This window comes from Apodemus sylvaticus, chromosome 16 (genome assembly GCF_947179515.1).
Source record: "Apodemus sylvaticus chromosome 16, mApoSyl1.1, whole genome shotgun sequence".
NCBI classification, from domain to species: domain Eukaryota; kingdom Metazoa; phylum Chordata; class Mammalia; order Rodentia; family Muridae; genus Apodemus; species Apodemus sylvaticus.
In genome coordinates this window covers 62,221,837-62,366,015 of record NC_067487.1, presented here as the reverse complement: position 1 = coordinate 62,366,015, position 144,179 = coordinate 62,221,837, and the positions used below count along the sequence as shown (strand labels likewise).

At 40.4% G+C, this 144,179-nt stretch overlaps 2 protein-coding genes and 1 long non-coding RNA gene across 5 annotated transcripts in view; 1 reads left to right on the top strand and 2 right to left on the bottom strand.

The window, feature by feature from the left end:
* The window catches only part of Tmem171 (transmembrane protein 171), a 7,207-nt gene extending 6,896 nt beyond the window's left edge, over positions 1 to 311 (bottom strand). Inside the window, exon 1 of the mRNA XM_052159872.1 lies at positions 1 to 311. This exon is cut by the window's left edge and continues 400 nt beyond it. Coding sequence (XP_052015832.1) covers positions 1 to 237 — 237 coding nt within the window. The 5' untranslated portion in view covers positions 238 to 311.
* A 32,565-nt stretch (positions 312 to 32,876) lies between these two features.
* Positions 32,877 to 138,832, bottom strand: Fcho2 (FCH and mu domain containing endocytic adaptor 2). Of its 3 annotated transcripts, XM_052159974.1 has the most exons (29): positions 138,699 to 138,832; positions 138,350 to 138,537; positions 137,864 to 138,040; positions 135,661 to 135,763; positions 114,050 to 114,141; positions 106,499 to 106,573; positions 100,879 to 101,020; positions 100,641 to 100,793; positions 95,184 to 95,288; positions 88,259 to 88,357; positions 86,629 to 86,725; positions 74,599 to 74,643; positions 73,645 to 73,717; positions 72,800 to 72,824; positions 66,846 to 66,903; positions 66,253 to 66,428; positions 63,215 to 63,226; positions 62,813 to 62,837; positions 61,354 to 61,396; positions 59,697 to 59,791; positions 57,308 to 57,411; positions 54,284 to 54,413; positions 45,337 to 45,448; positions 42,824 to 42,979; positions 42,561 to 42,693; positions 41,267 to 41,466; positions 40,636 to 40,700; positions 35,503 to 35,667; positions 32,877 to 35,217 (listed from the first exon to the last, which is right to left on the bottom strand). In XM_052159974.1, exons 5-29 carry the CDS (start codon positions 114,100 to 114,102, stop codon positions 35,195 to 35,197), a joined length of 2,364 nt encoding a protein of 787 aa, XP_052015934.1. In that variant the 5' UTR covers positions 114,103 to 114,141; positions 135,661 to 135,763; positions 137,864 to 138,040; positions 138,350 to 138,537; positions 138,699 to 138,832; the 3' UTR covers positions 32,877 to 35,194. The 3 variants fall into 3 exon arrangements, with proteins under 3 accessions (XP_052015934.1, XP_052015932.1, XP_052015933.1); XM_052159972.1 differs by lacking the exons at positions 135,661 to 135,763; positions 137,864 to 138,040; positions 138,350 to 138,537; positions 138,699 to 138,832 and adding an exon at positions 122,306 to 122,555; XM_052159973.1 differs by lacking the exons at positions 63,215 to 63,226; positions 135,661 to 135,763; positions 137,864 to 138,040; positions 138,350 to 138,537; positions 138,699 to 138,832 and adding an exon at positions 122,306 to 122,555.
* LOC127666966 (uncharacterized) lies at positions 132,189 to 132,629 on the top strand. The gene is made up of 3 exons (XR_007973751.1): positions 132,189 to 132,331; positions 132,373 to 132,465; positions 132,548 to 132,629. It is a non-coding gene; the product is annotated as an uncharacterized LOC127666966 (long non-coding RNA).
* Positions 138,833 to 144,179: the final 5,347 nt, after the last annotated feature.

Below are 144,179 nucleotides of genomic sequence, written 5' to 3'. Positions count from 1 at the left end.
GGACCGGGCCAGAATCACAGCCCCTAGCCCCATCACTGCACACGAAGGCCCAGCAATCTTTAGCACCATGCTGCAGTGTGAGAGGGGCTTATATTGGCATGCCTGGTACCCGAAGATGGAGAGCAGGACCCCTACACACAACAGAACTGCACCGAAGACAAAGAGGAAGAAAATGAGCTTGCTGACGTGCCGGTCCCTCTGGTCTCCATCTGCCTCAGCAGTTCCTACAGACGACATGGCCAGAAAAGAAAAGGCCTCCTTGTTGTTCCCCGACGTGAAGGAGAAATGAGTTTCCTTCCCTCCAGCAGTTGCAGGCTCTGCAAGCAATAATAAATGCAAAATTACCATGAGCACAGGTATGTCTGACCAGCTCTGATCTCTTGCTGGCAATTGCAGAAATCACAGAGGGGTGACCTGTCAGGAGGCGGAACTCCGTGCAACTGGTCTACTGTAGAACAATGACTTAGCCTGTGAGTCAGGTGAACTGGCATTCAAAGACTCCCAAATGTGTTATTTTATGAATATATCACCAAAAAAAGGAAATTCAATCACCATGCTTCTGAGATAAGAAAAAAATTTAAAAAAATAAATAAAATGACTGGCTGTGTGGGTGTGGCTTTTCCTGACCTGAGTCCTACAAACTCATTTCTCCAGGCAAAAAAGAAAGAGAGAGAGAGAGAGAGAGAGAGAGAGAGAGAGAGAGAGAGAGAGAACGAAAGAAAGAAAGAAAGAAAGAAAGAAAGAAAGAAAGAAAGAAAGAAAGAAAGAAAGAAAGAAAAAAGAAAAAGATGGCAGATAAGGGCACAGCAACAGGAATAGTTTCTGATATACAACTGCCTAGTATGGTGTCAGAACTGCTCTGAGTATGCAAAATTTTGTCCAATAACTAGCATCCCACTTCCTATTTAAGACCCCAGCATCTTTTCATTTCATATTGTAAGGCTACCTCGCCACACGACCCAATGTCAGCAGTCCCAATAAAACAAAAAGGTGACTCCGAAACACAGAGGGTCTGTGGACTTTAACGTTAATTCTGTCAAAATGTGATCCTTGAGTTTTCAAGAAGCAAACTCTGACTGAGGCTGCCCGGTCACCCCGCCCCCACTGGCAGCTCAGTTTCAGGACACTGGCATGAGTTGAGAGGATCTGGCCAGACAGGTGAAGTCCAGCCCCATCGCCAAGGTAGACAATGCCCTCAGGTAGGCGGACAGGGTACGGCAGGCGGCCATCAGTCACCCTCCTCCACAGTGCTACCTCCTCCACAGAGGCTTAGACACGGTGAGCAGCAAGAAGCTACAAAACACAGAAGGCTAACAAAACTTCCTGGGAAGGCAGAAGTGGAACCAACTGGAAAAGCACCTTCCACAAGGCCACAAGGTCATGGTGACACACACCTTTAACAGGAGACGGAGATAGGAGGATCTCTAAGTTCAAGACCAGCCTGATTTACAGAGTGAGTTCTAGGAAAGCCAGAGCTACATAATGGAGAGACCCTGTCTCATAATAAAGCAAAAGCAAAAGAGTATTATATCCTAACCTCAGCAAGCGCGGTTAAAGGGCAGGCTGGTTCACAGGGCACTGATCTTTGAGCCACTGATCTGGTGACAGTATGGGACCTTACTGTAGCACTCACGAGCACAATCCAAAGTCAGGAAGGACATAATCAAACACAGGAAACTTTCAAACATACTCTGCCATTCACATTCATGATCATATGAAGGAGTTCATGGCTCCAAGGCCAAGATCATCTTGCAGGGCTCATGAGTGACGGAAGGAGACAGCTGGTGCTGACACCCCAGGAAGTGCTTTCCCAGGAAAAGTGTGATAGAATCAGAAGGAAGTGGAGAAAAGAGGAAGCAGAGGAGTGAAGGGCTCTTTTCTCTCAAACTTGCAAAAGCCACATTCCATGGAGATCCTAAGAAGGAAGATTTAAAGCATCCCCCTAATTTAAAACACACCTTCCCCTGAATCACATAACCCCACCTCTGCTTTTCCAGATAAGGGCCACCCGCCTGAGTTCTGTTAGGAACTCACTGTTGTCTTGGTGTCTTCGCTTCGCAGCCAATCTCCGGGCCTCAGCTCTTTTAAGGCAAATTCTCAAACACCAACACGACAAACAGAGGAAGCACCAAACTAGGTTTGTACTTCCTTTCACTCCAGGACACCCACTAGCACATATGTTAGTCCTTGATTCAAACTAAGGTGAGAATCACTTCAGCGGCTCCCTTAGGTGCGCTCAAAACACGGACACCCCGAGACATCCGAATAGATGGAAAATTACATAAGAAAATGAACCTTTTCAATTTTAAACTCAGTTTCCTCAGAAAGCCAAATCCGCTCCACTAAACACTCCTTTGCTTATTCCAAAAGCCAGACCCAAATCAACGTCTCTGCGTCCAAAAAAGCTCGGGACGGTTGGCAAAGCCAGGCCAGGAGAGGAGAATGTCTTTGCGGGAACGCAGGAGTAGCTGCGGTTCCGGAGAGCAGCTTACCTGCGTTGGTCCTGGCGCCACACCCCTGGCTCCACGCACACCCTCTGCGCGTCCGGGCGGAGAGGGCGGGCCTCCTCCGTGTGCAGAGAGCCTGGCAGTGCCCGGCTGGCGGGTGCGGCGGCGGCCGGGCGGGGCAGGGCAGGGCTGGCTGGTGGGATCTGGCCGCCGCCGGGCGCTGCCCTCCTGGGGCACCGGCGCACCTCTCCGGATCCTAGTTGGTCAGCTTCGCGGCCTGGGACCGTAGGACTTGGCGGTGCAAGCGAGAGATCATCGACAGGGGGTGGAGGCAGACAGGCACGCTCCACAAAGTTGTGGGTACCAGCGAGTCCAGATTGTCCTGCTAGCAGCCCCGGCTGCCAACGTGCGGTGGCGACACGGAGGCGGGCAGCTGAGAAAGGAGCTGATCCCTTAGCAGCCTAGGTGCAGAGCTCCGGGACTGGGAGGGGGCCGGCTGCGGAATGCCTGATCCCTGGGCAGAGCAACAGGGAAAGCCGAGGCTGAGCAGAGGTCCCCGCCGTTCTGCCACCACTGGAAGTCCAAGAGCTCTGAGACCTTGACGGGGATCGCGGGACCTAGAGCCTCGCAGGTAGCTTTCTACAAGAGGATATGGGGACGCCCCCCAGAGACTCCTGGAGAGTGAGACCGGGGACCGTCTATGCTAACTTTCAACATGAGAGCCTAGCTCTTAGACTGAAGCTTATCCCCAGCAAGTCCTGTGGTGGGTCACCCTTGTCCCTTCCTGGTCATATATATGCACGCAATCCTCCTTTGCAAAAAAAAAAAAAAAAAAAAAAAAAAAAAAAAAAAAAAAAAAAAAAAAAAAAAAAAAACCTTCCTGGTGCTCCGGAGATTAAACTGTTAACTCTCCCTGCCCTTGAACAGTGTCTGATGGGTTTGCTAATCCCCGTGCTATTTGTAACCTGCCCCGTGACACTTGACAACTATCCAACTGTGCTAGTTTCCACACCAGAGGTCAGGCCCGCTGTGAGGGGTGAGTCAAGTGTGCTCTGGGCCCAAACACAGAGGTATCCAGCGCTCTGGGGACTTTCCCACTCCTGCCTCTTCTCCCTAGTTTCCTGTCTCCTTGAAAGCCCACCAGTTCTTGATGGATGAGTTAGGCTTGGTAAGCAGAGGCAGAGAAAGGGGTCACAGTGGGGTCAAAAAGGGTTGGGAGCTGGTAGAGTGGGAAGGGTGAGATGGGGGCTCGCCAGGCAAGCACACAGCCACGGGAATGTGGGGGGCACACTCACACAGCCAGGGTGCTCTGAGCACGGAGTCTCTAGCAAGGTAGACTTACACAGTGGCTAACATCAGTGTCCTGCAACACCCAGCTGGCTCTGTGGGGAGTTCCTGCCTTCACCTGCAGCCCATGGTCCCCTGCTGTGTGTTCTGAGGTCTCTGAGGAGGTTGGGATCCTAAGTGGATGGGGACCTAGCAAACCAGTTCATCCAGTCAAGTGATGACCACTGTACCTGCTCCTCTGGGGCCAACTTAGCCATATGTTCTGAAAGCAATGTCCTCTGAGTTCGCCTGTCACCCAGAGAACGCATGTGCTGTGGACTTGGAAAATACTTTTATTACACGGTCTTGTGATGCCAGGGAGGGACCCTTACAGACCATAAAGGAACTATCCCAAGGACACTCAGTCATCTGTGTCTTGGGTGGAGATCTTGGTCAAAGTGTCAAGATATACCAATCATGCTCTGGAAGGGTATGCCCAGTTAATGGGCAGAGGACTAGCAGCGGCTATTGTGCAATAGTGGCGAGCCCTGAGCTTTCTAAGAACTCAGGCCCTAACGTAGGATTAGCCCCTCTGACCCAGGCCTGCTGACAGCGCTGCACTGTATAGGCCCCATGTCCATTGCCCTCCATTCTTCCCTTCTATTTGAAAGTCAGTCTCTGGCTGAGTCCTGTGTGGGCCTGTTGATACAGCTGCCCCTCTGGTGCCACATGACTGCGGGCTCGCTACCCATGACAGACTTGAATGCCCTGGCACCAAGGACAATCAGATTAGCTTCTCCTTGGGATAGCCACTGTTTGTGACTTTATCAAAGCCTTGGAAACTGATCGTCTGTCAAGTATGACTTCAAGCTGCTGTCTTCAGATCAAGCCTGGTCTTGGGAGAGAGGGGGTGAGAGGCAGGATAATTCAAGGCTGGGACTCCTCCCTAGCCCTTAGCCTTTAGCTAGGGAGAAAACATAATCCAGAAGGAACTTTGAAAAACAGAATCAAACCGAGATTTTAAAACTGTACAGGCGCGATAGTGAAGGCCTATAGCCCTAGCACTTGGGAAGCTGAAGATCATGAGTTCAAGGATAGCCTTGGCTACTTAACAAGTTCCAGGCCAATCTGGTCTACTTACTGAAACTCTATCTTGTAAAACAAAATGATATTGAACAAAATTTGGGTATACCCAGATGCATCCAGTCCCTGAGTACAGACAAGTAAAACAGAGGAAAGCATTCTTGTATTCACCCCGCAAATATTTACTTAGCATTTATAAAATTCAACAGGACTGCAAAGATTAAGAAAGTTAAAGCTAAGAACACATGAAGGAGGGAGACTGGGGGTGCTCTTCTTAATGGTGTGAGTGCTGGAGGTGTCTACACAGGTGGCAACATGACACAAACTTGATGGGAATGAGGAAGCCACCACTGTCTATTATTGTATAACAAACAGCCCCTGAACAGAAGCTGTTGACTTACTGCCTCCCACGGTTCCTGAGGGTCATAATGGAGGTCAGGTTCTGGGAGTGGCTAAGCCGGGTGGTTCTGGATTGGGGTCTCTTCCAAGGCTGCAGTCACACTGCAGGGAGCTGGGGGTGGGGTGGGAAGGTGGGGCTGGGACTGGGGCAGCAGCTTCAGGGTGGCTCCCACCACTGTGGCCAAGAGTCACTCATTCCAGAGAAATGGAAGAATGTTCTCACAAAGGAGCAGCTGGCTTCCCCTGAAGAGGAGCAGAAGATGCTCCCGCAGTGGCCTGAGATTCCACCATCTCCCTCCACTTCCTTCCAGTCCTCGGGACTGAGCCGCTAAACCAAGGGGAGGAGAATTCAGTCACACACCATAGGATCTGTGGACAAGCTTTATAATGAGAACGGAAGGGAAGACTACTTTAGACAGAGGTAACAGCAGCAGTGTGGGGGCTAAAGAAATGGCTTCACACTCTTCCAAAGGACACAAAGTAAAGGTTCAGGTCCCAGCACTCACACTGGATGGCCATGACTACTTATAACTCCAGTTCCAGGGGCTCTGACACCCTCTTCTGGCCTCTGCAGGCACCAGACACAGGTGGTAGATATACACATGAACACATACACATAATTAAAGTAGAAATAAGCCTTAAAAGCTGCAAGGGAACAGATGGTTCAGCCACTAATAGCACTTTCTGCTCTTGCAGAGGTCCCAGGTTCAACTCCTAAGGCCTATCTGGCAGCTCACAACTGCCCATAACTGGTTTCAGGGGATTCAATGCTTTCTTCTGGCCTCCACCAGCACCAGACATGCAGCTGGTGCACAGACATACATTAAGGCAAAATACCCATACGTGTAAACATTCTTTTAACTTAGTTAATTAATTCAAAGCGGGGAGCTAGGCCTGGTGGAACTCAGAAGTACTCAGAAGGCAGAGGCTGGCAGATCTCTCTCTGAGTTTGAAGCCAGCTTGGTCTACAAAGCAAGTTCTGGGACAGCAGGGGCTCCGGAACTCCAGGACCTGGGATGAGGGAAAGCCTGCCGGGTTCTCTGCGGCCCTGACAGTCACCGTGAGCAGTCTCAGTGGAGGGGACTCCCTGGGCTGGCTTTCAAGCCTAGTGCACAATCTGATTCTATTGATTGATTGATCGGTGGATTTATAGATGGGTTCTTGTGGGTAAGTCTGGAGCATTTAGGTTATAGGATTGAGTGATCCTCCTGCCTTAACCTTCTAAGAGGCTAGGGTTGCTGGCTCATTCATTCATTCATTTACTTATTATTTAATTTAATTTCTTTTGCAATGGTAGATAACAATTTCAGGGTCTTGCTCATTCTAGGTATGGGCACCTTCTCAACACCAGTTTATTTGTTTCTTCCACTTTTTAGAAATTTTTAAAAATAGATTTACTTTTGCTTTTTAAAGTGTGTGTGTGTATGTGTGTGTGTGTGTGTGCGCGCGCGCGCGTGGTAAGTGCACATGTACATGCAGTGCCTATGGCGGCCTAAGGTGTTAGATCCACCAAAGTCACAGATGGTTGTGAGCCACCCAACATGGGCACTGGGAACCGTGTTTCAACGTTTCCTTGGAGACTCCCAGATACTCCTCCGAAGCTGCCTTGCTCAGTCCAACAGCCCAGCTCCGCAGCAGCTGCTGCCTGTATTCCCAGGACAGCTTTTATTTTTCCTCAACCCAGGAGACATGGGTAGAGGTTGACTAGCCAGCAAGATAGAATTTAAGGTTCAGGCCGAGTGCCTCAATTGATCTTTACACTAAGGCAACCCTTTGCAGTGGTTTTACAGCCTGGGTGGTGCTGTGGCTCTCACCTGCCGGATAAGAGCTCTGAGGAGTGCCTGGGAGCCGGGACTGTGGAACGCAGGTGCAGGTGTTTGTTTGAGGAAGAAAGAGTTTGCCTAGAGCACTTGTTCTTTTACTGAGGACAACATTTCTGCACTTTGTCAGGGGAGGGACACCCTCAACGCACACACACTAGGGGCCTCAGCGTCTGCTCTGAGGGTTAGAAGAAACCAATGTCTTGCAGAGCCTGAAGGAATGGCGGTTTCCTGGCATCCTGGTCAATTCTTTGCTGCCTACTGGACCCTAAAGAGCGAATGGCTTCTTCCCAGCATATAAAAAGGGGATCAGACGAGCTGAATGCTGATGTCACCTTTGCCACCTTACTAACCGCGGGTGTAAGGCGACTAACATGTTCCCTGTACCCCTCAGCCCGCCTCTGTCTGATGGGACTAACAAGACATACCAGACAAGCTAAGTATACGCCAGGTGAAGGACGCCAGCGAACGGATTTCTTGACAACCTCTGTGGTAACTCGGGAGAGATGAGGGTGCTCCCGGAGAAGAAATGATCTAAAGGCCGGCTTGCAGAGGTTTGAGGTGATTCCTTACTGCAGCCCTCCCTCTCCTTTCTGGGGTCGAGAAGTAGGCCTCAGATGGTTGCAGAGACCGGCATGTCTACACAGTCACCCTGTGCTATCTGTCCTGTGTGTTTCTGCCTCTGTGGTAGCTACATTTATAGCCCTTGTCAAAGGTGTCCAGCTGCTGCTGGTTTCCCCAGAGGGACTTGTGACCTTCCAGAGGCGAGCTTCCAGCCAGTCCATGGCCAGGCCTCAGGTTCTACCTGCCCCACTTCTCCCAGCTCCTTCCCGGTTGGTTGCAACCCAGTCTCCAGACTCTCTGTCCAGCCCCTCTATCCCTTGGTGGCCACTGTTGCCTCCAAGGTGGAGTCAAATCGGTTTACTACGCTCTGGAATTACAGCCCAGTAAAGTAAAACCAGTCTCACCCTGGTTCCTGCCTCCTTTAGAGAGGTTGCGGGCAATGTGCTGGTGGACAGAATCCTTCTGATTTTACCTGTACAGGTGACTTGCCTATTTTAGGATCAGACAGGGAAGCTTGTGTGAGCTTAGGGATAGCTCTCACCACAGCCTGACCCAGAGACCTAGGTGGGACCCCTCCCTCCCCCTGTCTTCCCAAAGTGCTGCACAATACAGGTCACAGGTCTGATGGGTTTAGGGCTCTTCCCAGGTGTGGCTGGAAACCCTCAACTTCTCCACAGTAACTTCTGGCCTTAAAAAAAAAATTAAAGTAATAAGACTCTAACACCTGAGATCTGGGAGGGTTTAATAAATAAAAAAAAAAAGGCAGCTTGGCAGGAAGCCAGCCCCTGAGTGCCCCACATTTTAACAAAAGGCTTTTTGTGGAAGCCACAGACTCCAGGGAGAGCTGGGGCTGGAGGCGTTATCGTATCAGCAAGAAGGGTTGTTTTTTGACCTCGCTCGCTCATAAGGTTTGTGAGCGAGGTAAGAGTCCGCAGAGGAGGGCCAGCCATCCTGTGTGCTGGGTGTGATCCGGGAGACACGGTCACCTGAATTCTCACAGAAGCTCCCTCTGCCCACGCCCCCTGCAGAGGTGGGAATGTATCCTAGGAAGTGGGCACAGGTGGGACTGTCCTGTCCCGCAGGTGCCTGGATGTGAGTGAACCTCCCAGATTCGCTGCCCAGGAGAGGACTCTGTCTGGGACCCTCTGCCTCCACCTGGACGCAGCCAGGACTATTCATCAGCCTTGAGTCAGACGAGGACAAACTAACAGACTCCCATTCATCCTTTACAATGAGTTCTACCGGCTGGGAGCTCTTCCCCAGCGAGGCCTTCTAATCTAATGAGCCCTGGCACCTTTGCCACCTGTGACTGTATTTACAGACCATCATCTGTTTTGCACTCAAAGCCCTTACCAGAGCTGTGGTTGTTTATTATCTAGTTCACAGCTACGCCCCACATGCCCGTGGGGTCACCTCCTGCCCTTCCATCACCATTGGTATTCTGGAGTTACTTGGTGTCTAGGATCTGACTGGTCCCTGTCACTCCAAATCCCACCTTCATCCTGCTCCTCTTTGGCCTCTAGATGGTGGCCCACCAGGAACCCAAGCCTTGTTATCCAAGTCCTCCATGTGTCTCAGCCACTACCATCTGCCGGCTCAGCCCGGACCAGTGGTGCCAAACAGAGGTTGGGCGGCATCGGCCTCACGCCCCGCCTAACGCAGCCGTTCCCGCTGCGTCTGCGGCCCTGCGTTCACATGCGCCTCTCTCTCTGTTGCTTCGTCTTCAGCTGCCTCTCTTCTAGTTCACAGGCTGTTCTGTGCTGGTCCGTTCAAGCTTTTTCCTCGTGAGTAGCACTAGCTCTGTGGCCTACCAGCTCAGGACAGTGAGACGCGCTCATTTTCGGTCTATGCCTTCCGGTTCCCATGTGGTGTAGTCATTGCCCGCCGTGTTGGTTAGCTTTCTGGTGCTGTGTCAAAATGCCCAAACAAACAAAAGAGCAGAGATTGGTTTCAGGCTCAGTGGTTCATCCCCGATCACTTGACCCGAGCCTGAGGTAAAACTGAACATCACTGAGGAAAGGGCGATGTGGGCCAAAGCGAAGACAGCAAGGAGGAGGGGCCTCGGCCTCTCCTATCGCTATTGCTTTGAAGGGTGGCACCCCAGGACCTCACTTTCTTCTTGTAGGCCTCACTTCCTGAGAGCTGTACCACTTAAATAGTACCACAGGCTAGCCAAGCCTTAGAACATGGTCTTTGGAGAGCATTGACGATCTGAACCTTAATACCCAGAACCTATGCCTCAGTAGCTCAGTTCTGCTGCCCAGAAAAAAAAAAAAAAGCAACTCGCAGTCCACTGTCACGTGAATGAATCAGTGTCTTCTCAACTGAAGCAGGGCCTCGACAGTGTCTGGCCACACAATCCCCGGCTGCTCCCGAACTCGTGGAAGGTCGGGAAGCCCACCCAGCCTCTCCTGTGCCCAGGTGACCTAGCTGGCTCAGGCAGGAAGGCTCTTCAGGCCAGACCACAAACCCGTGGACCTCAGCCAAGCGAACCGTACCTGCCATGCCCCTGGCCTGGATCCCGGGCTGCTCCTCGATTCGCTGTCACCTGCTTGGCTCCTGGAGCACAATGGCTGCCAACCACAGCTGGTGACTTCAGGTCTTACCCTCCCGCCGCGGAGGCGCTTCTCCCCTCCCCCACCCCCAGCATGGTCACTAGACCGAAGCCAGCATGTCCACAATCTTGTCTTCCATGCTGTCACGAATTCTTCCTCAAGAGCTTTCGATCTTTCTTGCAAGTGGCCTACGTGGGAACTGCCTTTATTTATCCACAGGACTTATGACAGGTCAGCACGTCTTGTGTAATGGGCTGGTGGTAAATGCCCTGGTCTCTGTAGGCATCTGACCGTTTGGCTTCTGCCACAGCTACCCCACTCTGCTGCCGTGGCTGGAGAGCAGTCTCAGACACAGGCGGTGGCTGCATCAACAAACAAGCAAGGCCGTGGGCCCATCCAGCTGTAGTCACGGGCACTGAAGTTGGAGCTTCACGTAGTCTTCACATCACGGAATATCTTTTTCTTTAAGTACACAATTGTCCTTAGCTCCGTGACCATACCAAAAATCAGATGGCAGCCCAGATTTAGCCCTTGGCCTGGGGTCTGCTCACTCCTGCACTGATTGTTAGACTTTCAAAAGGTACTGGAAAGATGCCACAGTAGTTAAGAACACTCACTGTTCTTCCAGAGACTCAAGTTCAGTTCCCAGCACCCATATCAGGTGGCTCACAACCGTCTCCAAGGGCCCAGTGCCCTTTACTGTTCCCCTAAAGGCACTTTCACACACACACACACATACACACACACACTTAAAAGGGAAAATATGGGTCCAGGAAGAAGGTAATATAAAAATCACCAAAAACCCACCCTCCACTTACATAGAAGCTATGCTAGTGCCTTCTGTCTGAACTGACAGCTCAGAGCTCCGCGCTGTGGAGGCTCACAGCTTCCAACCATAGCTGTTCTTTGTTAATTTGGGGCCTTAGCATAGCAGCAGCCACTAGCTTCTCAGCCACACGCCGGGTGTCTATGCTGTCCCTGACCGAAGGAAGTATTCACGCACAGTTTAGGGGAACTTTGTGAACAGAAGCTGCTGGACCCCAAAAGGTGAGCATCTGTACCTCCGCTGCTTCTGATCAGGTGATCAATGCGACCCCTACTGCTCCCTCATCCCCAATTTAAAGAGACCGTGTTCTTCCTCCACTCTTCCACTCCTCTGCCTTCCCTTTCAAGAGCTATGCACTAACGCCTAAGACATGAAAAAGACTATGTCTACACAGGAAAGGTTAGAACGTGGTGGTGGTGGTCATGGGGGTGGTTGTACATGTCCAATAAAAGACCCAAGGAGTCTAAAATCTACAGGCCCTCCAGATCCACAGCATGCAAACAGGCTGTAACAATGAAGACAGTCACGGGGGAAAAGCAGCCTCACCGGCGTGAAGGTGTAGATCAGTAGAAGATGCTTGACTAGCATGCATGAGAATTTGGGCTTGCTCCCTAGCAGAGAAACATAGAAAGAAAAGAAAGGAAAAGAAAAGAAAAGAAAAGAGAGGAAAAGAAAAGAAAGAAAAGAAAGAAAAGAAAAGAAAAGAAAAGAAAAGAAAAGAAAAGAAAAGAAAAGAAAAGAAATCCCAGCAAATCCCAGGAGAGTGGATGCTATTTCCACCCTCACCACAGGACTAGGTTTCGTGTCCAATCACCAACCACAAAAAAATCTCTGGGCGTACAAAGAGCAGAGTACAGACAATTCAAAGGAAAACTGAACAAATCAACGAAGACTCCCTCTGAAAAAAGCCCAAAGTCAAATCTCCTACATCAGTGGTTCTCAACCTGGGTCCTGCGTGACACAGAGGTCGCCCAAGACCATTGGAAAACACAGATATTCACATTCATAGCAAAATTATGGTTATGAAATAACAACAGAATACTTTTATGGTTGCAGGTCACCACAGGGTGGGAACTGTATTGAAGGGTCACAGTATCAAGAAGGTTGAGGACCACTGTGTTAGATGCAGGTGCTCAAAGCTCTTCATCTCCAAGAAAGATGTAGAGAAAGTCAAGACAACAATGCAGGCACAAAGCTCGAAGCCAAAAAGGAATGTGGGAACTGAAAAACGGTAGTGAGGAGAATGAAATTTGAGCAGGCAAATGTAGCATGGGGAAACGGGAAAATAGGAGAGTGGGGCAGAATCCTGGGTGACAGAGAAAGGTGAGGACAACCCAAGGGACACCAGCCACCACACACATCGTAGGGGAAACACGAACAGAGAGAATCTATAGAAAACAATGCCCAGCCAGGAAATTGTCAAGTTTGATGAATAAAGACTTTCAAGTTTGGCAACCTCTTAAGTCAGAAGAATCCAAAACAATCCATTGGGAGCCATTACAAGCAAACGCTTTCTTCTTTTCTCCACACAACACTGCGAGTTTCATATCATACACCCTGATCACAGCCCCTTCCCAGTCCCTCCATGTCTGTCCCCCTGTGTAACTTCCCCGCCACCAAAAAAGGAAGTAAAAAATAAAAAATATAATCATTAAAGAAGGTTATCAGTATAATCACTGGAGCGTGGTCAAAATCTCAGTAGCCTGCCCCTTAAACAGAACGGAGTACCTCCCCTCCTCCCAAATTTCTGCTGGAAGCCATCAACTATGGAGAGCATCCGCATCACACCTGCGTTCTCTTCCGGGGCTTCCTGTCTTGGCTCTTACTTTGAGCGGGGCGGTAGCGGTTGTCAGGGGAGCCTTCCATGCCTCTCCCTCTCAACTGTGCATGCGCAGTCAGCGATATCACAGCAAAAGTAGCTCCATCGCTCTTCACAATCAGAAAGATCATGGGTCTCCACCGACGACTCACATGGCCCCGTACTGCAGGAGGACCATGCACCCAAAGCCCTCCGAGGCTGCCCAGACCTTGGACATCAGCATGGCCCCTGGGTTCTGCACGGCCTGCAGACATTGAGGTGGATTCAAGTTAGAGCTCAGGACACGGGACACGGCTCTCGATGGTAACACCACAGACATCAACACAGACACAGGCTACAGGAGGGCCATGGACCCAGAGATCCCCACGGCCTCAGGTGGCAGCACAGGCCACTCAGATCAGTGTGTTGTTGACTGACGTGGCTTCAGGCTGGAGCACAGACCACGGGCATCTGCATGGCCCTCAGTGGTAACGTGTCATAGACATCAACCTAGTCCCCAATAAGGCGGCAGTGCTTTCTGATCTTGTGGTTGTATGCGGGGTTTGTTTGTTTGTTTATGGTTTTTATGGTGTGTGTGTGTGTGTGTGTGCGTGCACGCGCGCGCGCGCGTGTGTGCTGTTTTATGAAGAGAGGAAAAGAAAGGTTGACAGGTGGAGTCGGGTGAGTGGGATTGTGGGAAGAATCTGAGAGGAGTCGGGGAGAGGAAAGTGTGATGTGAATATATCATATGAAAAAGTTATCAACTAAAAAGCATGTTTAAACACTTTAGCACTATGATCTGTGAATTCTGTTTTTAAATACAATTTTAATAATGAAAAGTACAAATAAAATAAATTATGATGAAATTTTTCATTAAAAAATTCTCTTTTGACAATTTTGTTTTTATTTATGTATATGGTTAATTTTTATCCTAGTCTCTTCTTTAGAGATGTTTTATGTGCATGTGTGCACATGTGTATATGTGTGCTACATGCGTACAGGTTTCTGAGAAGGCCAAAAGAAGACGTTGGATCCTCTACACCTAGAATTACAGGTGGTTCAGAGTGGTCTGATGGGGCGCTGGGATCGGAATAATTTAATTACATTTCTCCCTTCCCTTTCCTGTCTCTAAACCCTTCCATATAATCCTACCTGCTTCTTCAAATTCACAGCCTCTTTTCCCCTAGTTGTTATTGAACGCATTTGCCAGTCCTTTTTTTTTTTAAAGACAGGGTCTCACTGTGAATCTGTGGCTGGCCTGGAATTCACAGATGCACCTGTCTCTGTCTGCTGACCGACATATGACTTTAAGTTCCTGCCTAGCATCCATTCATTTAGCTTGCAGGTTCTATTGAACATGTCTTGGGAAGCAAATCAAATTCAACTTGGGCTCTTCAAGAGTCGTGTGCACGCTAACCAGTGAGCTACTGCTCTAGCACCTTGATCATATTCTTAATAAGAAGTTTTGTATAAACAAAGTTAAATTGGTTTAGAAACAAATCGTGAAAAATCAACAAATCTTTTCCAAGTAACCAAATGCATTCGCAGGACCATGACTTGACTGATGCTCTATTTCACCACAAACCGTCAGTTCAGTGTTTGCCATATGCTAACCTCTCAATGTATGCTATTCGAGCCACGGCTGACTTCACCTCCGAAGTGCTTTCATTCATTCTTGGGTTCAAGCAAGATCAAAGCTGACTTGTTTACTGTTAGAATTCGGACATTGCAAGTATTTAGAACAGGCTAGGGCTAGCAGGAACCACATCGTCACAATCTCCTCTTGCCAGTGACTTCAGGCTCATATCAACAGTTCTGGGCTCAGGAGGGGAATCTTGTGTGCATTGTGAGCTATCATCCAGATACTTCTGGGATTAGACACAGGGAATCTAGTGGGTTGAGATAGTGCCACCCAAAGCAAATCGCAGCTCTTCATTCCTCACTAGTATTCCTGGGGATGCAAATGCTCTAAGCCCCTTCCCCAAAGCTGTGCTGTCAATCTCTAGAAACTGGGTGGGCTGAGGTAATGAAGGGTTTTCCCAGTGCAGGACTCTGCAATGTGCAAATCATTTCTCATTTCTTTCTATGTGGATTTTCAGAGATTTTGTTCTTCCCCTCAGAGGAATCAACTTAGGACTGCAGAAGCATTTTCCTCTCTCCGAGGTCAGTTCTTCTCCAATACAACCAGCTCTGGTGACTGACACAGAGTAGACTCAGGAGGCCCAGTGTTCTGTTACTGGATGGGACGGGGTAGGCAACAGAAGCCAGTGCAGACTGGGAGCAATGGTCCTGCAGCTCAGAAGTTTGGGACCAGGCCATTGAGGTCATCGTTCCCCTACAAGGCAGACCCACAACCAAACTTTAAAAAGACAAAGAACATCTTGAAAACAGCAAGAGATAAGTAAGGTGGCCACTGGCAGATTTCTAATTAGATACCGGAGGCCAAAAGGCAGGGTTCTACAATAAAATTTTTAAAAGTCAATCAAGAATCCGACATCTAAGCAGCATGATGGCACATGTTTAGAATCCCAACACCTGGGAAGTGGAGGCAGAGGGTCTCTGTGAGTTCGAGGCCAGCCTGCTCTACAGAGTGAGTTCCTAGCCATCAGAGCTACATCACGAGACCCTGTCTAGCCACCACAGACAGATTTCCCACATCTAGCAAAACTGTCATTCAGTGTTGGAACAGATAGAGACACTGTCAGACAAGCGAAAGCTGGAGGTCCTTGCTTGGCTGGCTCTGCGAGAAATGCTCAGTGGGACCTGGCCTGTCACCAAAAGGATGACAAACAGAAGCTAGTCACACAGAGATCAGCAGGAGGAGACAAGTGTACCTCCGAGCTCTAGGCCATTCAGGGCTTCATGGTGAGTGAGGCCTTGCCTTAAAAAGGAGTCATAAGGGAAATAGAGGTCTCTGGACTGGGGAGATGGTCAGTGGGTAAATCACTTGCTGCATGAGAGTAAAGACCAGAGTCTGAATCACTAGGACACAGGTAAGAAGCCAGAGTGTGGTAAGTGGATGGACACACAACACACAACACACACACACACACACACACACGCACACGCACACGCACACGCACATGCATACACACACATGAATACACACACACTCACATGCATGCATGCACACATGCGTGCATTCCTATAATTAAGAAGGCAGAGACAGGATTCCTGGCACAAGCTGACTAACCAGAATCTATCCTGGCACGTTCTGAATTCAGCAAGAGACCGGACCTCCATAAACAATGTGGAGAGTAGTCAAGAAAGATTCCTGGCAGGCTGGAGAGTTGGCTCAGAGGTTAAGAGTGCTTGTTGCTCCTGCAAAGGACCTGAGGGCCTCCACAAGACGCACAGACAAATGTGGGCACAACATTCATACATATAAAAAGATGATAGTAAAATAAATAAGTCTTTAAAGAAGGAAGATACCTGTCCATTAGTCCTCTGCACAGATACATACATGTGCATCCCCATGTGGGGCAAGTGAACTGTGGCACAAGACAGAAACACTGGTAAGGCTGGGCAGATTAATGAACTCTGGCCTTTCTCATAGTTGAGTTTGAATCTGCTCCTGACCAGATTCCTATCCTGGGGCACATGGCCATGACACTCCACTAAGAGGACCATGATCACTCAGCATAGAGCCCAGAGTCCTCCATGCCAGTAAGGTATGTAGATGAGCCCCGAGGGCTTAGCCAATCAGCTTCCTTCCCAGACATTCCTTCCTGCCAAAGGTATTTAATCTCTGGTCCACCCTGAGTAAGTCGTATGCATCCCTTTTCACCATGAATAAACAGTTTGGGCAAGCACAGACCGTCTCCTTCCTCAAGGACTGCCGTGGGAGGCAGCCACGCCGCCCAAGTCTCCCACAGAAGGCCCCTGCTCCTGACACTCGCCCTGAGTCAAGCTGGATGACCTGAATCCTGGGCTCATCGCCAGCCTGAAGGACCCCATTCTCAACTCCTTGAGGCTCCCAGCAGTCTCGGGTGCACAGCAGTAGAGAACCACAACCTTGATCCCAGTCTGCGCCGTTTCTCACAGGCTGGGAACCCCATCTTCTGCTACGTTCCTCCTCCCCTGAGCCTCTGTCGACGCCCTGCAAGCCCAGCACTGCGATGGCAAAGAGGAAGGGATGTAGGCAAGAGCCCTGCGTTTGAACTTTTCAAGCAGCGTTTACACACCTCAGTGAGGTGAAGCACAGACCCACATACCCAGGCATAGAAATATGCACGCGCATGCGCACGCACACGCGCACACACGCACACGCACACGCACACGTACGGGCATACGCACACACATACACACACTCACTACCCACATACATACACACACACACAAAAAGAAAAGAAAGTAGAGCTCTCAGTAGAGCCAAATCCATGTTCCACTACAAAAGCTGGTCCTGTGAAACACTAAAAGCAACTCTGTTCAAAGATGGAGGAAGGATTTTGTAGGTGAGCAATAAGTATTTTAATTATTAGAGAAGATACAAATCAAAAGTACAATGACATGCCAGGCTGTGGTGGCACACAGCTTTAGTCCCAGTGCTAGGGAGGCAGAGGCAGGCAGAGCTCTTGAGTTCAAGGCCAGCCTACACAGAGAAAGTCTGTCTCAAAAAAACAAAACAAAACAAAACAAAAAGTACAGTGGCAAGTGTTGGTGAGGGCACAGTGTTGGTGAGGGCACAGTGTTGGTGAGGGCGCAGTGTTGGTGAGGGCACAGTGTTGGTGAGGATACAGTGTTGGTGAGGGCACAGTGTTGGTGAGGACAGTGTTGGTGAGGGCACAGTGTTGGTGAGGGCGCACTGTTGGTGAGGATACAGTGTTGGTGAGGGCACAGTGTTGGTGAGGATACAGTGTTGGTGAGGGTGCACTGTTGGTGAGGGCGCACTGTTGGTGAGGATACAGTGTTGGTGAGGATACAGTGTTGGTGAGGGCGCACTGTTGGTGAGGGCACAGTGTTGGTGAGGGCGCACTGTTGGTGAGGGCACAGTGTTGGTGAGGGTGCACTGTTGGTGAGGGCGCACTGTTGGTGAGGATACAGTGTTGGTGAGGATGGTGAGGATACAGTGTTGGTGAGGGCGCACTGTTGGTGAGGGCACAGTGTTGGTGAGGGCGCACTGTTGGTGAGGATACAGTGTTGGTGAGGACACAGTGTTGGTGAGGGCGCACTGTTGGTGAGGGCACAGTGTTGGTGAGGGCGCACTGTTGGTGAGGGCACAGTGTTGGTGAGGGCGCACTGTTGGTGAGGGCACAGTGTTGGTGAGGGCGCAGTGTTGGTGAGGGCGCAGTGTTGGTAAGGGCGCAGTGTTGGTGAGGGCACAGTGTTGGTGAGGGCGCAGTGTTGGTGAGGGCACAGTGTTGGTGAGGGCTCAGTGTTGGTGAGGGCGCAGTGTTGGTGAGGGCGCAGTGTTGGTGAGGGCGCACGTTTGGTGAGGGTGCAGTGTTGGTGAGGGCGCACTGTTGGTGAGGGCGCACTGTTGGTGAGGGCGCACTGTTGGTGAGGGCGCAGTGTTGGTGAGGGCACAGTGTTGGTGAGGGCGCACTGTTGGTAGGATGTGCAGAAACTGGGACTCTCATGCACCATGAGTGAGAATGTCGGCTGGTGCAGGCAGAAGGCATCAAACAGGAAAGCTTTATCTAGAAAGCTCTTATGAAATCTTTTACGGCAGTTCTTGTTAAGGAGCATACACAGGAAGGCTCTTTCTTCTCCGCTCCATTTTATTAGAGTTTGTCATAAGCACTTCCATTTCAGTAGACAGTGTTCACACCTACGAGGGAACGGTATTCAACATTTAAAAGGGAAGGGATGTGGGCACATGCCGAAGCATGGATGAACTTCAAGGATGTGACATAAAGTAAAAAGAAGCCAGGCACGAATGCTGGGATTAAAGGCATGTGCCAACCTGGTCTACAGCGCTAGTTCCAGGACAGCCAAGGCTATACAAAGAAGCCCTGTATTGAAAACATAATAATAATAATAATAATAAATATCCAGTCACAAAACTTAACTACTGTATGAGTGTAACTAAATGTAATCAAACTCTTAATAACTTTGAGTCATCAAACATCAAACTCACAGTGTAGCATAATGGTTGCCAGGACCAAAAAAAGAAAGAAAAAAGGAATTTTCAGTTACTATGTATCATTTTCAAGAGTGTATTAACTATGCAGCGGTAGTAGACATACAACATTATGAATGTGTTTCACACAGTGAACTATGAATGAAAGAAATATAATAATGCATTTTATATTATGAATTTTGCCAAAACCACAACAGAATTCTCTGTAATGGAAAGGGCGGAGACTATTGACTCTGGGGCAACACCGCTCACTCTGCTTCCTGAGTGTGTGTATCCAGTTACCCTGGACAACCACACCGAGAAGGCTGAGGAGGGCTCCTTGGATGTCTCTGGGCACCGGCCATCTTGTTCTAATCACATACAGGTATGAGGACCTTCCCAGTCCCCAAGGGGGCTCTTTTACTGCAGTTCCAATCCATGCACCCTCTCCTCTCCACCAGGTTACACACACTGTGTGTCAGATTCATCACAGAGCTGAATAAACCACTAGTCCTTAGAGAACTCCACAGGGCTGTGGGCTTCCCTGGGGCCCATGGCATAGGTGGTTCTAAAGGGGCTGTTTCCCTTTAGACCCCTCTCCCCAGAGAACTCTTTCCTGAACTGGTTCTACCTTCTGGCCAGGCAGGTCTCAAAGCCCTCACCCTCCTTCCTCCATTTGGTTCACATTACCAGAAGTTTTAAGTGTATGCGTGCATGCGTTTGTCTGTCTGTCTGAGTTGAGTTGAATATTACCCAATCCTAAGAGCCAATGGCTCTTCAAACATTGGCATACATCATAAATAAATGGGGTGGTCAGTTGCTAAGTCATACTAAATAATTTTTATGAAAAAAATCATGATGTAATTTTTTGGCAAAAAAGAAAAACGTAAAGTTGTGGGAAAATCCAAAGAAGAAAAAAGTCTCACTGTAATACAGTTTTCTATTGTGCTTGTGTCTGTGGGCAGAAAGTCTTACCCCCACAGCAGTGAACGGGGCTATGTCACCCCTTACCCCCACAGCAGTGAGTAGGGCTATGTCACCCCAGCAGTAAGTACTAGCTGGGCACTGAACGTCTCCATCTACCTATCAAAGCTTTCAATAAAAGCTTGCTTTTGTGCTTAGTGATTACCAACATGTGTAATCTATATCTGATCAATTATGCTACTCAAAATTTGTACTGGCAGTGGGATGCAAGAGTATTTTATTCTTTAATACTTTGGACCTAACATTTATAAGGAAGTTTTTAAAAGGCTATAAAAAAAAGGTATATACAACTATAATTTTTTTCAAAATAAAACATGTTTTATATATTTTGAAATATAATAATATAATTATTAACTTAATTAATATTTATGTATTAATAAAGTAACAAATATAATTTAAATATGGTATACACTAATATAATAAATATGATAAAATAATGATTAACAATCTTAAAAAGATAATGCATCAGGATACAATTATGTGCCAATGAAATACATAGAAATAAAAATTTACCATGCTGAAATCATACAATATTATTTTAAATAATCTGACCGATTAAAAGTAGATGATGATTGTCATGAAACACTATAACTTAAAATGTTCACATGTGACTCCGGTGGCTTTCAGCAGCAACCAAAAATATCACGCAGTGACTAAAATCTACCTAATGCCTACAATCTCGCTGCAGGGTGCGAGCAAGCACTTCCAACAGATCAAGTCCTGTTAAACACACAGACCTTCATTAAACATTAACCAACAAGCACAAAGCAGTTTAAACAGCAACTGTGTTCCATGAGCTTGCCAATAATTGTCTGGAGGCAGCTGCCCGAACATTCCAGAACTGAGTTCTCTCACACTCCCTGTGCTTTGAGCCACCAGACATGGTCACTGCCTCCACCACACAGGCACACACACACACACAGATATACACACAGCCATACACACATGCATCCAGGTACACACACACACACACACACACACACACACACACATGCCAGTTGGGGATATTTTAGTTTTGGTTTGGTTTATTCGAAAGTCTTCTGGCTATGATGCCCAGCCTGGCCGCAAAGCCAGAGTCATGTCTCATGTGTGTGTGTGTGGGGGGGAGGCTCCTTGGAGCACGAGGGCTCTGAGAAGATCTAGAGCAGCTGCCCTTCCAAGTAGCCAAGCTCCCGTGATGAGTCTTGACAATTTCTGTAGCTGAGAGGAGAAGCTTCCAGAACACAGACCTGCTCCTTGGTAACCTGGTGGTTCCCCTAAAGCCAGGAACTAAGGACTAAATAGTGGATTCTTTTTTAAAACACTGGGTTTTGTTTGTTTGTTGTTGTTTTTTAAATATTTGTGTATTTACTTATTGTATGTATATGAATGCTCTGTGATCCAGAGACAATGTGATTTGTGAATCACAATGTCCCTTTGCACACAACAAAGTGCCTGGCTGGCCATCTCAGCGCTCAAGGAATATTTTCTGCACAGAAGATAATTGAAATTCTATCAAGGAGATGAAACATGAAAACTAAGCAGAACCAGGAGTGCCCTGATTCAAGGCAGAAGTCAAAGGAGACGTTACCCTCACTCAACCAACCAAACATAGTGGCCCGGATAAAGATTCAGAAGACAGGCCAGGTATGCCAGGGTCCAAAAGACCCCGAAAATTCCAAAGACAAACTCTAGAAATGAATTGACATGATTGGCTCTGGCCATGAATGATCATTTTATTCTATTTATCCCTAGCTGTTCATTCAGGGTCCACTCTCCTTCCATTCGTCTCTGGAGTTCTTCTGGTCATCGCTTATGTCCTGCTCTTGCTGTTCCTGTGACAACTATGTCACCCTCTGTGCTAACAGGGTTTCTTTTTGTAATTGTTAGATTGTTTCCTTCCTTCCTAATATGCACATACAATCCAAAAGCATCCTTTTTTTTCTTTTTTTTCTTTGATATATTTTTTATTACATTTCAAATGATTTCCCCTTTTCAGGACCCCCCACTCCCGAAAGTCACATAAGCCCCCTTCCCTCCCCCTGTTCTCCCATCCACCCCTTCCCCACTTCTCTGTTCTGGTTTTGCCATATACTGTTACACTGAGTCTTTCCAGAACCAGGGGCCACTCCTCTGTTCTTCTTGTACCTCATTTGATGTGTGGATTATGTTTTGGGTATTCCAATTTTCTAGGCTAATATCCACTTATGAGTGAGTGCATACCATGACTGATCTTTTGAGAGCGGGTTACCTCACTTAGTATGATGTTCTCCAACTCCATCCATTTGCCTAAGAATTTCATGAATTCATTGTTTCTAATGGCTTGAATAGTACTCCATTGTGTATATATACCACATTTTTGCATCCATTCTTCCGTTGAGGGATACCTGGGTTCTTTCCAGCTTCTGGCAATTACAAATAGGGCTGCTATGAACATAGTGGAGCATGTATCCTTATTACATGCTGGGGAATCCTCTGGGTATATGCCCAGGAGTGGTATAGTAGGATCTTTCGGAAGTGACATGCCCAGTTTTCTGAGGAACCACCAGACTGATTCCAGAGTGGTTGTACCAATTTGCAACCCCACCAGCAATGGAGGAGTGTTCCTCTTTCTCCACATCCTCACCAACACCTGCTGTCTCCTGAATTTTTAATCTTAGCCATTCTGACTGGTGTAAGGTGAAATCTCAGGGTTGTTTTGATTTGCATTTCCCTAATGACTAATAAAGTTGAGCATTTTTTAAGATGCTTCTCAACCATCCGAAGTTCTTCGGGTAAAAATTCTTAGTTTAGCTCTGTACCCCATTTTTAATAGGGTTATTTGGTTTTCTGGGGTCTCACTTCTTGAGTTCTTTGTGTATATTGGATATTAGCCCTCTATCTGATGTAGGGTTGGTGAAGATCTTTTCCCAATTTGTTGGTTGCCGATTTGTCCTTTTGATGGTGTCCTTTGCCTTACAGAAACTTTGTAATTTTATGAGGTCCCATTTGTCAATTCTTGATCTTAGAGCATAAGCTATTGGTGTTCTGTTCAGAAACTTTCTCCCTGTACCGATGTCCTCAAGGGTCTTCCCCAGTTTCTTTTCTATTAGCTTCAGAGTGTCTGGCTTTATGTGGAGGTCCTTGATCCATTTGGAGTTGAGCTTAGTACAAGGAAATAAGGATGGATCAATTCACATTCTTCTACATGCTGACCTCCAGTTGAACCAGTATCATTTGTTGAAAAGGCTATCTTTTTTCCATTGGATGTTTTCAGCCCCTTTGTCAAGGATCAAGTGGCCATAGGCGTGTGGGTTCATTTCTGGATCTTCAATCCTGTTCCACTGATCCTCCTGCCTGTCACTGTACCAACACCATGCAGTTTTTAACACTATTGCTCGGTAGTATTGCTTGAGGGCAGGGATACTGATTCCCCCAGAATTTCTTTTGTTGTTGAGAATAGTTTTAGCTATCATGGGTTTTTTGTTATTCCAGATGAATTTGAGAATTGTTCTTTCTAACTCTATGAAGAACTGAGTTGGGATTTTGATGGGGATTGCGTTGAATCTGTATATTGCTTTTGGCAAAATGGCCATTTTAACTATATTAATCCTGCCAATCCATGAGCATGGGGGGGGGGGGGTTCCATTTTTTTTTTTTTTTGAGGTCGTCTTCCATTTCCTTCTTCAGGGTCTTGAAGTTCTTGTCATACAGATCTTTCATGTTTGGTAAGAGTCACCCCAAGGTACTTTATACTGTTTGTGGCTATTGTGAAGGGTGTCATTTCCCTAATTTCTTTCTCAGCCTGCTTATCCTTTGAGTATAGGAAGGCCACTGATTTGCTTGAGTTGATTTTATAACCTGCCACTTTGCTCAAGTTGTTTATCAGCTGTAGGAGTTCTCTGGTGGAGTTTTTTGGGTCACTTAGGTAGGCTATCATGTCATCTGCAAATAATGATAGTTTGACTTCTTCCTTTCCAATTTGTATTCCTTTGACCTCCTTATGTTGTCTAATTGCCCGAGCTAGTACCTCAAGTACAATCTTGAAAAGATAAGGAGAAAGGGGGCAGCCCTGTCTAGTCCCTGATTTTAGTGGGATTGCTTCAAGTTTCTCTCCATTTAGTTTGATGCTGGCTACCGGTTTGCTGTATATTGCTTTTACTATGTTTAGGTATGGGCCTTGAATTCCTGTTCTCTCCAAGACTTTAAGCATGAAAGGATGCTGAATTTTGTCGAATGCTTTTTCAGCATCCAATGAAATGACCATGTGGTTTTTTCTTTGAGTTTGTTTATATAGTGGATTGCATTGATGGATTTCCGTATATTGAACCAACCCTGCATTCCCGGGATAAAGCCTACTTGATCATGGTGGATGATCGTTTTTATGTGTTCTTGGATTCGGTTAGCAAGAATTTTATTGAGTATTTTTGCATCGATGTTCATAAGGGAAATTGGTCTGAAGTTCTCTTTCTTTGTTGGATCTTGTGTGCAAAAGCATCCTTCTTGTTTGGTCAAGTTGTTCTTTTCTGTTAGGCAAATGGTCCTGTGTAACTAACTGCCCTCAGCTCCTTCACCCAAGTGACCTCCTGTCCTGCTTGACTCTTACTGCCCTGCCACTCCTTTACTGCACTTAGTGATTTTGAATCACAAATGTCCTCCAATTTTGTGAAGGGGAAGAGTTTGCACTTGTCTGTCATTCAATTTCATCTTAAAGTTACATTCTATCATAGGGGAGACCAAGGCAGGAACTTCAGCCAGCAGAGCCTGAAGAACCCACAGAGAATTACTGGTTCCTGCTTGCTCTCTGCTAGCTTTCCTATACAGCCCAGAAGCCCCGCCCAGGGATGAGCTTCCCAAGTGGATGCCCATCAATTAGCAATCAGGAAAAATGCTCCACAGCACATCTACAGGTCACCCGGACTAGGGCCTTCCTCAGCTGAAGCTCCCTCTCCTCAGGTGACTGACTCTAGTTTGTTTCAACTTAACAATAAAAACTACCCAGCTCAGTCACTATTGGCAAAACTTCTGAATATGTCAGGATTCTTTTTATTCCATTAAAAAAAAAGGAAAGAGAGAAAAGGAGTCTTTTGAGAGGTCAAAACGGCTCAAGTTGGTGCAGTACCTGCCACACAAGCGTTAGGATCTGATTTTAAATGCCAGTGCTTAGGAACTTACAGATCGCGGGATTCCTGGGGCTTGATGGCCAGCCCATCTGGTTCAGTTGGTAAGTTCCAGGTTCAGTGAGAGACCCTGCTTCAAAGATAAGGTTAGGAGCTATTACAAGACTTTCTCTCACCCAGCAGCGGTTCAATAATGACACAGAGACTTTTATACTGTTTAAAGCTTTAGACCCTATTAAACTTGGGGCAATCTCTCAACTGCTTTTTAAATGTAACCAGACTATTCTAGCTTACAACCTAACATGTGGCTAACTCTGTACCTCCCTGCTCTGCTCTGGTTGTGTCTGTTCTCTTCCAGGTCTGTTTCCATTCTTCTCAGTCTCTCTCTCTCTCTCTCTCTCTCTCTCTCTCTCTCTCTCTCTCTCTCTCTCTCTCTCTCTCTCTCTCTCTCTCTCTCTCTCTGCCAGGAAGTTCCACCCTCCTACTTCCTGCCCCAGCTATTGGCCATTGGCTCTTTATTACAACCAATCAGCAGGGAGATAACACGGATCCGTCTTAGATTGCTTTTAGGCAAGTGAGAAAGGACAAATATTTACAAATTAGAAAACCCAGTGTGGGGCCATAGAAATGACAGTCCCAGAGTCCTGCTGGTACTTAGTTCTCTGCGGGTACAAAAATAACAATTCAAAGTACAGAGATACACAAACTACTTTTACACAATTGAGGAAGGTCACCCCAACAAAGAGCAGTTGGGAAAGACACCCAAGATTGACCTTTGGCTTCCACATATGGGACATGGGTTTGCAAGTTTGCATACACACAGAGAACCTGTTTTAAAGTAGGATTTTAAATGCCAGTGACGAAGAAACAGAGGCAGACATTCTAAGTGGGGTAGGAGATCATAATGGGTAGAACTCAGGGATTTAAAGAGGGCAGTGGGACTAATGGTGAGTCTGTACAACTAAAGAATTGAAGACCTGGCAGAGCAGTGGTGGCAAATTCCTTTAATCCCAGCATTTGGGAGAGATAGAGGTAGATGGATCTCTGAGTTTCAGGCCAGATTGGTCTACATAGTGAGTTCCAGGACAACCAGAGCTACATAGTGACAACCTGTCTGAAACACAAACAAGGAATCAAACATCAAACATGATTATAAAGTAAGGTGAAGAGAATGCCTCACTCGCCTCAGAATCAGAGGTGTCTACATTCTAGGTAAAGAAATCACCCTGAGTCAGGCATGGTGGTGCACACCTTTAATCCCAGCACTCTAGAGGCAGAGGCAGGCAGATATTTGAGTTCCAGCCCAGTCTGGTCTACAGAGTGAGTTCCAGGACAGCCATAGCTATACCCAGGGAAACCATATCTAAAGGAGGAGGAGGAAGAAGAGGAAGAGGAAGAAAATGAAGAGGACAAAGAAGAAGAATACAAGACAAGGACGAAGATGAAGATGATGAAGATAAAGAAGAAGATGATGAAGAAGAAACAATTCTGAATATCTTATAATGTCAGATTGTGGGGGTTTCTCAATGTTGCAAGGCAAGAGAGCCTTTAGACATTTTCATGGAGGGAATCATCAAATTTATAGTGTCTAGGACAGGCTGAAATAGAAGGGGCATCTGGCAACAAAGAGAACTGTAAGAGGATCCTAATCAAAGTGGCAAGTGACCAACACCATCACCATCCTTCCAACACATAAATATTCCACTCAGTCTGACTGACATAACCTATACAATTGTAAAATAAATGTTAAATTGTTATTTAAAGTACATAAAAGGGTCTAGAGAGGTAGCTTGCTGGTTAAGAGTGCTTGGTGCTCTTGCAGAGGATCGAGTTCAGTTTTCTGGATGCTGGTGGTGTGCCCACAAGCTCATCTGTGCCTCTAGCATATAGTATCTACGCTTGGCTTTCCCGGGCTTAGCTAGGCTGCTTGACCAGATGCAAAATGCAATGGCTTCAAGTAGAAGATGCTCTGCTAACAGGGTGGGTATGGTTTCTCAGATACTGCTGGGTCATGGTGTGTGGAGACAGGCATAATCAGCTTATGTCTCTGCTATTTCTGCCTGGCCAGTGGTGCAGTTTATGAAGGCAACTAGCAGGACTAAAGAATGGGAGTGAGCCTCGTGGGAATCATCACACAACTCCACAGATCATCAGCAACCTTGACTTCCCATTACAGACCATGACGGAGTCTTAATGTGAGTTTCATCTCCATCCCTCATCATTTAAGAATGTATTCCTAGGTCCTCTAGATGTCATTATCAGACTTAGTTCTCACTCAGTAGTCAAGAACTGATCCCAGAGAAAAGTACCAATTTAAAACATACATCCTAAATAGATTACATACACACATATATTTAATAAAAAGTGCGTGTGTGCCCGCACATGTGTGTGCACATGAGATGGGTTTCTTCCTCAGGTAAAGGTCTAGGGATTCAGTAGTTGAATTGTTGGCCATCCCTGGGCAATCATGCTTCTGTTAAGCTGCAAAGCTATTTCCTGGTATCTTCCCTAGTATATTCATACAAGGTGTGTCTAATACAGTTTGGTACTTTAGAACTAAGTTTGCACGTAGCACTAGACATAGAAGGCAAGCTAGAGTGTTATTAATTAAATTGGGAACAGCACAAGTAGGCTATCGTTAGAGCTTCATTTCCTTAATTTTACTGTCTACCTCAGGGGTAAGGACTGCCACATTTCTGTGGCGTGTAATTTTAAAAACAGTCTTGCTCCCTTTCGAGAGCTCTGCCCGAGCTCTTTCGATCTCTCGTGGCCAGTGCAGCCAACAGCCACCCGGGACTCACTCAGCTTGCAAGCTAGCTCTCTCCTTGCTCCTCATCTGGCTGCTGCAGCGGCCATCTCACCCCGCTCCTGTCTCACCCAGCTCCTACCTCCAGCTTCTGCTTCACCAAGCCGCTCCAGGCTTTGTTCTCTGGCCGGTCCCAGCCGCTCCCGGCTTTGTTCTCTGGCCGTCCCGTCTCAGCCCAGTTTCCTTTTAGCCCGAAAACACTGAAGACCTTTATATTTTAAAACTGACCAGATAACTCAAAGGCTGGGGGAAGAATATCCCGCCCCATCTTCCTTGGCCTCCGCAGCCACCTGTGCCCCAAGAGTCCTACCTGTCTGCAGCTTCCTCCCCCTTTCACTGTCCGGTCCCAGTCCAATCCTCTCCATCCCCCTCTCTCCCTCTCTAGGACCGGAAAAGCCCGCATCCATATCTTCACTCAGCGATTAGCTTCTGCCATCTTTATTTAGCCAATCAATTAGAGAACCTATTAAGGGAACTCCCCTACACATTTTACCAAATGGCCACTACCTAGAAGTTTTCTCATAGTTAAAAACGCCTTTACCATACCCAGAAACAACACTCAGTGCCTAAGCCACATGATGCAGAATTTAAAGAACTATGCTTAGTGGACCAACAATGTTCTAGTTACATTTCTAGAACTTCAAACAAAAGAGCCAAAGTTTGGAGATTTCAAGTCACCTTGAAGTAGAATTTCTTACAATGAATAGGAACAAGAATGAGGGTGTGGGTTTAAAACTGCTGAAAGGCAGAGCACACCTACACATTTCCAGTTAAAACTTTCTAGGCAGTGGTGGCACAAGCCTTAATCCCAGCACTGGTGGGGGTGTGGGGAGGAACGGGTTTTTGAGTTCTAGGCCAGCCTGGTCTACAGAGTGAGTTCTAGGACAGCCAAGATTACACGGAGAAACCCCGTCTCAAAACAAAACAAAACAAAACAAAAAACAAAAAACAAAAAATAAAGTAAAACAAACAAAAATTCTCCAGGGGAGAGCCAGGGGTCTAGGTCAGTGGTAAAATGACTAGACACCTTGGCACAATCCTCACCAACATCACAGCCCCCAGATATGATGCGTACAAAGGAGCATCTTGTGAGTGGGGCCAGCCCCTTCTGGTTTCTTCTGAGAAACTAACTTCAGAGTCCTTGATGATATCTAGGTATTTTTCCTTGACTGCTCTAAGAGATGCCATGTGACATGGTTTGCAGTTATTCACATGAAAAGCCAAACAAGAGGTTATTTCTAAGATTTTTATAGCAAAGCAGATAATATCTGAAAAGTTTATTGAAGTCTTTTAAAATCTGCATACCATGGAATGTTCTAGTGGCCACACTACTTCTGGTTAATAACTGAACTTGAAAATATTTGTATTTAAGAAAGTCTCATGTTTCTTACCCAAAGACTCCAAGAAGCTCATAGGATTGTCTTTTCCCGTTCTCATAGCTTGCCTGCCAATTAAACACCTGTCTTCAGAAGTTATTTGCAATCTGTTTGACATATTTCATGCAACGTCATTCCCTTCAGAAGGAAGGAGCTTTTCACTAAGTACTCTGTGCGCCTCCAACAGGGACCCTAAGCAAGGAGAGGCAGGAGCAGCACTCATGTGGGGACAAGGTTCTGAAGACTGCCTTCAACTAGCAAGACGCTGAAAGCCACCTCACCTCAAGCAGCGACTGTAGTCTGGGTATTCTGGTCACATTGGCATGTGACAAACATGCCTCTGAGGGTTTACATGCCATGGTGATGAATTGGGGCAAAGTTTGCTTTTGTTTTTTTTTTGTTTTGTTTTGTTGGGTTTTTTGTTTGGTTTGGTTTGGTCCTAGAACTCACTCTGTAGACCAGGTTGGCTTTGAACTCACAGAGATCTTCCTGCCTCTGCCTCCTGAGCGCTGCAATGGAAGGCATGGGCCACATTTACTTTTCATACTTGGTGAAAACAGAAAAGTTTTGTAAGGGAACACTACCCTGACCTAAACTAGAACCAAGCCATCTTTGCTGCAGGTTCCCACACTCATCTCTGCTATTCATGTGAACAGTGACCTTTAAAGGAAGAAAAAAGTAGAGGAAATCTGTATTTTAATATAGCACCACCACCAAAGTCTCCCTATCCTGGTAGGATCAGAGAATTACAGAGAAAAGCCTTAGCAGAAAAAAATTTTGTGCAGTTCATTCATGTCAACAGGTATTTCAACCTGCACTCCATTTCTAAAAGTGTTTTCTAAAGAAACTGTAAATGTACTCATGTGAAAGAGAAAATGAAACATGCACAACAAACAGCAAGCATTTGTATAAAATGAAAACAGACGTTGTAACAGCTTGGTGTGAACTTATCTATGCTCAAAGAACTCACAAAAATACAAAGCCTAAGGATGGTGGTGGATACTTGTAATTCCAACACTTGGGAAACTGAGGTCGATTATGGGTCCCAGGGGTAGCCTGGGCACTTCCCAGGACAACTGTCTCAAAGATAACAAAACTTAAGGTGGCAGTCACTAACCAGCTGACAATATTGCTGCAGTGTTTCAGTATCAGTAACTGTGGAGGGGGCCTAGACAAGAATGGCCTCTTGGGCTCCTGAGTTTGAAAGCTGAGTCATCAGGGAGTGGCTACTTCTAGAGGATATGGAGGTGTGGCTTTGTCAGAGTAGCTGTGGCCTGGTTGGACAATGTGTCGCTGGCGGGTGGTCTTTGCAGTTTCAAACACCCAAGCCAGGCCTTTCTCTCCCTCCTGCAGTATGCAGATCCGGATGTAGAACCCCCAGCTACTCTCCAGCACCACGTTTGCCAGTGTGCTGCCATGGTCCTTGCCATGACGGTAACAGACTAAAACTTCTGAAACTGTAAGAAAGCTCCAATTAAATGCTTTCTTTTATGGGAGTTGTCATGATTAAGGTGTCTCTTCACAGCAATAGAACAGTGATGAAAACGGTGACTATCATTAGGTGTTTTGTTTTGCTTTTTTGAGACAAAGTCCATGGCTGGAGTGGAGCTTGCTATAGAGACAAGGCTAACTCGCAAAGATCTACTCACCTTTGCCTCCTAAGTTCTGGAATGAAAGGCATGTACCGCCAGGCTCACCCTCATCAGTGCTTAGTAACTGCATAGCACTGAATTACATGGGAATTGTCAACTTTTTTCCGGCCAACCCTCACAATTTTGTCATAGTAGGAACATTACAATAAATATCATTTACATGCATCTATTTGCTCGTCATGTTTTCCTAGAGAAAAATCCCCAGTGATTAATAAATGATGCATATATTGAAGGGGAAAAAGGCCTGGATTCAAATTACTATATAGACTGGCCTTGGGAACTTACTTTGCTAAAGATAACAGTAGATATTTATTTTTAATTTGTTCTTGATCATTTACAACTTCATATTGTTAAAAACAGACAAAACGTCGACTGAGGCCAGGTGTGGTGGCTCACACCATTAACTCCAGCATTCAGAAGGTATAGGCAGGCAGATCTCCATGAGTCTGAGGCCATCTTGGTCTATATGTCAAGTTCCAGGTCAGCCAGAGCTATAGTGAGAGCCTGTCTCGAGGCAGGATTAGAATTATTACCTGTAATGCATTCTGTGCCTGTCAATGAGTTCCCTCAGTTACCCTTTCTCCCCGCCCACCTTATAGAAAGGTTTCTTGCCCTCTCTGACTCATAATAATCTGGCCAACTGGACATAAACAGAGAGGTGACAAGAGCTTCTAGGAAAGCTTTTACTCTCCCAAAAAGACATCATAGAACTGCCCCTTTTCTCCCGTGGTGTAAGCACCCTCCTCCTGGAGCCAAGGTCACCACTCCAGCCACAAAGAAAAGGCCACAGGCTTCTAACCAATGCCAACACGAGGTAACTTGCAGACCCTATGATGCTAGCAAAATGTTTGCCGAGTTTAAACTTTTCTTATTTTGTTACCTTGTTTAAAATACTTTTCTAGTTTTCCTTTTATCCTGAGAGAAAGACAGTAGGGAGATGTGCTTATGGAGATCCCGGCAACTTGTGGAAGTTGGTTCTCTTCCGCTGTGGAATCTAGGGACTGAACTGTGATCATCGGGGTTTTGTTTTTGTTTAGCTCCTGAGCCATCTTGTCAGCCCTTAGTTTTGACAGATAAAACTGAATCTCAAAGATAAGCTATTGCTTTGGAGTTGCCACAAATGATCATCTAGGAGCATCCACTAGAATGTTCATTAGTTCAGCATTAATGGAGGAGCTGGAGAGAGGATTCGGCCATGAAAGGCGTCAAGCTCATCGCCTGCACTCAAGCTTAATCACTGGGACCCATGTGGAGGGTGAAGAGAGCCGACTTCTAGTTGTCTTTTGGCCTCCACATAGAGGATAGCACACACAAATAATATCTATAATTTAAAAAGCGATATAGGTGAAAATCAGATATATTGAAAATAAAGATAGAGTATCAATACATATCAAGAGTTTATACATGTTTGGGGACCAATCAGGAAAATTAACAAAACAGAAGGGACATAGTAAGCAGAGGACTATTGTTGCTTTTATTTAAAATATTTTTTTCTTTTCTCATTTTATCATTTTGCTCCTTTCTTTGATTTTGGTTTTACTGATTTTCAGATTTGATGTTCCTAACTTCTGACATTTTTTTAAAAATAGCACTTATTTACTTGCTATCTTACTGTGTGTGTTTAAGTCAGAGAACCAGTTGAGGGAGACAGTTCCCTCCTTCCATTGTGTGTGCCTGGGGGACTGAACGCAGGTCCTCAGGCTTGGTGACAAGCACCTTTCCCAGGTGAGCCACCTCTCCAGCTTCATCAAGTTTCTACATTATATATAACTATTCCTAAGGAACTGGTTAAGAAGAAAGTCTTCACTGAAATTTACAATCAATTTAAATATATTTATAAATGTTAAAAATAATTGTTAAACATTTTTTGATACTTAAGAGATACACACCACCAAGTTTTTCTCTATAACCAGGAAAAAATCAGCAGTTCAGTTTGTATGCTTGCACAAACAGTGATCTAGGGTTCAAAACCTGCTGGGGCTCTAGCTCAGCGGGAGAGTGCTTGCTTAGCACCCACCAAACCCTGGGTTCACCCCATCACCACAAAAGGGAAAACAATTCTGGTAAAGTTCAAAGTCACTGCACATTACTTCCTCTGCCTGTGTCCTAACATCTGTAACATTCTACTAATAGGGATACAAAAACACATAAAGTCAGGTGCTAAATTATATATTACATGTTTATTAGGAATACAACTTTTATGTAAAATTTACATTTTATGAAAAAAATCAAAAATATTTACAAAATTTTGGAAGATAGATGTGCTCTAATTACAACCCAAAGTAGTAAATAACGATCCTTAAAAGCTCACATGTGTTAAGAGTTCTGTGTTTACAAATTCTTGGTTAAAGAAGCAGCTACAAAGTTATCACTATACACAAGCAAGAACCAGCTTGCTAAATAAGACAGTCTCCCACTCAATCTACTGGGCCTTTTTTTTTAAACATTAGTGAATTTTGAAATGGAAAGAAGAATCACTATAAACTTATATGGCTTTAAAACTGTAACCTGTACCCAATATAAACTTGCATGCTGACACTCAGTATGAAGGCTATGGGATTAGGAAAGTGCACAAGGTTAACCATTCCACTCATTTCAACATTTTAAGGTAATACTTGATTAAGAACAGACATTGTAGCAGTGTCAGATTTCAAATGCTAAACCATTAACTGCCCAATAAAAGCAGATTTAGTAAGATTTTAGTAAGTGTAATTGTAACTGGCATTTTAAAGAACCTAAGAGTTAGAAATTCTAATTTTGCTAGTTAGTAAAGACTGAATTGTCTTATGTTTACCTAAGTCAAACCTAAATTTAGAATTGGAGTAACACTGAATGTACAATGCTCAATTTGTATTACATACAGTGAAAAAAATAGATTTCTGCTGTGTTTAATATAGCAAGATGTTATATTAATGTCTAGTAATAAGGATTTTATTTTCTGTAAAGCTTAACAAAATTAACAAAATTAGTGGTTTATATAAATTACCAGATATTGCAAGCTATCATTTCTATGAAAAATGAAAAGGACATTGGTATTTATCATAAATTCCCATTTGTAAATTATGAAACTGCATAAAACAGTTATTTCTTTTGTTAATCAGAATTTGCTATAAAACTACTACTCAGTATGAGCAGTTCATTTTAAGAAACTCTTAACCCAGTCCCTTCACTTCAAATACCTAGTTTCACCATAAGGGAATCTGACAGTTTTCTAATTGCTAAAATAAAACAAGTGACAGTACTTCTCTCATTGCTAAAATGAGTCTTTTCAAAAAATTATTCATAAAATGCTAGAAAACTTGTGTTCACAACACAATTATGTGTAAATTCTCTTTGATAAATAGGGTCAAGGGAAATGCTAAATTACAGTTAAAATACCAGTTAACAATTTATCCCCAGATTTTCGGGACTTGTCTGCTTCATGTACTTATAATGAGGTTAATGTTGACTATCTGAAGGTACTTTATTCCCAGTAAACATACTCCATTAGGCTGATTTGTTTTTCTAGTGGCTACGGTACATCACTAAAGAAATGAGACAGAATTTTTAAGTATAAATTATCTTTTAGTTATTTTGAATTTTCTTCTCAATTACAAGCCAAAAGTATTTTAAAAATTGCAAATATCCTTTAAATATGCGTGACTACTGTATGGTCTACAAGATCCAGAGTGAGGACAGAGTGAGGCACATTAATCAACACAAACTGAGAGGCACATTTCTGGTTTTTGTTATTGTTTTAAAAGGCACACATTATGTAATCCATATAAAAATAAATTAAATCTACAGCATTAATTCATCAAAACAATCACAACTTGTATAAAGTTAATTAACTGCAGAAGTAAGTTTTTCTGCTGTCCTTTGCAAGCTTATTTTAAAACACATTGCACTTGAGAATTTCAAAAAATCATATAAAACACCATTTACACTTTATTAATAAGCTCATGAGAATCAAATTATAGGGATGTTTTTTGTTTGCATACAACTTGGACTCTGGTCTGATTACCTTATGGCACATAACTCAATCAGATTGAGTTCTGAGTTAACATTCAAAGCCTAAAAATTCATTTTCTGTTTATATTTACTCAACATCAAACTTACAGAACTTCAAAGGTAACTCTGAATCTAAATACTCATGGAAAGCTAAATAACTTTTGTGCTTGCTCTCCTGAAATTTTAGGCTTGTGACTACATTCTAACCTTTTAAAGAACACAAACACTGAAGATAATAGGCTTCATTTTAGTGACAATTTGAATACATGTGCTTCCAGAATATTGCATTTGATCATTTACTGTGTACAAAGTCATTTCAGTGCTATTTCTTTCAATGACACTTTGAAAGTGCAATTTAATGTTTGTAGTCAGCTTTCAAAGAGCAAATTTGAAAGACATCATACAAGTAAAAATAGTGTTTGGAAGGAACAGGTGAGGCAGAGTGGCAGGTGCACGCTATTCCCTTGAGAAAACCGCATTCTGGACCCATCAACAATCTGCTAAGTATCGTCCTAAAAAAAAAAAAAAAAAGAAGCAGACCGTCACAGTTACAATTCCAAAATCTACTCAAATGGCCACAGTGTTCTTTGTGTTTACAGACACAGAAGTCTAGTTCTAGCCTGTCATTTAAAAGACATTAGAATCACACTTATGCTGTTAACAGAAAACTCTCTACCTGACAACTTATGTGTGTGGGGAGGGTGGGGGAGAGATATTCCATGTTTTTAAATTATAAACTGCTAGAGCACAAGTGTTTGCCCTGCATTCTGAAAGGAGTTCCAAACATCCCAACTTACCAGTGGCAAAACGCTTCTTTACTAAAGAGAGCCTGTAGCCAGTACCAACAAGCTCAATATCTACTCCTGAGAGGGTATTTCCTTCACTAAGGAATTGCACTGCGAGTGTTGTAGGTTTGCTGGGTCCTTCTGAAAGATCAAATTTTGCTCTAAGGGATCCAGAGCCTACAAAGAAAAGAATAAAGACCTCATAAAGGTTAAAATACATTGCACACCAAATAAAACTAAATGAGCATCTAAGCCAGTGATTCTTACCCCTCCTGATGTTTCAACCCTGTAACACAGTTCCTCATGTTGTGGTGACCCTCAACCATAAAGTTATTACCTTTGTTGCTACTTCTTAACTATAATTTTGCTACTGTTATGAATCATAATATAAATATCTGATATACAACCCCACATGGGTCCCAACCATAGACTGAGAACCATTAGTCTAAGCTAAACTTACTAAGCCATGGTAAATTCATGAGATGCATACAGTAAACAAACCACTGTCCTGTTTGAAATCAAATCTTATTCAGTGAGCCAGAATTTGCACATCTTTTTTTCCCCTTTAAATGTAGAAGCACTCTGTCTGCATGTACACCTACATGCCCGAAGAGGGCATCAGATCCCTTTATAGATGGTCATGAGCCACCAAGTGGTTGCTGGGAAGTGAACTCAATTAACTGCTAAGCCATCTCACCAGTCCCCACTAAGTAACCTTAAAATCTATCCTTTTACTAACAGTAATGCTCAGAGATGAACACTACTTAGATTGATGCCTATGATACATGCATGTTACAGTGAGTCAACAAAGATGAAGGCAGGCACAGACAGTACACAGGAAACACTGGGATTGGGGAGACAAGACAGGGACAGACCCAGAACAAGACAAAGTAAAGAGAAGTGAGTGCTGAGTACCAGACCTTGCAGTCCAAAGGGATAAGAAAGAAAGGGACGAGAGGCCTGGTCAGCCTCACTATATTCTACTCATCTTTAGTGCACCATGCTCTAACCTTAAACTAAGCTAACTGGCTATTAACATCTTTTTTAAATTTTACTCATAGAACATTACCCCTTCGGTATATTTTAAGTCTTTCTTTCAGATATAGTCATTTGTTCAATGTATCCTGTAGGGAGTGGTTTTAATGTTTTTTTTTTTTTAAAGATTTATTTATTTATTATATGTAAGTACACTGTAGCTATCTTCAGACACACCAGAAGAGGGCATCAGATCTCATTACAGATGGCTGTGAGCCACCATGTGGTTGCTGGGATTTGAACTCAGGACCTTCAGAAGAGCAGTCAGTGCTCTTAACCGCTGAGCCATCTCTCCAGCCCAGTTTTAATGTTTTGATCAAGAATCTGTATGTGAACACTAAAGGTCTTATTTCCCAACTGATTTTTGATTGATCAATAAAGATGCTAAAGGCCAATGAGCTGGGCAGATAGGCTAGACTTCCAGTTTTCCCACAGGCAGGCTGGCAGACACAAGAGAAAGGAGTAGAGATTTACCATGCTTTGGAAGGAGAAAGAGTCACCAGCCATGTGAGATCTAGGGTGGAGTGGCCATTGGCTGCTTTTCTGACTGGGCCTGGAGTAGCAGGCTGGAGGTCAGAAAGGCAACAAGGGTAGATTTAGGGGGCTGAGCTGGGAGGGAAAAGAGGGTGTGATAGTTGAAAGAAACTTAGAAGAACCCGACCACTGAGCTAAAGCATATAAAAATAAGCTTGTGTGTGTGTGTGTGTGTGTGTGTGTGTGTGTGTGTGTGTGTGTGTGTGTATCTTTCATCCAAGAATCCAAGGGAACCTGGTTGGGCTGGTAGTGCATGTATCGAGAAATATTAATATCGAACTGGCGTGTTCCTGCACTTGTGCCTTTAACTCTCAGCCCCGGTGAACTGGCCGGCCATGCACTGGCATGCAATGGCTGACCTGTTTTTTATCTTGTGAAGACTCACTGGCCCAGAGCTCCCTAAACATCTCCACCCAGCACACTAGGTTCCCAGTGGCAGGTTGCAACCACGCCAACCCTGTGCTTTAAGTCCCCCACCACCTCTATGGTGCACATCTGGCAAACCCACACTTTGCTTTTGCCACCGTACCGGTCTCTCTTGAACCCAGACGGTCCACCACAAGAAGGAAAACGCAACACAAACTTGGTTCAGGAATAATGGTAACTTAATCTCTGGGTGTAACAACTAACACCTAATCTTGTAAGACTTATTAAAATCTGATTTTAATCACTGGCAAATCCTTGAGATCTTCCATGATACTAGGAAACTCTAGCAGCTACATCTTACCCCTCTGCTATCCTGGTTCCAAAAAGAAATCACTCTCTGCTGCTTCCTCTCTTCCTCCATCCAACCCCGAAGTCCTGCCTACTTGTGGTCCAGTGATTGGCTCCTTTATTCATGGGGACTGGTTCACAAGAACAGCACCAGGCCCATCTACAACACCACCTGGGCTTAAGGCGGGGTGGTAGGAACTACACGCTACAGTATCCCATTTTGACTGCAGTACAAGTAGGCAATCAGTGACACTAATGAATCTGATTAAATGGTGTCTGAAAACACATGAACATTATACAATGCTGGCATGATGGAGTGCTCATTAGGCAGAACAAGGTACTAGGATGGAGAGAAACCTGTGAGAACAGGCTTACAAGAACCACATCTATACCACAGTATCTGGAGAACAGGACACAGTGCAGGACACTTGCAGATGAGACTAGAACAGTAGCAAGGAGCAGGCCACAATAAAAAGTTTAAGACATGACCACAAGGTAACACCCAAGAAGAGAACATCTAGATTAGTGTCTCAGAAGAGAGGGAAGGGGCTAGACGCAGAGTAAGGAGACCAACTGCAGGACAACACAACAGCTTATCAGACTCTGGGTGACAGGAAAGGGGTCTGGAGTAGGGCCATGGCAAAGAACACAATATTTAAAAGGAAAGAAAGGAGACGTCTGGAAGGATTTCTAACCTAATTTAACTTGGGTTTCTAGTTAAGAAAGGGTTTCTCAACCAGAGTGCTATGATCCCAGTGAGGGCCAAAAAACTCTTTCATAGGAGTCACCTTTCAGACATCCTATATCAGATATTTACATTATGATTCATAACAGTACAAAAATTACAGTTGTGAAGTAGCAATAAAAATAACTGTATTGTTGGGGTGTCCCCACAACATGAGGAATGTATTAAATGGCCGTGGCATCAGGAAGGCTGTCAGCCACTGCGCTGGGTGACGTGCAGAGGCTTGCTCAGTAGCAGCAGTAAGACACTTTAACCCCTAAGTGAAGTTCAGCACTACAGAGAAACAGGGAATAAGATGTTGTCCCTGCTCTGTCCTATACTATCATGCCTGGTGATGCATACCAGAGTGGAGTGCAGAACTCTTTAACTATTGTTCACACAGTTTTCAGAGTTGTACACCCTTGATCAACAACTCAGCTCTGCAAAGATTCCATGCCAGCACCTGCAAGGAGCAGTTCACCCAGCAACCCTTAGGCTTTACAACTGTTTCCTGTTCCTATTCTGGGTACTGAGATAAGAGAGAAAACAGATTACTATTTTACAGTGTTTGAATCTGGGTTTTTCTTTGTAAAGGTTTAACTGACAACATGAAAATCCTATTCATAAAATTCTCCCATTTCCTCACATGGAACACTTTTATAACTGAATAACAAAAGGAAAAGTACTAAATGTGAATAGAAAATATGAATCTTATTTTTAAGAGAAAAATTCCTTTTCTGGTATATTTACAATTATCATATGCCTTTTAAATAGAGGAACAAGACATTCTCTTTTCCTTGCTGGTTGGCTGTAAGCCTAATACACAGGATTTCTGATTTACTTTTAGCATAAGTTAAAATTTTCAGTGTGGTTTACAAAAAGCTCTATAGTAGGAGAATGGTCAGTGCAGCTACTAACTAAAACTGCTACCTGTAAGTACTAGACAACAAATAGGAACTTCAGGCCTGCTTGGTTATCTCTCTAGTGCAAGTCTGATCCTGCATAAACACATATAAATAAAGAGGCAATCCAGATTTGCTGATGGTCCTTTGTATAGAAACACTGAAAAAGAAAAACCATTGATATTCTCAAAATATTCAAAATGAAAAAGTTGAACAAAATTGGAAGAGCTAAAGCACTCGCTCAGTAATAAAAATGAGTGGAGGCTAATTAGGAAGATGAGTTCTCTTTTACTAAGACAGACTAGGATTGTCTCATTTTAGGGAGTTGATTGTCACGGAAACTGTATGCGAGTTTTAAAGATACAATCTGAGGGGAGATACTGGAGGTATAACTAGCCATACAGTGAACACAGACAAATGCAGTCAGTAGGAGACAATACACTTGTTTCTCTTTAAAACTGCCACACAGAACTGAAGACTGATGTTAACTCCAAAAGGAATGAGCAGAGAGGTCCCCTCGGCAAGATGGAGCAGACAGGCGTTCTGTCAAAGCCGCTGTCCATGTGTTCCCAGAGCCATCCTCTACGTGCCTGGAGAGGGGGAAGCACAGCTACCCCGTTATCAGAGTAAGCTCAATCATTTAATCTGAGTTATCTACCTGGCGATAGTTCTGGGGTTTTTTATTTGTTTTGTTTTTTTTTATTCTATTACTAGGCATTTCTGTTATGTAACACAAGAAGTATTTTTCTTGTGGTTATAAAATTGTTATTTTTCTTATAGAGAAAACCTATTCAAGAGAAGAATAAAAGCTGTTCTAAATCTCAGCTTGTACATTCTTATGTAGGGTATTAACTTCCACCTAGTGGTCAGTTCAAGAATTGAAGACATGAAATTCCAGGAGGAAACTTTCCAGTGAATAAGCCTTTTGAAAAACAACAAAAAAACCAAAAAACAGAAGGCAAGATAAGATGTCTCAGCAATGCCTCACCAAGCCTCAAAACCTGAGTTTCCTCCTCAGGACCCACCGGGTGGAAGACAGAGAACTGACTGCAGCAAGCTGTCCTGTGATCTCACCTGCATGCACTCATATGCATGATAAACAGAGGTAGTGACAGTCATAGAAAAACAACCACGGTCAGGGGTAGCAGAGTAACACATTACTCGCCTAGCAAGCACCCACCAGGGCCTGGATTTGATCCCCAGCACAGAGAACAAAAGGGAGCAGCACACCCTTACCTCCACTGTCTGATTTCTCCGAAATCCCAGATAATTTCCAAAAGGCTTTCATTTGTTCTGCATTCCTGCAATAAGAACAAGTATCTTCAAATTCAGTCTCTTAGAGTATCTAATACATGAATGGACACTCAATAAATGTACCTCAAATATTTTTATTGTCCCTTTGGAAATAGATGTAGAACTCGCATGCCTGCCTGGAGGCTGCCTTGCTTCTCACCTTGATGATAATGGACTGAACCTCTGAACCTGTAAGCCAGCCCTAATGTAATGTTGTCCTTATAAGGGTTGCCTTGGTCCTGGTGTCTCTTCACAGCAATGGAAGCCCTAACTAGGACACACTGTTCTTTAAATTCTATGAATGCATAGCAATGTGCTTGCCACTGGTACGTGGGGGGAGAGGTGCGGGGCGGGGTGAGGGGTGGGGGTGGGGGTGTGTCAGAGATCTACTTTACATGTGTTCTCAGGAACCTTCTCATGGTTCTCGGGTTTATTAAGTCATTAGGCTTGCAATGGCAAGCACTTAACCCACTCACTCTGCCCCCTCAGCAGCCCAATTACTGTTAGTTAAGAGGTTAGAACTGTTGCAGCTGGAGACAAACCGAAATGCAACTGGAAAGCAAAGACAGTTTACCACATTGCAGGAGGAAGGGACTGCATACTTGTGACTCCTCCATCCACCGGCACCACCACCTGTATGTTGGAAAGCACACTAGGTGCGACCATAGCCTCGGGGTTGTACTTGTAGTCCACTCTCAGGTCTGTGGTGCTGGCACTGCATTTCCAGTATGTTGCAAGATTCAGGGGAGTGGACTGAATGCCATTTGATGATACCTTTAAAAAGAATCAAGCAAATAACTGTCTTTGCCTGAAGAGTAAACAAAGCACGTTCATAACACAGACACTTAAGCCTGCGGATCTGCAGAATCACGAAGCAGCAAGGAGAGTGGTTGTTCTAGGTAAAGCACTCAGTTCAGAGGCCCAGGAACAACCTACTGGCAAACTGCATGATGCAGTTCCCCAGGATCCAAGTGCAGAAAATCTGACTTGACCACACACTAGGGACAGCACCCAGAAATCAGCATTCTATTAAGTAATTTTTTATTATTTATTTTTATAAGGTCTAAAGTCTTTCAAAGAAGGATGCTAAGATTCATCATTAATTATATATAAAATTATAAAGAACTTAGATATACATCAATGAGAAAAAAGGCTCACCATGTGGATCCCCAAACCTAGAATTAATACACTTCTAATTTCAAATATTTAGTAACTTTAAACATAGTGAATGGCATAATTTCTCCTGACTCTTGAGCTTCTTTCTCAGAGGGCTCCCTGAAGCTATTTCCTTTTGTCCATGCCATTTATTTTCTAACGTAACAGTATTACTGACCATGCTTACCATCACCTGTCCCAGCACTTAACAAGCACTAATTACAAGTGTCTTTTTTAGAAACACAGTTATTTTAGTATCACGACACTATTAAAAATTCAAACATAAATGTAAAATAGAAAATTTGTCTCTAGCATGTGCAGGTATACATGCATGTGTGTTGCCTGGAATTAAACTCTTATCTAACAGTAATAAAAAATCCAGAAAAACCCATAAATACTGCAGTATTAATAGAAACTATAATTTTCTGCTATATTGAACTTTAACTGACTGCTTTGGCATTTCTTTATGAAGAACAATGATACTGGAGTTTCCTGGTTAAATTCATGTATTAATATTTAGTTTAGTCACAAATACATGGTAAACACTTTGTCATTTGGCTTAGTCATTAACTAACATATTCTCAGTTTCTGAAACAGTCTTGCACTCTTGGAATGGACCTCATTTGGCTCTAACATAGTATTCCTTTAGTGTTCTGCCAGATTCCACTGGTTTATATGTAAATTTAAGGTTGTCACAGTGATAGGGCACTCACCTGGTATTTTAATACATCTACATTATAATAAGAAGCAGCTGGATTTTGCTCTGATAGCTTCTTGAGGTAGATAGTAACAGCTTGCATGTTCATCCAAAAATCTTTTGTGTTGGAATCACATTGTGACGGATCACTATATGTGTAAGAAACATAGTTGTTAATTGACTTATGTTGGCACTGTCTTCAAAGTCAACATTATTTCACAGAGAAAACATTCCTTAAAACGAATTTCAAGGTTTATCTTGAGAGCAAAGCACACAAACCTGAACACAAGCTGTGAATTTGGAAGAATTTGTTCCAGTCTGCTGATGTTTTTCACCCTAAAGCACAGCACAGCTGGAGAGGGGTTGCTCGTGAAGACTTTAATAATTCCACTCGGAAATGATATTGTCACGTCTCCAGTGATCTTCACAATACACCTGACAAGGGAGGACATTGGCAAGTACTTAAATAAGATGCTCTAATGTCTTCTCAAAAAGTATGCTTGGCTTTAAAGGTACATGTATGTGTATGCACACACACATATATATATATATATATACACACACACACATATATGTAAGCATACACACACACACACACATATCTAAGCATATACAAACAGCCGTTCATCTATCTGCTCATACATATATTTAAATCCTTTCTTATAACTAGATTAGTCCTAGAAACCTATAATGGCATACTCCTACTATTAAACATGAGCATACTTCTGTGTGTGGGAGACATCTTTGGAGGACCTGTAAGGGGTTTCACTGGGTACACCATCACTAGCCCCTCGCAGTTATTTTCTCCTCTTAGCCCTCTGAAAGCCTGGGCTTGGTGATGGTTGCTCTTCTTGTTCTGTTTCTTCCTTTGACACTCCTGGCTCACACTGTACCGTTCAGACGCTATCCCCCTCACATCTTCAGCAGTCCCTTTGCATTTCCTAAAACCCCGAGTCTCCGGCTCACTGCTTCTCTCTCTCTGCACCACTATTCTAGCATGATTTTTTGTAAAGCTCACTATCTATCCAGTGGCCCTTTCAATATCTGTAGTCACCTAGCTCTTCAATGTCTTTCTTCCAGTGGCTCTGTCCTTGAGCTCACCCAGCCAAGCCACAGTCCCTCCAGGTTCACAGTCCTCACTCATCTACTCAGATTCCTATTTGCCTAATTCGTCCAGTCTAGTGTCATCAATTCCTCACCATCCTACCCCATTTTCATTAGTCTTTCAAACGTCATACCCTTACACACCATTTCCAGATACCCTCCTCTGCATTAGCCCTCCTTACATTCTTACTAACTGCTTAGCTCAACAGTCTTGGCTAAATGTAGCTTCCTCCCCATCTGCTCCCTTAGCATGGCCTGGTAATCCGCTCTGGTCTAGTCACTCACCCTTGTGCGGCCTCAGGACTTCTATTTCTCCTCAAGTCTACACCTACTCAGTGAGCTCCAGAATCATGTAGGAAGCTACCAACGTGTCCACATTAATAGTACTCAACAAGTACTTCCAAGTTGACATTCTAATCTCAACAAATCTTGCTAACTGTTTTCAAATTATATTTAGAGTATCTTCACCACTTATAACTTTTCCTGCTAATATTCAAGTCACCATTATCTTTTATCTGGGTTTCTGCAGCTAATCTCTTTCTGGAGTTTATTCTCCAAAGAACAGTCAGAATACTACAAAACCACAAATAACTTCATGACCTCTCAACTCAGAGTGTCCACTTGCTACCTTGTCTTACTAAAATTAAATTCCTAATTCCTTAAGATGGCCCATAACAGCCAATCTGACCTGGGACCCCTCTGGATGCATCCTCAACCACACTCCAACCTTTTCCTATTCAGTGACCTGTTTCCCTTCACTGTCTCCTGAATATTCCAAGCATGTTTTTACCCTAGATCCTCTCCCATGGTGTTATTCTCCCATGTGTGAATGGTTTGCTCCACTTTTTCAAATATCTGCTTAAAATCTCCAAAAAGCTTTTTCCCTACTGTGATTTCCCACCTTCTTACCTCCTCTCAGTAACATGTGTCAATGCACACTCTATCTGCTTCTCTGATGTTTTCTTTAATGCAAGCTCTGGAGACCTGTTTTCTGAAGTAGCTTTACTACTTATCAAGAGTCTTACTGGCGTGATAGTGCACACCTATAATCCCAAGCAATTGGGAGGCAAAGGTAGGTGGATCTCTGAGTTCTAAGCCAGCCAGGAACACACAGAAAGACCCTGTCTCATGCAGAGAGAGAGAGAGAGACAGAGACAGACAGACAGACACAGAAGGGTAAAGGGGGGAGAGAAAGAGGGGGAGAGGGATTGGGGAGGAAGGGAGAGAGAGTGTATTACACATAGTGCTCAAGTACTGTGTGAATGAATGTATGCTGAATAACACTACTTGAGACAATAGGAATGGAGATTGAAAATAGCTTGGCAAATAAATAACAGTGCTTGCTGCTCTTATACTGGACCAGCTCCTAGCAGCCACATCAAGCAGTTCATTCCCATTCCAGGGGCTCTAACATCATCTTCCAGCTTTTGTGGGTAATAGACATGCACATGGCATGAATACATGCATGCAGGGAAGATATACACAAAACAAACAAAAACAAATTCTTAAAGTAGATGTAACTTTTCTCAAAAGCAAGATGCTAAAACCTGGGTATATAAGAATATGAATATATATAACAAAGCCAACTACATAAAAAAAAAAAATCAAAGTATAATTTAAAATTTACCACTAAGCCCCAATTCCTGCCCCACACCTAACACAAGTGCTTACGTATATTTAAAACTAACTTGGTAGGATCTGCTCCTTTAAAGTAGGCATTGACAGATTCTGTAAGGGCGATGGCCACTGGTAAAGTATCCTGGTTTCCAAGGCTGACTGGGCTGGGACCCCGTGATACACCTAGAATAGACATAATTCATTTGTTAAAAGTCATTCTAGAAGACATACGCCAAGTACTAAGATTCATACCATAAACACCACGACAGATTCATGTTACATTGCCACAAAAGAACTTATTACTGGTTTCAATAATTCTCCAAATATAAACCTAGAGGTTAAGAAAGACACCATGAAACAAATTAGAACATAATGTGAAACACACACACAAGTCTAGAAGGCTATGAAACTAACTTTTAAGACACAGGATGGTTAAGAAATATCAAAAGGTAAAGGCCATTGATTTGAAAAGCGAATGTAATTACTGCAGCCTCTAAAAACCTTCAAATAACAATTTTTAAAACTATTTATTTGTTTGTTTGTTTGTTTAATGTATGTGAGTACACTGTAGCTGTCTTCAGACACACCAGAAGGGGACATCAGACCCCATTACAGATGGTTGTGAGCCACCATGTGGTTGCTGGGAATTGAACTCAGGACCTCTAGAAGAGCAGACAGTGCTCTTAACCACTGAATCATCTCTCCAGTCCAAATATCAATTTTTTAAAAGTTTAACAATCAGACACTTTAAGCCATTATATTAGATTTTTGCCTGTTATGTTTCTCCAAATAATAATAGTTCATATACTATTTATTATTACAATTCTTTTTAAATCCCTCTTTGATACTTATATATCCTAAGTATACTGACTGTTTTTGGACTGCTTGGTGTCAGACCTCTATCAGATTTTGGAGTGCTTCATATTTGGAGTATTTGCCTGCTATACCACTCCTGGGCATATACCCCAAAGATTCCCCAGCATGTAATAAGGATACATGTTCCACTATGTTCATAGCAGCCCTATTTATAATTGCCAGAAGTTGGAAAGAACCCAGGTATCCCTCAACAGAAGAGTGGATGCAAAAAATGTGGTATATCTACACAATGGAGTACTATTCAGCCATTAGAAACAATGAATTCATGAAATTCTTAGGCAAATGGATGGAGCTGGAGAACATCATACTAAGTGAGGTAACCCAGACTCAAAAGGTGAATCATGGTATGCACTCACTAATAAGTGGATATTAGCCTAGAAAACTGGAATACCCAAAACATAATCCACACATCAAATGAGGTACAAGAAGAACGGAGGAGTGGCCCCTTGTTCTGAAAAGACTCACTGAAGCAGTATAGGGCAAAATAAGAACAGGGAAGTGGGAAGGGGTGGGTGGGAAAACAGGGGGAGGGAAGGGGACTAATGGGACTTTCGGGGAGTGGGGGGTCCAGAAAAGGGGAAATCATTTGAAATGTAAATAAACATATCAATAAATTAAAAAAAAAAGAGTATTTGCATGATCTTCATCAACCTATATCATCCCTAACCTAAAAGCTTCAAATCTAAAATGTCCCCCAATCAAACTGCTTGAGGGTATTATCACCATACAAACTTTTGGATTTCAGATTTTCAATTTCTAAATTGCAAGTGTTTATCTTGTATCACAGTCCTAGATTACTTTGCCTGAATAAATGTCTGATACTAAACATCATTATTTTAAAAGGCAATTTAATTTTCATTCAGTCAAAACACCTTTTGAACTATACCACATAAGGATCGTAATTTTAAAAGCATAATAAAATACTAAACAAATTTGTGAACTAATTTAATGTTCACAGCTATTTTTAGAGTCATTGTGGCCAAATACTTGACACAACTCAAGAACAACTGTTTATATTGGCTCATGGTGTGACAGGGCTAGTCCACTGAGGTTGGCCTCAATGGACTGCTTCAACAGGATAGCATGGTGGCAAAAGCATGTGGAGGGTAGGGACAGGAAGCGAGCAGAGAGAAGGGCAGGCCCAGGCACAACCTTCAGGGCTGGACTCTCCTCTGGCTATGTGGGTCCCAGACACTTTGTACTAACATGCAAAATATCTCAAAACAGTGTCACCAGTTTGGGAGCAAAGTATTCAAACAGAATAGCAAGCATTGTTTCATATTGCTCTGTAATCTAAACTACCTCCCTCCCCGAGGGAGAAGGCACCCTGCCTTTGTCTATCTGCACAGATGTGCTCTTCAAACAGATGCTCTATGACTCCTGCAACAACTTCCCAAAGTTGAGCACTCATTTACCCATAGTGTCTAATGCCTTGCAACCAAACTTAATCTTACAAATAGTGACAACAAATGTTTTATATGCTTAAGAGGTCATGAAGATCTGTTGTTCTAGACTTTGAAGGAATTTTGATGTAAAAAGTTCTTTATTTCTATGAAAATAGCTTTAGTGATGAAAACAACATGGAGAACAAAACTGGTGTTTTTGGACGTTACCCATAGTGTCTAATGCCTTGCAACCAAACTTAATCTTACAAATAGTGACAAATGTCACTATTGACATTATGTCACTAGTGACGTTGGGAAAGGTATGCTCTCCAACATGAACAATAAATAACTCAATGTGAAAATAAGAATATCAAAATTTATTCACAAATAACAGCAGTCACTACAGGTTAAGTAAACTATATCTAAATTGCCTGGGACCAGACAAATCTTTCACATTTATTTCCAATTTGGGAATATTTGCATAAGCTCTGCTAGTTGAGCACCTCTAATCTCAGCATCTTTGCTATCTAAAAGGCTCCAGAATCTGAAGCTCTGCCAAGAATCTTCAGATTTCAGAGCATTTTGAGTCAAAGATAATTGGCAGGTACCAAGCACTTTGCTAAGGTAGCATAGAAAAATAAAAGCAGTAGCTTTTTGAATTGCAAGTCATAGTTTTGCAGAACAGAGACACGTGTGGATTAGGAATCGATAGATGTATAGAATCTCTTGTGTGCTGTATGGAAGCACCACCTGCCAATACATGGCTGATTGGCCAAGAAGCTGAAGCAGGATATGGGAAATGGTGTTCTGGTAGGCAGAGAGGAACTCTGGGATAGAGATGGATGATGAGAACTCTGAGGAGAGAGACACATGAAACTGAAAAGAGGTAAGCAGCCCTGTGGCACTCATAGAATAATGAATGAGGTAATTAAGTTACAAGTTATTTTGGGAAGTGTGGCGGGGGTAGGGGTGGAGTGGGGGTTGGAGGTGGGAGGAGCAGTTACTGGATAGTTATGAAGAGGACAGAGCAGCTTTTATGATCCTGATCAAAGGATATAAACCTTTACACATCAGCTCTACTATTTATAAGAGCTAGAAAATAGGAACAGCTTTGATATCCATCAAGAGTGGATAAAGAGTGGATATATCTGGTAGTATATACAGAATTTTATTCAGCCATAAAGAAAAATAAAATTACAACATTTGCAGAAAATGGATAAAAAGGGAACTCATGTTTAAAAAAAAGCAAGACTCAAAGAAAAATACATGTTTATTCTCTTTCACATATGAAACCTCTATTTAAACATGTATATATGGACTATTTGTGTGTGCAAAGGTATGTTTGTTTGTAGGTCATAAAACTAGAAAGAGGACAGTGAAGGGGGAATGAGACCTTAAGGGCCATTAGGGAAAAGAGGGTAATAACAGAAAGGGAACTATTGGAGAAGAGATAAAGGGATATATGAAAGAGAGAGGCAAGGAGAACAGCAGGGGAGGGAAACAAAAATATATAAAAAATGACACGAGGAAATTTGCATATTAATATAAAAATTAATTTTAAAAAATCCCACCACTGTCAAAATTCAAAAGAAACAATTGTGGTCACTCTGAATACCAAAATGACCCTGAACTGATAAAAACATATACAAGTTTAAATCTGTATTTTAAAATATTAGGTAAAATATAATGAATTATAAGCTAGGCCTTGAATCCCAACACTTGGGAGGCAAAACCAAGTAAATCTCTGTAAATTAGAGACCAGCCTGGTCTACAGAAGACTCCCAGGACAGCCAGGGCTACACAGTGAAACCCTCTCAAAAAAAAAAAAAATTAATGGATGGATAGGATGGATGGGATGGATTGATGGACACATGGGGTGGGTGGATGGATGGACGGATGGACGGACAGGACAGGACAGGACAGGATGAATGGGAGGGAGGGAGGGAGGGAGGGAGGGATGGACGAGATGGACGGACAGGATGGGATGGATGGGAGGATGGAGGGCCGGCAGAACAACAGAAAGACAGGAAAGGGATTAATCAAGAGGAAAGAATTTGAACATACAACTGAGAAAATTGTTAAGAAAAATGCCAGTTAAGTATGAGTTTATTGATTAAGTATAAACACATGTTTATAGACAGACGTGTCTCTATAAAACCTAAACTTGAATTCATCAACTTTTTTCTAACATTCTAAAGTAGAAGGTCATCAGAATGGAAGGACAGCACAATTTTAGGGAAAAATAAAGGCTCTTTTCACCTTAACTATTTATTTTTTTAAATTCTAGTAAAATACGTAACAAAAGTTGTGGTCTTAACTCCTACCTCCATTATTTTCTTTGACTTTTTGAGGCAGGGTCTTCCTGGTCTTACCAATTTTTAGGTACATGGTTAAAGTACAAAGAAATAAAACAAATAATACTTCACAACCATCACATCATGTATTTCTATAACTTTCAATCATACAAAACTACTCACACCCATATTTTACCTACATCTGGCAACTATCACTGTAGTTTCTGTCCATGAACCTGACTCTAAGAACCTCATAGAGATTAGATCAAATATTTGACAGCACGATGTACTGAATAACTGTGGTATGTCAGAATTCTCTTCCTTTCTAAGGCTAAATAATATTCTATGACACATACATATTACATTTTTTTATGCTTCCATTTTTTGCTACTGTAAATGCTATGGTAAGTGGTACTGCTATAAATGAGTGTAAAGAAATTACATGTTTGAGTTCCTCCTTTTCATTCTTTTGGATGTGTACACAGATGTCAAACTGCTGGATCATACAATTAATTTTGTTACTTTTCTGATGAGCTGACATTCTGTTCTCCACTATGGCTATACAATATATAGTCCTACCAACAATGCAAAAAGGTTCTCAATTTTCACCAAATCTTTGCCATGTATTATTATGCTTTTTTTTTTTTTTTTTTGATTTGTCTTGTCTGGCAGTAATTAGGATCAAACTTGAACTTGACAAAGAACTTGACAAGCAAGGTTTATGATTTATGTCCCAGTGCAATAATTGTCTTATTAAGAAGAATTACATAGCTGGTCCTCTGAACCTCAAGGTTCTACATTTGTAGGTTCAGCACACAGGGTGTGAGAACACACTATTTTCTGTTGTCTTCATTTCCTAAGCAACACAGGATAACAACTAACATAGCACTTATCTTGTTCTACATATTCTAAGTGATGTGAAGACGATTTAAAGTAGACAGGAGGCTGTGTAAAGGCTACAATGGCCATTTGATATAAGGAACTTGAGCAGCCATGGCTTTTTTTTTTTTTTCTCACTACAAGGTTGTAAAAACTAGTCCCTTATGGTACCATAAACATGAAATTCATATTTTCCTTTGAGTAGCCCACAAATACTTATCAGCACATAGTCAAAGATAAATTAGCACCTGCTATTCCTTTGTCTATAAAAATCAAAAGAAACACGGCTGAGAAGATAGCTCAGTTGATAAAGTGCCTGCTACAAAAGTGTAAGGACCTACATTTTGACAGCCAGCCCCCATACAAAGAAGTTGGGCCTGGCAGTGCATGTTTACAACCCCAGGTATAAACTAGAGGTTGGAGGACAGGTGGAGCCCAGAACTTGCTGGCCAGTCAATTCAGCAAAATTAATGAAGACCCTGTCTCAAAAAATTAAGATATACAACAATCAAGGGTCACATCTGCTACTGACCTCTGGTCTCCATGTGCACACCTGTAGGTATATGTGCACTCATGCAGGCGCGCGCACGCGCACACACACACACACACACACACACACACACACATACACACGCAGAGAGAGAGGCGGGGGAGAGAGGGAGGGAGGAGGAATGCTCACAGACAGAGCAACTGACAAGCAGGTTTTGTACACAATACTAAACTAAAAAAATATTTTACCAAGTCAGTTATTCATTAAAATTTTCCAATTTGGTCATATGATGGTAATTCTTGAATTTCTCCATAAACTGTGATGCTTCTTATGAAATACAGGCAAGCAAAGAGTTAGAAGGTTAGGGGGAGCTCAAAAACCACTTTACCATTTGGTATATTTGCATTTCTGTTTTATTTTTTGGTTTTGGTTTAATCACATTTTTGTTTTCAAAAACATAATGTACATGTAGACTTCAAAATAATGAACTTGCAAAGGAAATATTTACCTATCTAAAATATAAGCTTATTTTATATTTCTATTTAAGCATTTTTTTGGAAGTGAAAATAATCTGTACTCTTAATAAGGACACTTTCATTTCCAGTTTGGTTTAACTGCTTCATATTTAGAAAGCATTACTTCTGAAAATACAAAGCATGTAAGCATCTAGGATAAACAGGATACAGAGTACTTTCCTTCAACACTGAGTATTTATGTATAGTTCCTTTCAGGACCGTATCCATGTGGCCTTTGCTCTCATAGTGCAAGTATTATTTACTTTTATTTTATGTGTATGCATCAGTGTTTTGCCTGAATGAATTGAGTGCATACAACACCTAGAACTACAGTTGTTAGTCAGCACGAGGATTCTGGGAATTGAAACCTGGTCCTCTGCAAGAGCAGCCAGTGCTCTTAACTGCTGAGCCAAGTCTCCAGCCCTTTTTATAACATTGCTGAGGATGATATACTTTGTTTCTTTTCTAATCACTCTATTCTGAGAGCTTGAGAGTTCCAATCTGTTGATCTTTAACATTTAGGCAAGATGGAAGAAAATGCAAAATCATGTATGCATTTTTATAACCAAAGACCTGATCTCATACGGTGACATACTGAACATAATTAGCACCAAATTGAGATAGTTAATCTTAGGGTTATTCTTAACTGCTGATACACACCATACATTGCTGGAAAAGGGAAAAAATAAGTGAAATATTTTAGGAGAATTAGTCACATGTATATTTGCTTCTGATACAATACCTGGTGTTGTCTCACAGTGCTTTTCAATTTCAGAGAGTGTCCCAATCAAATTATCATCTTCTATCACATTTAAATAAGATAAAATATTGCAGGGAAAGAAAACATTTTCAAGAAACAAGAAAAATCAACAACTTCAAATCTCAACAGAGCTGAACAGTCATAATAAAGAAAGAACTTTTTAGATGGACTGAAGACCACTAGTGCAAAAACTTGGTATCCACCTGCCTTGCCTGTCTCATCTCTTGTCACATGCTATTATATATCCTATTGTCAACATCAGGGACTAAAACAATAAACAAATACATACCCCCAATCAAAATCAACTTAGCATTTCTATCACAAAACCTTCTGAAACAGGCAAATCTAATGGATTGTATGCATCCCAGGATAGATGGGACTGCAACCCAACATGTCTATATATCACAATAGCATGAAGATGTCAAAAAGCTGGACATACCCATATGCAAAGAAAAGGCTAGTGCTTATTTTGGTTACTCAAGCTACCAGCTGAATTTCTAGTAGAGCCAATCTTTTCTTATGATTAAAGTATAAAATTTGTGAAAACAAAACTAAGAAAACCACATGTATGAACAAAAATAAGTTGTTCATTCAAAGAACAAACTTATTAGTTATACTCAATTAAATAACTTTAAAATGGGAAAATGTACAAGGTATATAAAATAAAATGGTCATATTTCTGTCACGCCTATACTCATGCAATCATCACACCAACAAGATCCATTTCTTAGAAGTCAGCTTTGATAAATTAAACCAGATTTAATTATATTAGTTTAATTATAGGTATTCATAAAACAGCATTTGCCACAATCACCTAGAAAGCATGTAAAGCCTGGGCCTCCAGTCCTGAGTGTCTGACTTTAAGTGTCTACATTTCTTTTAGGGCCCAGGTGACAGACACTGTAGGAGCAGGACGGCGAGAAAGAGCAGCTATTACTGAGCCGCAGAGGGCTGCAGTGGGAGCCCAGCGGGTGCGTCTCAGCAGCTTTGTGTTTGTTTTCAGTGACAATGGGTTAGGAAATAATAAGAACTTGTAAGGAGCCTGAATAAAGGAGACAATGCTAAGAAATTATTGGGTAAAATCTAGATGCAGCAAAACATTTGTTTTGCTTGGTAAGGTTTAAAGTATATAAATAATTTCAGCCCAATAACTTATTTTTAATATTTGTGATTAAATTTCTATAAACTAAGTAATTCACCACAAGCACACAACATTCTTTCATTGAATAAACAGTTCCGAGAAAATGATTTTCAAATACAAACTTTGTTTTCCTTTTTTGTGTATGTTTGAGTGTATGTATGTGTACAACATTTTAAATTAACCTATGTCAAGATCCTCCAGAAATGAAGTTACAGGTAGCTGTGAGCTGCCATGTTTGTGCTGGAATCAAGCCTACCAGAGCAGCAGGCACTCTATTAACACTGAGCTGCCTTTTCAGGCCCCAAACACAGACTGCTCCTCTGCTGACAGGGTTTCCATAGTACACAAAGAACACAGACTGCATTAAGTTGGACTAAGCAATTTTTCTTAAATAGATTATTCGAGGCCATTTACTCAAAGAGCTGACACTCATCTCTGTATATAAAACTAAAAAATGTAAGGCCTTCTAAACAGTATTTTGGGTACTGGGTGGTGGGCAGGGGCAGGGGCAGGCAGATCTCTGTGAGCTCCAGGTCAACCAGGGCTATATAGAAAGATCTTGCTTCCATAAAACAACAACAACAAAAAAAAAAATATGTGTATGGATATTTTTTACTTGTGTAGACGTAAATCCAATGTTTTGAGCGCTAACTTTCAGGATCAACAATAGCCACTTACCTACTGTTGGAGTATTGGCAGCACTCAACGAAGCAGACGAAGAGATAGAGGAACTGCTCTCTGCCCGGGCTAAGGGAGCAGTAGGAGGTGGGCTGGTGTTGGAAGATACAGGTGGGCTGAATGGCCTGGGCTTAAAAACAAAAAGTTATTTATCAAATGCTAAAAAAAAAAAAAGTTCTCCTTCCTTGTCAGAGAAAAATTTTAAGTCTTAACAAACCATTCAACTTTACCATGAGTTTCTTTAAACTACGTGTTAGAAGTTATGTCAAATCACTTCCAAGAATATACTGAAACTTGAAAAGGCTATTTTAAAACAATGCTATCAAGGTTTGGACTTAAAATATTCTCTGTATTTTAAAAGTATACTTAATATAGTACTCATAAGTGAAATAAAAGTTCTTCATATACTATCAAACTGCTTCCCAGAAAGATTATGTACACTATTTCTATAAACATGAGATCCTCTGTATCCTAACAGTAATAACAGATAAGTCATAAAATAAGAAAAAAACAATTTTTAAAGGTTCTAGTTAATTTTTAAAAGGTTGTTTTCAATCTTTTTGTTTTACTGTTTTATGTGTGTGTTGGTGTGCCTGTGTTTGAATGGAATGGGTATGTGAGTGCCCGTAGAGGCCAGATAAGGGCATTTGCATCCCCTGGGCTGGAGTTATAGGGGTTGTAAGTTGTCCAAAGTAGGTGCTACTACTTTTAAAGAAATTTGAAAACTATAAAGCAAAAATAATCACAAATAACATTTCCAAAATATCCAAGTAAAAATAACAGATATGTAAAATATAAATTAAAATGTATGCTTCATAACTTTTTAAGTCACCACCTGTACTCTACAATGTCCTTACAATTTTACACCTTCCCTAGTCCATCTTCCCTAGGACTCTTAATAAAACTTATTTAAAACAGGCATGAAGAGCTAATATGTCTGTCCTTATAGTAACTGATAATTTACTGTCTAGGGTCAAATATTTATGCATTAGGGAAACAATAAAAGAATATATACTAAAATATTAACATAGTTTCGTTAGTAATATATTGAGGAGATTCAATTTTTTGTATTTTTTTTTATTTTTCAACATGATTTAGAAGCAAGAAACAAGTTTTATAAACAGAAAAAAAAAAAAAAGACATGTTACAAATTAGTGATTTGAGCTGGAAAGAGGGCTTAGTGGTTAAGAGCACTGGCTGCTCCTCCAGAGGTCCTAAGTTCAATTCCCAGCAACCACATGGTGGCTCACAACCATCTGTCATGGGATCTGATGCCCTCTTCTGGTGTATAGGCAGACAGAGGATTCATGCATAAAATGCATAAATAAACACATTTTTAAAACTATTACTTAAATTAACCATGTCCTTGGCAGCTTGCACCTTGTCTTTATCTCACTTCCAGTAAGTCAGTTCACTGGAATAAGACACTAATTACAGATCACATTTGATCTTCCATATAAAGTACATTTCCTATCTATGTACCATTTACAGGCTCTATGCAAACTACCGTGAACATGAAGCTGGCTATCACATCATGCACTAAAAGGTACAGCAATGTAAAAAGGCACTCTAACAAAAATACAAGTATAAGGAAGTAAGCAAAGAAGTATATAATTTGCTGGAGGTGTGATCAAAGGCAGGTGATGGTTAATAGCTGGGTCTTAAAGAAAAAGGCCATTTTCACCTTAGTGAAAACTATCACTTCAAATGGAGGAGTACAATAAGAAAAGGTAAGTGTGGAAAATAATAAGAACCAACTCAACAGGGGTGTGAGTGTGTGCTTATCATGCACAAGGCCCAAAGTTCACTCCTATCGCCTTACAGTGCCCCATCTGTATAAGAAAACAAAAGAAAGGATAAAGAGTAATTGTGCTTGGAGAACACCAGAGAGTTTGGAGTGGCTGGACAAACACAAAGGGGCGGCTGGTATGGTGGCTCAGGCTGAGATACTTCAAAGTATCTTTTACAGTCAACTAAAAGACTCAACTGCAATGGTTTCATTGCTGGAAATAGATAAGAAGGGAAAAACTAACCTTGGGTTTCAGAAACGTAATTGTAATTAAACAGCAGTCAGTGTGAACGATGAAAGAAACAGAGCACACAGGAGGCACAGAGGCTGGCTTGGGAACTCACAGATGTTCCTGCCATTATTGATGACTTTAGAAAACCAGTGCTCACCAGGCAGTGGTGGCGCACGCCTTTAATCCCAGCACTTGGGAGGCAGAAGCAGGCGGATTTCTGAGTTCGAGGCCAGCCTGGTCTACAGAGTGAGTTCCAGGACAGCTAGGGCTACATAGAGAAACCCTGTCTCCTTCGAAAGGAAGGAAGGAAGGAAGGAAAGAAGGAAGGGAGGGAGGGAGGGAGGGAGGGAGGGAGGGAGGGAGAGGGAGAGGGAAAGGGAGAGGGAGAGGGAGAGAGAGAGAGAGAGAGAGAGAGAGAACTAGTGCTCATTATTTTGTACTTTTATATCAGCTAAATACAGTGGACTCCAGTCATACACCTATGTATAAAATAAAGCTACAATAGACAGATGCCCCTAGGACTCTCCTAACAGTAAAGCCTAAAATGTAACACATTTTTTCCTTAAATATCACACTTAGGCAAGAATCATATGAATGAGCTTATTTTGAGTCAATGGACACTGGCTTCAACTTTTTAAAAGGAAACCTCTGTCGTCTTAGGCAGTTTGTTGCTTTGCTAGTATGATTTTTGAGATTATATGAGAGAGAGAAGGATGACTGGAAAAAGTTCCTATTCTTTAAGGAGTTTAGAAAAAAGCACTTAACTATGCAGGGGCATACAGAAAAGTAACTATATCCTAGGTCAAAATAATTGTATCAGTTTTAGAACAGTTTAATCTTTTCGATCACAGTGCTTGGAAGGCAGAGGCAAATGAGAGCATGAGGTAACCTGGTCTACATGATGAATTCTAAGACAGCCAGGGCCACAGGGTGAGACTCTGTCCCCAAAACAAACAAAAATCTGAAAACAGTTATATAATTTTAAAAACTCTGGAGTACATACTATTTCGTTAATCCCACTCAGTTTGCCTGCCGTAGGCTTTGGTCTGGAAGCAGGCCTTGGGGGGGGAACAATGGTGCCTAAAGAAAGCGGAGTCGTGGGTCTGGCTGACGGGAGAGAAGAGAGAATGTGAAGAAAATCATCAGTATGCTGCAAGTCTTAGATAAAGACGGAAGAAGATTCAAAGATCATTTCTAATAGTGTTAATATAACCAATGATATATGTTGAAACACTGAGAATCTAACCATCAAATATTCTTTTATCAAAACTACTGCTGATATTCATAATAATCATCAGAACAATTATTAAATCTTTCAACAAAACTGACACAGAAATTTTATTACTGTTTCAACTTTTTATACATATATAAAAATTAAATCTGATAGATCAGTTGATAAAAATAAATTCAAATTCAAATGTCTTTGGTTTACTATCAACATATCTAATTCACAGAGCATAATGTAAGATCAAGGCTTTGCAGCCGGCCTGCAAAATAATATGAATGGCAATTAATACATTTAACCTTAATTAAACTTTGTGATCTGACTTAAGTAGAACCACATTGTAATAGTCTTCATAATAATTAAACTATTAAATACTTTATTAATTTGCTAAAATTATTATCCCAAATTAGTAAAATTCATTTTTTTAATTTCCTAATACTTTCATTCTTTTTAAATTCTGTATTAATTTAGTGTTGTTTGTCAATGCCATTTGTAACATTTTATAATTTTGAAAAGCAGTATTCCTAACTTAAATACCTTTATCATAATATTAAATAAATTTCAAATGTATATCGGCAAAAGTCAAATATATATATAAAATCAAAGCAGGAATGAAACACAGAGGCAAATATGTAAACTATCTTTATAAAATTATTAATTTAGTTTTGAGTGTGTGAGTATGGAGGGTTAAATAAATAGGAATGGCCCCTGTAGACTCATGTGTTTGAATGCTTGACTCATAGGATGTAGCACTATTAGGAGGTGTAACCTTGTTAGAGTACGCGTGGCTCTGTTGGAGGAAGTGTGTCACTGTGGGGGCGAGCTTTGAGGTCGCCTATGATAAAGTTATGCCCAGTGTGGTATAGGTCTCCTTCTGCTGCCTGTGGATTAGGATGTAATCTAATCCTCTTGACTCCTCCACCACGCCTATCTGGATGCTACCATGCTTCTTGCCATAATGATAATGGACTAAAGCTCTGAACCTATAAGCCAGCACCAATTAAATGCTTTTCTTTATAAGAGCCTCATTAGTCTTGGTGACTTTCACAGCAATGAAACCCTAACTAAGACTTCATGGAGGTTAGAGGACAAGCTGTGGGAATCAGCTCTCTTTAACTCAGCTTGACCACAGTACCACCATCTCACTGGCTCTTAAATTATTTCCAAATAGAATGATTTTCAAAACCTGTGATCCACTAAAAAATATGTACTATAATTCAAATAATAAAAAATACAGTGAGTAGAAAAATTATATTTGTCAAATTCTCTATATTTACAAATGTATAAAATTCAAAACATTTAAGTACCAGCCTAAGTAAATACATAAGAAAATAAAACACAAAGCTAAAGATCCCTGGTAATAACTGAAGGAGAGTATGAAGAAAGCAAAAGAAAAGGCACTCACAGGATGGAAAATAAATTCACAGTAAGAATTATCATTAGAAGGCAAATCACATAAAGTATGTATTCACATTTAAGGAAGGCAGGCAAAAGCTGGTAAAATGTCAAATCTGGATTCAGAGGCTGTAGCCTTCTTCCAAATAATACCAGTCTTTTCATGATGTCCCTGTCCCTGCATTTGAAAGTATATTCTGAAGAAATGTATACTAACCTGAATGACTACCACACTTGCCTGTGCTATTACATAGCTATTTTAAAGCTATGATCATATCTGTGGAACTAGCACTGAAACAGACTCAGTACTTAAAGCGTGATAATGAGCTTACCACAGCAGAGGCATTTATACATGACTTACTTATCAGGAGGCCTATCCAAGTGGCATTTCAAATGGACTTAAGCCAAACCATGTAAAAGTATGAAATTCAATTCTTTCAAATAATCAGAATTACTTTATAAAAACCTAGTAACAATTATTAGCACTAGTGTTTATAGATGAATATTGTTATCTGCACATATCTCCATAGACAGTGCTTTTAGAAGCCACTGGAAGAAAAGAGATGATTCTGATTATTTCCATTCTTAAGTGTTCTGGGGTGTTCCATTTTTTACAGTGGTAGTAGTGACGGAACTCACTATTATTGGGTGACAAACTTAAGAAGAAAAGCTGTAGATGATTAAACATAATAAATAGAATCAATCAGGGGGGAAATGCTGCTACTAGACAGCACTTATATACATATATTTTATCAGGGTTTTTTTTTCCTACCCGATGATGATGACAAAGTTAGTGGAGCTGAAGAAGACGACTCAAGAGATGATCCGAACAGGGGGTCCCAAGCAAGTAAATCATTGGTCCCTTTCCTAGAACATTTTAAGAACAATGATTAGAAAGATTATTATTAGCATAAAACCATTTATTTTTGTTCTACAAAATTCTAACAGTTCAATAACTATGATTAAATAGTTAGACACATTGAGAAATCTAGTCAATAGACTTAGCAAACAGCATTAATCAGAATTTACAATATAACATCTTGTTGGCAGGGAAAGTGATAAGGATTAATCTTCTTTGATCAAACCTTGCTAAACTCAAACTGAGTGTGAAGAACAGTAATTTTAGGTTTACAATTGAAAAGCAGCAATGTGAATGAGCTACCTGATAGACATAGCTAATAGATTCTAAACAGTAGGGGTTCTAGTACAATATAAAATATAAAATTCAAAAGAAGTGAAATCTGTAAGAAATTATGTATAGAATGTAGGCCTATTCTGTCAAAATTATTTCAATGACCTAAAATCACCTAATATTTCAGAATACATCAATGTAATTAAGTCCTACCTTGTACAATAAAGCCTACTATTGTAGCTATCTAAGTGAAATCTAAAGATTAAGCTTTAGATGCTAAACAACTTATCTTTAAAAATTATACACACAACAAAAAGCACCACTGTCCTCATTTAGTACTCACAGGCACCCAGTCTGAGACTACCGCTTCACTAAGCTGAATGTTCACGCATGTAAAACATCAGCTCAAACAAAGTACTTCTGCTGGGACAGAAGTGAGAAGGGACTCACAGAACACTGGCTAACATTTCTTTCCTTTCTCCTGTTTTTGTTTTAAGAGCTAGCGAGATGGCTATCTGGCTTCTTGCCTTTTCATCTTGAGATACTCCACCTTGAAGCTCATGACATACGGTCCATTTTATAAAGTCACAACCAAAAGTGAAGGGGAACATGAGAAAGAAATGAGAAAAATCCCATAAAAAGCTGAAAACACTTATGCATGAACTGAAGACACCAACATTTGTTAGGTGTCTTCACCTTGTACAGCTACCAAGGCCAAATGCAGGGTTTTGGTTTTTTGGGATTTTTGTTTTGTTTTGTTTTGTTGGGGTTTTTTGCTTAGGTTAAAAAAAAAAAAAAACCTTTCATGTGAAAAGAAATTAAAATATCTAAAAGCTCCAACATAAATTTTACAGTTCAGAAAACAACATGACTAACATATAACTACAAAATTCTAGAAAAAAAAAAAAAGACACAAGACAATACTTAAAAGGACTAACTAGGCAGAGCTTGAGATTTCTACACAGTAAGAATGCTGGTCATGACATTACAATGCCAGTCCTTTAAGAGCTGCGCAGAGGGACTGGGTGGGACGTCAGAGGAAACAAGAGGAAGTACAAGGCTGACACTGACCCTCTGCTAGTCTTCGGATGACCCTTATCAGGGTGTAAGCTTGGGAACGGCAGCAGACGTATGAACCTGCTAAGGGGTTTTGACCAGGAAGCTTGGCATATCAAGGGTAGGGAATATAGAAGGGCAGTCTCTGAACTTTTCACCCAGTTTTGATCTTGACATAAAATTGCTTGATATAATACAGTCTATTATAAAGTTTATTAAAAGAAAGAAACAGCAAACTTACTCAGTGGGTAGAGAAGACGGCTTTGATTTTGTTAACTCTTCATCTAATTAAAAAATTAAAGTATTATGAAAAGCCAATAATCTGAGACAAAAAATATTTTAATTAAAGTTTCTCTATATACTTACATATTCCAACGCTAAAAACAATTTAGAAATTTTGGAATACAAAAAATAAATATAAACAATTGTGAAAAAAACAAAGGTGAATTTATGCTGATTTTTGATTCTTTTTATTAGCTTTACAAAAGAAAATATGGACTGTAACTTTAAAACTTCTAAGAGCTGGGCATGGTGGTTGATGCCTTTAATTCCAGTACTGCAGAGAGTGGGGCCAGGTGAAATCTCTGTGACTTCAAAGCCGGTCTGGTCTACATAGTGAGTTCTAGGACTATACAGAGAAACCTTAGCTCAAAAATAAATAAGTAATAAGAAGAATTAGAAGAGATGTGTAAATACTTGTGTGTATTCTACGTTAAGAATTTTAATTGGTAAGTCTTACAGTCAGTTTCATGTTCTCAGAATCCTACTACTGACTACTATACAATCATTACTAGTGCTGAGCTACTGAAGGAGGACCTAATCTCTTGTGCTGCATTCTGCATCTGTGATGAAGCATCTGACCAGTGAGAACAGCAGGGAGTGCTGCTATAGAACCTTAAACCTTCTATATCCCCAAGTAACCACTGATGACCACAGTGATTCACAATGGGCACCGCAGCTCCTCAGGCACACCACACTGTATGCTATACCTGCTTGCACTGGTTTCCCCTTGGTTCTGTCTTGAAGTGCTTACTGCACTATCTTCCATCTTACAGCAACTCCACTTAACTCCACATTTTCTCTACAGTCCCTGTCATCAGACATTTCTTTTTAATGGTAAATCTTTATTTTCATTTTGTTATTTATTATTAATTCAATGGGGGGCTTTTCAATTGTGCTAAAATATTAATGAAGACTAATTCTTAATAATCACTCTATTTACAAAATTACAAAAAAAAGTTTCCTATTGATTTTTAGTGTATAATTCTGGAAGAAACAGAAGATGTTACTTCCTAAAATTTTTGGAATTATACAGTTGTTATCTTGAAATTATAAAGTAGAAACTACAACATTCTTATACCCTCCTTTAAAATGCTGAGGTTTGACACCAAGGGGTATATATATATGCTAGGATCACATTAACAACAATTAACAGTCTATTTTAACATTTTTAATCAGAAGTTATTTCTCTAGCTTTGTTGATTTCTGAAAGATTCTGTAAGCTATATGAAAACTAAGGAATGCTTCTTAGGGTAACAAGAAACACTATGGGTTGTTTGTTTTCTGCATAAAGCATCCTCTAGTCAAGCAGTAAGATTGGCAATATGAAAAGAGCATTAATTCCTTAACTACACAAGGCTAAGACTAGTAATGTGCCTGATAGTCTTACATAAAATAACCAATTCCTATATCACACTTACTAGATGAATTCCGATTCATCTGCACCTAAAACAGAAATGCAAAATTTAAGTATTATTAAATAATTTAACTTGGTAACAAACTATTTGATAAAATGTTACTAATACCAACCTAGTTTATGTGGCCTTTATCATATATACTTAATTGAAAATTGCATTTACAAAAGATATTTTAAAAAGTCAGCACTTATAAATGTACCTCTAAATGTAAGCATAATTTCTAGTGTAGTTATTGAATTCAAAAAGTAAATACATGAACCTAATAAAATGTTCTTAAATATTATTAATATCTAAAGCAAAATATTACAATAATAATATAAAATGTAACAAAATTTTGAAAATCAAATGTTTTATTACACTAAGTTTTTAAAAGTCAATAGGTAAAATATAAAATCTGGCACTTACTGGACTGTGTCTCTAGCAGTGCATGCAAAGAAAGAGAAAGACAATGTTCAGTAAAGAATTTAATTCTCTTTTCATGCTTAATAATTTGTCTCTTCCCTTCTAAATCCTACTTAAAACATATTCACCTTAAAGCACATGGACAGGGAGTAAATTATACAAGTTAACCAAATGGGCAACAAAACACATGCAAAGGTATCTTCTTTCCAAAACCAATAGTCACTATTAAATTTTTCCTTTGACTATTTTCTGGGCATGAAATTAATATTTATTTAAAGACAAACCGAAAAAAAACAGATGGCACATGAAAGCTTTAAAAAATACCTACGACCTCAACTATTCGTAAAATTTTAAAATATAGCCATCCCTTTAAGATTTTGCTTATGGGCTGCAGAGATAGCTCATCTGTTAAGAGCACTGACTGCTCTTCTGAAGGTCCTGAGTTCAAATCCCAGCACCCACATGGTGGCTCACAACCATCTGTAATGAGAGCCGACGCCCTCTTCTGGAGTGTCTGAAGACGGCTACAGAGTATTTAGGCCGAAGCAAGCAGGGCAGTCCAGAAAGAGAGTGCAGACCAGAGCGAGCAGAGATCTGAATTCAAATTCCCAGTACAGCTACAGTGTACTCATATACATTAAATAAATAAATAAATCTTTATGCTTTTGCTTATGTGTATCTTTAATTAGTTATGCTATTACACAATAAAAATTTTCAATGGTTCATAAATCTCTACTTCGCATATATAAGTCTCTTTATAACTACACACTCATCAATGTTAAAATAGTAATGATGTAATAAATGCTCACTTCAGAAATCTTTGAGGCATGGCCTTGAGAATTTAATTCCCCCCCCCCCATCAAAAAATATCTCCTCCTCCCTTCCCCTTCCTCAGTGCTGAGTATCAGATAAGGGCATAGTGCTTGCTTGGCAGATGTTCTGCCCATGGACTGACACTTGGGAATGAGTGCTATGAAAAAAATACTTTCACTTGTATGTATGTATGTATGTATGTGTATGTATGTACACACACACAACTTTGAATGTATAATTAGGGCCAGGTGTGGTAGTACATGCCTTTAATCCTAGCAGGAGGCAGAGACAAGCAACTCTCTGTGAGTTCAAGGCCAACCTGGTCTACAGAGCATATATTAGTCAGCTCATCTCAAAAATAATATATTAAAATTAAAAAAATTAAAACCTACATACACATAAAATAGTGTTATAACAAAAATTATTATGGAAAAGAGCTTTTAAGTAATGATAACATGCATATTTCCACAGAAACTCCTCTGTAATACTTCTGAATTCATATTATATCAGTGGCTTTATTACTATAGTATTAATTTTTATCATTACTGTGTATGATATATGTGTGTATGAATGTAGGCACACATGTGGGTGGAAACCAGAAGAAAACTTTTAAAAGTCAGTTTACTCCTCCAAAGTGGTATCTGAGAATAGAACTTGGCACAGAGCTAACAGCTGAGGCATCTCCTAGCTACATTAGTATTTTATTTCTTCCTCAAATTCAAATATGACAGCGAGAGAGAAAAATATATAAATTCAAAAAGGAGCCAGGAGAATTGGCACAGCATAAGCAAACGCCTAGAACCAAGTTCTAGCACTTCAGGGAAAAGGGGAAAGACAGAAATCAACCTTTAAGTTGATTTTCATGACATCTTTTTGCATTAGATTTGAAAACTGAGGAAACCCTTGAAAATTAGATGAGGAAAATATTAACTCTGTCAATTCACAATCTTTTGCCAGAGACACACAGCACTGTTTATACAATATAACAATCAACAAATGTTCGCCAGGTGGTAGTGGTACATGCCTGTAATCCCAGCACTTGGGAGGCAGACGCAGGTGGGTTTCTGAGTTTGAGGCCAGCCTGGTCTACAGAGTGAGTTCCAGGACAGCCAGGGCTATACAGAGAAACCCTGTCTCAAAAAAAATACAAATCCAAAAATCAAAAAAACAAAAAAACAAAACAAAAAACCCCCAAATGTTCAATATTTTCACTCTCCTAAAAATATTTTCACCAGGTAGTGGTGGTCCACACCTTTAGTCCCAGCACTAGGAAGGAGGCAGCCTAGAGTTCAAGGCCAACCTGGTCTAAACAGTGAGTTCCACCACAGCCAGAGCTACACAATTAAACCTTATCTTGGAGAGAAGAGGGGAGGGGAGGGGAGGGGAGGGGAGGAGAGTGAAGGAGAGGAGGGGAGGGAAGGAAAGGGGAAGAAATTTTTTCAAGAGCATAATTAAGCCAAATCAATAGCCTTATTTGTCTTTATAGAGATGGCTCAGCAGTTGTGAACACTGGGTGTCCTCAGGCCCCACATGACATGTCACAATTACCTGTTCACTTTATATAAGTCCTGTTCCCAATATCTAACTCCCCCTTCTGCCTTCCTTGGGTACTTCATAGACATGATCCACAGACATACATGCAAGCAAACAGTCACAACCTAAAAGCTCTGGGGGCTGGCAGGGAAGGCCAGATAACAAAAGGGGGAAAGAGGCATCGGGATTCAGCTCAAGGGTCTGAATTCAGTCTCATTTTGTAAAAAAAAGAAAAAAAATACACTATACAAAATTCACACAAATAAAACAAAACAAACAAACAAATTTTTAAGAATGACAAGATAGTATTTTCCCAACCTGTGTACTTGTACTTAACTACTGCTTAATGTTTTAGTTTTATTTATTGATTTACTATTCTCAAAATTACCCATAGGTGGTATGATATCTCAGCAGGTAAAAAAAAATTACCTGCTACACAAACAAGCATCACAACTTAAGTCTAATCTTCAAAACCCACGCAACAGTGAAGTGAGAGACCTGATGAACAGAGCTGTCCAGACCACCACCACACACCCTGTGTCACATGCACACATTCCCTCTACATCCATCATGCACAACACCAGTGGACATTAATAAAATAAATATTGTTTAAAAAATGAACCAGTTGTAAGAAGATGAGGTAAAATGAAAAGGTTCTATGTACAGTACAAATTGGCTGATGTTCAGATACTTACAGATACTGCTGGGGACAATGTTATGTTCCCTATGGATACTTTTAATTCATCCAAAGAAGCCATTGTGTGATGCAAATTATTTGGATGTACAGGCTTGATCTCTATCCGGTACCTCTTTGGTTCTTCATCTTCAGAGTCAGAATCACTGGATGAGTAGAAATGGTTCTCTTTGGTATGTGAGTATGAGTTAAAGAATTTAGTTTCTACCTTATCTTTAACTGATTTTCCAAATAAATACAAAAATAAATACAAAAATAAATACAAAAATAAAAGAGCCTTATAAGAGTAATGAATATATATATATATATACTTGCATATATATAATATATATAAAAGTATATATTTATATATAATATATATAAAAGCATATATATTATATATATAAAAGTATATATACTTGCATATACATGCACATATGGATATGAATATATACTGATAGGAATAAAACTACTCACTTAAATTAACAAAGTATGTAAATAAAGAATAGCCATATTTTAGCTAAAAACAGAAGAGGCTTTAAGTAGAACATTATTTTTATAGCTATGTATATGCCAACACAACCCACTAAGAATACCCAGATCACAAAAGGATATCATTCTGATTTGCTTCTGGTTTAATACTAAAACCTTCTTCATCTACATCAGGAATATTCTAGGGAACAAGAGTAAAGAATTACTATAATGACAGTGCCAGTATTTAAGACAATAAAGATTAACACACTCTTATAGTCTAAAATATTACTGAGAGCCACAGGTAGAGGTGCACACCTTTAACCCTAGCACTTCAAAGATAGAGGTAGGCAGATCTCTGTGAGTTTGAGGCCAGCCTGGTCTACATACTGAGTTCCAAGATAGCCAAAGCTGCACAGTGAGACCCTTTCTTGAAAAATACCAAAAGTTTAAAAAAAAAAAAAAAAAAGATACACTACCGAGGAACTAAGCTACTGTATCAAATACCAATAAATTAACAAAACTATCAGCACAGTGGAAATTCCATCTCTTTAGTTGATTAGTTTTAAATCATATTCTATATTCCCAAAACCTGAAGAGAATTCTGTGACATGCAATAGGAAATCATAATTTCAGGGCAAGACACTGCCAGGGTGGGGTATGACAGGGTTTGGTAGCTAAGAACACAGGTCATTCGGCTACAGGACATCTGAGGGGACTTGCATATACATGCATATCTGTATTCCCCCTATAGATAGATACATACACATACAATCAATTTTTTAAAAATCCTTAAAAATAAAGAAAAAAAGCCAAGGTGAAAATCAATTCAGAATGCTAAAGATCCACATTTCTGTTAAAATCAGGGACAAAGGATGTACCTCATCGTAGAAGGGGGCTAAAGGGGTCGGGTGGGAAGCACTCTCAGAGGCAAAGGGGGAGATGGGGTAAAGAACTCTTGGAGAGGATATTGGGAAGGTGGGCAACATTTGGAATGTAAATAAATAAAACAATTTTAAAAAACAGAAATAAATGAATAAAAAAAAAGCCATGGCCAATTTTATTCTAAATATTCTCTCAATATCACAAGAAGCTGCAAGGAGATATTAAGACACAGTGCCTCTTTAAAGGAGATTAAAGTTTCAGCTAGCAAATGATCATTTAAGAGTATATCAGTATTTTTTAAAAAGATAAAAAGGAAAATAACATGTGCATTCAGAGAAAATAAAACAAATCCCCTTTAATTTAAATCTGATCAAGCTTACAGATCTAAGTACCAACTTAAATAACACAGAGAAGTGAAATAATTCACTATAGGAATACATACAGTGAGCAAAATCCAGGTTATAAGAAGTTACAAATAAGCCACAGAGTCTCCAGCAAACAACTAGAAAGTTAAATAGCAATAGGGGGAAGAAGAGATGGGACTGCTTATCAGGACAGACTAGACAGTCCAACAAATCTAAACAAACTGTGATAAAGCATTAGAAGATAGGGATAAAACTATACAAAGGCTGAAAAACTGTTTTCTTTTTTTTTTTTTTTTTTAAGATTTATTTATGTATTATATGTAAGTACACTGTAGCTGTCTTCAGACACCAGAAGAGGGCATCAGATCTCTTTACGGATGGTTGTGAGCCACCATGTGGGTGCTGGGATTTGAACTCATGACCTTTGGAAGAGCAGTCAGTGCTCTTAGCCTCTAAGCCATCTCTCCAGCCCCTGAAAAACTGTTTTCAAAGAGGCTGCTTTTAGATCTATTTGCAGATAAAAACTATAAAGTGTGGTGAAAAAATATTTTTTTAAAAAAAACTATCTGACACAGAATAACCACTAAAGAGCTCTAATAAAGATTCATCCAAAATTTAAAAAGAAAAAATGTTTTTAAAAAGATATTTGTATTCCTAAGTTTATAGCAATACTATTTCCAGTAGCCAAGCCATGGAATCAACCAACCACCGTGTCCATCATCAGATGGCTGAGTAAAAAAAAAAAATACAATATACATTCAAAATGGAATGGCGTTCAGCCACAAACTCATACAACAACAAAAAAACGAATTCCATCAATTACAGCTACATAGAACAGGACATTATATTAAATGATATATCAGACACACACACACAAATATTTTATACTTTATGTGTAGAAGCTAAAGAAATAATATTTGCGGTTGATGATTATGCCAATGTCTCTGATCTAACCATTAGACACTAGATATGCATACTAAAAATACCACATGGTATCTTATAAGTATGCATGATTATTTATTAACTAAAAACAGATATTTAAAACAAATCTAATAAAATATACTCCTATTCTGAATTGATAAATGAAAAATACATTTACTACTATAATTAAAGTAATTGGCAAAACAAAAAAAAGATATTTGAGCCAACTATATGATCTCTATAATAAGATCAACTCAAATATAAATAGGTTGAAAAGGGATAGCCGGGCAGTGGTGGCGCCTGTAATCCCAGCACTCTGGGAAGCAGAGGCAGGTGGATTTCTGAGTTCAAGGCCAGCCTGGTCTACAGAGTGAGTTCCAGGACAGCCAGGGCTATACAGAGAAACCCTGCCTCGAAAAGACCAAATCCAAAAAAAGAAGAGGGGGGGGAGGGGGAGGAGGGGAGGGGAGAGGAGGGGAGGGGAGAGGAGGGGAGGGAGGGGGGAGGAGGAGAGGGAGGGGGGGAGGGGAGGGGAGAGGAGGGGAGGGGAGAGGAGGGGAGGGAGGGGGGGAGGGGAGGAGGGGAGGGGAAGGGAGGGGGAAGGAGGGGAGGGGAGAGGAGGGGAGGGAGGGGGAGGAGGGGAGGGGAAGGGAGGGGGAAGGAGGGGAGGGGAGAGGAGGGGAGAGAGGGGGAGGAGGGGAGGGGAAGGGAGGGAGAAGGAGGGGAGGGGAGGGGAGGGGAGGGGAGGGAGGGGAGGGGAGGGGGAAGGAGGGGAGGGGAGGGAGGGGAATGGGGGAGGGGGAGGGGAGGGAGGGGAATGGGGGAGGGGAGGGGAGGGGAGGAGGGGAGAGGGAGAAGGGAAAGGGGATAGGGGGAGGGGAGGGGGAGGAGTGGAGAGGGAGAAGGGAAAGGGGATAGGGGAAGGGGAGGGGGAGGGGAGGGGAGGGAAGGGAGGGGAGAGAAGGGGAGGGGGAGGGGAGGGGAGGGAGGGGAGCAGAGGAGAGGAGAGGAGAGGAGAGAAGAAAAGAAAAGGGATAGAAAAACAAGACAACACAAAGAAACTCCAAAGTACCTATTTTAAGACTAAATTTCAGAAATAAAATCACCATAGAAAATAATTATCTATATAAAAACACATATACAAGTATTCACAGAAGGTTTATTTCTAACAGCACAAAACAAGAAAATCCAAAATAACATATGAAAGTTAACATTAAATAAACTTTGGTAATACTAAGAAACAGAAATAAATTAATTTATCATACCTACAACCCTCATGAATCTCCTGAGAATTGTGGAAGAGTATAAGAAGCCAATCAGGTAACAATACTACCTGACAAGGTACTATGTAATATCTTTATATAACTATACTGCTTAGATGATTTTTTTTTAACAGACATGGGGTTGGATAAATAGGTCAGTAGTTCAGAGCATCTACTGCTCTTCCAAAGGACTCAAGTTTGGCTTCCAGCACCCATATCCAGTGGCAAGCTACCACCTGGTAATCCACCTAGGGAGGGAGATAAGGGCATGAACTAGCCATAAGCAAAATAAAGCCAATGAAAAATAAGTCTCCTGTCCTGCTAATAACTGACCATTCTGCCCCGAGCAACCACAATTACTTTTTGACAGGGTTCATTTTTGAAATAGCAATCAGTCAAGGGATCACACTTTTACTTGATAAATTCTTTCCATATGGACAGATAAGGATCAACCTAATTCTTTGTAAAAATCTGCCTATATTAATAGTTTAACCAGTTCTCATTTGATGAATATTTTGGCATTCAGTATTTTGCTAATACATTTTTCTTGATAAAAGGTTTGAAAAATAAAAACAAGTATCTTTGCCCCCCCTCTTGGTTTCTATGTAGGTACCTCTATCAAGAGACTGTGTATGTTGTAGATGCAGATGTTGTATGAACAGTCATAATAATAAACACTGAGCAGAAGGTTATTGGCTTAATATAATCTATATTTATTTGTGAGATATTATCAAATTATCCCGAAAACAGATTGCCTGATTTATATTAATGTATATGCAATGGCATGTACACATCAACACCTCTGTAATATAATGAGACCACCATGTGTTTGGTTCACTTTGCATCATCTCTGAATAGCATTCATTACGGCTATTCACTACTTTTATTTCTTTTGAAGAAACTGCTTGTTTCAAGTTCATATCCTTTTCTTGCTAGTCAATTGCTTAACTTCTAAACTGATTTGTATTTAAAAAGAAAAAAATCAAAGAACTTTCTGGTAGACATCTTTTAATATATATTGCCAATATGGTGATATAAAACCCTTTATGATACATGCTTTCCTAACTTAAAATGTTCATTTCTACAATCAAATTTACCAATCTCTTCTTCCAAAGCATTAGATCATGTTCTCATTAGTCCTTTCCTAAAGTCTGATAATTATATGTAAAGTCTAAAATTGGATAACAACCATTGTAGCATTTAGCTGAAAGAATTAGAAAGTTAAACACATATAGATAAAATATTTAAGAGAATAAAGGGTTTAATAAATTTGCAACCATCAAGTGCTATAAATAATTTCAAAATACATGATGAGAGCAACAGTAAATGTCAAATATACCTGCTGCCTTTGTCAATCAGTTAAACTTCTTGGCTCACTCTTAATTTCCACATACTTTTAAAAAGATTTGGGTTGTATTGCTTGTGTGTATCTGCATGCACCTGCATCAGTTTATGTGTATCACGTGCTCACAGATACAAGAGGAGGCTTGAGGGCATCTGAGTTAGACAGTTGGGAGTTTCCTGATATGGGGACTGGTCTTTGCAATAGTACAGGTTTTCAACCACTGAGACATCCTCCAGCCTCAATTTCCAAATAAACTTATTAGTAAACCACATCTTTCTTACTTGAAAATTGAAATAGAAAACAAAACTACTAGTTTATCTAAGTTACATAAGAAACATTTTACAAAATATTTTCCATTCTTTATTTTGTTGCACTACATCATTTAAGATTTAAATGTCAGCTGGGCAGTGGTGGTGCACGCCTGTAATCCCAGCATTCTGGGAGGCAGAGGCAGGCAGATTTCTGAGGCCAGCCTGGTCTACAGAGTGAGTTCCAGGACAGCCAGGTCTACACAGAGAAACCCTGTCTCAACAAAACCAAAAAAAAAAAAAAAAAAAAGATTTAAATGTCTCAAAGTAAAAACAAAACAAAAACACAAAAGCAGTCCTTAAACTTCTACACTAATCAACACAATTAGTGTCTAATAAAAATAAATCTGCACATTATCTACAGCATTTGGTAAATCTACTAGTGCACTAAGACCTCAATTTGGTATCATCTGTAATTTTTCATAAACATCAAGAAACAGAAACAAACCTTAAAAACACAGAACAGTAACCATTACTTGTTGCTATAATTTCTAAAATGTCTTAAATGAAAACCAAATACATGAACACATAATATCTTTTAAGCCTGAAAATGGTAAGGCAGGTCTTTAATCCTAGCACTCTGCAGGCAGAGGCAGGATGATCTCTGAGTTCAAGGTTAGCCTAGTCTACAGAGAGAGTTCCAGGACAACAAGGACTACACTTAGAAAACCGGTCTTGAGAAATTAAAAGAACAAAACAAGCATAAATTAATAAATTTCGACCAATTTTAAGGAACACAGTTTTTAAATCTCTTATGCCCCAAGAAAACTTTCTTGACATAGTATCACTCTAATTGTAAAAGTAAAATTAGCCATTTCACAAAGACAGTGAAAAGTATTTTCATTTATCAGTAAAGTACAATGTAATATAAAACTTTAAAATTATTTTAGTACCAAATTATTACATGGTTAGTATTTTTCTTTGAAGACTGGTTAAAATAAAAACAAATGTGTTTTTTTTCTAATGAAAATACCTAATTTATATTTTCTTTAATGAAATTAAGATTACTTACAAGCGAATCTGCATCAGGACATTCCCTGTTTTTAAAAACAAAACAAAAATGAAGTATTTTTAAGATTCAATTATTAAAACTATCTGCTAGAGACTTTAAGTGCCAGGGTGGGGAGATACTCAGGTGGACCTCCACCTTCTCAGAGGAGGAAGAATTGGGGGTGGGAGGGTGGTTGATCAGGAGAGAGCAGTAAGTGGGATGTAAAGTGAATAACTAAAAAAAATAAATAAAGCATTTCTGCTAAGTATTTCATGTTTACAATATATATCTTGGGACTTAAATATACCTTTTATTTAAATGCTACAAAAATATTTTGAGAAATTATGTCATGAAGATTAAAATAGTATTAATTCAAATTTAAAACTCAAAGGTAGACTATTTCGTATCAATAATAACTATTAAAACACAAAGAGTACACACATAATCTGCAGTGCTTATCACTGTAGATACGCACTCCTTTGTAGTAATAGACTCAGCAGTGCAGTCAGTGAAGCTGTCTACTCGGCAGGTCTTTCTGGCAGGGTTTATATTTTTAAAACTCTATGGGGTGCGGTATCTATGAACAACCTATAGGACTTGCTTCTGTTTTTCTACATATGGGTCCTGGGCATGTCAAGTTTTGTCTATAATGTCTTCAAAGAATAAGTAGTAAATAAGAAAAGCTAATGGTATGAACTGAAACCAAAGAAACTAACAAATCTAGTTGTTCAGAAAGGCTTTTTTCTTCCTGTTTTAGACATATACATTGAATACTTTCAAAAAGACTTTTTCCATTCAAAAATCAAAACAATTCTTAATCACTTATAAACAATGAAAAGAATTTGGGCAATGTTTAAAATACTTACACAGATTCTGCATCCTTTTCCTTTTTAATTATTCCAGGCAAAGCAAAAGTCTTTCTTTTCCTTGGTTTTATACCTTTAACATAAATACACATTGTAATAGAAATGTAACTGCTCTTGATAAAGATATAAAACACAAGAACTCGCACAAATCTTTTTCTTAAGTGTCAAGCAAACTTTGGAAGTAAGAAATAAATCATCCCCAAGAGTGGCCGTGCACTGTAATCCTAGCACTACAGAAGCTGGGACAGAGAAGGATTTTAAGTTTGTTACCAGCCTAGGATACATGGCAAAACCTTTCCTCCCCCCCCAAAAAATCCTAATAAATTAATAAACAACTGAGCAAACGATCAAACAATAATAAAAAGTGTCAATTAGTAAAGTCTATAACTTAAATCAATCTGTTCCAACTCTTTTTTTTTTTTTAAGATTTATTATATGGAAGTACACTGTAGCTGTCTTCAGACACTCCAGAAGAGGGCATCAGATCTTGTTATAGATGGTTGTGAGCCACCATGTGGGTGCTGGGATTTGAACTCAGGACCTTTGGAAGAGCAGTCAGTGCTCTTAACCGCTGAGCCACCTCTCCAGCCCCCGTTTCAACTCTTAAATTAATACAATATGGTTCATTATAAACATACAGAATATTCACTTAATGAAATTCTCTTTTCTGGTAAAATTTGTAACTCTTTGTAACTTCTGATAAAATAAGCATATAAAGACATTAAACTCAAAAAAGTACATAATTCATTATATGTACTTTTAAAAGTATTATTTTGGCGTATGGGTATGGCTCGCTAGTAGGATATATGTTAGACCCTGGGTTCAGCATCAAGACCATTAAATACATGTATTTTAACATTGACAGGCACCAGTAGATAGCAGTCACTTTTCATTTGCCCAACAAGCAGAAGACACTAGTTCTCACATGCGTCAATATATTACAAGCAAACTTACCTTCAACTGCACTAGCAGGGTCACACTCTTCAAATTCAATAAGGCCTAGTTTAAAGAAGAAAAACTTGTTTTTTAAAATACAGTTACCAAATAAACTGCTTTAACTTTTTAAATTTAATTGGAGATATTTAATTTTTTTATTTATTAATACCATGTTTGTATGATGTATGCATAAAGGCACATATATGCTATAGCACACATGTGCAACTCAGTTCGTTCTTCCTACTTTGCAGAGAAAGGGTCTCTGTATATCTGTTGTGTTCTGTACTTTAGACTGCAAGCTGGCGGGCTAGAGCATGCTAATGGACACCACTGCATAAGCTTTCTTATGGATTCCAAGGACAGAGCTCGGCTGTCAGGCTTGAGCTAAAAGCACTTCTAGCTGCCAAGCCATCTCACCAGCCTGACTAAAACCATGCTGTAATGTGTTACCGTGCTTATAACAACAATGCATTGTGATGTTATTGTATGGGTATGTGAAGCAAGAGAACTGGTGGGCACGTGTGCTAGAGCACATGCACAACTGGCTCTTCCATCCTGGTTCCCAGGATCAAACTCAAGTTGCCAGGCTTGTATGTCAATGTTTCTACCTGATGAGCCATCTCACTGAGCCTAGAAATTTTGTTTAATATCTATTTTTATTTTGTGTGAGTACCTGCATATATGGACATGAACCATATACATGTCTGGTGCCTGGGAGAGACAGAAGAGGGTGTCAGATTCCCCTGGAATTGGAGTTACAGACAGTTGTGAGCTGCCATCTTTGGAGTGCTGGAAACCAAATACAAAGGCCATCTGAAAGAGCAACAAGTGCTCTTAACTGTTGAGCCCTTTGTCCCCAACCGTGTCAGAAGGTCAAATAAATCTAAGTGCAGTTTGCAGACAATGCAAAGACTTTTGTCTGAGACAGGGTCTCATTGTGTAGCTCTGGCTGAGCTGAAACTCACTCTGAAGACTAGGGTGGCCTTGAACTCAATAGATTTCACCTGCTTGTACCTCCTAAGAGATGGGATCAAAGGTGTGCACCATCACACTGCCTAATGAAAATACTTTTAATGTGAAAAGAATGTGCATACACACCACAACCTAGCAAGTCGGTCTTAAAGAAAAATTAATTTGCTGCTACTGAGAAGGATGGACATACTGCAAAACAAGAAACAACAAAGCAGAACTTGGACAGAAAGTAATGAAAACAGTCCCAAAATGACAGCACTGCAACTAGCTTGACATTTCATGGAATAAGGAATGTTCTTACATGAGAAGTAACAAACTTGTTTGGGTGACAGTGAAAAAAACAAAAGGCCTGAATTATTCTCCTTCTAAAATACTCCACAGTTAAAACATCATAGTAAAATAAAAATAATCTCTCTCTCCCTTAAATGTTGTGTTAACTGAGATTTTAATACTTAAATTTTAAAAAGTCCAGCATACTTTATGATGTATTTAATTTATGAATGGCAACCTACTTCATTACTAAGAAATTTATAAATAGAAACTGACTTAAAGAGAGAATAATAGGTTTCCTTACTTCTTCTGAGATGCTACACTTAGCCATAACTATGTGCGAACTGATTACCAGAGTTCTTGTTGATGGCCTGATTATAATACAAGACACTTCTCTGTAAGAAGTTTTAAAAACATAGACAAAATGTTCCCTCTCTCTTATCACAAATCTAAAGCTTATTTTTCTTTGGTTCTTGTTTCTGTTCAAATCAGAGTACAACTGTTTATTCCCAGAATAACTAAAATAGTTCACAAAAGGAGCTAATTAAGCCCTAGCCACTTAATTAATTACCAATACCTTCATTTCTACATCATTATTCTATGACATGTGACCAAGAAAATATTTATCACTTATATTCAAACAGCCTTAAAAAGGGAAAAAAAAGGCAAGGAGATTATGTAAACTCACACTTTAGATCTGTACATTGAGAAATCATTTTTAATAAAAAGGCTTAGAGCCTGTCCTTGGAATCTTTAAGAGACCTGATAACATTACAATGAGATGCCAGGGGGTGGTGGCGCACGCCTGTAATCCCAGCACTCTGGGAGGCAGAGGCAGGTGGATTTCTGAGTTCGAGGCCAGCCTGGTCTACAAAAGTGAGTTCCAGGACAGCCAGGGCTATACAAAGAAACCCTGTCTCAAAAAAAACCAAATCCAAAACAAAAACAAAAAAACAAAAAACAAAACAAACAAACAAAAAAAACATTACAATGAGATGAAGACAGGCAGTAAAGGTAAGGAATTAAGTATGCACATCACATAATTAGCAACTTTTGCCCTATAAATTGCAAAGAATGTAGTGTCTCAGTGTCACCAACCCACACATTACAGGCTTTCCTAAGTACTAGTGAAACTTGAGAAAATATGGTAATATGTCAAATAACTGAGAAAAGGTTTACTCAAACAAGACAACCAGAAATGTGATAACACACAAATCTCCCAGAGATATCCAGCACCTCATTTTACTCAGTGACTAGGTAAGAATCTCTAAGAGACCAGCTTATTCTAGACCACGAAAAGACAAAGGCAAAACAGCAACACCAAACAAAACAAGACATTATGCTTAAATGCAATGTATAGAGAACGGGTATTTTATGGATGATTTCATATATGGAAATAACAAAGGTATCCTTTAAAAGTAAAAAACAATTATTTTTAAATCCTACTTTCCTCACAGACTTTTACTAGACATGGTATAGACATATCTTGATCAACTCTCTTCTTTACCTTTTCTATATACACATACCAAAATCAATTAAAAAAAAGATAAGTTTCCAATGAAATTACAAAAACTGACATTTTTGCAATATAAAATTAAACCACAGAATGCATACAAGAGTTTATGAGTGCCACCTATGTATACTACTATACAAAAGAGAAATGCCAACAATTCCAACGAATAGACGCCTCACCAAAAAAACAACCCTCAGATTTTCCTGTTTGAAATGGCTCGTGCTCCTGCACATGACTGCCTGGCTTCGCAGGCTTGGCTCGCGGCCAGCGGCTCGCTCAGTTGGACACATCTCTGCAGTCTGACCTCATGGCAGCATGTCACTTCTCAACTGTTTCACTAGAGGACAGTTTATTCACCATTTCCCTCAAATGCAGTTTATCACCTGTCATTATGCTATTTAATCATAAAACCAGTTGTTGCTGTTGGGTTTTTGTTTTTTGTTTTTTGTTTTTTGTTTTTGATAGTACTACAGCCAGAGTAAGAGTCTTAATTACTAGTTTTCTACAAATGGAATTTCAACTGCTTTAGGCTCAATCAATCCTGTTGTGAGGATAAGTAGCTGCTCTTAGCACTTAGTTTCATGTGTGGTCATCACAGGGCAGTTGAGTTTACATGAAAGTATGTACAACCACTGCTTCTGTCTCTTGATGTTTTTCATCACACATTTTCTAAAACCATCACTGTATATTCTACTCATAAGAGAATAATCCCAAACGAAGAGTAATTCAAAACAAAATATCTTAAATACGATGCTTTAGTAGAAAGTAGAAACTGTTTCTACAAAAAACCATCAACCTAATGAATACACCCAAACTAATTTGAATCACAACTTTTAAGAAATACTACAAAAGGAAAAACAAACTTTTTAATCTTGAACCACCAAAATTTTTTGTTGAATGAGGCTGAATATGGCATATTTAGACATATTAAACAGTTCACATTACCTTGGAATTAATCCTAAATCTCAGACCAGCAACACAGCAAATTTACAACTTTCACATTAAAAACTGCCTTCTGGGGCTGGAGAGATAGCACAGTGGTTAAGAGCATTTAATGTTCTTGTAGAGAACTAGGGCTCAGTTCCTAGCACTCGTGGTAGCTTACAACCACCTAAATCTGATGGCACATTAAAGAAAATATTAATGTTTTCCATGAAAAAGTACAACTTAAAAAAAATGACTCTAAGCTCGATATGTCATCCTATCCAAATTCAAGTAGGATTCTACAAATTTCCAACTAAAGAGTAGTTGATTTAAGTAGAGCCAAGGCAAAACATGGATGCAAGCACACAGTCCAAGTCTAATGGAGGAGCATGTGTGTGCATGTACATGTCTACACTGGGTAGGGAGAAAAACAGAGGGGTCTCACACTCATCTTCAAGCTTGCTCCTGGGTGTGGCAGAGTCAGGCAAGCTTGACAGTGAAAGAGCACCAACCCCAGTGCGTGTGTTCACAGCTCTACCACTTGGTTCCTAGCTAGTGACTTATTTTGAATGTAGGGTCATTTATTTGTATCACATATGAAAGGGGAATGCTTACATGATCTTTTGACATGTATGCTTTCTCTCTATATATATCCATATACATTTTTCTCTTCCTCTTTTGTTAAACCATTTGGAAATTACAGATATCAGGGATATCTATTTTAGTAAAGAACCTATGGAAACAATTTCTTTAATCTAATTTAAAATCCTGTCTGACCATCAGAAAGTCCTACTGCAACATTATTCAACCAATGATCCCAAGGTTATGACCATCCGAAGGGTGTGTCAAGCCACATAGCTCTAGACTCCAACCCAGCAAATCCTATCTCAAGTATGGGATGGCATTCAGGACTCAGCATTTTGATGGTTCAAGAATCACATTAGAGAAGTGCAGTTCTAAAGGACACTGGGGTTGTTATTCTATAAGCCTAGACAAGGCTTCTCCAGCTATCCTGTATGCAAACCACCAGAGAACATGTTAAAATATATATTCTGATTCGGTATGGATAGGGTTTGTAATCCTGGTTTGTTTTTCAAGACAGGGTTTCTCCATGTTTCCTTGGCTGTCTTGTAACTCTGTGTAAACCAGACTGGTCTCGACTGCAGAAATCCACCTGCCTCTGCCTCCCAAGATGGAATTAAAGGCTTCCAGGTTAAAGATTCTGTATTCTAACAAGTATCCACCTGACTTAATGCTACAGTTTCTCAATAATTAATAAAAGCTAAATGAGCTGAGGAACATTAAAATATAATGGTTAAAAAAATCCTCAAACTAGATAATAAAATTTCAAAGGTGACAGATTTATAATTTATTTTCTTAATTTAAACATCCTTAATAATTAATGAAGTTCTGTATGTGTTTTTATGTGTTTTTCTTTTCTTTTTATTCTACTCACATATTTTTGTCAAAGTATTAAAAAATTTAATTTGTTGCTGTTGTCGTCACTGTTGCTGTTATTTTGGCTGTTAAAATTATGTGTTTTGGACACATGTGTTTTGGCACATGCTTTTAATCCCAGAGTTTAGGAAAAAGAGACAGAGACAAGCAGATCTCTGAGGTTCAACAGCCTGTTCTACATAGGGAGTTACAACAGAACAAAAGAAAATACTATCATTTTTACATATAGGGGAGCATACTTATAATCCTACTACTTATTTTTACATGTGGGGCACATACTTGTAATCCTACTACTTAGGAAAGTTGAGGCAGGAGTTGCCTGTAATTTGAGGCCAGCCTGGAATGTATACAGTAAAAGCTTATCTCAAAAATTCAGGAACTAATTAAATTAAAAATAAAAATAATAGAGTGGTGGTACAAGCTTTTAATCTTAACACTCTAGACAAAGAAACAGGCAGATCTCTGAGTGTGAGACCAGCCTGGTCAGCAAGGCCCCAGGACAGCCGGGGCTATATAAGACCTTGTCTCAAAAAATTAATAATAATGATAATAATAATATTAGTAATATCAAAATTAGAAATAATGGCTGAAAAGATGGCTCAGCAGGAAAAGGTGCTTACTGCCAAGGCTGACAACCTGAGTTAGACTCCTAGGACCCTCACGACAGAAGCAGAGAATCAACCTCCTAAAGTTGTACATGTACAAACACACACTGTGAATAAATGCAATTAAAAAAAAGATTTATACATTTTTATCTTGAAAAAAGCTTTTAATTATTTATCTAAAAATTTTCAGTATCTGTACGAAATTGCAGCAAGTGATATTCTCTTTGGGGTTACAATGTAATCTACTCCTTACTTACTACTTGCTCAAGTCATTCTAGCTATGACCAATGGGAACTTTCCAGACTGTCCCTTTGTCCTTATAAAACTATAAAACTTCTACAATAAAACTAGAAAATTAGGAAAAAGTCTCTGTGATACTGAAATCAACAAACACTACCCCACCCCTACCCACCCCCATTTTTTTTGTTTTTGTTTTTTGAAACAGGGTTTTTCTGTGTAGCCCTGGCTGTCCTCGAACTCAGAAATCCGCCTACCTCTGCCTCCCAGAGTGCTAGGATTACAGGCGTGCGCCACCACTGCCCGGCTCCCATTTTTTGTTCTTTGTTTTTATAAACAGGATTTCTCTATGCAGCCCTGGCTGTCCTTCTTTGATGAAAGACGTGCACTATCACCTATGAGCACAGAGACAAGCACCTCTTCCCTAGGACACTGGCCTCACTGGGGAAGCAAGCTCACACCCCAGCTAGTCAGAGGCCAAGGCAAGGGATCTACGGCAACACCTGTCTGGGCCAGAGAGTGAGTTCCAGTAAAAACAAGGCTGGGCAATGCAGCTCAGTGGTGCCACAGCTTGCCTAGTAGTGATAGGCCCTGGATTCCATCCCTAGTAACACAAAAAATATTGTTAAAAATGCCATCAAAAGCATAAAATATAAGTCCCATAAACTGAATTTGATCAAAATTAACCTTTGATTTTCAAAGTAACACGCCAGTGGCTAAGAGAGATGGTTCAGTGGTTCAGAGCACTGGCTGCTCTTCAAGAACACCTGGCTTCAATTCTCAGTACCCACATGGCAGCTCACAATCTGTAACCCAAGAGACCCAATACTGAGAACACCAGGCAGACAAATAGATTTTTTTAAAAAATCCAAACTAAGAAAAAACACTTCACAAAATATGAATCTGGCATACAGCTTAAATATTCAGTATTAATAAGTCTTTCAGTCCAGTTTTCAGAATGGCCAAAAGATCTGAAATTCTTTGACAAAAAACTTATAAATGGTCAAAACACAAAAAGATGTGCCACGTTAGCTCTTTGGGAACTGCAGATCAAAAATCTTGCTAGAGTGCCTTTATTCATATCCAGCACAAAACTAAGCCCTGACAAATACCAACAACGCAGAACCTAAGCGCTTGCCTCACTGGTGAGGTTGTAAAATGCTGTGGACACAAAGTCTGATGAAGTGGAATACATGTTCCTCACTGTAAAACACTTCCCATATTCAACATATATCAAAAGTTTACCAACAAAACGTTAGAAAGAAAATTTATGCTCAATATACATTTTCAAGCATCTTTTCTCTCTTGCCTCAAGTCCCATCCCCAGCTATCTTAATTGGTCTCTGAGGTGAGGATGATGTGAAGGAGATGGAAGGATTATGCTAAGCGCAGCAAAATCCCTCCTTCCTCCTCTCTCCCTTCCTCCTTCCTCTTCTCTTCCTCCCTCCCCCTCCCCCCTCTTCCTCTCATTCATATTTCTCTCTCTCTCCCTCCCTCTCTCTCTCTCTCTCTCTCTCTCTCTCCCCCCTCTCTCTCTCTCTCCCCCCCTCTCTCCCTCCCTCCCTCCAGCCAGGGCTACACACAAAGATACCCTAGCTCAAATTTTTTTTTCCTTTATTTTCTCTTAATTTAAAAGCAATTAAAAAAATCTAGATCATAAAAGATATACAACTGATTACTTTTCGAGTTTTCTACTTCTAATTCTGTCATGGAACTTTTGGTTTTGGTGGTGGCTACACTGCTAAAAGGATTAAAATTTAAGCTACAAAGGTTCTATTCCAAATACCTATTCCAACTATATAGAAGTTCAGAATTGTACAAACTTAGGCTCTAGTTAATTTTGGTATAGGAAACTTTATTTATTTGCAAGATTTTAAAAACAAAAATTTATAAACTTTAAAAGAAGTCTAAGCAGCATCATGGGATGGTACGTTCTCTAGGTTGGCATTTTACCAAATCTTCAAGGGACCTAGAAAGACGACTAACAGGTTGTCATCTATTTTTTAAAAAGTATTTGTTTTATCTTTTAATTTATAGTAATATACCTAGAATAGAAGTTGAAATATTACAGAATCTAAATATATTAACCTCATTTAGGAACTCTGATCACAAGAATTTCATTTTTTCCTTTTTCTTTGTTTTTTTTTTTTAAACATCTACCCTTTCTCAGGCTTCTCCTATTTTTATCTTTATTTTTAAAGAGCTATAGCTTTGAATTTAAGAACTTTCAACTAGAAGCTACGAACCTACTTTGTCATTTAATAAAATCAAAGATAAGTTTTCCGACAAAGCCTTTGTTCATATATTACATAGTTTGAAGATATTTACAACGCCTATTAACTTTATTTTTTAAAGTTATGCTAGTGCTTTTTATAACTGGTAGTTACTAAGTTTTTATGAATAGCAGACAGTAAAAGTAGCAAGATGACTATAAAATAGAAAACAACAACAAAAAATGAATCTCAAGTTGGGTATAGTGGTATACTAATCCAGAACCACAGATGGTGAAGCGAGAGGACTGAGTTTGAAAACCTAGGCCACACAGCATGTTCTAGACCAGCACCAGTCTTATACATACCCTATAAGCAAGTGAACTATATGACTGATTAGGGCCACTAGGATAAAGACAGAATATAGAGATCTAAATTAGAAAACAGCTGTTTCTTTCTGACTCTCAGACCACAGGGTGCTGTAGTATTCAAAGAATCCAGTCATTGTAATTTAAATTTAGAAGAATTCAGAGCCTCTGCTTCAGTTCCTATGCCCAGGCTTCCGTCTTAAGTTCCCTATGGACTTAAGAATGGACTATAAAGTGTAATCTGAAACAAACTCTTTCCTCAAGTTTTTGTCAAGTGCTTTATTATAGCAACAGAAAGCAAACAAGGATATCTGTATGAAATGAAATTAGAAGCATGTTTTCATAAGTTCCAAAATGTTTATGTTTAAAAAATGGCTTTGGACTAGATTATTTTAAAGTTTTCATTAAGGAATAAAATCCTATGAGTGCAAGACAAGACAGATTATATAACATTTTCCTTCTAGTTTACCTAATTATAAACTAAATTGATGTTTCAAATTATTATTTAAATAATAACATTATATCCTATAATTGAAACATATATACATTGATTCCAGTTTTAAAAGGTTTTATTTGATAATCTGATATGCTCTGAACAGATACTTCTAGAGCTAAACTATTTTAGCTCTATGCCATAAAAACACCTTCTCTAAAATTATTGTACTAACAATAGGCAAACAAAGTTTGATTTTTTTTTCCTATTTGGATTCTCAACTGACATAGTCACTGACCTAGGGAGGCAAAGGCAGGCATATCTCTATGAGTTTTATAGCTATGAGGCTATCTAGGACTACAGAGAGACTCCGTCTCAAAAGAACAACAACAACAACAACAACAAAAAATTACATCAAAAGAAAAAAATTAAATGCTTTTAAAAATGGAGCTGGACAGTGGCCATACCTTTAATCCCAATACTCTGGAGGAGGCGGCAGGAGGATTTCTCTTGAGTTGGAAGCCAGTCTGGTCTACAGGGTAAGTTCTTGGACATCAAGAATCACCCAATGAAACCATGTCTCAAACCCCTACCCCCAAAAAAGCTATCAAAAATGCCAATCAAAGCTGAGAATGGTATTTTTGAAAAAAAAAAAGGGGGGTAGAGGGGGGCTGGAGAGATGACTCAATGGTTAAGAGCACCAGCACTGTCTGCTCTTCCAGAGGTCCAGAGTTCAATTCTCAACAACTACATGGTAGCTCACAACCATCTGTAAAGGGATCTGATGCGCTGTTCTGGCGTGTCTGAAGACAGCAACAGTGTACTCACATATATAAAATAAATAAATCTTTACAAAAAACAAAAACAAAACCCTGAGCGTGGCAAAGCATGGCAGTGTTTCTAGAGGCTGCACTCCAGAGGCTGAGACAGAACAACTGCTGGCATAACATTCTAATACCCCAATTACTCTATGATTTCATGTCTGAAGACAAGCCACTTCAAGCTTTTTTTTTTTTTTTTTTTGGTTTTTTTGGAGACAGGGTTTCTCTGTATAGCCCTGGCTGTCCTGGAACTCACTCTGTAGACTAGGCTGGCCTCGAACTCAGAAATCCGCCTGCCTCCGCCTCCCAGAGTGCTGGGATTACAGGCATGTGCCACCACCGCCCTGTTTAAGTTGTTTTTTTTTTTTTTTTAAACATAGTATTCTGGAAGATCTGTGACTTAAAGAATAAAGTAATGCTTATAAGTTTAGGTTAGGTTTCAATTCAAGTATCTTGGCTTCAATTACGTTTTTAAAATTTTTTTAGATGATTGTACATATACAATATAATTATAAATTATATTTATTACTATGCTATATATTTATATATTATGCACATATGTATAAAATATAAGTACATATTATATTTTATATAGTTATAAAAAACAATATAGTAAGATTTCTGGAACACCTTGATCAATTTCCAACAATGATAACACTCAGGAAACTATAACTAGGTTCGTTCCAGATTTTTCCTTATTGGCCCTGGCATCAAGAATCCTGGAAGTGGAACCCAGTTTTGTCATATATTCACACAGGCATATCTTTAGCTTCTCAGTCCAACTGTAAAACTAAAATACCAGCACAATATAACTTTTTCAAAAAAGTAAAAATGTGCCAGGCAGTGGTGGCACACGCCTTTAATCCCAGCACTTAGGAGGCAGAGGCAGGAGGATTTCTGAGTTTGAAGCCAGCCTGGTACAGAGTGAGTTCCAGGACAGCCAGGGCTACACAGAGTAACCGTGTCTTGGATGTCAGGCATGGTAGCACATGCCTTTTATCACAGTACTCAGCAGGCAGAAGCAAAAACAAAAACCTCCATGAGCATGGTCTACACACTGAGTACCAGGCAACCAGGACCACTAGGGTACTAAGACCCTATCTTAGAAAGAGAGAGCGTGGGTGTGGGGGAAAGGGAGGGGAAAAGAAAAGGAAAAGGAAAAAAAGAAAAAAGAGGAAGGAGTAGAATTTAAAATCTGGGTTATTTAGTGACAAAGCTGAAGCAGAACTCCTACACTCATTCAATCATCGGTGCATTCCTAATGCTCAGCAGTTACCACTCAATAAAAACATTCCCTAGAAATGTCTGTGAATGAGGAAAGAAAAGGCATCACATTTTAAGAAAGGTTCTATACTGGTCTTAGTGCTAAAGGATCAATATTTTATTCCAATCTTTCTTGATTAAACAGGCCTTCTGTATCTGTAGTTAACGCTCCTTTCAGAAACTTAAACTAAAAATAGACTCATTAAGTAAAGGTTATATAACCATTTTAAGGAGCTAAATTATTAAGTAAAAGGCTGTGACAAATGCCTTAACTTAGAGGCTAGAGAGATAGCTCAGTGGTTTAGAACACTTGTTCTTATAGAAGACCCATCTTGAATTCCCAGCACCAGCTCACAACAATGCAGAACTCCAATTTCAGGGGATTTCATTTCCTCTTTGGTCTCCTCAAGTACTAGGCACGCAAATAATATACATATAGACATGTACGTAAAACACTCATAAATATAAAATAAATCTAAAACAAACAAACAAACAAACCAAACTAGCATGACTCATTTTCAAGCTTGACTCACTCCATTTTACATTTTAAAAATGTTATTCAGGGCAAATATGTGACATAAAGCTAAAATCACCTATCATATGCATACATCAAATACAAATCTGTGAAGAGTGCAAGACACTAAGGCAAGGAGCTCATGGGCCAGGCTATGCTTACACAGTAAGGTTCTGTCTTACAAAACAGTAAGGACTGCCTTATCCAGCCAGCATCAATGCGAGGGAGGTGCTTGGTCCTGTGGAGGCTTGCTGCCCCAGCAAAGAGGGTAATAGAGAGGTGAGGCGGGGGTAGCTAGGGGTGAGTGAGCATCCTCTTAGAGGCAAGGGGGAGGGGAATGGAGTAGAGGGGCTTGCAGAAGGGAGCCCAGGAAGGGGGACAACATTTAAAATGCAAATAAACAATATAATTAATAAAAAAATAATAAGGCAAATATTTGTTTCCTTGCCGTTTATCTTACCAGGTCTTTCTTTCCCTGTGCCTTTTGACTCAGCAAATTTTTGTATCAAACTTTCAATTGTAGTATTAGCCATATTATTTATAAATTCTTCATGAACCTATTAAAAGAGAATAAAGAGTTTCATTTTTACATTCTTACTTTAATTCAGAAGCGTACTACAAAGCAATTTAAAAAGCTAGCGATTTCTTTTTCATCCTCCATGTTGTTCCTAACTATGTGACAGATTTCTGGAGACCAGCTTCTGCTTACCTTCTCCCCAAAACACTGCCCTGTAGGCACTGATTACTGCCATTTTGATTTTTCTAGAGACAGAATTATGATAAATAAAATTTATAAACATAATATTTACATTTTAATAACAAAGAAAAAGGCATTTTCTATTTCTCCTTACACCCCAAATTATCATTAAACACACCTTGAACACTTCCACATTTAAGTCATCTAATTACTAAAGTTTCAGCTCTTAAACTTTAAAAGTATTAAAACTTGAAAAGAGAAGCATTTAGAAGTTGGTAATGTTCAATTAATGAAGACTATATAACTATTTAAGAAACAGATGTTTAAAAAAAGAAATAGATGCTTAATATATATTATATAATATATATTAAATATAATAATATATAATATAATAAATATAATAATATATATAGCTACATAGCTAACCATACTGATAAGTATAGTTAAATAGAAACTATGTAATTATATAGCTTAGTTACTGTAAAACAATTTACACTGGGGCTGGAGAGGTGACTTAGTGACTGTTCTCCCAGAACCCCGGGTTCAACCCCATCATCCACTGAAGATGCTCACAGACACCAGCTCCAACTCCAGGGGAATCTGATACCTCTCACCTCTGAGCACCTTCAGTCATGTGTACATATCCACACACATTTTTTTTAAAATTCAGTAAAAATATATCTTAAAAAAAATAATAAATGGTCATCACACACCTTTAATCCCAGCACTTGGAAGGCAGAGTGCAGGAGGATCTGAGTTTGAGGCTGACCTGATCTACAGAGTGAGTTCTAGGACAGCCAGAACTACACAGAGAAACCCTGTCTCAAAAAAACTAATAATGGGATGGGCTGGTGAGTTGGCTCAGTGGTTAAGAAGAGCACTAGCTACTCTTCCAGAGGTCCTGAGTTCAAAGTCCCAGCAATCACATTGGCTCACTACCATCTATAAGGGGATCTGATGCCCTCTTCTGGCCTGCAGATCAGGACACTCATACACTAAATAAATTAAAAAAAAAAAAAAATATATATATATATATATATATATATATATATATGGATTGGCTGCCAATTCCAAGGGTCCTAAGTTCAATTCCCAGCAACCACATGGTGGCTTATAACCATCTATGATGAGATGGCCTGCAGGCGTACATGCAAGCAGAATGCTGTATATAAAATAAATAATTTAAAAAGATGGAAAGCAATCAAACACATACAAAATTAGTAATGATAATTAAAAAATTATCATGTTTGGTGATCAATAAAAAATGTAAATACTTATTCATCTAAAACAATTATATGCATGATTTTCAAACAAAGTGATAAAAGACTTAATAAACAGCTATAAGTGAACATAAAATTTTATAAAACACTTTAACATAAAGTAAAAAATTTACCTGGCCTATCTGTAAATGAATTTCCTTTATAGCACTGGACAAGGATCCTATAATTTCCTTTATATGAATGAGATGAGTTTCTTCAATATCTTGAAATTTCTGGGTTTGAAATTTAAGAGTTTTGATTATAAAATATATATAAACACATACAAACATATACTCTGGAATCAAGAGAAGTTTTAGAAACCATTTCAATATAGGTAACTAAATTAAACTAATAAGCACTATGTTTGAAACGCTTCTTCTTGACAAATGAATCTAATAACTTTTTGTTATCCCATTTTCTTAGGCAAATATAAACTTTCAGAGTCTAAAGATAGTACAAGTTAAATTCTACAATCAGGATTTTAAAAAATTAAGGAGATCCATAAGATAACAGTGTTTCAAATACCAGAGAAAAGTTTCCAAACTAAAAACTGGTGCTAGACAAGCATAGCCTAACCATTGAATCTGAGCCTACAACCTGTCAGACTCTCACACGCCTGCTAACTCTGGAAGTTACTGGAGTCTGCGTCTCCACAGTTCTCCATGGAAGGTGAGATACACTGGGTTAGGGAGGGGACACATACCAGAGCATGGGTCTCCAGGATGTCTGGGGAGCATGATAGGCAGGAATGCTGTTGGGAAGGAAACCTTCCCAGGTGTGATAGCATTTCCCAGAGAATACCACTATTTGCTCTTGCTTTGCAAAACTCATGTCAAAACCCGAGCAACACTGAAATATTGCAATCTGTTTGACTTTGCTTACCCCAGCATTTTCTAAACTTCAATCTCACAACCTTTGAGTGTTTTCTCCTTCCCTAAAATACAACTGTCAGCTCTACTGCACAAATCATCTTTTTTTTTTCTTTCAAATTAAATCAGTTCTAAAGAATGGATCTAAACTTCCAATTTTTTTGTTATCAAATTAAATTATCTCTCCTCACATTAATACCCAAATTTATTAGCACTGAGTTACTTGATCAGAAATCATTAATATGGATTATCTAGTTTGTGTGAATCAGTTAAAAATAGGTCAATAATGACAAAACTATATTAGAAGAATTGTTCTAACAATTCCCAAGCTTCAATCAATGTTATTGATGATAACAATTTATTATTGACAGATAATAAAGTGACTCATACTGACCAAGCTAATAATATTTCTCAAGGTCCTGAACTATCTTTAAAAATTGAAGGAGATCCAGGCTAGAGATGATTCAGTGCTGAGGAGCACATATAGCTTTTGCAGAAGGCCCAAGTTCAGTTTCCAGCACCCAGTCAGACAACTTATAACAGCCTGTAACTCTAATTCCAGAGGATCTGAGCCGCTTATCTCGGCAGACACCAACATACATACAGAACACACATAAGTAAAACAAACCTTTAAAGGAGAGACTTGAGGAACATCCAATAGGAGGATGATTCTTCTACAAGAGCACTGGATCATCTTGCACTAGACTAGGGTTCAGTTCCCAGCACACACATGATAGTTCACAATCATCCCTAACTCTAGATCTATTCCTCCTTTTGACCTCTGCAGGCACCATGCAAATGGTACACATACATACATGCGGGCAAAATACTTACATAAAATAAATACATCTAATAAAAAATATTTTAAAGAGAAATGAGCCTTAGCTTAAATGTCAGAAATTAGCAAAATATTTTATAATAAACAAATATAACCAAACATACTTAAGCTGACTCATATAATTCATTTCATATGGATGACTCCCTACTTCCAAGGAAAGTGTGTTTTCATTCCTTTTTAAAATAGCTTTACCAAATAAGGTATGTTTTTAACTACTCAGAAACACCTTTTTTATTTTTTGTGTATGAGCGTTTTGCTTGCTTGTATATCTGCGCATCATGTACCTGCTATGCCTGAAAAGGTCAAGAGATGTCAGATCCCCTGGAACAAGAGTTGTAGATAGCTGTGAGCTGACATGTTGGTGAGTACTGAGACTTAAAGCCAGGTCCTCTGAAAAGCAGCCAGTGCTCTTAACTACTAAGCCATCTCTCCTGGACCCCAATCAGAAGTATCTTGAAGCATGAATCCACATTTAACTCAATGTGTAATTCGGAAACATTTTTTTTTAAAAAAAATCTTTTAACCATAAGTTTATTTATTCACTTTACATCCCAAGCAAGCACATTCCCTCTTCTCTTCCCAGTCACTCCTCACACAACCCTTACCCTTCACATCTTAGAAGGGGGAGGTTCCCTCCTCGGTACCAACCCACCCTGGCACCTCAAGTCACTACAGGCCTAGGTATATCCTCTCCCACTGAGGCCAGACAAGGCAGTCCAATTAGGGGAACAGGACCCACAGGCAAGCAACAGAGTCAGGGTAAGCCCCTACCCCTGCTCCAGTTGTAGGGGACACGCATGAAGATCAAATTGCACATCAAATACAATTCTGAGATTGCGGGGTTTTCTTTTAAGATAGAAAAAACACATTGCTAACTAAAGTTAGTACTCAAAATTAGTGACTACTACTTCAGAGAATCTAAAACCCTCTTCGAGCTTGAGACATATCTACACATGACACACATTCACCAAACATACACACATATAAATAGTAATTTCTTTAAAAATGAAAAAAAGGAAAGAAATAATGGGAATCCGATTTAGTAGTATGTAGCAGCTGGCAGCTGCAGGCTAAAGAAGGTCTGGAGTTTGAGGCCAGCTTAGTATACCACAAGGACTCAACAGGTGGTTCAGCAGTTAAACTGCCTGTAACTCCAGCTCCAGGGGATCCAATGCCCTCTTCTGGCCTCTATGGGCATACATTACATAATTTAAAAAAATTAATCTTGAGAAAAAATAAAAATACTAAGCAGTGTGTTTCCAGGGTGTTAAGTACATACCACATAAGCTATCAAAAAGAGAAAGACACAGAAAAATATAAGAGGAATACACACTAACAAGAATTATTAAATATATCTCTCTCTTCTCAAGTAGTGTGGCCTACACTTGTTCAAGCCAAGTTAATGTTCATTTGAAAATGGCAGAGTAAATAATTAAAATGCTATTTTGAAAAAATGCAATGAGAAAGCAGAAAAAGATATAATGTGCTTTTAAAATATTAGCATGTAAAAAATTACATATACAACTGGTATATGATGAGTTGGTATACATCATTAATCCAAGCACTATGGTGGCAAAGGCAGATGAGTTTCTGTGAGTTCAATGGCAGCCTGGTCTATATAGTGAGTTCCTAGTGAGCTAGGGCTACATAGTGAAACCCCGATTCTCAGGGGAGGAAGAAATGTAACATCAAGATGAGGCATGGCCATACCAGCCTGTAATACCAGGACTCAAGAGACTGAGGCAAATCACAAGTTGGAGGCCAGCTCGGCCTAACAGAGTCTAAAAAAACAAACACAAACAAAACAAACAACGTGTGTGTGTGTGTGTGTGTGTGTGTGTGTGTGTTTTCATAAAATTACAGCTGAGTTGGACACAAAGTGACAGGAGACATCCCACTCCATCAAGCTGTTCTGTGCCCTACACACAAACATAAATTTTTCAAAACTTAAGGGATACAAAGATGGCTCAGTAGGTAGAGCACTGGCTGCTATTCCAGAAGATCCATATTCAATTCTCAGCACCTACAGAGTGGCTCCCAACTGCCTGTAACTCCAGTTCCAGGGGTATTGATACCCTCTTCTGGCCTATGCAAGTGAAACTCTTATAAAATATTTATTTAATTTAAAAAAATTAAGTAACATCAATACAATAAAAAAAATACAAAACAGCAGATCTTAATCCCTATGCTAATTTAAATAATTAACTAAAATTAGTAGAAATGAAAAGTTAACCACTCAATAGTAACTGCTTTATAATAAATACATGTTCTTAATGATTTAGAATACAAAACAGGATTTCCTCTAGTCCATAACAGCCTTCTTTACAACACAAATGTCACTATTTTAGAAATCTCACTTAATAGAAATAAAGCCTTCTTGTGGAAGCATTGTTTTTCCATATAACACAACTGACGGACCCTTTTGCAATCATTATCTGTGGCTTTGCTGACATAACACATCCTAGTTCTTTTTCTCTGGCTTTTACTTGGGTTTCAGCTTCTCTTCCTCTATCAAGTTCTCAATAACCCCATGCAAAACAGACATGAAGTCATCATGGCTTTGTGAACTCACACTATTTTATAAAGGCTCAAATTATAATTTCTTACCCAAAATCTTTGGGGCCAGGTACATTTTAGAATTCTTTTTTTTTCTTTTTAAAATAAATGCACATGGTACTATAAGAATATAGCATAGTTTATACTGTTACCAGTATAATCTTGTGCTTATCAATAATATTAATATTTGTAGCAAAAGCATGTACATTCAGTCTAAGCTAAAATTATAAACAGCTTCATGTAGATTCTGATCAAGTTTTGCTGTTGAAAGACTTACGACAAAACAAATTTGGACTTACAAAACTGTAAGGATCCAAAACTATGTCTATGAAACTGGAACACTGCATCCAGTGCTACAACTGCATCTGCTACCTCAGAGTTAGCATGCTGTCTACCTCACCATGACCTGCTTGCCACACGCCAACTAAGTGCTTCATGAAACCTCTCCCATTTCTCTTTATCCACGAATTTGACAAGTCAAAATTTGTAAGTGGTCTCAGATCCCTGAGAATTCTCCCTCCCTAATCCTTAGCAACCACAGCATTTGCAGCTCTCCTCCAAAATGACCCACAAGACCCTCATCACCCTTATCATCTGACTATTAGGCTGACTTCCAAACTGGACTACTCATCTGTTCTGGGGCTAGAATAATACATTCTTCACATAACTGCCACAGCTAACTTTTAAAATACAGATCCAATCATGTTACAACAAAATTTAGGTGGCTACCAGGCTGCCAGCTGCTCTTAGAGAACAACTAATCCTTTGTATATCCTAGTCTTCACCCAATTTCTTAACCTCATTTCTTTTAACTATATCCTCTTTATTCCTCTCAGATTTACATTTTTCTTTGTAGAATATAGACAGCATCCATTTATTTTTTATTTTATACTTCTGGACTTCATGCTCATGGCCCCAAAGCCCTACATTCTACTCATGTTTCAAGTCTCTGTTTTATTTCTTTATTTGTATGGCTTACATTTATCTGTGGTATTGAGGAGAGGGGTGTGCCATGGCTCATATAGAGGTCAGATGACAACTTGTAGGAACAGATTCCCTTGTTTTACTAAACGGGCTCTGGGGGTTAAATTCTGGGTGTTAGGCAACAAGTGCCTTTACTTGCCTGCCCCAAGTCTCAGTTCTAAATTTCATGTCTCCACAACAAGTCTTCCAAACTCCTGGTTTAAATTCTAGGTTATTCTTATTATTCCCTTTCCTAGAAGCTTGTTATTATAGGCATGGATTTCACGTCTGACTCTATCCTCTGTACTGAATATGCCTGCATCTAGCACAATGCCTTTGGCAAAATGAGTAAGCATGGATGTGTGTGCCTGCAAATATGCATGTGCACCACACGAGTGTGTGCGCGTGCACTCACACACACACACCTTTTGGGTTATGAGATGGAAGTCTCATTTCCTCAAGTGAGAAGAAGGAAAAAGGAACTAGCAAAGTTTCAGAATAATCAAGACTTCTTTCACATCTAATATATGCCCCCCAGAAAGAGAAACTACTTTAACTGCTGAGAAATTAAGAATTAACAAAGTATCTGACCTCATATAATGTACATGTGGAAAACAACAGGAGTGAAGCAGTGTACTTCACCATGGTGCAGCCACTCGGAAATGATATCTAAAATGTTCCCAAAGCTCCATCATTAGCCTCAGGCCCAGAGCTACAGCACAACATGAAAAGCACGCAGCAGTGAGTCACTGTGATCTGCAGGGTCCTCTGCTATCTACTAAATGAAATTAAATTCCTGGTGCCTTAAGTGGTGCTAAGTGCTAAGAACATAAGAAGACAAGAGAGTAGAAGTGTTATTAGGTAGAACTCACCAAGTGCACCCACCTTAAAATAGGCCTTCAACTAGGACTGAAAGAACACCAAATTACCCCAAGTTAAAAGAGCACATTGTCTACCTTCCTCCACAAAAATTGAGAACAGAGCTTTTTCATTGTTTTGTTTTCTGTTGTATCTTCAGTACTATCTTACAGTTTTCTTCTTACACAAAAATCATAAAATCAAGACTCAAGCCTGACAACCAGCATTGTCTTCACCATCTACCAAAGCCTTCATTTTCCTCAATTATATTTAAACAGCTCTTATTTATTTGAGTAAACTCATATGACGCTGTTATAGTGAGAATGTGAAATGTTCATCACAGACTCCTGTGTTTGAACACTTGATTCCAGTCGGTTAACTGCTTTCATCATGGAATCCTGTGGACAAATGTGCCTAGCTGCTGGATATAGAAGACAGGGACAGGGCTTGGGGAGTCTAGGCTGGCTCTACTTGCAGACTGAACGTCTGCTTCCCAATCCACTAAGATGTAGGAAAGCAGCCTCACATTCTCTGTCCTCTCTATTGTGACTCACTAAACCATGAGCCAAGGTAAGCGCAGCCCTCTCTCACCTGCCTGATCACAGTGATACAAAAGATATAAGAAGGTATACAAAAGGTATAAGAAGCCCTAGTCAGGCAGATTTCTGAGTTCAAGGCCAGCCTGGTCTACAGAGTGAGTTCCAGGACATCCAGGGCTACACAGAGAAACCCTGTCTCGAAAAAACCAAATCCAAAACAAAACAAAAAACAAAAAACAAAACAAAAAAAAAAGAAGCCCTAGTACTCTGCCATGTTGGCCTCAATATTCCAAACAAGATGCCAATATAAATCACCACAGTACTCAAACAGTTCATTTAAATTTTTCTAAGAAAATTAAACAAAAATCCTATTATTTAACCAATGACCACAAAAATAAGCATCCTGTCTTCAATTTAAAGCCTTAAAAATACCAACCTGGGCTGTTTCTGTCATCTTCTGCTCAAAATCAGCTTTTGTTAATGCATACTTTTCCACATAAAGTTTGTAAGTATCTGTAGCTTTCTTAGACTTAACAGCTGCCTGTAACAAAACAAAAGCATTTTTTAAAAAGGTATTTACTTATGTATATTAATGGTTGCCTTCATGTATGTCTGACTGTGAACAACATGCATACCTATTGCTCTCGGAGACCACTACTGTCTCTAGACACCAGAGTTACAGATGGCTGTGGACCACAATGAGTGCTGGGAATCAGATCTGGGTCCCTTGCAAGACCATGTGGTGCTTTCTAGCCCACCCCCAAAAGGATATTAAATTGAGATTAACCATTTTTCTTTCTTAATGTAAGGTAATATGAAGTAACAAATTAAAAATACTTTGAAGAGTTGTTTTGATACACAAACTAATTCTTTAATGCCTGTCTTCATCACTTCTTTTTTTTAATAGGCAGATAATAATTCAGTTATCAAACATGGACTCTTCTTTCTAATAGAATGTTCAAACAATTCAAACATATAAAGCCCAGAGCAAGATTTTATAACCATAAGTAACAGTTGTGAGAAACTAGTAAAGAAGCAATGTAAAAAAAAGTACACCAATCAAAAGGCACCTGACATACTTTTCTACAATGGTTGGTCTTCTTCCTCTTCCATTAATGAACACATATTCTATTTAATGTCTAATTAAAGTTTATAAACTAGCCAGGTGATGGCAGTACATGCCTTTAATCTCAGTACTCTGGAGGCTAAGGCAGGATTTCTGAGTTCAAGGCCAATCTTGTCTATATACAGCTTGAGTTCCAGGACAGCTAAAGCTATTCAGAGAAACACTATCTCAAAAAATAAAACCCAAAAAACAAAACAACAACAAAAGTATCTACAAACCAAACTCAAAATTAAAAAAAGTTGGTTTGCTCTGATAGTTGTCAGTTTCTAGGATGTTCCAGTAAACCAATAAATTTGTTTTAAATTTTTTTAAAGATTTATTTATTTTATGTATATGAGTACGAGTACACTGTCTTCAGACACACCAGAAGAGGGCATCATTACAGATGGTTTTGAGCCACCATGTGGTTGCTGGGATTTGAACTCATGACCTTTGGAAAAGCAGTCAGTGCTCTTAACTGCTGAGCCAAATCTCCAGCCCTGTTTTAATTTATCTATTTCTCAGGAACTCTTTTACAAAAACCCACTATCGTAATGATTTAGTTTTAATTTTATCAGTTACTTAGTGAAAATAGGAAATACAATGAAAGGAACATGAAATTATATAAGACATCTTTTCTTCAAGGACTTTGTAAAATAACCAACATAAAAATAGAAATCAGAAAGTAACAAAACCACAGAAATAAATATAAACCTTGGGTAAGACACAGTCTGAAGAAAGATCCTACGAAGCTCTGTACCAGACACACAGCTACAGAGTCCGCAGTGCTGTAGACAGTGCTGTGGGCAACAGGAGCACCAAGCCAAGGCAGAAGGTCTGGAGTAGCAGGCCAGCCTTGGGGGTGGCAGGGAAAAAGAAATACCTACTGACTAAAGGTTGATCAATTTGGACATACAAAGATGGGTTGTAAAATTAGAGTTCAAAGGTTAAAGGCAAGCTGTAGGGTGTCAATACAGAAGTATCTCCATATTCTTGATGACAGTCTGATGAGCAACAAATAGCAGCATATGCTAGGTAAACCTATCCTTGGTAAGAACAAAGTAAGTTTCACCAAACTATGGTGTGGGGGACCTATCAATTAGTCTAGATGACTAAAGATACTTCCAAGGAGTCTAAAGTCATGCTAAGAACCAAGTGAAAGTTTTATAACATTTCTTTAGGGCCAATCAGTGCCAATATATAATTACCTTTAACTGTATTCCAGGACAAGAACTGGAAACAGAAAAACTAGCTTTGCTGTGGGTTAAGATTGGCAAGAGAGACACATGGTCTTTAAACAATCTTGTGTTCGCTAAAATTCAATAAAAATTATACTAATCACATGTTATATGCTTTTCTGCCTTTTTTAAAAAAAAGTTTTGTTTTTATTTATGGTATGTATATGTCTATTACATGTGTGTGAATATCCAGGGAGGCCAGAAGGTGTCAGATTCCCTGAAACTGTCTGACATAGGTGCTGAGACTCTAACTCCCAGCTATCTCTCCAGCTCCTTTTTCACCTTCTTAAATTAAAGCACATATAGGATGCCATTTCACCATGGACTGTAAGTAAAACTGGCCTGGAGCCAGAAGAAAATTAATTAAAATTCTGGATCTACCATTTACTTCCCCCTAATATACAATCTTTGAGTTTTACACTGCTCTCTTACTCCTAAAACAGAAATAATACAAGATATTTTTTAAGGTTGTAATAGTTATCCAAATATAATTAGATAAAATGCTTAGGAGCTAGTGAGACCGTCATGGTCCAGCAAGTAAAGATGTTTGCTGCCACACTAATAACTTTGAAACTCACATAAATAAGAGGACTTATTCTAGCACATTATCTTCTGACTGAAAAAAAATGTAATGCTTATGATAGCATCTGGCACATAGACAAATTTATAAATAACTGTTAACAGCTATGTTTCTAACAAGGAATAACATAAAAAATATACATTATTAAATTTCGTTGTTATACAAAGGCATGTCTAAGTACTGACTTGCACAGAATTGCCCATCCCTAAAGAATGTGACCCAGACAGAGTCCCAAAACTAAGAAGGGGATTTGGACATCAGGTCCCACTCTTAAGCAAGAAACTACTTGTAATTGATACCTGCTGGCAAAGGAACAAATCTGTTTTCTCTGATAATAGTGTCACTGGGTATTATCAAGCCCCCTCCAGAGCAGTACCCATGCCCAGGAGTATGGACTCCCTGTTTTGTGGGTTTTTTGTTCATTTGGACATTATTTGTCTTACAGGTTTTCTGTTTAATTTTCTTTCTTTCTTTTAAGAGAGAGGGAAAGAGAAAGAGAGGTGGGGAGAGAGTTATATGGGCAGGGAGGTAGGATCTGGAAGGAGTTGGGGAGAAGAAAATATGCTCAAAATATATGAAAATATTTTAAAATGAAATAAAAATAAATTAAGAAAACACACAAAATGCTAAGCAGTTGCTCTACCACTGAGCTATATAACTAGCCATAATTTTTCCTTTTCACATGTTCTATACAAATCACTCTGTCCTCTCTCTAATCTCTGGCTCTATGCTATTTAATAATGTATTTTAGCTCTCTAAGAAAAGGGAAGCTTCTTGAAGACAGATGGGATAACATGTATTTAGATTTTAATCACGTAATAGCACAGCAAGAAGCTAGAAACCAAAATATTTATTTACTACTCAATGCAAAGTATTATACCATAATCCAATAGTCACTCACAAAATATACTTAAGCAAATCACTCATTAAAGTAATAATCTATTCTGAAGTATGAAGCTAAAATGAACTTGTAAATTTGTTTTTATTATATTAAGAAACTGGAAATTCAATAATTTTTCAAGTAATAGATATGCTGTTATAGACAATGTAGCAATGACCTCTCACAATAGCAATGCTGATTGATGCTATTGTAAGTTAATAGTTATAAGTCAACTATTTTGTAGGTACAGTACTTCTTCACACAGAAGATCTGTACTAGGTAACTAGTACAGACACCATGACCAAGGCAACTCTTATAAGAAGAACATTTAATTGGGGCTGGCTTACAGGTCCATTTAGTCCATTATCATCAATAGAAGCATGGCAGCATCCAGCATGCATGGTATAGGTGAAGCTGAGAGTTCTACATCTTGTTCCAAAGGCTAAAAGGAGAAAACTGGCTCCCACATGGCTAGGAAGAGGGTCTCAAAGCCCACCCCAGTGACATAGTTCCTTCAACAAGGCCACACCTACTCCAACATGGCTATACCTCCTAACAGTGCCACTCCTTGGGCCAAGCATATTCAAACAACCACAACAATCATGTCTCAACATTAGCCCTTGTATCAGATGGGTATTTAAGAGATGGAAGTACTACACTCCTGGAGGGTTATTTCATCTTCGTCACATAACTTTTAGAATTCTAAATAGTTTTGTTACTCAAGTCTTTACTTAAAAGGAATAAGATTAATTTTTACTCGATGGGAGGCAGAGGCAGGCGGATTTCTGAGTTCGAGGCCAGCCTGGTCTACAGAGTGAGTTCCAGGACAGCCAGGGCTACACAGAGAAACCCTGTCTCAAAAAAAAAAAAAAAGAGTTCACTCAAGTAGTAGAGCTCTTGCCTAGCACATGTGAAGCCCTGGATTCTGTCCCCACATTGCACAAACAGTGTGGTAGTACAGAACCGTAAGTCCCAGGACTCAGGAAGTAGAGGCAGGAAGGCAGGAGAATCACGAGTTCAAGATCATCCTTTACTACATAGCCAGTTTGAGGCTAACCTGGGCTACCATGCAGCTATCCAATCATATAAGCAAGTTTACACAAGCAATGAAGTAAATGTCATGTTACCAACAGCAATTAGATAAAAATCATTAACAGAATGTGCATTCTGATTTCAGAGATGCAAGGGGAAAAATGCCTCCTAGCTTTTCACATTTTCTTTTTCTCTGGTACTTAAGTCTACATTTATTTAGTATGCTTAATTTCAAACTGAAGACTACTGAGTTTCCTCAGTTATAACTTCAGTATGAACTACTGATTCTCTAAGCAGTAGTTGTATACCACTACCTTTTTTTTTTTCCAGTTTGGTTTGTTAAATATTTTACAAAGATTTCAAAATTGTTTCTAAATGAAATATGCATAAGAAAACTAAAGGGTAAATTGCTTTAAGGGGAAGGGTAAAAGCTGTGGTGGCACACTCCTTTGGCAGTTGGACCCTTAAGTTTAAAGCCCTAGTAAGTTACAACATAGAGATTTTATCTCAAAAAACAAAACAAAACAAAACAGAAAAAAAAAGCAGAAAGAAAAGAAAAAAATACCTCCTTTCAATTAAAACAGAGTAGGAGAAAAGGTTATGGTCCACTAAAATTCAACATAAGTTTTGGTCAGTCAGCAACAACACACACCTAAAGCTTATAGTTACTTGGCTATGTTTTCCACTGAGTAAGTAATCAGGGTGGGAAGATAGCTCAGTTGGAAGCAAAAAGACTTGGGATCAGGTCCCAAGCAGCTATATAAAAGCCAGGCATGGTGATGTACTTCTGCAATCCTGGTACTGAAGCAATTAGAGACCCTTGACTGCAGGGACTCAATGGCCTCCTAGTCAATCCAGCTCAGTTAGCTCCAGGTTCAGTAACAAGCCCTACCTCAAAAAATAAGGGAGAGTACAGAGGAGGACAGTGGCCTCTGGCTTCCATATGTGCAGGCACGTGTTCTACATACACCACATACATGCATACATACATACCACATACATACATACATACAAAAAAAGTACTTTGGAAACTTTAGAGATATTTTTATTATAATTACCTTTTCTATTTCTCTTTGTGTAGCTCCTTCCTTTTTCAGGCGCTCCTGTTCTACACATTTGGCATTGTAATTTTCCTTAGACTTCTGGAGAGCCTGAGTTATATTCTGAATGGCCTGGACTGCTTCCAGAGTCCCTGCAACTTCTTCTTTAGTCTGTTTGATAAGAAATGGTTCAATAAAATGAACTATGATGCGCTAAACATATAACCACTCAATCCTTCAACAAAAATAAAGTTACCTTTTTATGAGATTTTACTTGCTCCTCTCCATACTTCTGAACTTCCTTTATTAATTCCTGTAATTTTCTAACAAGATCCAAATGACAATTTGCTAATTTCTCTGTAGATGTTTTGAACACATCCCACACTGGTGCAAATGTTCTAAGGGAAAAGCACAATATGGAAGTAATTTATTAAAAGAAAAAGAAGCCAGTAAAAAAGAAGGAAAAAGTAAAGTTTAAGCTGGGCGGTGGTGGTGCACGCCTGTAATCCCAGCACTCTGGGAGGCAGAGGCAGGCGGATTTCTGAGTTCGAGGCCAGCCTGGTCTACAGAGTGAGTTCTAGGACAGCCAGGGCTACACAGAGAAACCCTGTCTCGGAAAAAACCAAATCCAAAAAAACCAAAAAAAAAAAAAAAAAAAAAAAAGCAAAACAACAACAACAAAAACAAACAAACAAAAAAAAACAAAAAACAAAAAAACAGCAGCCAGGCATGGTGGCGCATACCTTTAATCCCACTTGGGAGGCAAAGACAGGCAGATCATTGAGAGTTTGAGACCAGCCTGGCATACAAAGCAAGTTCCAGGACAGCCAGGCCTGTCACACAGAAAGACCCTCAGAAAGCCATTAAAAAAAGAAAAAACAAATGGCACCAACAGCCACTAAGGCACAACGGTAAAAAACAGAGCCAAGCCAGGATGGTGGCACAGCTGTTAAGCACTCAGAAGGCAAAGGCAGGTGGACCTTTGTGAGTGTGAAGCCAGCCTGTTCTACCAAGCAAGTACAGGATAGCCAGGGCTATAACACAGAGAAACCATGTCTTGAAAAACAAAACAAACAAAAAGAAAAAACAAAAAACAAAACAGAACCCTACAGTCACTTATTATTCTAGCATGCACCCTTTGCCAATTGTTGTAATTCCTAACAAGTAGAAAAATTAGCTGGAAACAATCATGACATGTATTTAAAAAGAAGTTTGATAAGGTTAAACTCCTTAGACTAGGACTGCTCATCTTATTTGAAATTTAATCAACACTAAACCTGACAGTGGTTGGAAATTTTCAAGAGGAAAAAAAAATACCCAAAAAACATGAACTTCACTTCCTGTAAGGCTGATATACACTAGTCAAGAAATCACAAGGCAGATAAGAGAGTGCACCATTACCAACAGGCTCTTTACACTGAAAAGGGTGTTCAATACAAGATTCTCTAAAAATAGGTTTCTTGAGGCCAACAAGATGGCTTAGCAAGTAAGGTGTTTGGTATGTAAACCTGTAGCCTGAGTCCAGTCCCTGGAACCCATGTAAAGGTAGGAAAAGGAGAACTGACTGCACATGGGTGCTCTGCCTGCATGTATGCCTGCATACCATGTGTGAGTGTCTGGTGCCCAAGGAGGCCAGGAAGTACTGCATCTCCTGGAACTGGAGTTACAGACGGTTGTGAGCCATGATGTGGGTGCTATGAACTGAACCTGGGTCCTCTGCAAGTGCAGCAAATGCTCTAAGCCACTGCTCTATCTCTCCAGTTCCACAAATTAAAATACATATTTTTTATTTTAAACTTAATTATAATAAAGCTTTAAGTTAAAGAAAAATAACTGACACACAAACCCAGACCCAAAGACACAACTCAGTGAAATGTATAATTAGAGTAGCCAACTGGAATGGAAGCTAGCCAGCTTCACACTGCATTTTATACCTTCACTACTGAGTATGTTTTTATGCACTTATCCACACTAAGTCTAAAAAACTAGACAAAGCCATGAGCTTTCTACCCTGCTCTAACTCACATTCAGTGTGTGCATTGGTGCTCCATCATCCCCTAACACTTAGCCTTCCGGTCCTCTCTGCTACACGCTACTGTGTACACACATGGACATTTGTTCACACTTATTTACATTTATACACACACATGCATGCCGAGCTTACTTTTAACCCTGCACTCACTATTAAACTCTTAATTGTGACATGTACAAGTTTTTTCTGGTAAGTAATATACATTATATTAATAGGCAAACAGAGAAATTCAAAATATACCTAAATGCAAGGGAACACAAAATTCTTGACAAAATAAACAAAACAATATTTAAAATCTCTGTGCTCTTAAATGAACAAAAACATAATCACGGAAGGCTGGAAAGATGGCTCAGTGGTTTAGACTACTTGTTACTCTTGCAGAGGACCTGGGTTCCATTCCCAGCACCCATGTGGTGGCTCACAACAGTCCTAACTGTAGCTCCAGGAGATCCAATGCTCTCTTCTAACCTCCACAAACACACATGGTACACATATAGGCATGCAAGAAAATACATGTATATAAAATGCATATAAAATTAAATAAATCTACAAAAAATTTAAGCAATGTGTATTTTATGTATAAGAAACACATTCCAGCCGGGCAGTAGTGGCGCACGCCTGTAATCCCAGCACTCTGGGAGGCAGAGGCAGGCGGATTTCTGAGTTCGAGGCCAGCCTGGTCTACAGAGTGAGCTCTAGGACAGCCAGGGCTATACAGAAAAACCCTGTCTCGAAAAAACCAAATCCCAAAAAACCAAAAACCAAAAACCAAAAAAAAAGAAACACATTCCAAACACAAGAATGTTGTCAGAACCCACAGGTCAAGTGAACCCATATTTCTTCCTTTATCCATCAAGAAACTAAAAATTACAGTAGATTTTTCTAAAGAAAATGAAAGTCAAGTAGTTAAATCAGCTTTCAAAGAAATATGTTTAAAAGACATTAAGATGGAACCTTTAGAAAAAGGGTGTCAAAATTCTGAGAAGAGACATAACAAAATATGAATGAACCTAAAACAAAAAGGATAAAAGAGAAGAACTGGAGACCCAAAGGAGGTAAAATAAAAATGGCTACCAACCACCAGTCTCAACAGTCCTAGGTACAAAGGGTAGGGCAGACTGGAGCCTTCCTAGCCACTGCCCATGCCTGTAGGTCCTCCAGGGAGCACACATCACATGGCCAAACAGTGCCACTGAATGAAGATAAACTAAGATTTCTCCTACAGAGCCCGAGCTACACAGCAGAAAGTCTTTCAATTTACTCAACCACACTATACAACACTTATATAAATAGCTTTTCTTAACATTTTTAAAACACAGACTCACTTGTAAACTAGATAGATTACTTATATAGGCCCTTCTAATTAGGAATAAGTGATATATATTCATAGAAGTCTGTATTAAATTTCAAGAGATTCAGACTTTAACCCTTCGTTCTGGAGTTGTTATAGTTTATATTATATAATTATTCTTCCCGCAGGTGTTACACTATGTTTTCTACAGCAAATGAAGTCTTATTAATTTTCATTTTATAAGGAATATAAACTTTTCAAAGGAAAATGTAATAAGTCTATTAAACAATAGAAGAAATTTTAAAATATTTTAATCATTTAAATGAAGTTTCTCTTCTAGGTAATTTGCTGCTGTTGCAGTTTAATCTTAAGATAGAGTCTCACTCTGTAGCCTGTGTAGGCTGGCTGATCTCACACTTGACATCGTGCCATCTCAGTCTTCTTATGCTGGGATTACAGGTCATGTATTACCACTTTAGATCAATTAAATGAGTTTTTAAAGATCACTGCTAAAGTACAACAAAATTTAAATTAACTTTCAGAAAACTAGAATAGTACTTTACATATATTTAATTGCAATCTCAAACTTAACAACACTGATTACATTGAAAAAATACATTTCATGAAGCCTTAATTCTAGACAAAGACAGGCAACTAAGAAATGCTGAGAGTAGGAGAAATAGATCTCCCACGAACAGCTCCTCAAGTGGTTGTCCGATTCCAAACAGTCAGCCCTGAAATCACATACAATATCATAAGTACTGAGGAGGTTGTACTTATATGTTTATACATACATAAACATGTAAATCTTTGTAATGACATTTAAAGAACCAGAGGTATGAATCTGAGAGAAAACAAGGGAGAGTATAGGGTTGGATGGAAGAAAGAGAAGAAGGGAGAAAATGTGATTCTATTTTAACCTCAAAATTTTTTAAAGAAAAAAAGTTTCATTATCTTTGTACTGACTGATTCAGTTAACTACAATGACATTTTCTACCAGGAATTTATATATATGTATGAAACAAACATTTTAAATAAGTACACAATACAGTCAGTCACATGCTCATAGTGACATTTTGCAACAAGTGACATCAATGGCACCATAACCTTAACACTGAGTGTTCTTATGGACATTTTAGTTTTTGTAAATATATTCTATGCTATTTATAAATGGCAAAGTTGCCTAACAACATAATGTAGCTTTAGATTTTTTTCTCAACCTACTTTTAATATGGTTCTTAAATGCTTTAACCTTACCAGGCAGTGGTGGCACACACCTTTAATCCCAGCACTTGGGAGGCAGAGGCAGGCAGATTTCTAAGTTCAAAGCCAGCCTGGTCTACAGAGTGAGTTCCAGGACAGCCAGGGCTACATAGAGAAACCCTGTCTTGAAAAACATAAATAAATAAATAAATAAATAAATAAATAAATAAATAAATAAATAAATAAATTTTTAAAAGCTTTAACCTCCCTTCTAGCCCACCACCCACCAGATGTAGTGAGAAAAAAAGAAAGGTTATTAGGATATGGGGGCAGCGGACCTGTTTAGAGATTGCTCTTTGGAGCAGATCCCACTTGCACTGTCTCAGGACTCTGCAGTGGCAGCTCATCCACGCACAACACTTCCTGGATAGACCAGCAGTCCCGTTTAGTAGAGCAGGGAGAACAAAAAGAATCAGGCGTGGTAGCATGACCTAGCAGAGACAGCCAGGCCTCTGCTTAATCAGCACAAGTCAGCAGAAGGTACCAGAACACCAGGGACACCAGGAAAAGTTCTTGGTTGAGCCTCTCTCAACAAAGCAAAGATCAGCTAAGGGTTGAGCCCAGTAAGTGCTGCACAGCTGGCTCTACAAGCAGCCCCTCCTCTCACAGTCCACGGAGTCCTACTTTCACTCCCTCCAAACATCACATGTCCTCCGTGGGTCTTGCCTCAGAACATGTGTCTGTCTTAGCAAAACTCCATGTGAGTCTGTTTCAGCTGACGTCACTGTGCCAAATGGCCTGAGCCCTCCCTCGGAGTGGCAAAAGCTGCCAGAACACTACCATAAGTTTTTTGGTGCATTTTTCTCTATGGAATCACAAGAAATGGAGCTCAACTATAAAATGCAAAGTAGACCAATACTTGTGTATCATTAGCGAAGAATCCTTCATCATTTGTCCTTTCACGTTTGCTTTAGCCAAACATCTTTTACCTGAGTCTGCTTGAGCGAACATTCCTTCAAGAGTCTGCCTTAGAGAAACATCCTTTCACCTGTGTACGCCTCAGCTAAACATTCCTTCTTCACATGGCTGCTTTAGCAAAACATCCTTTCCCCCGTGTCCACGTCAGGAAAACACTCATTCTTGTGTGTGCCCCAGCAAAACACCATCTGACACAACTGACTTTCCAAAGAACCCTTAAGTTTCCACTTTAACACACTCTGAAAATGTATTAGCACTAAGTGATATATCACTGAATATCATTATATTTACAAACTTTCAGATTCTTAGCAGAAACCCAGTAGTCTCAAGAACTTTGTCTTAATTTTGAAAAACAGCCAGAAATTAACTCACCCAAGTTGTGAATAATTGCTTGCAGATTTCGCTAATTTTGTCATTGATCTGGAGTATGCCTCTTCTATTGTAGCTCTGTTAAATTAAATTGTTATATTATAATATCTATTGTTTAGTGATCCAAACAACAAAGTTACAAAACCTTAATTAAAAATGCAAAAATGATAGCATGCCTCATGTTAAAAAAACAAGCAGGGGGCTCCCACTGGATGTCTAAAATCATGGACAGTGTTAGGGGCTATTGTCATGGTTTGGATACGTAGTGTCCCTAAAAAAGTTCCTATGATAAAGGTTTGGTTCCCAGATGGTTAACCCAATCACTGAGAATGTATGAGGTCATGAGGCCTCTGCCCTAAATAATGGATTAATCCTTTGGTGGGTTTATAATCTGATGACAGTATTGGAAGGTGGTGAAAATAAAGTAACTAACCTACTTGGAGGAATTACGTATCCTGGGAAGATAAACCTCAATCCCAGCCCCCCTTTTATCTCGCTCTGTGCTTCCTGGCAATCATAAGGTAAGCAGCCCCTACTAGATGCTCTCACTGCTGTGACAGTTGCCCTCGCCTCAGGGTCAATATAACAAAAATGAATGATCATGAGCTAACAGCTTTGAAACTCTGAACCAAATAAATCCTTTCTTATATTGCTTTCTCAATTATTTTCTTATAGCAATCAAAAGTATGAATAATAAATCTACATATATAATAATACTCTTGCTCTATACATAGTCTATGGTACAATTTTAATTTTTAAGTTAGATACCAAGAAATTAACAATAATAATTAATAAAATAATTATTGTGATGACAACAACAACAACAAAACCAGTAAGGCTAAGCATGGTGACACATCTATAACCCCTGCACCAGGGACACTGAGGCAGGAAAATCGAAAATTTAAGGCCCAGTATATAAGTTTAATGATCCCAGCCTAAGATATAGAATGAATACTTAGTGTAGTCAACAGTTTCATTGTTGTCTAACACTGTGAAGTTTATTTAAAATAATGACCCTGGACTGGTAAGGCGGCTCAGGGAGTAAATACATCTGCCACCAAGCCTGACAAGCTGAATTTAACCCCTGAACTCACATGGTAGAAAAAATTAAATCCCACAGGATGTCCTCTGACCTCCAACCTGACACATGTACACTCTCATGCACATAAAGATGTAATTAAAACAATTTTGAAATAATGAGCCTTATGACAATCATTTGCACAAAACTGAGTCACCAGTAATTATGAGGTCCTGAACTTCAGAGTTTAATTTATTTTGCAAATAGACCTAAAACACTACACTAGAAAACATTTATCTACTAACAACATGAAGATTTTAGGCTAAAAAAAAAAATTAAATTCAAAATTAAAAGAAAAAACACAACTAGTAGGGTTATATATAAAAGAAATATTGGTGTAGGGGGACACAAATTGCCCCACATACATAACATCGAAGTGCTACCGTTTACCTGTCCCGTAATTTCTCTAGCCCTTCTGAACTGTGCATTAACTTTAACAGTGCAATAGTCCACAGCCATCTCCATCCGTCTGTTTACCCAGATGGGCCCTCACTGCTCTTGCTCTAACATCCAACTCTCCTAGCCTGACTAGACTTAGGCATCTCTATCATCTCAACTCCAAATTTCTACACTTGTCTTTAAATACTTCCTAGTCACAAACAAACAAACAACAAACAAACAAAAAAAAAAACCTGCCCAGAAAGTACTGACTGAAACGACCCCTCACTGGTAACCCTGTGATTTTCTTCTGCTCTTTTATTCATTTATATGCCATGGATGAGAGCAAATACCAGTAATCTTATCTATTCAGTAGGCCAAACTAAATCATAAATTAAAGTCGTTTTGAGAAATACAGCAAAACAATACCTCAAACAAACAATAACAACAAAATTCCGTGTTCTTGTTTTTGGCTATATTTTTAAATAATGCTATGAGTAGTATTTTGATCATCTTTAAAAAGTAAATACAGGCCGGGCGGTGGTGGCGCACGCCTGTAATCCCAGCACTCTGGGAGGCAGAGGCAGTCGGATTTCTGAGTCCTACCTAGACTAGGCCAGCCTGGTCTACAGAGTGAGTTCCAGGACAGCCAGGGCTATACAGAGAAACCCTGTCTTGAAAAAAAAAAAAAAAAAACAAATCAAAAAAAAAATAAAAAATAAAAAAGTAAATACAGAAATAAATATTAGCATCTTTTTTTTTCTTTTGGTTTTTCTTGTAGTCCTGGCTGTTCTTTCTGGGATTCAACTCTATAGACCAGGGTGGCCTTAAATTCACAGATCCCCGTTCCTCTGACTCTTCAATGCTGGGATTAAAGGTGTGTGCCAGCAGGTGCAAGCCCACGCGCATGCGCACACACATAAAATAAATAATTCTTTTTTTTAAAGATTTATTTGTTTATTATATATGAATACACTGTAGCTGTCTTCAGACATTCTAGAAGAGGGCGTCAGATCTCATTACAGATGGTTGTGAGCCACCATGTGGTTGCTGGGATTTAAACTCAGGACCTTCAGAAGAGCAGTCAGTGCTTTTAACCCCTGAGCCATCTCTCCAGCCCAAAATAAATAATTTTTATATTTAAAAAAAAAAAGTCATTAACAAAAAGAAAGTCACTGAAATACCTATGAACTAGGAATAAGACATTTGACAGTTTAACAATCAGTAAGGATATCCCAAGAAGCCATCAGATATCAGGCAGTTTTTTCCTTCAGAACATCTAGAAAAGGCAGCTAAAAAAACTGAAGTAAAAGCCGGGCAGTGGTGGTGCACGCCTGTACTTGGGAGGCAGAGGCAGGCAGATTTCTGAGTTCGAGGCCAACCTGGTCTACAGAGTTAGTTCCAGGACAGCTAGGGCTACACAGGGAAACCCTGTCTCGAAAAAAACAAAAAAACAAAAAACAAACAAAAACAAACAAACAAAAAAGAAGTAAAATAGGGTTTGTCATAAACAAAACGTAGAAAAAAGTAAGTAAGGAATACACAGGTGACCTCACTGTTAAAGGAAGAAATATAACATCTGTTAAATTAGGGCTGGTGGGGAGGTGGTGGCGCATGCCTCTAATCCCAGCACTTGGGAGGCAGAGTCAGGCGGATTTCTGAGTTCGAGGCCAGCCTGATCTACAGAGTGAGTTCCAGGACAGCCAGGGCTACACAGAGAAACCCTGTCTCAAAAAAACCAAATTCCAAAAAAAAAAAAAAAAAAAAAAAAAAAAAAAGAAAGAAAGAAAGAAAAGAAAAGAAAAGGTAAAGGAGCAAGAGGCACTTCCCTGGTTAGGAGCGCTGGCTGCAGATGTTATGCAGACCTTGAGGAACCTCGTGGAAGAGGGGAGAAAGGATAGCAGGAGTCAGAGAAGACCCTGGGGTGGAGGACCCTGTGGGCTGTTACACCCTCAGAATCAACTAGACAGGGCTCACAGAGACTGAAATGACAATCACAGAGCAACCCCGTGTGGGTCTGAGTCAGGTCCTCTGCAGATGTTGTATGGTTGTGTGCAGATGTTGTAGTGTTCTGTGGGACTCCTCACCTCCTCACCGTGGGCCTGCAGGATTGCCTCTGACCCTTGTGTCTACTCTTGGGATCCTTTCCTTCCTACTGGGTTGTCTCATCTAGTCTTGACATGAGGGTCCGTGTCTAGTCTTACTGTATCTTGTTCTACCTTTTTTGGTTGATATCCTAGAAGGACTGCTATTTTCTAAAGGGAAACAGGAGGGGTGGATCTGGGGAAGAGGGGAGTTGGGGAGAGGGACTGGGAGGTGTAAAGGGAGTGGAAACTGAGGTTTGGATGTAATATATGAAAAAGGAATAAATAAATTTAAAAAAACAATAATAACTGGCTGCCTTTCTAAGGTCCTGGTTTGATCTCCAACACCCAGATAACTTACAGCCAGCTATCTGTAATCACAATGCCAGGGGATGCAATGCCCTCTTCTAGAGTCCCCAGGTACCAGTATGCATGTGACACAGATATACACGCAGACAAAACACCAATAAACATTAATTTTTAAAATAGTAAAAAAAGCACAACAAAATGATAATTGTATATTTCCATAATGTTTTTGAAAAGTGAAAATAAAAAAACAACAACAACAAAAAAGCCAGGCGGTGGTGGCGCACGCCTTTAGCACTTGGGAGGCAGGGGCAGACAGATTTCTGAGTTCGAGGACAGCCTGGTCTACAGAGTGAGTTCCAGGACAGCCAGGGCTACACAGAGAAACCCTGTCTCAAAAAAAAAAAAAAAAGAAAGAAAGAAAGAAAGAAAAGAAAAAGAAAAAGAAAAAGAAAAAGAAAAGTGAAAAACTAGACAGGTGTGGGAGCAAATGTCTGCAATCCTAACTCTTAGAAGCCCACGGGAAGAGGGATGACACTGGCCAGCCTAGACCCATAGGACAGAGTTTATATGCCAAGACACGGACTCAAGAAACAAAAGGCAGTTTAAAGAAAGGGGCGGATAAGATGGTTTAGTGAGTAATGGCCTCACCACCAAGGATAACAACCTGAGTGTGATCTCTCAGACCCACAGGATGTACAAAGACAGCCAGTCCTGCAAGTTGTCCTCTGACCTCCAAACAAGCCAGGAGGAAGTGATGTTCTGAGGTCTGCACATCTTCAGGAAACAGTAAAACAAGCAACAGTCAATATTAATAGGACAAGGAACTTGTAAGACCCAGGATAATCACAAACTGCAAAGTACAGTGCAAGCATTACTTCTAAACCATTGGAAGAAAACGGACTCTCAAAAAGGTCCAAAAGCAGACAACAAAGAAGAAAAAAAACAGGAAAACAAACTAATATGATACTGAAATCGACAAATTATAATTCTACCAGAGAATAAGTGCAGAACTTAGACCAGAAAAACAAACAAAACAAAAAAGATGACACAACCAACCAACCAACAGTACCACTGTGAGCTTTACTCTGTGAGGACAGACAGTAAAATAGCACTTGTCAGACAATAACACACTGCTGAGTGCTGAGGTACAACAGGACACTGTCTCAAAGATACAACAACAGAAACAGACACAAATGAGAAAGTAAAAGATATTACAACACTACAAGAAACATGATAGTGTTTTTAACCCTAGTCAGAGACCAGGAAGGGCAGGGTAAGTGAGTGGACTGCAAAAGTCTGAAAACCAAAGAAGCATTAACTAATGCAGCTAGAACAAGCAAATACAAGGCCTACAGTGGAGGAAGCCTCCTCACGACTGATGGAAATAAGAAGGAACCGGGTGGGAGCTAAGACATTGCAGGTTTATCTTAACAGAAACGGAAAACCTATGAAATAATTTAAACAGGAAACCAACAAGCTGTTCTGTAGCTCAAAAAATAAAAATAAAAACAAACAAAACAAAACCCTCTAACTACAACACAGAGAATGGGTTCTAGAACAAGAATCAATGACAATAAACTAGTTAATAGCAAAGGCTAACATTCAGGCAAAAATACAAACAGAATCAAGATGATTTAATTGCAGATTCATCCTTTACTGAGGGCTTACTCAATGCCAAATGATCTAATAAACATGGGAGCCAGAGTACATTAAATAAAATAAATAAAATATCCATCGAGTACTCTTCTAGTAAGAACAGTGGCATGCACCTTTAATTACAAGTCAGAGGCAGGTGGCTCTCTGGGATTCTGAATCCAGCCTGGTCTACAAAGCAAGTTCCAGGACAGCCAGGCCTACACAGAGAAACCCTGTCCCAGAAAAAAAAAAAAAGAAGAAGAAGAAATCACCCCACAATTACTAGATTTCCTGTGACTGGCATAGAGAATTCAAGGCAGAGAGTGACAGCAGTGAAGTGTGTGTTGGGTCAAAGCAAAGTTCAGGAGAGATATTGTGTCTTCCCTCCTTTATTCCTGCTTATGCTGATGCAGAAGACAGAGCAGCCTTTACCAGGCTCCAAGTATCTGAGATTCCCTCTCCATGTGAAAGGTGGAAGCCAGAACTAGTCCCATGTAAAATCATTTATATCCCAATTCCTGTATATCATGCATATTTTCCTTCTATAAGCTCCATAAATGAAGATATACATATTTGCAACCATTATCTTCAGAATGCAAGCAAACTCCTGGTACTAAGAAAACATGAGACAGCTATGTTATTCGAAGAAAATATTAAGAAATGGGACATATTTAAAGGCCAAAAGTCCCTATAATAAATTTTTTAATGTGGTCATACAACAAAACAACAAATATACAATGAAGTAGAACTAGTGACAACACAGCTCTAAGTAGCAGCATCAATAAGCAGATGTGGTGGCAAATACCTGTAGTCCCAACACTGAGATGGCTGAAGCAGAAAGATCAAGGTCATTTTTAGCTATATAGAGAATTCAAGGCCAGCCTGAACTAAACCGGTCTTTGGTTATGGAGGGCAGGGCATGGGGGTTGGGGGGGGGGGGGAGTTGCACAGTGGCCCAGGCTTTGAATTCCAGCCCTGGGGAGGCTAAGAAGGCAGAACTGAGTTCCAGGGCAGGTGGTGGAGGCGCAAGCCTTTCCCAGCACTTGGGAGGCAGAGGCAGGCGGATTTCTGAGTCCGAGGCCAGCCTAGTCTACAGAGTGAGTTCCAGGACAGCCAGGGCTAGACAGAGAAACCCAGTCTCAAAAAAACCAAAAAAGAAAAACCAAAACTACGGGGTAGAGAATCCAAAAGTAGCTTTGTCACTGTCAAATTATACTGACTTCTAGTAATTTCTAAATTGATTATTATATTCTAAAAATTTTAAGAAAATCACACTTTATAAAATTTATAACATTCAAAACCATAAGTCTTTTATAATAAAAATTATAATGCACAACTAAACTGAGTTTAGAAGAGTCTTTTCAAATTATTTTAGCATATTTGCTTAAAAAATGGCAGTGTGCTAGGTGGTGGTGGCGGTGGTGGCGCACACCTTTAATCCCAGGTCTCGAGGCAGGGACAGAAAGATCTCTGATTTTGAGACCAGCCTGATCTTCAGAGCAAGTTCCAGGACTGCCAGGGCTACAAGGAGAAACCCAGTCTGGAGAAAAACAAAGAAACAGCAACAACAAAAGTGCAAATGTTTGATCTTCTGAAATTCTTGTTTCATTACATTATTTTGCTAATACATTCAATACAAAATGTACAGATATTATAAAGCAGTCATTTGCAAACCAGGGCTTCAACAATGCCACTGTAAACCTTTTTTTTTTTTTTTTTTTTTTTTTGGTTTTCTGGATTTGGTTTTTTCGAGACAGGGTTTCTCTGTATAGCCCTGGCTGTCCTGGAACTCACTCTGTAGACCAGGCTGGCCTCAAACTCAGAAACCCACCTGCTTCTGCCTCCCAAGTGCTGGGATTACAGGCGTGCGCCACAACAGCCCGGTAAACCATTTTATCAGCGCTGGGTGTAGAGACGATAAAAGTTTGTAAAATACTGCTTTAAAATATAATTATATTATGTTTTTAAAAAGTGAACCTTGATTATTTAAATCCAACTAAAATTTTTGCAATTATTTATATTCTTAAATTTAAATTGGTAAGTTCCTAAACCACTTATAAAAACACATACCTTTCTCTTACAAAATCTGCTAGTTCTTTAGTTGATATCTGTCCATGCTTCATATTATGGTACAGAACATCAAAGCCATTATTTTTTTCCCCCTGAAATTCAAAAGATAAACAAAAATAGATATTAAAATCATAAAAATACAATAATTCTTCATTAATTATTATATACTTTATGTTCTAGTAAGCTATTTTTCTTTAAGCTAAAAATTGTTAAATGACTACATACTTTCAAAGCAATTCCATACCTTTAATAACATTTATAGTTTACTATATATACTCATTCTGTAAACATGCAAAAGTATATAATCAATGAGATTAATCTGAAACCTTAACACACACACACACCATAATTTAGGAAATACAACTTGGACCTTTAAAATACATTATAAAACCCCATTATACATATCAAGAGATTCTTGATGTTTTCCCCCCCCTTCCCTACTCCTTCTTGCTCCAGCCCAGGCTCGCTCCAGCCATAGGTTCTTTACTTGTTTCTCGTTATGGGTGGCTGTGAGCCACCATGTGGTTGCCAGTATTTGAATTCATGACCTCCAGAAGAGCAGTCAGTGCTCTTAACCGCTGAGCCATCTCACCACCGAGATTCTTGATTTATGGTTTTTTAATTTAATTATGGTTTTGCTTTACTAAATCCTAGCTCAGCATGATAATGTACACCTTTAATCCCAGCACTGGAAGGTAAAGACGAATAGATCTCTGTGAGTTCAAGGCCAGCCTACTCTACATACTAGACTAGCCAGGATTACAATGAGACCTTGCCATGGATGAATGGATGGGTGGGTGGGTGGGTGGGTGGGGGGGGGGGGGTGGATGAATGGGTGGGTGGGTGGGTGGGTGGGTGGGTGGATGGAAAATGTTTTGTAATTCCTATTCAAATTTTCAATAAACTTGAAAAATCATAAAGCTTTTTAAGTGCTTATTTTTATTTTATGTGCACTGGTATTTTGTCTGCATGTATGTCTGTGTGAAGGCATCAAATCTCCTGGAACTGGAGTTACATACAGAGTTAAGAGTTGCCATGTAGGTGCTAGGAATTGGACCTCAGTCCTCAAAAAAAAAAAAGTAAGTCCTCTTAACTGCTGAGCCATCTCTCCAACCCCAAAATTTTTATTTCCTTAAAAAAAGATTTAAGAAAAGAAACAGGCTATTGTTTTATCTCCAACTGATGGGATTAAAAGAATCATACAATTATAGAATTCTTTAAAGTCTTTGTACTATTTATTTAACCCTGTAAATTCTATATTATCAAATCATCACAAAGGAAATACCAAAAAAAAAGTCCATTTAATCTGCAAAATAAAGACCAATAAACTAAATTTAACAACTCCATATTTATGGCTAAAGTTTTTAATTTTCTCAAATGATAATAAGGAATGAAATATGTGTGTTGGATATGAAAGCAATACTATAAGCCAAGTACCACAGGATCGGAAATCTAAGTTTTCAACAACTTAACAAAAAAACAGGAAACAGGAACTTCAAGTTGAAGTAATTTCTAATAAACTCTTAGCTTGTAAACATCAAGTACTTTGCCACACATACAACAAATAAAAATGTTATATTTGTAGCAATATAAACACTATCTTTTATATTTTGAACATCCATTTTTATCTATAAAGAAAAATATAAACTATTTAGTGTCCAACATTTCACTGGGCTTCAACAGGTTTTCATATTTAAGAATGTACTATTTAACTTTAGATTTTTATGGGTTTTTTAACTTAAGACTGTTTTTCAAGCCATTTTTCCAGTCAAAATACGAATATTCATTTAGTTAACCATTATCAAACAAAATAATATCATCAGGAGATTTAGAATCAACAGACAAGCTAGGCAGTGGTGGCACACAACTTTAATGTCAGTACTGGGGAGGCAGAGGCAGACAGATCTCCATGTTCAAGGCCAGCCTGGACTACAAAGCAAGTTCTAGGATAGCCAAGGCTACACAGCGAAAATGCCTCAAAAATAAAATAAATATAAATAATAAAATAAATATAAATAAAAATAGAAGCAATAGACAAAAAACAAAGGATCTGAATCTTCCAAGGGATGTCATCACTGAACTGTAACACAGAAACTACACGTGTTTGAAAAAACTACCCACCAATTTATAACTAAGTTGAAAAGCCTTAAATAGACAACAATACTGAAATAAAAAACCTCAAAAACCCAAGTCTGAGGATATCACACCCTTTGCCCTTGGGAGGCAGAGGCAGGTAGATCTCTGAGTTCAAAGCCAACACAGAGCAAGTTCCAGGACAACCAGACCTACACAGAGAAATTCTATCTCAAGAAACCAAAAACCAAAAATGTTAAAAACAACAACAAAACTGTACTTTTAGAATGTCTACTAATCAAGTAACTTACTTAAAAGAATCAGTAGCTGACTTAATTGAACTAACTTAATTGAATTTACAGCTGGATATTCTGTTTGTTGCAATAAAAACAACTTGGGTATGGCTAACTACTTTTACGGTTATACCCTAGTACATTTCACTTTGTGAATGTTTATGCTTGTATATATACAGTTTCTTTTGGAGGTTAAATAGAAATAAGCAGCTGCCTTTAGGAAGATCTAGACAAAGAAAAAGGGAGATTTTGTATTTTAGTCTTTTTTTATACCTTTGGAGTATCAATAGATGTAAAACAATTTACAAGTCTGTTAGTACATAGTAAATATTCCTACATATGTCCACATAAACATACACATATTTAAATGCAGTGCACCATCTGATGGGATATTCTAAGCAAGAATACCAAATTACAATATTTATAACTTTTTTATTATTATTTATTTAATGTACATGAGTACACTGTAGCTGTCTTCAGACACACCAGAAAAGGCATCGGATCCCATTACAGATGGGTGAGCCACCATGTGGTTGCTGGGAATTGAACTCAGGACATCTGGGAAGAGCAGACCTCTGAGCCATCTCTCCAGCCCTTTTTAGAATTTTAAACTAATAAAAGATAAGCTTCTATTTTGTGTTTCCAGTCATATCAAATACATTTCTAAAGATAGTTTTAAATTTTCCACCTGAATTTAAAAAAAAAAACCAAAATGTATTATTAATCTCTCATCTAAAATACCAGATTTAAAATTGACAAACTAAAAATGTTTTACACTCCGGAGTCCTATTGACAGAATTATAGTTTCTAAAAGCATTTTAATCCTCCCAACTCCCAGACTTACCCATATAACTACAGATCAAACTGGATAGCCAAGTGCTTCAACTTAATTTAAGACTAAAATATGATGATACCAATGAAGCAATAAATGAAAGGAGACCATTTACAGACTAAACAGTGAGATTAAAAAGGAAAGGCTTCAGGATCAAAACAACTAGTCATGTGTTTGTTAATTTCTGATGTGTTGACTGAGACACCCTCTGAAGAAAGTTACCTAACTCAAAACTTCAATTTATCATAATGTGACATGCACTAAGAAATATGTGGTATGTTATATGGATTAGGTTTACTATGTAAAATAATATTCATAAAGTATTAAACACAAGTCTGTCATGCTTATTTTCTATTTAATTATTATCTGTGAAATTACTTCCTTTTATGTTTTTACTGATGAACAATCTAGGTATATATAAAAAGTCATTTTAATTATTACAGTGCAGTGTTCTTACTGATAATCTCAGTATTATAAACTAGTTCCTAATTCTTTCTCTAAGCAAGATTCAGCATTTGAGACAATAAAATCCTGGAATCCCTTTTAAAGTTATGTAATCTGTTAAAGAACTAACATTTGTTTTTACATATTAAGAGTAATGGTATGGATTAACAGGAAAAAATATTTCAGCTTGATTATCAATAGCACTAAGCTTTAGGGCAGCAAACTTATCAGCAACAGAACATCTGTTATGTAGGAAGTCTTGAACATGTTTTTTTCTTTAAAGTACAGTATTAAGGAATTTTTTTTTCTTTAAAGTACAGTATTAAGGAATTTTTAATTTAGTATTTTCACTTAGGAAAAACTATAAAGAAAAAGGGAAGACGTGCTGCTTTCAAAAGAGCTTGAACTGTGTTTCAATGATTCAAGCTTTCCTCTATGAAAATGCCACAATAGACAGGTCTGTCTTTATAAACACTAAGGAGAGTACCATTCATAGGCTGCTTGTTAGAGACTTAAACTTCAATGTTTCCATTACCTCACCTTAACCAGTTTCTTTTTTTTTTGAACTAACAAAATGTGTGTGTGTGTGTGTGTGTGTGTGTGTGTGTGTGTGTGTGCGTGTATACATGTGTATCTATTTACCTAGTATAGTACAATATGTTTTGAACTTTGACAAGTTTTATTTTCTTACCACTGTAAAAACTGGAGGGAATAAATATTCAGTTCTCTACAGAATTTCTTCCTACATGACCTTGATCTAAGTGAGCTGTTAAGGCCGGAACTGTGAGCCCTTATGAGCTGCTTGCTTAGCTGAAGTTCCTAGGCTCTCCTGCTCCTTCTGCCTCCTCTGAGAGTCGTCCATGCTCTAATTTAGAGCCCCAATTCCAGACTGAGAAATACAATTCAACTTATTTTTAATCTATTTTCCTATTTGTTCCTAGTAGTGGAAATGAAGGCAAAGCCTGAAACATAAATTAGATTTCAGATATTCAAACTATTCTTGCTCCTCTATTAATTCAGTCAAACAAGAGGCATGAAAAACATGTACAAAAACATCCAGAAACGCATATTCTGAAATAGGCAAAAGCAAGGTTACACTTAATGTTCAACTGACAGAACAACTCTGAAACAGGAAAAAAACAATTTAAAATAGTTAATAAACTTAAAAATATTAGCATGTCCAAAATACGCAAAAAAAGCTTTCCTTTTGTAATTCCATGTTTTTATTTATGACACATGTATGACAGCTATTATGACAGCTATGTGGGGCTGTCTATGAGCCAAGGCTAACAGGGCAGCTGCAGGAGTCTTTCTCCTACTACACACATCCTGGGCATCAGGCTTCCAGACACAAGTCTTAACAGCTTTGCTATCTGCACCTGGCCTAAGAACACCACTCTCTAGGCTGTCTTTGTAACAGTTGTCTAAGTTTCCACTTAAGTCTAAAGTGTATGGAGTAATCCCAAAATTCATATGGAAATAAAAGGGACCCTCAGAATAACCAAAATCTTTTTTTGAAAAAAAGAAAAACACATAGGACTTGTATATTTCCTGCTTCCTGACTCATTATACAAACCTGTATTAAATAGTATAGGAGCTGCTGAAATAAATTAAGGCAATGGGGTAAAATTGAAAATCCCAAAATAAACTCATACATTCATGGTCAAGTGGTCTTTGAAAAAAGTGTCACCAAAACCCAGAGGAAAGACTCTTTAAAAGAAGAAACTGGCACAAAGACATGCACTTGCAAAGAAGGAAGTGGGACCTTTTCTTTGACAGACAGGATTATGTTCAAATAGATGACAGAGGAAGCAGATGAACTAAAACTATGAAGTCTTCTAAGAAAACAGAAGTACATTAGGTTAGCACAAGCCTCTTAGGGTAACAAAAGCAGAGGTGACAGAAGAGTGGGGAGTTGGACTTCAAGATTTCACCCAATTACAAACTGGACTTCAAAAGAAGTCAATAAAATCAAAAGGCAGTCTTAGAAGGGAAGGAGGGAGGGAGGGAGGAAGGGAGGGAGGGAGACAGACAGACCCCACCCCGTGTATCATGCGTCTACTCAGAAGCCGCTGCGATGTCATCAGGTGGGCATGGAGGTCCTCTGGCCTCCTGCTCCTGTTTCCTCCTCCATGCCAGCACTCAGGCAGTCATGTACACAGAGAATTCTCTAAACAAGTACCAAACCTCATCTGATGTCTCAACAGGAGTGGAGGAGGCTTGGTGACCAACAGAAGCTAAGATGGGTTCAGTACATGATTCGGGAGCCAAAACTGCATATTCTCTTTAGACACCTTTTCCAACACACACACACAGACACACACACACTTAATTTCAGCTGGGACATCTAATCTTTTTCAAATTTAATGTATATGTGTATATAAGGTAGTATTCAGAGAATACTTGAAAAATGTACAAACCTTTCATCCACACCTGTGCATGAGCTGTGTTCTTATCAGCAAGTGTTCAGTTAAATACAATTACAATTAGGTTCTTTTAAGTTGCTGAGAACAAATTTTCTTGTAGTTTTTTTTCTTAACACAAGTGCCTGTTTTACTTTACCCGTTACTTTTATTAAATAAAGTTTGTATGTTGCATGAAGGAAGGAAGGGCAGGAGGAAGGGTGGGAGGGAAGGTAGGTAGATGGGTGTACATATCTAAAGATCCAGCATGGTATGCCTGGGAGGCAGAAGCAGGCAATCTGAGTTCAAAACCAACCTGGGCTACACAGTGAGCTCCAGACCAGCCAGGGTTATGTAAATAGCCCTATCTCAAAAAAAAAAAAAAAAAAAAAGAAAAAAAGAAAAGAAAAGAAAAACGAAAAAACCTACATACAGGGCTAATAGAAATGGCACACACCCGAACACCTGTATTCCCAGCATTCTGAAGCAAGAGAGAAGAGGATCAAAAGGCCAGAAAACTGCCTTTAAATAGTGCAAGCACAATTGGGGGGGGGGAGGGGATAGTATCCAGACTATAAAAAGAATTCAATAACAAAAAGGGAATAAAAATAATCAAATTTTAAAACTGACAATGGACCTACAGTTTTCCAAAGAAAAATACTTGAAATGGGAAAATAAAATTCCACACCATTAGCCACAGAAAAATGCAAATCAAAAGCACAAGATGCTACTTAATGTCCACCTTCATTATAACAAAAGATAGCAAGTGTGCATGAGCATACATTCTGAGACACGACAGAGCAAGCTGCAATGCTGTATCCACTCTGAGGGACAGTCTAGCAGTTGACTGAACTAGTGCTTCTTGGCCCCTTGGCTAACCATGTGCAAATATAGAGTTAATCACATGACCCGGTAAATTCCATTCTCCAAAGAAATAAAAACACATGCTATGACAAACATGTTTAAGTGTTCATTGCAGTATTACTCATAAGAGTAGTTACGATGGGTACCAAATATCCATCACCAATAAAAAGATAAAAAAATGGAATGGAATATTATTTGATCATAAAAAGGAATGCAACTAATATGTATTATCTCGTGGTTTACCTTTGAAAATATTATGGTAAGTGAAAAAAGCCAGTCATCAGAGTCCTGATTAAATGCTGGGTCCAGAAAAGACAGAAATGTAGAAGCAGAGAGATAAGTTGCCTAGGGGCTGAGACAAGGGGCAAACTGGGAATGACTACTAACTGGTAAGGGATTCTTTCTGAGGTTATGAAATTGTTCTAAAATTGACTGTGGTGATGTTTGCACAAAACAATGAAGAACTCTTCACAACGTACACTTTAAATGCATGCACTATATACATGGAAAGAGAACCTCAATAAAACTGCTCTTTAAAAACACCACGGAGTACAGATGTTTGTGGAAAGCGAGTTAACATTCAAAACAAATAACCATGAACGGATTGTATTATTGAGCAAGCCCGTGCTTGAGACTGAATTAAGAATCTGAGATAGCAGTGGCTGGCGTGACTGAAAGCTGACTCCTTTCAACACTTCTACACCTTACCCAAAGATTTGCAACTGTCGGGCCATGAAAAGCAAGTTCAGCCAAGATACCTGAGTAAACACGTAACTTTCCTGTTCGTGGCTGAAGCGTACTTGCCATTATCGGCTAACAGTAACTGCGCGAAAGAACTCGGCGAGGAGACCAGAGGGGTGCGGGGAGAACGAGGAAGGTCCGAGAAATCCAACTTCCACGGGCTTTGTGAGCAGGCCTGGAGGCAAAGTCCCGGGCGCAGCCCCACCAGCCCGGCCGCAAGGCTGAGAGGAAGTGCCGAGCCCGTCCGGCCGTGCACGGACTCTGCGCGGGGGCCCCGGGCCTGCGCCGCGGGAAGCAGACCGGCCGGGTGCCCGGCTCCCCGCGCCCGACGCCGCGCACGCCCCGTCGGCGCTTTGTCCCCGCCCGGCGCCGCCGGTCCTCGGGAGTCCCCACCGCGGCTCCCGGGCCGCGCTGCCAGCCCGGTCGCCCCGCGCGGTTGCCGGCCCGGAGGACGCGGTGGCCGGAGAGCGGTGGCCCGCAGGAGCTCGGCCAGACAACCCCGGGCCGTAGCCTCTCGCTCGGCCGCCTGAGGAGCCGCCGCCCGCCGCGCACGCAGGCCGCGGGGAGAAGCCGAAGCCCGCGGCGTCCCCCAACACCCTCCGCTCACCCAGAAATTCTCCACGAAATGCGCCATGACCATCGTGCCGCCGCCGCCGCGCCGGGTTCCGCGTCCGCACCCGCCCGCCGCTGTGTAAACACGGACCGGCCCCCACGGCGCCCCCGCCTCTCGCCGCCGCCGCCTTCTTCCCAGAGACCGCCCGCACCCTCCAGGGCGCATGCGCCACCTAGCGGCCACCGCCGCCGCCGCCGCGGGACGAACGCCCGGACGTCGCACCCCGAGTGCGCGTGCGCGCGGTCTGTCCGGGTCCGAGCGTTCGCTGGGAATGGGCCGGAGCTCAGTCTCTGCGAGCCTCCAGGGCTGGCGGGAGCCGAGGACCCGCAGGCCCGGAGGCGGGGCTAATAGGGCCCCGCCCACTCGCGTCCAGAGTCCGGGCCTTCGAGGATCTCCAACAGACCCAGGTTCTGGCAGACTGGGACTAAGGAAACTTGGCCGCTGGCCACCCCAAGAAGACTGGGAAACCTTTGGTCAACAGGGAGCCTTTCCTTGACTGGGAAGTAAGATCCAAAACAAAACTAACTTCCAAGGCCGGAAAAGGAGGGAACGCCCAGTGTCGCCTGCAAGACTCAGGCTCTGCAGTCGGTCACAAGGGAGCCAGCCGGCCTGGACTGCCTGCCGAGAGCTGGCGGGACCCGAAACGCGACCCTTCCAGGCCTGTTCACAGAGCCCACGGTGGTAATCTTACCAATTTGTACACTCAGGAAGAAAGGACACAAGTTTTAACATGCCTCGGCCTGATGGAGAAAATAAATCCCTCTCCCAGTGCCTTTCTTTCCAAAAGTTTAAAACAAAATCTTTAGAGGTCCCAAGTTCATTAAGCTAAATCAAAATCTGCAGGTTTGAAGTCAAGCCCCATAACTGATGGAGTGTAGTTTTAACTACAGTGTGTACACCTCACCTTCTAAGATCTTGTTTTTAAACATGGACAATAATGACACTTTCTTCAAGTGCCTCCCCAAAAGTAAAAACTTTAGTATGGATATATGTAAAATCTTTTATATTTTTATATGGTTGAAATGCAAAAGATAACCAGGTAACGGTTGTACCTTTATAAGAATATGTTTCAGAAATATTTATGTAAAGCGAAGGCGTCTAGGAACTGCTCAAGAGTATTCCATGGGAGCAGAGCAGAAGACTAGGGCACAGGTGGAAGAAAATTGGCCTTATGAGTTAACATTTGGGGTTGAGTGTTGGAAAAATACTAATTCGATATACTATTTCCAAAGATTTATGTGTATGCTTTGCCTGCATGTTAGGTGTTCCATAGGTGTGCCTGGTACCCAGTAAGACCAGAAGAGGGTGTGGCATCCCCTGGATCTGAAGCTGCGGAGAGTTGTGATTCACCATGTGGGCACTGGGATTGAACCAGAGTCCTCTGCAAGAGCAGCCATGCCCCTAACCACTGAGCAATCTCTCCTTTTGTTTTTTGTTTGTTTTTGTTTTTCCTTTCTTTTTTTGTTGTTGTTTTTTGAGACAGGGTATCTCTGTGTAGCCCTGGCTGTCCTGGAACTCACTCTGTAGACCAGGCTGGCCTCGAACTCAGAAATCTGCCTGCCTCTGCCTCCCAAGTGCTGGGATGAAAGGCATGTGCCACCACTGCCCTGCTTGGTTTTTGTTTTTCTTGTCTATGTTAACTCTTCTGTTTAAAATAAATATTTGCGGGTTGGTGAGATGGCTCAGCGGTTAAGAGCACTGACTGCTCTTCTGAAGTGTCCCGAGTTCAAATCCCAGCAACCACATGGTGGCTCACAACCATTCTAACAAGATCTGATGTCCAGAAGAGTGTACTTACATATAACAATAAATAAATCTTTAAAAATAAATAAATAAATAAATATATGCTTTTGTTTTGTTAGCCATCAGTCTAGTTAGACTATCCTTGGTGCTGAAGATACAAGAAAGTTCTAACAAAAGGAATAAGAAAGTTCACCTTGCAAAATGGCTGACATTGGACTTTTTTTTTTTTTTTTTTTTTTTTTTTTTTTGGTTTTTCGAGACAAGGTTTCTCTGTGTAGCCCTGGCTTTCCTGGAACTCACTCTGTAGACCAGGCTGGCCTCAAACTCAGAAACCCACCTGCGTCTGCCTCCCAAGCACTGGGATTACAGGCGTGTGCCACCACCGCCCAGCTGACATTGGATTCCTAATATCACCAGGGACTAACTGCTTAATGCAAAAAAGGACCCTGAAATCCTAGGCATTAAATGACCACATCTCTCTGTGTGTCTGCATCTGTTTGTCTGTCTCATGCCCACACACTTCCTCTAAAAAGAAAAGCTACAGGCTAGAGAGATGGCTCAGTGGTTAAGAGCACTGACTGCTCTTCCAGAGGTGCTGATTTCAATTCCCAGCAACCACATGGTGGCTCACAACCATCTGTAACAGGATCCGATGCCCTCTTCTGGTGTGTCTGAAGACAGTTACAGTAGAGTCGTATACATAAAATAAATAAATATATATTTTTAAAAAAGAAAGAAAAGCTACACAGGTGACTCTGTTAATCATGGTCTAATATTAACACTGACCCCTAACCATAAATCTCCTCTCCCATGACCAATGCTATTCAGGTCCCAACAAAACCCCTGTTAATATCTTTTCCTCTATATCCTCATATTAAAAGGTAACCTGTGAATGGCAGTAAAAATCTGTGAGAAGTGTAGAATGGCTACCCACATCAGAAGCAGGCAGCTTGGAGTTCAGGCAAATTTGAGACACTGAAGTGCTTACAGACAGGAGATTAACTGGTCAAATCCTTCCTCTCAGTTTGAACGCAATTGGTTCTTGCATAACGAAACATGGCTTTTCCCAATAGTGTCAAACCCATATTTGCCTTCTCTTAAGGTTCTAATTTGTGGTTATAATACAGACTGTTTAGCAGAGTGTTCACAATAGCTGCAGCTGCTACACTGGCCACCATTTTGTTGTTGGTCTCATAGATATCAAGGCTGTCTGCCATAAAGATAAATACTCCTCTGTGCGTTTTCGGGCGCTCAGAAGGTTCATTGTTTTGTAATTACCTGGTCTTTAAGTTGCAGAGTTACAAACAGTGATTAAGATGATGAGATTTCAGACAAGATGATATAATATAAGAAGAATGTGGGTGGTATCGGCCACCTTCTGTCCTTATGAGAGATGTTTCCGGGGATGCAGATGTTCTAGAAGAGGAAAGGCCTTGAGTGGGGAGCCACTGGAATGCCTTAGAGTGTGATTGCTTCACACACTGAGCCTGACATGTCTAACAAAATACGACTTCCTGTCACCAAATGCCAGTCACCTGACAGTTATTTGGTTAATGTTTGGTGACTGAATGGATCATTAAGCCTGTCATAAACATGTCAAGGTGGCCGAGTCCTTGGACAAGCAGTCACTCCATTCTTTTACACATGTTCTTTAATCGATGCTAATCCCATAGTTTATAAAAATACGGAGGTCTGCTTGTTGAACTTTTTACCTTAGTTTAAGTAGTTTCAAACAAATCCTTATGGGTTTGAGCACCCTTGTTGTAGAGTACCGGTTTTAGTAAAACTAAGATGAAATTGAACGGAGTATTCAAGATGGGCTTTGTCAGGAGGTGTCCTCTGGGGCTGGGGCTCAGGGCTCGAGCCTCCCATTTTGAGATGTCCTCATCAGCTTTACTTTCCCCTTCATATTTTTTTCATTATGTCTCCTCTAAACATGCTGATTTCTGGGGCGAGGCAGTTGTTCCCCATTAAATTCTTACCCAAGCATAGACATTACAGCCTGAAGCATTCCTGGCTGTTAAATCATAACTTAATGAATGGTAGCAAATGATAGAAGGAAATTTTTACATAAAATAAGCTTTCTTGGGCTTATAAAATATGGCTTACATCCAAGTTCAAAGGCCTGATGCATTAGGCAATGGACCAGGTCCACTTGTCCATTCCTCAGTATGAAGACGCCTTCTGACCAGCTGTACAGCTCAGAGCCTATTAGGCAGCACTTAGTTGCAAGACCTGTTTCCTCATAACTGCTAGTTTCCTTTCAGAGGAGTGGCTCAAAAGGAAAGCCTATTTCCCATTTGTTCTAGGTGTAATTTTGTAAATGTATTTCACTAAGTCTTCAAATGAGAGCAGCTCAGGAGAAGCTCCAGTTGACCTGTTCCCTGCTATTTCCCTCTGGAGGCGACATCCTGTAGCAGGTGTGGTACGCCTGCTCAGTAATAGCAATGGAGAAAGAGATAAGTCTCAGGAGGCACAACACAAGCAGATCTCAGAAATCTGCAATTCTCTTGGCTTTTTTCCCTACTCAAGAACAAGCATTTTGGAAGCTAACACTTTATGCAAAACAAAGAAAAGCAAAGGTTTAGCAGACAAGCCAGGCAGGCTGCCCTGTGAAGGCTGAGGGGTGGAAACAAGCCCTGGGGAGAATTAAATGTAACCTGCACAGCTGCCTCTGCTCTGATGGTGCAGCCAGGCCACATCTCAGGTGAACTTGGGACCGGCAGCCATTAGAGGTGGCATCATCCCTCCCTCTGGAATGAGATGTATTTTCCCTGAGGGCTCCCTTCCCTTGCTATCTTTGGAAGACACATAAACACCTGACAGGCAGGCTTTACACTGCTAGTGGCCACACAGGAAACGAAACATAGCTCTCAAAACTAAGAGAAAAGAGAGTCACAAAGGCACTGACAGCCTAAAGACATTAATGTTAACTTTAAAGGCAGAAAATGGTAAGTAAGCTAAAATTACAGATACACAAAACATATTCACAAAAATACATTGTAAGTGGAGCTAGAGAACATCATACTAAGTGAGGTAACCCAGACTCAAAAGGTGAATCATGGTATGCACTCACTAATAAGTGGATATTAACCTAGAAAACTGGAATACCCCAAACATAATCCACACATCAAATGAGGTACAAGAAGGGGGGAGGAGTGGCCCCTGGTTCTGGAAAGACTCAGTGAAGCAGTATTCGGCAAAACCAGAACGGGGAAGTGAGAAGGGGTGGGTGGGAGGACAGGGGAAGAGAAGGGGGCTTATGGGACTTTCGAGGAGTGGGGGTCTAGAAAAGGGGAAATCATTTGAAATGTAAATAAATTATATCGAATAAAAAAATTTAAAAAAAAACAAAAAACAAAAAACAAAAAAAAATACATTGTAAGAGGAAAGAATGAGATAGGAAAATGGAAAATGTTTAGACTAATAATTATTAAATACTTAATTTTAGTTCAATATAACCATGTGCAGAGTAAAGCAATTCTTGTTCTTTTTGTTTAAATGTAACTGGGCCTAATCTTCTTTAATATCCTTCACTGGTTCTCTCCTTTGCCTCATTTATATAGGGAGTAACCATCCAATTAAGCATTTGTGCAATAAGACACAATCCAATAGGAAGGAACGATGCAAGAGTCTCACTGAGGTATGTGGAACAGTCCCTGGTACACATGTGTGTTACATGAATAATGCAGCATTGTCTCAAAAGGGTGTTCTGACAGAAACGAGCCTTCCCTCCTTTGTTTTTCTTTCATGAAGGAACTGACAGGAAACTGGGCAATCCTCCTTTAGCGCAGTGGACTCAGGGAATCCAGAACAGTGGATGCCAGAATGACTCCGAGGGCTGGCTAGCTCCCTAACTGGATGAATAGCACTAGGAATTAAGCTAAAGCAGCCAAGCAAGAGGCACCATTGCCTAAGCTATGCATGGAGGAAGCAGACTTGTGATCATCTTTAAAGATCCTCTGGAGCCTGGGCAGGGATCTCAGTCTGGTTGGTATTGTTTGGATCCGGCTCCTTTCCTATGAGGCTGTGTCTGAAGACTTGGTCTCCAGTTTGGTGATGTTAAGAGACTTGAACCTTTAGTAGAAATAATTAGGCCATGGGAGCCCTACTCTTGGAAGGGATTAATGCAGGTCTCATGGGACTATATTAGTTCATGCAAAAATGGAATGTTATGGGCTGGAGAGATGGCTCAGCAGTTAAGAGCACTGACTGCTCTTCTGAAGGTCCTGAGTTCAAATCCCAGCAACCACATTGTGGCTCACAACCATCGGTAATGAGATCTGACGCCCTCTTCTGGTGTGTCTGAACACAACTACAGTGTACTTACATATAACAATAAATAAATCTTTTTTTTTTAATTGGAATGTTATAAAGTAGCCTGTGAATTCTTCCTCAGATTCTACCTACTGTGGTGCCATCTACCAAGAGGCCTGCACTACAGCCGAGCAGCTGCCTGCACTATGTTCTCCAATCTCTGGATCTCTGGGCTTGATAGGGTGTGAAGCCTGCCTGCTCTGCTGAAAGGAATCCATGCCTGATACTGTAAACCTGGTCACAAGACCATGGCTAGGGAGATCACGGGCTCTCGGAGGACCTATCATTGCTGTTTGACTAGAGGAACAGGGCATCCACTGTCTTCGGTTAGACTTTTGGATTAGAGCCGCTCTCAGCCTTGATCAGTGAAGAGACTCACAGCTGGCCAAAGTGCTGCCGATGAGCCACTGTTGAGTGCTCCGTCCCAAACGAGACGTCAGTCTCTGTGAACTCAGGAAGCACCAAGGGGCATGCGCAGTGTAAGAGCCAGACGATGGGGAGAAGTGTCATAGAATCCCTGGACTTTTTAATTCACTGTCGTAGTAGTCAGGGTTTCTATTACTGTGATGAGACACCATGACCAAAAAGCAAGTTGGGGAGGAAAGGTTTATTTGGCTTATACTTCTATATTGCTGTTTGGTATTGAAGGAAGTCAGGACAGAAGCTCAAACGGCAGGAACCTGGAGGTAGAAACTGACGATGCAGGGGCCATGGTGGGGTGCTGCTTACTGGGTTGCTCTTCATGGCCTGTTCAGCCTGCTTTCTTGTAGAACCCAGGACTACCAGCACAGGGATGGCTCCACCCACAATGGGCTGGGCCCTCCCCATTGATCACTAATTGAAAAAATTCCTTACAGCTCCATCTCATGAAGACATCGCCTCAACTGACACACCTTCCGCTCTGATGACTCTAGCTTGTGTCAAGTTGGTTAGAAAACCAGCCAGTACAACCACTGAGATTAACTAGGATCATGCAGGAATGAATTCATCAGCTATGGTTACCTGCAGGAGACGGGACCTGGCAATGTTTCATAACACAGAAGAGGAGGGCTCATGAGTCTCCATCTGTTCCTGAGGAACTGTTGGCCGTTAGTGGTTGCTAAGGGAAGGAGATTTATTTTCTTAGTGGTATAGCCATTAGTAGGTTGCCCTTGCTCCAAAATAGCCCCTAACTCGTGTTCATGCAAGCAACCCTAATTAAATAGTGGGACAGACACACGTGGGGACACATGCACTACTCTTGGCTGCCAGCTGCTGGGAGCTGTTTTAGATTTTTTTCTCTTCCATTCAGACTTTCTGTACACCCTTTCCCCCAACTTGGTCTTGCAAAGGCTTGTAATGGAAGCTCTACCGATGCTCTGCTCTTTCTCCTTTCCTCCCTCCTTCCCTTCCTTGCTCCCCCTCCTTTCTCTGTTTTTCAAGAGAGGGTTTCTCTGTGTATCCCTGGCTGTCCTGGGACTCATTTTGTAGTCCAGGCTGGGCTCGAACTCATGGATTTGCTTGCCTCTGCCTCCAGAGTACTGGGATTAAAGCCACACACTACCACCACCCAGCCTTTTTTTTATTTTTTAATTCACTGAGTTTAACCAGGAGCCTCTGCATGACTATGGGTTTGGAACTACCCGGTAGAACCTAAGGTCCTTGATAATTTGTCAGAGAAACAACAGCTTTATGTGTTATTTCAGTCCTGTATATTAAAGGACTCCTCCAATGCATGCATGTGAATTCCGTGTATCCCTAGAGTCCTCAGGATACACAACTAAACATGGTGACTGTTCCTCCCCTAAAACCTATCAGTGGGAAGGGTAGAACCTCTGAGCCCCTCTGGGATTCATGGTTGACTTCTAGACCTGGTCTTGTGGAGGCTCACAGCTGCTGTGGTTGGGACGGCATTGCTGTGCCCAGAAGACTGCATTTCAGGGTCCTTCTTAATGCCAGGCTCTTAGACTATTTCTAGCCTTACTTCCTTAACAACCCCTAATCCTTAAAAATGGTGGCAGAGATGTCCTGTTCTCCTTCAGTTAGTTCTAGCTGACCTTTTAAGTTGGGAGGCAAACAATTTAGGAACAAATGAGAGTGTTCTTCCTCCCTCCGTCTGTCCCTCCCTCCCGCCCTCTCTCCTTCCTCTCCTGGAGTTTCTTTCTTTCTTTCTTTCTTTCTTTCTTTCTTTCTTTCTTTCTTTCTTTCTTTCTTTCTTTCTTTCTTTCTTTCTTTTTCTTTCTTTTTATTAAGATTTATTTATTATATGCCAGGCAGTGGTAGTGCATGCCTAAAATCCCAGCACTTGGGAGGCAGAGGCAGGCAGGTTTCTGAGTTCGAGGCTAGTCTGGTCTACAGAGTGAGTTTCAGGACAGCCAGAGCTACACAGAGAAACCCTGTCTTGAAAAACCTATATATATATATTACTATTATATGTGAGTACAATGTAGCTGTCTTCAGACACACCAGAAGAAGGTGTCAGATCTCATAACGGATGGTTGTGAGCCACCATGTGATTGCTAGGATTTGAACTCAGGACCTTTGGAAGAGTAGTGCTCTTAACCGCCGAGCCATCTCTCTCTCCAGCCCACTCCTGGAGTTTCTTATCTCAATTGGCTCATTTTCCTCAATATTATAATCCAAATTTTTACCACAATCCTTATGTCGTGAGTCACAAAAGAAAACAATCTTTGGCAGACAACTTGAGCTTCAGTATGAAAATTAAGTGTATTTGTCTTTGAATGATTTGTTGTAAGTGAACACCACCAGAAGACGACCTATATGTATGTGGAGGTATCATTTAAGTGTTTGTCCTTCCTTGAGAGAGGCAAGACTTTGTATTGCCGTGTTGCTTCATATGCTTCCTGTACTGAGAAAATATGCCCCAGGAAATTAAATGAATTGCCTAATGTCTCATAACAAGTAAGTGGGGGGGGGGGGGGAGAGCTGTTACCAGAGCCGTGTGAGGAAGGAATGGACTGGGATCTAGGAAGGGGGCTCAGTCTGGGAATACTTGCTGTCCAAACCTAGGACCAGAGTTTGATCCCCAGAACCCACATAGACAGAGCCAAGTATAATGCTGAGTTTATAATCCCTGCAATGGAGCAAGGCCAAGGGAGGACCCCTGGGGTTGACCACTGCCCCACCTTCCATTTTCTCCTCACAAACATGCAAAGAGGTGTAGACAGCGTGCTACTGAAGTGAGGCCCTGAGCACCGAGATGGAAAGAGGGAGCGTTAAGAGGAAAGCAGGGCTGGAGAGGTGGCTCAGCGGGTAAGAGCATGGACTGCTCTTCCAGAGGTCCTGAGTTCAATTCCCAGCAACCACAGGGTGGCTCACAGCCATCTGTAATGGGATCCAATGCCCTCTTCTGGTGTGTTTGAAGATAGCTACAGTGTAAAATAAATCTTAAAAAAATAAAGAGGAAAGATAAACTTGTACCTGGTACTTTAATTTCCAAATTTTACCATATGTGTGTGTGTATAAATATATACACACATAGATATAAAGATAGATATAGAGATGGAGAGAGAGAGAGATGATTGCGTTTTGGGTTTTTGTTGTTGTTGTTCTAAAGTCTTCACATTCTCTCCATAGACTGACCTTTCCTTGACTTCCTTCCCCCTAAACCTAGATGTGATATGATTTGATATGATAGGGATATAAATGTTAATAAGGATCCCATAAAAATTTAAAGACATTTATTTACAACATCCTGTTTAAAAACTCTTTTGTCTCCTTCCTGTCAACTCTAAAGTGTAATTGTTCAAAACCTTAAAATCTAATAAAAATATAGGGCAGACCCACCCTAAACAGGACATCTGGTTATTGTCAAAAACTGGTCCCTGTGGGCTGAGGGTGCAGCTCCATGGTAAAGCACGTGCTTAGCCTGTATAAAGCTGGGAAGCGGAGGTAAAGCATGTGCTTAGTGTGTGTAAAGGTGGGAAGCTGGGGTAAAGCATGTGCTTAGCATGTGTAAAGGTGGGAAGCTGGTGTAAAGCATGTGCTTAGCATGTGTAAAGGTAGGAAGCTGGGGTAAAGCATGTGCTTAATGTGTAAAGGTGGGAAGCTGGGGTAAAGCATGTGCTTAGCGTGTGTAAAGGTGGAAAGCTGGGGTAAAACATGTGCTTAGCATGTGTAAAGGTGAGAAGCTGGGGTAAAGCATGTGTTTAGTGTGTGTAAAGGTGGAAAGCTGAGGTAAAGCATGTGCTTAGTATGTGTAAAGGTGGGAAGCTGGGGTAAAGCATGTGCTTAGCATGTGTAACGCTGGGGGGTAAAGCATGTGCTTAGCATGTGTTAAAACTGGGAAGCGGGGCTGAGGGATTCAATCCAAAGTACGAAAAAAGGAAAAAGAAAAAGAGCCTTTTTTGTAGGTAGAAGAAAACAGAAGATCCTTTCAGCCTACTGATGTTCCGACTGCCCTCCACCAAACCCTTAAGAACAACCACCACATTCTCTCTGTCACCCTCTGTAGGGAGGGCCACTCAAAGCAAATCAGAGATTCAAATGAAGGAAGTAAGGTTTGGTTATAGCTTAGTGTCCAGAGCATCTGTCCAGCTCACATGCAGCACACATGCACACACATGTGCACACACGCACACGCACATGCACAGAAATGACGTTTGGTCCTAGCTTTAAAATCCTATTGAATGACATCTGCCTTTCCTTATTGTGTTTCAAGAACATAACGTGTCGCCAACTGTTTTTTTTTGTTGTTGTTTTTTGGGCTTTTTTTCTTTCCCACAGGGCACATAAAATATAGGTTGTTTTTTTCCTTCTGCCTCCCACATGCAGCTAAAACCAGTTCTTTCCTCTATTCAAAATTGTCTTCAAATATGTCTTCTGAGAGAAGAATGTCACTCACACATATTCTTGCTACAATGTCCCTTACATTTCTCTTCTCTGCGTATTCACTGAAGGATGCAGCCCTTCACTGAGGTAGTCTAGAGCTGGGACAAAAGCCATAGCCTCTGCTTCTATCTTTTTTTGCTCTCCCCTTGCAGGTGGCCTGGTGTTGCTGTGTGCATGGCAGTGGTGGGTGTTCTGTTGCTTTGCTCCTAAAAAAAAAAAAAAAAAAAAAGCACCATCTCACCAGGCAGTAGCAGTGCAAGCTTTTAACCCAGCACTCCAGGAGCAGAGGCAGGCAGATCTCTGTGAACTCAAGGCTAGCCTGGTCTACAAAGCCAGTTCCAGGACAGCCAGGGCTACAAGGAGACACCCTGTCTTGAAAAACAAACCCACAAACAAACTGGTACATTTTCTACTTCCCACTTTGTGCGTGGGCTTCTATATTTGGGATAGGCTATATATAACTTACAGATCCAGCTCCACATTCACTCCATGAGCACTTCTTTCTTTCTTTCTTCCTTCCTTCCTTCCTTCCTTCCTTCCTTCCTTTCTTTCTTTCTTTCTTTCTTTCTTTCTTTCTTTGGATTTGGTTTTTTCGAGACAGGGTTTCTCTGTATAGCCCTGGCTATCTTGGAACTCACTCTGTAGACCAGGCTGGCCTCGAACTCAGAAATCTACCTGCCTCTGCCTCCCAGAGTGCTGGGATTACAGGCGTGCGCCACCACACCTGGCTCCACAAACATTTCTTACATCACTCCTACATGTATGAAAAGAACAGGTGAATCTTGTTCTTACAGCCAGAAGGGACAGACAAGAGAATGCATAACATAGTATATGTGAGCAGATACCTAACTGATAAATTAGTACAACATTAAAACAGGAGCCAAGACACCAGTCTAGTGTCGCATTGAAGGGCAGTACGCAAGAGCAATCGGTTCATACCCGCTGGACAGAGCTAACAATACAGCGCACTTTTCAAAATCACTGAATACCTTATGTTTTCAATGCTGAGGATCTAAGTCAGAGCCTAACTCATGTTATCAAAGTGTGCTACAGCCACCAGGCCCAGGAAGAGATCTTAACTGTTCTCACTACACACGTGAAAATGTGTGTGTGAGGGAATGCATGGTAGTCTTTCCACAATACATGGTAAGTATGTATTTTTCAAATAAAAAGTAATGTATGCCAGGAATGCTATGTACACTTCTTTTTTCTTGTTTTTTTTTAATTATTTATTTATTGAGATAGGATATCATTGTGTAGTCTGGCCTGGAACTCCAGGCTGGCCTTGAACACCCAGTAATCCAACTACCTCTGGCTTTCTCTTTATTTATTTATTTATTTTATTTTATTTTATTTTATTTTATTTATTTATTTATTTATTGAATGTATATTTGAGCACACTGTAGATGTACTGATGATTGTGAGCCATCATATGGTTGCTGGGAATTTGAATTCAGGACCTCTTCTCGCTCCGGTAGACCCAGCTTGCTCTGGGTCTAAAGATTTACATATCTAAGTACACTGTAGCTGTCTTCAGACGCACCAGAAGAGGGAGTCAGATCTCATTACGGATGGTTGTGAGCCACCATATGGTTGCTGGGATTTGAACTCAGGACCTCTGGAAGAGGAGTCAGTCTTAACCCCTGAGCCAGCTCTCCAGACCTAAAACTCACTCTTTAGACCAGGTTGGCCTTGAACTCACAGCAATCCACCTGCCTCTGCCAGGGATTAAATCCAAGCACCCACTCCCACACACCCCACTCCCCAAACCCACTATGTACCCTGTTAATCCTAGTACTCAAGAGGCTGAGGCAGAAGGATCACAAATTTGAGATTAGCCTGAGCTCCCTAGAAAGACCTGTCTCCAAAAGGCTGTGTGTGTGTGTGTGTGTGGGGGGGGGTGTTGTAATGGGGTCACTGGTAAGCACAGGCCTAATATATGTAAGGACATGAGTTCAGTCCCCACTAACGGAAATAAGTTTGTTTGTTTTTAAATAAGAAATGAGGGACCGTGTAGACAATGCTTCTGAACACTGAAATAAAACTGTCTAAGCTGCAATTTATGAGCTTTCTGTCCTTAGGGGTAGCGCCTTAACCACGTGTATGACTCAAGCTGCACAGCTGTAAAGTAGGGATAATAGTACCGACTTCAAAGAGGCACTATTATGAATCAAAACACGTAAAACTCTGAGAATAGTACCTGCAGTGTAATAAACACACCGGCCGAAAGCAGTTAAGACTACAGGGAACAAGGAAGCTATTTGGGAGAGTATATTCAGTGTAGACTTTGAGGCCGAGATGGAAGGAAAGAATCTGGTGTCTGTGGAAGAACTGCCAGGCAGAAAAGTGAGTGCAAGTTGGAGAGAATGAGGCGAAGAATAAAGCCAGGGCCAGGTGGCCTGGAGGGACCCTTCTGACAGGGGGTTTTCAGGAAAGGAATGTCAGGACCAAATGCTTACAAGGTCTATTCTTGCTGCGATGTGAAAGATGGGTTGTAGACGTGTAAGATGGCAAGGCGTTAAACATCTCCAGCACACTGTTAGATTCCAGATGCATCACATCCTAAGTGGAAAAAACAAAAAACACGGCAAAGAAAAATTTCACTAGGCTGGAGAGATGGCTCAGTGGTTAAGAGCACTGACTGCTCTTCCAGAGGTCCTGAGTTCATTTCCCAGCAACCACATGGTGACTCACAACCATCTGTAATGGGATCTGATGCCCTCCTCTGGTGTATCTGAAGACATGACAGTGTACCCATATACTTAAATTAAACAAAATCTAGAAAGAAAGAAAGAAAGAAAGAAAGAAAGAAAGAAAGAAAGAAAGAAAGAAAGAAAGAAAGAAAGAAAGAAAGAAAGAAAGTCAGAAAAGAAAAAGGAAAAAGCCGGGCGGTGGTGACGCACACCTGTAATCCCAGCATTCTAGGAGGCAGAGGCAGGTAGGTTTCTGAGTTTGAGGCCAGCCTGGTCTACAGAGTGAGCTCCAGGACAGCCAGGGATATACAGAGAAACCCTGTCTTGAAAAAACCAAATCAAAAAAAAAAAAAAAAAAAGGAAAAAGCTAGGTAATGGTGGCACACACCTTTTTTCCTAGCACTCCATAGGCAGGGGCAGGTAGATCTCTGAGTTCAAGGTCAGCCAGGTCTACAGAGTAAGTTCCAGTACAACCAGCGTTACACAGAGAATCCCTTAAAAAAAAAATCAAAAACAAAGCCCCCAAAAACCAACAAACAAACAACAAAAACAGTGGGTGAGGAAGGAAGGAAGGAAGGAAGGAAAGAAGGAAGGAAGGAAGGAAGGAAGGAAAGAATAGAGAAAGAAAAACAAAGAGACTGTCTCTTGTACCTTCTAATTTTTACTTTGTGTCAATGTTCTACATATTTAGAAACATAAACTTTAACATTAAAATAGAAATTTTACCCAGAGGTTAAAAATAATGGTGGTAGGCCTGAGGTTAAAGGATAGTGCTGTAACCATATGTACCAGCATGGTTTGGCTGCTTAACATGAAAAACATAAATATCACTAGAGAGGTGAAGAATGTATATAATAAAGATGAAAATGTTTTCCCGGGTTGCATATGTACTTCAGTGGTAGAGTTTGCCAAGCATGCATGAGATCCTTGGATCAGTTCTGAGCATGGAAAAAAAAATTATTCTTTTTTTTTTTTTTTTTACTATAATACAATCTGGTTGTTGTCAATTTTGTAAAATTATGATATAATGCTTCATTTTCTTTTTTTAAAGATTTATTTATTACATGTAAGTACACTGTCGCTGTCTTCAGACACCCTAGAAGAAGGCATTAGATCTCATTAGGGATGGTTGTGAGCCACCATGTGGTTGCTGGGATTTGAACTCAGGACCTTCAGAAGAACAGTCAGTGCTCTTAACCGCTGAGCCATCTCTCTAGCCCCAAAGCTTCATTTTCTTGATTTTTAGTTTTATTCTACTATTCTAAGCACTAAGTATATATGATATCTAAATACTCCAGCCTAGGACAATGACTCAGTGGTTAAGGACACACATACTGCTCTTCAGAAGAGCCAAGGTGGGGTCCTAGTCCCCAATCTTGCAGCTCATGCCATCTGTAGCTCTGCCCTGATGGGACCCTGGACTCTGCAGGTACTTCTTGTTTTGTACTATGCAGGTACCTCTCGCATGTGTACATTCCCACACTAAGAAAAGCCAAATCCTTAAATTTCCTGAATTGTATTTACTCATCTTTTAAATCTTTTTAAAAGGTTATCCATTTTTTAAAAAGAAAACTTGAAAATTTTATATTTGTTTTGCCTACATGTATGTAAGTATGTACATACGTGTGTCACATATGTGCCCAGACACATTGGGATCAGAAGAGGGCATCAGATCCACTGGTACTGGAGTTACAAATAATTATGAGTCACCATGTGGGCACCAGGAACCAAACATGGGTTCTTTGCAAGAACAAGTGCTCTTAACCACTGAGCCACCTCTTCAGTCTCTGATGTTTTCTTATGAGTCAAACGTATTTATTAAAACCTATGCTGTTAAAGATGTTTCACATGCATTTTATTCAATGATCAAGCTAAGGTAGACTAAAGTATCATGGTATGCCCCCAACTGTGGTACGCCGGCAAGATGGCCGGCGTCTGTGTCTCTCCAAGGTAAAAGGCTATGGCTTACATTCTGAGAAAGACGTCTCCTCTCCACACAGAGAGGTCCAAGGACTCCCACAATTTCCTCTGCTCTTAGAAGAAAGGAAGTATGAATTTTTGTTTCTGGTAAGGAGATCTTCGTCAACGATGAGTTGTGCCTCTTTGATAAGCTGATGTCTTTATTCCTGGAGTATTCTTCTGAACTCTGCATTAAGTAGTATTTCAAATTAACAAGTGAATATGTTAAGTATTCTATACTGCTAATGTTGAAAGATACCATTCATGAACTTATCTACATGATTGTTCTTTCCAAACTTTTTAAATTTGTTCAAACAAAAAGAGAAAGTTAATAAAAATAATTCATGATAATTTGTCTGGCTCCCTTCTTACCTGCTACAGAGTGACAGTTCCTTGGTCAGAACTAGTGTTTTCACCCCTCAAAACACATGTGCAAAATATTGTTTCATAGTTCCTATGATTTTGAAAAAAATTTTAAGTAAAGGTGAATTCTTACTTGTTTTCTCGAGTTTTGTGAGAGAGACGAAGGTTGGATTCCATTCAGCAGAAATTCTCCTTCTACCAGCATTTCTACATGTGAATCATCTCCGCTGGAGTGACATCTCTGCAGCCATCTGAGGTTAACACCGAAGGGGTGTCACAGGACAGACTTCCTCTTCTCTTTCTTCAGCAGCATGCTGCTTCCTGAAAAATAATTAATCGGCATCTCTTCTTACCCAAGTTGACTCCCTCAGCTTTTTGGTCACTTCCCACTACACCTCAGACCACTCGTCCAAGAATGGGACTATTTCCTGTTTGTTTGAGACAGGGCCTTTCTATGTTGCCCTGATTGTTCTAAAACTCACTATGTAGACCACGCTAGCCTTGAATTTAGAGCTATGCCTGCTTCTACTTCCAGGGTGTCGGGATTAAAGGCGTGTGCCACCATGCTGGCCTGGCCCTGCTCATGTTTCATCTGTGGCTCTGCTCTGCCTTGGAGTTATGAGCTCTGCTGGCTTCTCAGTCCCACAGCCAGTGGGTGTGACCTTCGCTCAGTGGGCAGACCTCCTTCCTCCTTAGGTCTTTTAGATTGGGAGGTATGGAACTAGCAATTCGGTTTCTCATTCTTGTTACTTTTAGTTTCTAAAAGAAGAGGCAGGAGACCTCTAGCCTTTCCTTGTCATGTTAATAATACTTGGATAGCTTGGATTTCATTTGTTACATTTATGTTCATTTTACTTTTTATTTTATTTTCTTGTAAAGATTTACTTATCATGTGTACACTGTAGCTGTACTTCAGACTCACCAGAAGAGGGCATCAGATCTCATTATGGATGGTTGTGAGCCACCATGTGGTTGCTAGGATTTGAACTCAGGACCTTCGGAAGAGCAGTCCGTGCTCTTAACCACTGAGCCATCTCTCCAGCCCCCTCATTTTGCTTTTTAAAAAATTACTTTTAGTTAAGGTGCACATTAAGGGGTTACATTGTTGCCTTTTGGCTGTAACATCAGTCTATGTCGCTCACATTTGTACCTCTTCACAGTCCTCTGGGTCCCTGCCACTCCTCCTGGTGCCCTTCCTCCCTGCCAAATGTTCCCCTTCTGCTTTCCTGTCATTTGCATATATTTGTATAACTTCTGCACATAAGAAAGCATGCCCCGTTTGTCTTCTCCCTTCCCCTTCCTTCCTCCCAACAGGCCCTCATACACTTTCATGCCATATATACATGCATACATATACATGCTGGTATTGAAATGGAAATTTAGATTCCTCATGAGAAAACGTGTTTTTCTGAGTCACTTCATGTTCTGCATTTCCATCTGGATTACATAATTTTACTTTTTCTTTATGCCTAAATAAAACTCCATGGACATTTTCTTTCTCTGTCCGTGATGGCCGACGGGCATCAGCCCAAGTCCTATAACTTGCCTGTTGTGAACAGTACTTCAGTTACATGGCTGTGCAAGTGTCTCTGGTCCTGAGGATATTAGCTGTACTTAATGTAAAGTTCGGATGTGTGCCCATTAACGTTTGTTGTGTTAGGGTAACCCTGTTCTGCTCCTAAATTTGGTGCTATGTTTCAAGCTCATTTTCCCCCAGAATGATGATTCCTTACTTCCTGTCCCTATCTGTAGTTACAGGAAATCCTCACTTCAAAAGGAAACTGTTCACCTGGTAGTGATACAGCTTTTGGTTGGGGTAGGTACAGGCTGTAGCTGGCCGACCTCCATCTAGGTCTGGTCTCCCTCACCCCCCCCCCCCCCCGGGGCTTGTCTCCGTTCTCCAATCTTAGCTTGCTCTGGAGCTGTGGTATTTGGTGAATGTTAACAGCTTGGAGATTAGAGTTCATGCTGATTTGCAGCATTTCCTAGTTTTCTTGCAAAGTGAACTCTCCCACATGAGCCATGCAGTCACTGAGTGGCATGGATGGGGGAAGAGCCTGGCCTCCTCCTTTCCCTCTCTGGTCAGGTCTGACAAAGATGGGGAAAGAGCCTGGCCTTACTTCCTCTCCTGGTCAGATCTGCTGTAGCAACTATTTTCTGTGCCTCACAGGGGAGCTGCAGCCCCAGGAGCTGGTGGCTACAGGACTGACCCAGCAGTTCAGCGCTTCTGCTAGTTCCTATATCTTCTTCTGTTTCCTGGTTTAAGCTCCACTCTGCTAGGATAGGCAAAAGGGTATCTGTGTCTGTCCTTCCAGCTCATGCCTTGTTTTCTTCAGAAGTCACTTCTGTCTCAGAGGTCACTCCTCTCCCATGACCACTGGCTTTCCTGTGAGCTCATTATCTTTTAAGATGGTTTAACTGAGAAGGACCATGGAAGGGCTGCTGGGAGGTTTCTGTGGAAATTTGGATAGCTCAGTGGAGGTTATTGAATGCTATGCCTGAGCTTCAGCTGGGGACTGCCCTGCTTGATTTAGGGTGACCCATGCACACTGGCCAGAGCAGAATAACCCACAGGAATAGAGAGACTCCTGGGGAACAAGCATCTGTTTAAGGATCTAAATGGGCATGCTCTCACAGGTCAGAGGAGGAGACTCCCAGGCTCATTTAGAAGGCTCCAGAAGGCCCCTGGAAGTGGGCAACTCCAGATCGCTTATGATCTCTTGACGTTATTTGAATCTACCACTTGAGCAACCCTCCCTTGCCAGAGCAGATTAGGCCAGGGATTGTGGCACACACTAATCACAGAATGCAGGAAGCAGAAGCAGGTAGACTGAGTCTGAGGCCAGTGAGACAGGGCCTGTTCCAAAACCCCACAAAGCCAGGTTATTACCAAAGTTTTCTCTCCCTTTTATGCTAATTTATACAAAATAAATTAGAATTTTCTAATCTTTAGGATACAAAATATAAAGTGTGGTTGATATCATTTTTACTTTTTTCAAGAGAGGGTTTTAGCCAGGCGGTGGTGGCGCACGCCTGTAATCCCAGCACTCTGGGAGGCAGAGGCAGGAGGATTCTGAGATGGTGGCTCACAACCATCTGTAATGGGATCTGATGCCCTCTTCTGGTGTATCTGAAGAGAGCAATGGTGTACTCATATACATAAAATAAATAAATCTTTAAAAAAAAAGATCAGTCTGATAAATCAGAACTTTTACTGACTAGATTTTTATAATAAGAAAACCAAGGGAGGCAGGGTACACATGAAATGCAGACTCACATAAGTGGATTTATGTATTCCAAGGACACATCATAAGCTTTGATGTTGAGAAAAGCAGCTGAGCAGCCTAAGGCCCCTTGGGGAACCAGTACTCGAGCAGGATACCAGGAGGTGCAACCCGCAACCCAGAGGTAAGAAAGTCCCAAACTAGACTCTTGTTAGGGTGGTATAAATTACACAACACATTGAGGATAATGAGCCAGTTTTATTTGCAGAGAAATGTTACCAATATGCAGGAGGAGAGCTATTGGAAGGGATGACAGTTGACATCAACATGAAGCTATGTTTAATTTTATATAGTTATAGAATCGAATGTAGACAGTCACTGTAAATAGACAAGCGCACATACAACTTATTCCACTCCACTGAGAAATGACAGTGGTGGTAGTCAACACATCTACCTTTCTAGATGGCAATTTTCTAAAAGAACGGAGAAGTGGGCGAAGCCTGTGACAGTGCACACTCCATCAGAGTAAACAACTTTTGGGCCTTTCCGCTCCTGTCAGCCCCCACTGGGAATAACATGGCTTTCTCTTCATCTCCCCTTTCCTGGCAGCTTCTAAGACTTACAGCTTGCCTGCTGTGTGGATCCCCCGCCCCCACTGGGACTAAAGGTGTGACCACTACTGCCTGACTTTTTTTTTTTTTTTCATATGAATAAAATCGACTAAAATTGTTGAGCTTAAAAAACAAAAACCCCAGGGGTGTGGGTAGGCTAGACATTTTCACATTGCCTAGGCTGGTCTTGACTTGAACTGATATTCCTGCCTAGACATTAGCACAACAGTTTATACAGGAGAGACTCACATCACTAAATGTGTGCATTTTAAGACTTAAAACATGTACATATACACTGAAAAACAAAATTGTCATAAAAAAAAATCAACCAACCAACCCAGCTACCTAGTTAGCGCCTTGGGGCTGGAGAGACTTCCCAGTACCTTCCCTGGGCTGCGCACAACTGCTGGACCTCCAGGAAGGACACTCTTTCTGTGTCTTGCCCTGTACTTGAGAGTGAACATATACATTCAAAAACAAACAAACAAACCTGTTCCTTAGGAACCTTCGAACCTTTCCTTTTCAGAGTAGGCCTATAATCAAATGCTAAATATTCTGGTTTGATGTATGGAAAGAAACAAGTATAGATTAACAATAAACTTGACAGTTACACTATTTACCTACCATGTACACTGGGTTGTCTAGTCTTTTCCTTTTTCAAGACAGGGCTTCTCTGTGTAGCCCTGGCTGCCCTTGATGTCATGAAGTTCACCTGCCTCTGCTTCCCCTGGGATTAAAGGTGTCTACAATTGGCAGTTGGCTAATGTTAACACACCATTACATACACTTGCCTGCTTGCAGGCCTGGTTTTTTATTATAAAGCTTCAATAGGTCTGCTGGGTTTTTTTTAGCTCAATATACTGATTCCTGTCTGGTTTGGGGATATATATATATGGCTTTCCCTAGGCATTCTAGAGAATATTTGTTGGTTTCTGTATTACCTTTGGTAGATTCAAGTGTTCAGGTTTACCGAGTAAGGGCAAACTCCTTCCAAGTGTACTAGATCAGCACCAAAGGGTTCAGTTCTGCCCATGATGTGTCTTTCACTAACAATATATACTGATTTTCTATTTTTTTAAATCAGTTTAGAGAATGTAAAGATATTCAGTACCCTCCAACTTTTGCATATTAAGCACCCAAGCAAAAATTCTGCTTCAGTCAGAAATAAAAACAAATTTCAGAATTATCCTCTAAGATAAGCAGCTGGAACTCCTTTTTATTGTGCTTTCCCTGTTTCCTGTTTGGACTTCAGGCAGCATTCAGCCTGTTACATGTCATACAATTACAGTTTAGGTAGAAGAGGCCCTACCAAATTTCTGTGAATATTCTGAGACACTCAAGCATGGCTGTTGAGGACATATACCCTCGTGGTTTGGGGACTTGTCAGCCAGCCCTCACGCTGCCCTGCTTTATGGACCTCACAACCGTCAATATTTAGGTGACCAAACGAGTTGGATTTCAACTCACTCCATGGCATACCCCAAAACTTCAGAACATTTATCTGACTGTGGACACTAAGACCCATCCCTTTAATGTGGTAAAAGCACAGAGTAACCCTCCCAACCCCAAAAAGGATGGCTAATGAAAACCTGCACAGAAAAAAAATTGAAGTAGATGAAACTGGAAAATAATAATGAGGTAATCAAAGCTTAAAAAAGCAAACACTATACTTTCTCTATAAGGACCCCAGCTTCTAATGTCAAGTATGTACTATTTTGTGAGGATGTGAGGACAAGTGCTCAAAACTTGTTAACCCATCTTGTTCACTGCCTTGAAACACAGCAGTTAATGTTCCAATGTTTCTGGGCTTAGTTCTGGGAAGTTTTTTTTATTCACAGGAGTAATTACATCATAAATCTGAAAATACAAGACAGTTTCAACCAATTTTTATTTTCTGCCTGCCTTTATGAACTTTAGCTTAAAAAAATTAAAAATCTTCTGAGGGTTTTCATAAGCTTCTACATGTTTAAATTTAGTTTTGAAAAATCAAAGACTCATGCTACCCCCACCCACACTTCAGGCACAACATGCATCCATTTTTGTTAAAAAGGGCTTGCTTTTTATGTATTTAAGTTTTATCTACATGTATATCTGCACACCAGAAGATGGCACAGGGTCACATTAGACG

Coding starts and splice junctions, on each gene's coding strand:
- Fcho2 (XM_052159972.1), bottom strand. CDS start 122,476: ATGCGCCCTGGAGGGTGCGGGCGGTCTCTGGGAAGAAGGCGGCGGCGG. Junction 41,467..42,560: donor TAGATGTATTAAAATACCAG/GTGAGTGCCCTA, acceptor TTCTTTTTAAAG/GTATCATCAAATGGCATTCA. Junction 40,701..41,266: donor TCCCTTCCTCCTGCAATGTG/GTAAACTGTCTT, acceptor TTCTTATTGCAG/GAATGCAGAACAAATGAAAG.